The following is a 119962-nucleotide window of genomic DNA, read 5'->3' as shown; positions in this document are numbered from 1 at the left end:
CGGTTTATAGTTTTTTAGGAGACACTTTATGCAAAAGTCCTCCAAATGTAAACATACTTTACATCAGAATGGTACACATAATTTGTGTTTCACAACACAATCAAATTTATAAAGAGCTAAAAAATAATTACACTCAAAATCAGGCAGGCTATTTTTGACTGGTTATTTGATAAAATAAAGACAACGAGATATTTAAGAAATGGAAGAGAAATCAATTAGGCATACGATTTGTGATTTAATCTAAATATTCTCCACCATCCATCATTGTAGTTTAATAGAGTTCTCAACGATACAAATTCATTGACCTTTATAACAAGAATTCTATATGTTCCTACTGCGTTCAATAGCTTCATATCGTTTAGAAATCGAGGTTTAAGACGATTTAAATATCTTATCTCTCTTTTCATTTTTTAAGACGTTTTTTAAGGATTAAATCGTAATTTTTATTTTACATGATCTTCTGTATCTTTTTTAGATATTGTGTTTCTCCATCATCACAGCATGAGTGTTAATAGCTCTTTGAAATGGAGGCAATTAATTTTGCAAATCAACATTTTTACATTCAATACTTTGAATGGAAATTGTTGGTGCAAAGTGGCTCTAAAAGGCGAAGGGGTTTGAATAGAGCCTATACACATTTAGATATCTTTTCATATAAACATAATATAGCAGACATAAATAAAGCAAGGAGTAAGGAAGAGAAGAATGCACACTGGAATTTAAACTAGTTCACCTCCACCTAAGGCTACATATAGTCTCCTAAGTCACCTATTTAAGAAATTCACTAATCAACACCTTTAAATAGCATGAATATCCATCTCTCTAGGTTACAACATGTGTCAACCTCTCTAGGTATCATGAGTATCAATCTTTTCAAGTATCATGAGTTTATCTTCTCTAGGAGAAAGAGTACAAACCTTTATAAGTATGATGTTTTATTCTCCCCTAAGATCAAGAAATCACAATTACAATAAAGATAATAGCTCACACAGAACAGTTACAATAATGCTCATAGGGTTCATTTCACATAGTGAAGATATATAATGGTTTCACTTAATTCAATAACACTCTCTAACGAGATGGATATGACAATATATGATCATAAAGTATTTCTCTCTTTTCTCTTTTGTCTTCAAGAATGATTTTGACAATATTTAAACACTTGATTTTTTTCTCTATATAATCTCTTACATCTTCTTCATCTAGGTCTTTGTTTATATATATATATATATATATATATATATATATATATATATATATATATATATATATATATATATATATATATATATATATATATATATATATATATATATATATATATATATATATAAAGAATTGTCGATGTGAAAACACAAAGATAAAAGGTTGATATTTGAATAGGAAAAAGAGTGGATTCGTGGGGTCCTACATGAATTGGCTTATTCGAAAAAAGCCTTGTTCTTTGGAAGATCTGTCTTGTGTATGGTACTACATGGTTCCACCTTGCAAGAACTCTGAACCATTTTCTTGAAGCTCATCCTCTTCATCATAAATGATCTACTTATCCTGAAATGACCTAGCTCAAGAGGGAAATCCCAAATTATTGGACCTTTCAATTCAATCATGCAATCAAATAGAAAGCCCCAAGGACGCCATATTCTAGGAGCCCAGACAATGTGATTAAAAAAATCATCCTCTATCTGGCTGGTTGAGGACTCTTCCCCTTCTGAAAACTCTTATTCATATTTTTCATAGAGAAACCTCTTATCAACAATAGAATTAGATCCTTGGAGCATTGATGCAGAGTTAATTTTAGGATCATGCATTGCATCCATGTGTTTGTGATTTTTGAAAGAGAGGTAATAAGACCATCTTTGAGTGTGAAACTATTCTGGAAACCTTGGAATCCTCTCTCTTTTGTGATTATTTAGATTGTAGCTGTTGAAGATTGATCTTGGATCAATTCTTGGAGCTTTTTGCTTGTGTTTGAAGCTTGGATAAGGTGTTTGTGGTAGGCAGGGTTGTTCTACCACTGAGGTTTGATCTTTCTCAAGCTTTGTGTGTGTGCTTGGTGGTTTTTCAGGTTTGCAAGAGGTTTTTTGGTGTGCTGTCATGATTCTTGTGTGATTCAAGAGACTTGTGTGTGTATTGCTTATTTTGAAAGTGTAAAAGTGTAAACTTTGTAAATATTTTGAAATAGTGCAAAGTCATGCTTAGGTTGCCTTGACAAACTGGATGTAGCTTATGTTTGAGTGAACCAATATAAAAATCTTGTGCTCCAATCTTTTCTCTAACCCGTCTCTCTTGCATTATCATTTAAAGTTTAAAGAACTTGGATTTAAACCATCTTTTTCATATTCTTGAGTGTTTTGGTGGCATCTGTAGCATTGAGCATGTTTGCATAATCAATTAGAACATGTCTTGATTGTTCTTTCACATTGTTCTTGCTCCAAATAGCAAATCTACATTTCTGTATTTTCCCAGTATTTCATTCGATTGTTTTTCTGATTCAATCGATTGATTATACCAGTATAGTATCTGTCTAGTAAAATCTATCGACTAACTATGTTTTTGATCGATTGAAAGTATACTGTCTAGGAACTTTTTGCATCCAAACTTGGTGATCGAATTGATTCAATTAAAGATAGTTTTTAGCCTTTAAAGATTTCCTAAATTTTTTAACTAGCCAATTCAACCCGCCCTTCTTGGAATTTCAACCATTGCAAAACTTACAAAATATATCATAGGATATATCTATAAAACAACATTAAGCTTAATGTAAAAATATGCAATTTTATACACTTTTGAAAAGCACGTTATTGGAGTTGAATTTGTAGTGTTTTTTGAAAACAAAAGGATTATTCAACTCTTGAGAAGATCTTGGTTGAGTTTTGGAAATCTTAAAGCTAGTGGTGTCTAATGTTATTGGCGAGACTTCCCTATCATCATGTGTAGGTTTTTCTACTTTTGTTCTTGTATTTCTTAGTTATTTTGAAAAAGTTTTTCCCATATGCAATAGGGTATTGTATATTGTAGTTGTCTTCTTGTAGGGTTTAAGAAATGTACACATGTGTGGAAATCATTTTGTATTCATTAGTAAAAAACAATGTAATCTTTGAATTAGTGAAACACTTTGCTCATATTGCAAAGCATACAAAATGTAACTCGAAAGAGTGAGATTTGTCTCTTGTTTATCTTAGAATCTTTAGTTGGGTATGCTTGTGTAATCTTCAATTCATAGTATTCGTTCCTTAAAAATTATGTTAATGTTGATCTTAGTTATTTAAGATTTCAATTAACTCTCAATAATAAAAAAATTGGCGAAAGTATTGTTTTGACCAATTTAGTCCTTCATCTTTAAAAATGTATGAATTTAGTTTTTTAACTAAATTTTGTTATTTGACGTTTCAAGCGCATTTTATGATAGTATTTGAATTGTTTACGACATATTTTCGCTTCAATGTTAACTCAACTATTATCATAAAATGCGTTTAAAATGTCAAATAATGCGTTTAATTCAACTGCCATCAATGGTTAGAAGTATAGTATGTAATCACTTTCAAGCATATATTATTTGTTTCTATCAGAGAATTATTTTTTTCTATCATTTATTTCTAATTTCATTTGTACTTAATTTTTGTGTACAAGGTTTCTAAGGAAGCTGGTTTTGGGAGGAGCTTATTTGAAAGATTGAGTTCGTTAGGTTACCAAAAGTCTCTCCTAAAAGTGCAGCAGAGGATGCACCCGGAAATAAGTTCTTTCCCAATTTCTCATTTCTATTGCAACAAAATTCAGGATGCACCAAATGTGAAAAGACATGACTTTGGGAAGACATACCTCCCAGGACCAATGTTTAGTCCTTATTCCTTTATAAATTTAGTTGGAGGTAAAGAACAATTTGATGATGAAGGAAGGAGCTACAAAAATTTAGCAAAGGTTGCAGTTGTCATGACAATACTGAAAAATCTACACAAGAGTTTGTCTTCTATTAATATCTTCGACAGTAATTTCTAAGATCTTTTTATTGCCTTTTTATTATTCTTTCTGTCTTTGGTGCTAGACCTTAGATGGCAATGCAATAACACGTCCTTTTTGAAAAAACATCTGCTATATTTTAGTCTGCATTTCTTTATTTGACAGAAGTTCAGTTCTGAATAGAGGATTTAGATGGTTTATTCCATGGTTTCTAACTACGAAATTCTACTTGTCTTGGTAGTATTAACTAAAATTAATAATTTGATTCACCTTAGTGTGAAAAGATTAACTTTATTATTTTCACTTGTATATTCACTAATTCAAGTAGACAGAAACCGAAAACAGAAAGACAGTGCTTTTACAATCCATGCTGTCTGAATTTGAATAAAGGGCTACCTTTTCTTTGAAGCAGCATGGCTGACATCAAAACATGAATTCAGCATCGGTATTGTGACTCCCTATGCTGGCCAAGTTGCTGTAATTCAAGAGAAACTTGGAAAGATTTATGAAAGTGATGAAAGATTTAATGTCGTTGTGAGTTCTGTTGATGGTTTTCAAGGAGGGGAGAAGGATATTATCATGTTATCAACTGTAAGAACAAGCAGTAGATCATATCTTAAGTTCATTTCCTCTCCGCAGAGGACTAATGTTGCTCTTACAAGGGCTAGGTACATCTTCTGCTATTAACTTTTCTATTTATTGCAGTCTTAATTACTTGTTTCTTAGGGTATCATATTAACTGAAAAACTGCATTTCGTTTGATATCTTGCAGACACTGCTTGTGGATTTTGGGGAATGAATGGGCTATTACAAACACTGTAAATGTTTGGAATGCAATAGTGCTTGATGCCAAGAGACGTAAGTGCTTCTTTAACGCCGACCAAAACGAGGAAACTACGAAAGCTATATTGGATTCCAAGAAAGAGGCAGATCAGTTTGATGATTTGCTTGATATAAATAGTGTCCTGTTCAGGAGCAAATTATGGAAGGTATATTATCCTCGACTTATTTTTTATACTTTTTCTTTTATTAACTTCTGATTGTTCACTGGTACTTTTACATTTCTCACTTTTTTTCTTGTGTTGCACTGGTAATGTGTTGTTAGCAACTTCTTCAATGGTTATTTTCATTATAATATCTGAATGCACAACATCTAGCGTATAATCTACCAAAAGCATTTCCTGAAGTAATCGATGTTTGATATTTGATGACTCATTAAAATTAAATATAGTTGAAATAAATCCTTGTTGTTTACTCCAAGTTGAAGCCATTTATGCCCGACTAATTTACATTGATTTTCTATGTACGTATCTGCAGGTTTATTTTAGTGACAAATTCTTGAGATCATTCAAACGGCTAAAATCTGAAGTGACCAAGAATAGGGTTATTAACCTTCTTGAAAGGCTTTCCAGTGGATGGATACCCAAATGGATTAATGTGGACTTGTGTTGTGAAACATCATCTCAGATTTTGAAGAAGTTTAAGGTTGAAAATAACTATGTTATTTGTTCAATAGAAATAGTCAAAGGTTCAAGGTATATTCAGGTTTTGAAGATATGGGACATACTACATTTAGAAGATATCCAACAGTTGGCCCAACGCCTGGACAAAGTGTTCAGAAGATACACTGATGAATATATTAGGATGTGCAAAAAGAAAGGAACAAATAATCTTGCGTGAGTGCTTTCATTTGCATTAATTTAAAAACGTTTAAGCTCTTATTTCATTAACTGATAAGGAATTTGGTCTTTTCCCATTGTGAACAGGGGCATAGAATTTCCATTGAATTGGCAACTTTCAGCCAATATCCAAAAATTTGAGAATGTTCATAATGATGAAAATGGCAATGATGATACAAATGAAGCCGAAAAAACAAGGGTTGAGCAGGAAGAGTGTATGTTGTTGATGAAGTACTGTTCAATCTCGAAAGATTATATGGTTCATGGCCAAGATAGTCAAGAAGTGGATCTTCCGTACGAGGTAACTCATGAGCAGAGAAACATCATTCTCTTCTCAAAGAGTACATTTGTACTTGGTCGTAGTGGTACGGGAAAAACCACAGTTTTGATCACTAAGCTTCTTCAAAGTGAGATATTGCACAGTAAGGGAGTTCAACAGTTCTACGGATCTGAAATTTATGCAAATCTGGAACAGTCCAACGAGATTGCTACTGAGACAGAGAGACCAGTCCTAAAACAGCTATTTGTAACTTTGAGTGCTGAACTATGCCAGAAGGTCCAACATCGTGTTTCCCTGTTGAAAAGGTACGTAGATTGGATTCTGTCATAATACTATATCGTTTGACAACCTATTGTTTTTTACTTTATTCATAAAGGTAAAAATGACGATGGAAATTGAATGTGTATAAAGGCTTGTAGGTATAGACCCTTTTATCAGATTATTGATTTCATATCACATTATGATTTTTTAAACTTTCAACTAAAGTAGAAAGTTATAAGTAGTCTCACCAGTTTCATATACAAAAGAGTTTTGATATATGCTATAGGGTAATGCTATTATTACCTGACTATAGACCGTAAAAGCAACAAATGGATGAAGTTCGATAGTGAATTTACCTTTAAGATTGTTGTTTCTAATGTTTTTGTTTGATAAATATTGTAATAATATTAAATGTTGGGTTAATTTATGTCGTCTATTTGATTTTATATCTGAGAAAGCTGAGTTCCTGAAGGTATTCTATTGGTGCTCATCTACTTTCATTGAACTAAGAAGCCTTTTATTGTTTTATTATGGTTACTAAATTTTAATTTTTGATGCGCCACAGGTCCTTAGGTGAAGGAAGCACCTTAGCTGAAAATACTGCAGACCAATTTAAGAATATCCCAGATTCCTTTGACGGTCTTTCATGCGATTTATATCCGCTTGTGATAACATTTCGTAAATTTTTGCTGATGCTAGATGTGACATTGGGAAATTCTTATTTTGATAGATTTCATAATGTGAACCTTGGTTCAAGGTTGAAAACCTTCATGATGAAGGAAGTGAACTATGAAAAGTTTGAGTCATTATATTGGCCGCACTTCAATGTCCAGCTACGTAAAACTCTGGATTCTTATCTAGAGTTTACTGAAATAATGTCACACATAAAAGGTGGTACAAGAACGATCGAGCATGGTAAGTTAAGCATGGACGAATACTGTGATATATCTGAAAACCGAACTTCATGTCTGAGCATAGAGACAAGAATAATGATATATGACATATTTCAAAACTATGAAAAAAAGAATATTCAAATTGGCGATTTTGATTTGGCTGATATAGTGATTCATGACTGAGGGATCAGAGGTACAAGGGTGATCAAATGAATTTTGTATTCATAGATGAAGTGCAAGATCTGACAATGGCTCAGATTGCTTTATTTAAATATATTTGCAGCAATGTAGAAGAAGGTTTTGTTTTTTGTGGAGATACAGCACAGACTATGGGGAGGGGAATTGATTTCAGATTCCAAGATGTAAGATCCATTTTCTACAGGAAGTTTGTCTCAGAATCCGAGAGCTGGAATCATGACAAAAGAAAGGGGAAAGGACGAATTTCAGATATTTTTGTACTGAGTCGGAACTTTTGCACCAATGCTGAGGTTCTGCAGTTGTCACAAAGTATCATTGAAATTCTTCATCATTTCTTTCCTCATTCTATAGACATGTTGAAAGAAGAGACTGGTTTGAGAGTAGTGAAAATCCCACTTGTGATTCGATCAAGAAATGATGCAAATTCACTTCTGAAAGCTTTTGGACAAAGTACATGCAAGGGTGTAATTTTGGTGAGAGATAATTTAGCACGAGAAGAAGTGCTTCGAGTTGTTGGAAAATAAGCTCTTGTTTTAACCGTTTTGGAAGGGTCTTGAATTTGAGGTTGGTGGCACCATAGAACTTGATTGGTTTTACTCCTGTTTTTTCTTACTCTGTTTTTCTAAAGTTTCTTTCTGGTTATCTCAGGATGTGTTGTTGTATAACTTCTTTACCTCTTCACCTCTGCAAAGGAGATGGAGGGTGATATTTGACTATATGAAGGAACATCATGTAGGAATACAAACCTACTCTCGAGGATATTTTGATCAAGATTCAAATCAAAGCGTTTTGTGCTCAGAACTGAAGCAACTATATGTTGGTGTTACTCGTACGAGGAGTAGACTTTGGATTTATGAGGATGCAGAAGAGTTCTCTACAGCTATGTTTGACTATTGGAAAATGAAGAATCTTGTCCAATTCCAATAGCTGAACTATGACACGTCGAATAGGTCCATTATTTTATGTGTTGATTATTGAGGATATGCAAGTAGCTTTCATAGATGAGGAAAGCTTTTTTTTTTGTTGTAAATTCTTCATCCTGCAAGGGTTTACCAAATTTTAAGCATGTACGAATCTAAGAAGAAGACGACAAGTAAACAATGGACCTCTAATATTGTTTTTCTTACACAAAATCCTATTTTTCTTTGACTACACTCTAAGGAGGGCACGTGAACTAACCTAAGTACCTAACACTCTTGCCCCTAAAATTAAAATGACAATCAATAACCATTCCTAAATTGACAAATTGTGAGGGATCCCGGTGTGTTGACACTTTGTTTTGCCCTCCATTTCACACTATTAATAAAAAAAATAATATTAATTTTAACTTATGTGGTGCAGGAGTCTAATACAAGATATTGCGGAAAATTTCTATACATACGTTGTTTTGTGCATAACACATAACACGAATAACTACATTAATACACAGAGCTAACCTTCTACTGGGATTAGATCCCTTGGTGTGTATTGGCTTTTTCTTTATACCTAAGCACTTTAATGAATAATTCAGTTGTTTAATATTAAGTGTTGTTATTACCAAATGCAAAGACCGAACACAACCAAAACGACACACCAAAATGCCATGAACAAACCATAACTAGATCGACTACCAACGACGACAGACACCCAATAAGGAACAACAGCTTACGGTTGGGCGAGTCAAATTTCGATTCCAACAACCACTTCGAACCCTAAGCTTGAAAATGAGAGGGAGAAAGGCTTTCCTCAACATGAGATTGAAAGTTTACCAAAAGAAGTGACACGGTTGTATCCTCAAGCCTAGGTGCAGCCCAAGCATTCCTGAAGGCCATGGACCATAATTTCCTAAATAGGCCCACTATTTCTGCGGCAACCCATTTGGGGTACAATACACAATGGGTACTTCTTCCTGCAACCCCAAACCTTCTCTTGTACCTCCAATAATTACACTTTTGACCCTAATCAAAAGTATGAAACGGATTCCGAAATCCGTTTTATAAATTTTCATGTTTTTTTATGAAACGGATTTCGGAATCCATTTCTAGAAAAAAATTAAAATTTGTAAAACGGATTTCGGAATCCGTTTCAGAAATGTATGAAACGGATTCCGAAATTCGTTTCACAAAAAAATAAAATAAAATTTGTGAAACGGATTTCAGAATTCGTTTCAGAAATGTATGAAACGGATTCCAAAATCCGTTTCACAAAAAAAAAAATTGTGAAACGGATTTCGGAATCTGTTTCAGAAAAGTATGAAACGAATTTCAAATTCCATTTCAGAAAAGTATGAAACGGATTCTGAAATCCGTTTCTAGAAAAAAAAAATTAAAATTTGTGAAACGGATTTCGGAATCCGTTTCATACTTTTCTGAAATGGATTCCGAAATTCGTTTCACAAAAAAAATATTAAAATTTGTGAAACGGATATCGGAATCCGTTTCAGAAAAGTATGAAACAGATTCCGAAATCCGTTTCTAAAAAAAATTAAAATTAAAAACGTGGTTGTCGTTGATGTCGCTGAGGGAGGGGTCGACGACGAAGGAGGTTGAGCTGGGGGAGGGCTGGGGGAGGCCCATGGAGAGGGCGGGGAAGTGGGTGGAGGAGGCGATGAGGAAGGCGAGGCCTTCGCCGGAGGGGCAGGAGGGAGAGGAGAAGATGGAGAAGGAGAAGTGGGAGGAGAAGGAGGCGGTGGAGTTGGTTTGGGGGACAAGAAAATAGAGGGTCAAAAGGGTAATTATTGGGGGTACAGGAGGAGGTTTGGGGGTGCAGGGAGAAGCCCCCATGCACAATTCCTAGTTTTTGCAAACTATGGACCCAAATGGAAGCCCCTTAGGAAGCTAGCCAACCAATGCATGCTTGGTGGGAGGGCCCTTAATGAGAGCAAGTGAGGTGAAACACATGCTAAAAGCCATGCATGACTGTGCCAAAGAAGGAGAATTAGTGGTGTGGGTGATTTGTTGAGTTGTGCCATCACTAATATGGTGAGGCAAGTGGTACTTAGCCAGAGAATATGTTCAAACAAAGAGTTGGAGTGTAAGGAGTTTAGGAGATGATGGTGGAATGAGAATGTTTATCATCTGATTTTCTTTCCTTTTTCTAATCATAAGATGTATCCTTTACCGTGAAGAATTTGTTCACTGCAAGCACAAACACATTAACTAGCATCATAGAATGGGCATTGGCTGAAATGTTAACAAACCCTAGTACTGTTATTAGGGCACAAAGAGATATGGATGAAGTAATAGTAAGGCAAAGAGTACTTATTAAATATGACCTACCCAAATTACCATACCGTGAAGCAATATGTAACGAGACATATAGGTAGAGCTATAATTTGACTCAACCATAGAGTTTTGGCCATGACTAACATGGATCGGGACCACAAAAGCCCGTAAAGTCAATAATCTCTCTATTGAAAAAACCTTTAAGGTCAAAATGCCAACAAAAATTATATGGGTCAGATCTAGCTCGTGGTTTCTTTTTTTCAAAACATGAAAAAAATATTTATATTTTTGAAATATATTATTAGACACATAACCAATAATCCCTGTGAAAACTAAAACTCAGCTTGAATCGACCTTTGCCCAAGGTCTGTCATCTCGACCTTCTGCCTAGGATGATTAGTTTTGACCTTTGACCTAGGAGAACTAGTCTCGACCTTTAACCCACGATGGTTCGACTCAACCATTGGTTGGGAGGACCATCTTGACCTTCAACCCGAGATGGCATGTCTTGTCATTTGAACTTGGTCGACGAGTCTCGGTCTTCAGCCCTAGTCGACTCTACTCGACTTTTGGCCTAGGACGGCTAGTCTTGGCCTTAACCCTACATTAGTTCTTCTTGACCTTCGACCTAGACCTATTTGTTTCAGCCTTCGGCTTAAGGCGACCCAACTCAACTCTTTGGTCCAAGTTGACACTATTAGACAAACGACATCAAGAAGGGGGGGGGGGGGGGTTGAATTGATGCTTTTAAAAAATTGTCTTGATGTCTATACTTAAGAAAATATCCTTTTTTTATTATTCATTAAGTGCGTTACCGGAAGCGTAAAAAAATTAAAGGAAAGAAGAAATTCACACAGCAATTTATATTGGTTCGGGTATAGCCAACACTACATCCAGTTCCTAGTCACTTCAATGTGAGAATGCCAATATTAATTCACTATCTTTAGAGAATTTCAATTACAACCACAATGACCTAGTAAAACATGCAAAAGAAAAAATATAAAGATTGATAAACACCTATCTTGAGCCCTTTCAAGATATGACAACACCTCCCTTGATGAAAAATTTCAATTAAATAAATGGAACACTGTCACCTAGAAAGTAAGAGTATAAAGATAGAATGTTCAGCAGTAAGCTCCTTTCACAAGTGAATTCTCGTTACTAACTTGAATAATAGAGGCAAAATTGAATCAATATTTTTGTGCTTCTCAATAGTAGTGTTTTGTGTTTTTCTTGTTCTCAAATTAGGTTATTTAAAGAGTTTTACTTGAGTTTTCTTAAAAAAATAATTCAATTAATTCAAACATAAAATCAAATAAATTCAAAAGTCAATTTTATTCTCTACAGAGAAGATGATTTTTAGGAGAAGATATAGTTAGAGAATATTTGATTTAAGAAACAATTTCAATTCAAAAGATATTTTTATTTTTGAAAATCTATTGAAACATAATTTAATTAATTTAAATAAAATCAAATAAATTCAAAAATCAATTTTTATTCTCTGTAGGAAAGATGATATTTAGGAAAAGATGTAGTCAGAGAATACTTGATTTTAAAAAAAAGTTTCAATTCAAAATATATTGTTATTTTTGAAAAATTGTAGAAACATAATTCAATTATGTTTTAACCTTAATTGATTATGTACGTGAAGAGAAATGATTTGGCTGATAATTCCTCTTATGCTTCCTCTTTATCCAAAGTGACTTGACACCCTAAATACTCTATATCTTTATCTTGAGCTTTCGTTAATCTTGTAGTATTTTTTCTTGAGTATCCATCAAAATATTTAGATTTCAAAGAGGTAGTGGTGACATCCTTTTTGCTAACATTATCCCTAAGAAAACACCTATAATGAAAGTAATTGCTTGACTTTGTAGTCAGCATAAGATTAACACAAGTGGTAAGAGTTGAATAATCATATCATCATTTAAAGAATTTAAATCACATGGATTAATTCAAACACATTAAGCTCCCCCTATCATAATAACATGTATTTCTCCCCCTATTTGTGAGCACAATGTAAACATTCAACACATATAATCATCCAACACATATTCAAAACATATAGAGTCACTCCCTCTTTATATTGATTAACATTTAGAAAGGAGTATAATTCAAAAGAGACACATTTAAACATTTATCAAATCATATATGCTTAAGAATTAATTCCTCAACCATTACAAATCACATTTAAATCATGACATTTAGTTCCAGACCATAGAGAGATTAAGTGACTATCACAACACAAAAAAACATATTAATTTAAGGAGTTACCATCTAAGATACCTAATGCCCTTCTAAGCTCATAATTACCTATCCTTTGGTAAAGGTTTGGTGAAAATATATGTTAATTGATGATTGGTATCTATGAATTCAATTATGCAATCTCCTTTTATAATATGATCTTTGATAAAGTGATGTCTAACATCTATATGTTTAGTCCTAGAATGCATGATTGGGTTCCTAGTTGTTGGCAAAAGCAAAAGACAAGTCAAATGCTAAAGCAAGATTTTGATGATGATAAAAGAAGCCTAAAAGCCATCTGGAAGTCAATATGAAGAACATGTGTTGTTATGTTTAAAGTTATCTTGTAAATTGTACTTAGAATAGTTTAAGAATCAACATCAAGATCAAAATTCTGGTATTTCTCAAAAAAACCAATATGATAATCGATTATCACTTAGGATAATCGATTATCCTGAGCTGATTCCAATCTTTCAGAAAAGCACTGGAATAATCGATTATCACCTCTGATAATCGATTATCTTCTCAAAGTTTTGTTTTCAGAAAATACACTGGAATAATCGATTATCACTAGTGATAATCGATTATCCCTGTCAGTTTGAACGTGACTATTCAGTTTTTAACCTAATTTTGGGAACCCCTATTTAAGGAACATCAGAGTTACTTCGAACTCACCTTTTTTAGAAGCTAAAGTGCTAGTGTTGTGACTGCAAAGAGAGTTCTCTCAGTGTTCTCAAAAGAAGCTTTGAAAAACCTAGTGTGGGTAGAGCGATAACTTTTCCTGAGAGGTTTTCTACGAGATTGAGTGTTGTTGTTGTTGCTAGGAAAGCTAAGGTCAAGGTTCTCTGTGTGATTCAGAGAAAGGTGTTCATCTCTTGTGTGTTCAAGAGAGGCGTTTTCTTTCCTTAATATTTTGTTATCTGATTGTAATCTGATACTTGTTAGTGATTGAGTTAATCTCTTTATTTGAAGAGATTAACAACTGGACGTATGATCTTTTGATCTGAACCAGTATAAATATTTGTGTCATTTCCTTTTCTCTATCTCTTTATTTTATCTACTATTGCTTTTAAAGGAATTGATATTTAACTTAATCGGTTAAATTTCGGAAAAATTTTAAAGTATTAAGTTTATTACTTAAAACCAATTCACCCCCCTCTTGGTTTTTGTCCAAACGTTAAAACATTCTGCGACGCGATACCAATACTAGTGAGATTGATTGCACTAGTACTATCACATTTTAAGGGGATATGATCTAGAAAAATATTATAATCCTCTAATTGATGTTTCATCCACAAAATATGGGCACAACAATTATCAGTTGTTATATATTCAACTTCAGTTGTAGATAGAACAACACAAGCTTGTTTCTTAGAATGCCAAGAAACAAGTGAGCAACCAAGTAGATGACACGTTCCACTTGTACCTTTCTTGTCTAGTTTACAACCTCCATAATCTGAATCTGAATATCCTATAAGGCTAGGTGAAGCTCTTAAAGGGTACCATAGGCCAAAGGTTTAGTTCCTTTCAAATACTTAATTATCCTCTTTACAACAACTAGGTGTGATTCTTTAGGGTTTGCCTGAAATCTAGCACACACACACACACACTATGCATAATGTCTGGTCTACTTGCTGTAAGATAAAGTAAGGAACTGATCATACCTCTGTATTTGGTTTGGTCAATCATTTTACCTTGTTCATCTTGATCTAAGTAGCAAGATGTTTCCATAGGGGTAGTTGCTTCCTTTGCATTTTCTAATTCAAATTTCTTTACCAATTTCGTGCAATATTTGGTTTGTGAGATGAAGATGCCTTTGGTGCTTTGATTTATTTGTAATCCTAAGAAGAATGTTAGTTCACTCATCATGGACATCTCGAACTCACCCTGCATAATCTTAGCAAACTCTTGACAAAGATCATTGTTAGTTGAACCAAATATAATATCATCGACATAGACTTTAACTACAATAAACATCTATGTGCTTATCAAGGTCAATGATTGCATTGTAGTGATCCAACGTAAGCGACTTCTTGTTACTAGAGAGGAACCTCCATAATGTCGTCCATAAATGGATGTTGCCAACCTCTACCTACTATGAAAGAGGTATTTACCGTACCTCTATTCTTGGTGTTGTTGTTTCCATTTCCCTCCTTGATCTCTAGTGTAGTCTTCTGAATAGAAGCAATGTTTTTCCGTGTTTTCCTTCTATTTTCCCTTCTCACCACCTTCTACCTTCCTTTTCAACTTGGCATTTTCGTACCTCAAACCATCCATCTTCTTGGCTATTTTATTAAGCAAACTCTTACTACATTTCCAACATCATTATCATTTTTTGAGAAGGTTGCCAGTCTCCTTAGCTCTAGTCATCGTGCTCCTTATAGACACCATACAATCCTTTCTTCATATATATATTGGCCCCATGGTGGGTGTCAAAATGTTCTTGCAAGATTGAATATACCTTGTAAGATCTCCTTTAACTTTTCTCCAAGCGTGCTGCAAACTCTAACTTCACACGTTTAAGCCTGTCTAAAGTTTTTGTCTTTCCGAGGCCCGAATGGGGTGTGCTTGCGAAAGACACTTTGACACTTAAGTCAGCCACAATGTGTCATATGGTAGTAAAAATGCAGTAATAAGGAACGTGATTAATTTACTTTGTGTATTGTGATATTTATACCATGTTTATGGACTAGATAGACCTGATGCATGTGGTTAATTTCCTTGATCCACTTTGCCTAGTATCTTGCTAAAATGCTTTAGTTATTGCCTTAACTTAATCTTATTTGTCATTGTTAATGACTTTACAGATAGGATGTCATTATTATAGAATACGTTTTGAGGACATATCAAATTAGTTTCTCAAAATATTCTTTGATATGTATTGTACATTGACTTATCTCAAACGATCTTATTATAAAAATTGTGTGGATAAAAATATATTTTTATTTGCTTTTGTTAGGTGAACAATAATTTTAAAATAACCTATTTTGTTTATAGTCTTAAAGAAGTAAAAAGAAATCATGAGTTGAGTATAGCATTTAAAATAAATAATTATTTGAAATGAAATGGGAAAGAAAATTAGTTTATTGATTTGAAAAGAGTTTGGTAACTTTTAACTGTGAGACCCCTTTTATTTCCCTTTTTCTTCTCTCCATTGCCCACACATAGAAGCTATGCTCTCCTAAATACTCACTCTTTGCATCCACCTTCAAAATTTTCCAATCCTCTCCAACCAGAAAACTGCAAATTCTCATTCTGATCCACCCTCTCTTCTTGTTGCAGCTAGCAACACTAAATCTGGAACTGAATTTCTCACTCAAGCTGTTCTCCCCTCCCATTCTTGTAAGTTCACTTCAAGTCCTTCTCTTTTCTCCGCAAATTCGAACAATGGAGCATCTCCTTCTTTAAAGTTCTAACTGAAGTCCTATTCTCACTCTAAATTTATACTTTCCAACTTCCTAGGTTGTGTGATTGAGCGGTTCCTTTGTTGAAAATGTTTTGCTTCTTGGGGATTTCGTAAGGTAAGGGAAGCTAGCCAATTTTCTCTAATTTTCGCATAAAAGTCTTTCTAATGGGTTGAAAGTTCATGATTTAGTGCTGAATGAATGTTTGATCGGTATGATTGAATGTATGAGTGGATTGTGCAAGAATCTGGTGTTGTTGCATGTTGAAACAGATTGGGAACCTGGTATTTTTGCCTAGGCGAGTAGCTCTCGCCTGAGCGAAAACGCCAGGAATTCACCCCCAAGAACTGCGCGAGGTCTCGCCTAGGCGAGTTGGGTTCGCCTGAGCAAGAGAGACGCTTTCGTCTAGGCGAAATAGTTTAACCTGAGCGAGAGCTCGCCCAGTTTTAGAGTTGCCCACTGCTTGAGTCTCGCTCAGGCGAGAGTGACCCGCCTAAGCGAGGATGACCCTCTCGCCCAGGCGAGATCCTCTAGCTTGAGCGAGTTCTTCTGCAGAATTTTGGTTTTTCCTCTGTTTTAAATTATTGAAAGTTATCATGAATAAAATATTGTGATGTCTGTTGTACTATGCTTGAATTCCTATGATTAGTAAAATCTATAGTAGAATTGAATGAAAACAGATTATCGGAAGGTATGATAGCACTAGAATTCAAGGGAAATTCTAGAGGATAAGTTATTGTATGTAAGAACATGAGGACTCCTAAATTGGTTGGTATCCTTAAACTCCAATAATCATTCACGCTCAGATAGAGCATAATGGATTATGTCGTGAGGAGTAGCAGGAGGTCCTAGTCTCTAGACTTGATCAAGTCTTAGACGCGAATGGGACTTACCCTGTGAGCGGTCGGGTGATAGCCCTATGTGTCCATACTCTGCAGAGTTTGGGAACCGTTACAGGTGCAAGCCACTAAGAGCTCCAATGTTCCTTACATAATCCGGATATTGAGTCTAGAGTTGTGGGTATTATACTGTATCATGAGAGCCTAATTAGTTATGATGGATGTGATGAGTTCTGATTTATGCTTATTATTAAACTGCATGATTTCTCTCAATTAAGTTAGGTTACCCTTTCTTGCTTATGTTTGTTTCCTCTGTGTTTTCCTTTCTCTTTTGCCATGGTTGCCTTTTTGGTTTGAGCAGACACCAGTGCAGGCGAAGATACTCCTCTCCGTGATAGGAGTTGATATGTGGTCGCAGTTATCTAGTAGTAGTTGGTACCTTATGTTCGGTTGAACTTTGGCGTTTTGTTAAACCCTTTTTACCAATGGCGGAGCATAGAAGGAGCTGGGAGGGGCCATGGCCCCCCAGAGATTTTTGAATTTTTTTTTAAATATATATATTTTAAAATTTTTAAAAATTTTTTAAATTATAAGTAGTATGTTTTATAAATGGATTAAAAAATTTTATTTCTTTTATAAAATACAACCAATTAATGTTAATAGATAATAAAACATAAAATTTAATATATAAAGAATAAAAATATTTAGGTTTAATTAATCTTTTCGTCACTATTTTCATCTAAAAATATCAAGTTGGTTCTCAAGTTTTTTCTAGTCTCAATTTGGTTATGACTTTTGAAAAATTGATGCAATTTGGTTATTCTCATTAAATTTGTTAAAGCGGAACAAGGATTTCATCAAGATTGATAGTGAGAGTATGTTAATTACACCAACAAAACAAACTATCTTTATTTGCAACTTTAAGTTTAATGAAAAAACATTGATTTGTTTCAAGAAATTTAATGAAAATAACCAAATTTCACCATTTTTTCAAAATTCAGAACCAAATTGAAACTAAACAAAATTGGAGGACCAACTTAAAATATTTGACCTAAAAAATAATAAAAAAATAATAATTAAACCAAATATTTTTTAAGATAAGTTTTATGTCATTTCTTGTTGTCTTGTTAGTTTTACCAAAATTGTATTTATCTCTCACTCTCATATTTTATTTTTTAAGAAAAAAGTAATTATTTTTTCTCTCATTTCTCATTTGTCTTATTTCTTTTTCGAAGAAAAGAAAAGTAATTTTCTTTTATTTTACTTGATAATGAAATATTAATTTAATAGCTAATATTGTTTTTTTTTATCTCATGAGCCTTTGGTATATTCATTTTTTATGAATATAAAAGAAAAAACAATGTATTATGTATTTTTTCATAACTGAATTTTAATTGTTACTTAACTATACTATATTTTTTGTTTAATATTTACACTTCTCAAATTTTTTAGTAAGGTATGATAAATTATTTTTAATATTATTTTAAAAATAGGTATATTGATGAAGAATAAAAGAATATATTCATTATTCAAAAATGATAAAAGTGAAATTATTCGTGAAGATGAAAACAAGATATATTATATTTTTCACAACATTAAACTAAAGATCAAATTATTCAGTTAGAGGAACCAATTTTTAAAACATTATACTAATGATCCAATAATTTAATGATGAAAGAATTATACTATTTGGCCCCTCCAAAACTTGTGGTTAAGATCTGCCACTGCTTTCTACTAGTATTAGTTGTAATATAACTAGTTCGGGTATAGTTAAATTTTAGATGACTGTATTGGTATTATACTCATTGATAAATCTCTTCTCTTACTATTTGCTTTGAATTATCATTATATGATATTTTATTTAATAGTAAAAGGTTATTAAATAAGATGTTACATTCTAACTTTGATAAGATTCTCCCTTAGGATGAATAAGATTGTCAGTTCTATTACTCGGTAAAAAACCACGTAATATAAGACGAAAAGAGAGAAAGAAAACGGAAACATAACGTAAATTGTTATTATATGAAATGTATTTCAAGGCAGAGAGAAAGCGAGCGTGCTTATTTATATAGGCATGTTTGGGTATCATGCACAGTCTACCCGTTAATCACGTAATACAGACCGATAATTGAAAACAAATTAATTGGAAAAAAGGAGTGAGTATCGAGAAAGGGTGTGTATTCTGACATACCTTCTCGGATTTGCCGATTATTGTGAAAACCAAAAAGATTGGATTGATGTTGATTCCATAAAGTTAATGCTGGTGGAGATGTAAAGGCAAGATATTCCTGCTCCATCAAGTCTTCAACATGCAGCAAATGTCTTTCAAGAAAACAATGTTTGCAGAGAAAAAATTGCACTCATGTCTAAATCACATAAGTAACCATTATTTTAGACACTTGTCACACATATAACCATGGCTACTTTAGTAAATGCCCATTTGTAAATGATAAAAAAGGCTACATTTTAGGAAGAGTTATGAAAAGACAACAAAACTAGAGATTTACATGTCAATAATAGGAATGTGAACAATAGAGTAAATTTGTTAATTAGTATATTTTAGTAGATTTCATCCTTTAATAAAATAAATAACTAAGCAACATTTCTTTATTTAAAATCATTAAATAAATTTGTTTAAAGTAACTGCAATATAATGTTTTTAATATTAATTTTACATATATATATAATTTTTAAATTAATTACAAAATTATAAAATTATATATATATATATATATATATATATATATATGAATGCAATAAAAATATGAATACACTAGTTAAACAATTTAAAAAAATATTTCTTTAATTAAATATAGTTTATATATATACACACACACAAACTGGTGGACTAATTTTTGACCTATGAACATGATTGAGTAAAACTAAACCAGAATCACCGATTTTAACATTCTAAATCTACATTGAAAGAAAAGGTACTTCAAAAATAAAAGTGTTCTTTAAAGTGGTTTTTCTGTTTAAAGTTTACTTAGCTTATTAAGAGTTTTGAAGTGACTTTTCTCTTTAAAGTCCGGTCATTAAACATATAGTGACAGAGTCTTAATAATAGCCTCCAGTATAAAGGACTGATACTTCTTTTTCAAGTCATTTGAAAGTTAAAGAAGCTTAACAGTTGTTCCCTAAAGTTCCTTTTACTGAACAAAAAGTTTATGAGGAAGATTAAGAGTCAAGATGTTATATGAAGAGACATCGTGTTTCAGAAGATTATAGCCAAGAAGAGTGTAGAGAAAACGAAAAGACCTTTTGTTGTTCCACATATATACGCTAAAAAGCTATCTCACAGACATTTTTCTTTAGCATTTATCCGAGCAGTTAAAATTTCAAAGAGTATCAATTTTCATTATGCAAGCTTCAGGTGATTATTTTTTGTCAAGGAAACTGAACTCACAAGGGATGGTGCAAGGTGATCCTTCACGTAAGAAGAAGGACAATGATGATTATGGTTTCACGAATTTGATTTTTTCTTGGTCCATTGAAAACGTCTTAGATGAAGATCTTTACAGGAACAAGGTTAGTGGTGTCACTCTTCCTGCATTCTATTCTATCTCATGTGCAGAATCATTGAACTTTTTTTTCTTGGTGTAGCGTTACCTTATGTCAAGTATTTTAATGCTTGTTTTGACACACACTCACCAGAGTCCTACATGTTCTTTTTAGTTGGTGTGACTTTTTCACTTGATCAAATAAATGTCTATGCATGGCTGTATATATATCGCACATTTTTCTCTTCAAGTTATGCATGGCTTCATTTTAATTGTCCTTTGGTTTTCAGGTAGAGAAGATTGAACAAACGTTTCGGTCCATTGATCATTACCTTGGATCTTATACATACCCTTTGTTGGAAGAAACTCGAGCACAACTATGCTCAAGTATGGACATAATACACCAAGCTCCTTATGCAGAGGTTATTGGTCTAAAGGAAGCAAAACCAGCTCAAAATAAATTGTATAAGTTGACAATTAATAGCTGGAAAAATAGGTTTACTCATTCTGGAGAACTATACAAAACATTGCCTGGTGATGTTTTAATGTTGTGTGATTACAAACCAGAAGCTATAAAAGACCTCCAAAGGATCGGAAGGATGTGGAGTTTTGTGTCAGTTGTAAAGACAACTGAAGACGGGGATGAGGAAGATTTCATGTTAAAAGTTAAGGCATCCAAAGAGTTTTATCCTACAAATTGGAGGAACAAACCTCTATTTCTCATTTTTCTGACAAATGTAATCCCTAATAAAAGAATTTGGGCTGCCCTTCACATGCCTGGAAATTTAAAGATACTGAAGCAGATCTTATGCACCAAGGAGGTAAGAATTTTAGTTTTTTGGTTTCAATATGATTTATTCTTAAAAATATGTTTATGTTAGAATTCATTTATTAAGAATAGCATTTTTATTTATCATGAAAGGCAGTATAATCTTAATCGTTGAAAAATGTATAGATCTGAATTTTATGTACTGTTATTATATTCTAAATACAGCATCTTAAAAATTATTCAGTGTTAAAGTGTAGGATGGTGCTAACATATATTCATCAATGATTTGGTAAATGCATATTGTCTGCTATTTTGTTGTTACAGAACAGAACAAACTATTCTTTGTTGCTGTTATTAACAACCAGATGAATTTATTCTCCAATTCTAATATTGTAATTATGGCATTTATCTTATGTGTTACATTAAGATTGTTGATTTTGAAATTAGGGCTACAACTGACGAATGTATGATGGAAAACAGGATGAGGAATGTAGTAATTGTAGCTCTCTGGCCAATGCTCTAAGTGATGACACTCCATATCAACTGTTATTATCAGAGCTTAATATATCACAACAGGAGGCAATTTCTTCATGTCTTTCTGGCCTCGGTTGCAATCACAAAACAGCCGTGAAACTTATATGGGGTCCCCCAGGCACAGGAAAAACAAGCACTTTGGCCACACTGCTTTTTGCTCTGATGAAAATGAAGTATAGGGTACTTGTTTGTGCTTCTACCAATGTAGCCATCAAAGAAGTTGCTACACGTGTAGTAAATATAATGAAAGAGGCACATAGTAAGGAATCTGATGATTTGTTCTGTTCCATGGGTGAAGTGCTATTGATTGGAAACAATGAGAGGCTGAAAATTGGGAAAGATGTTGCGGATGTATATTTGGATCATCGTGTACAAGAGCTAACAAAATGCTTGTTCCCTTCTACTACTGGATTTAGATCTTGCATTAAATCAATGATTGATCTTCTTGAATATTGTGCTTCTGATTATCATTTGTTTGTTGAGATGTTAAAGAATAATAGAAGCCACAAATCATTTCTAGATTTTCTGAGAGAAAAGTTCCAGTCAGCAAAAAGGCTACTAGAATCTTGCATTTATATCTTGTGTACGCATGTAGGGAGAAGTTTGTTGAAACATAACTTTCGGAAATTGGTATGCTTAAGTGAGGCACTTGAATCACTTCAGGACTACTTGTTTCAAAGTAATTTGATTCCTAAAGAATTGGAAAAGATATTCACTTACAAAAATTTACCAGACATGGCTTCTATGTCATTTGATGGTGCAGCACACAAGCTGTACATGAAGCGAATTGAATGTCTCAATGCTTTAAAGACTGTGGTAGATTCAATTGATGAGTTCATACTGATAAAATCTTATAATTATGAATCAATCAGACAGTTTTGTTTCCAAACATCGTCGTTGATATTTTCCACAGCTTCTGGTTCCCATAAGTTGCACTCTTTAACCATGAAGCCATTTGACATTTTGGTGATAGATGAGGCTGCACAGCTTAAAGAAAGTGAATCAATAATACCTCTTTTACTTCCAGGCATAAAACAAGCCATTCTTGTTGGCGATGAGCTTCAACTGCCATCAATGGTTAGAAGTAATGTATGTAATCACTATCAAGCATGTATTATTTTTTCTATCACAGAATTGTTCCTCCTCCCAAATGCTCATTTATTTCTAATAATTTCTTTTGTAATTAATTTTTGTGTACAAGGTTTCTAAGGAAGCTGGTTTTGGGAGGAGCTTATTTGAAAGATTGAGTTCATTAGGTTACCCAAAGTCTCTCCTTAAGGTGCAGCATAGGATGCACCCACAAATAAGTTCTTTCCCAATTTCTTATTTCTATTCCAACCAAATTCAGGATGCACCAAATGTGGAAAGATATGACTTTGGGAAGAAATACCTCCCAGGGCCAATGTTTGGTCCTTATTCTTTTATAAATGTAGTTGGAGGTAAAGAACAATTTGATGATGAAGGAAGGAGCTACAAAAATTTAGCAGAGGTCGCAGTTGTCATGAAAATACTGAAAAATCTGCACAAAGGTTTGTTCTTCTATTAATATCTTCGGCAGTAATTTCTAAGTTTTTTCTTGCTTTTTTATTATTCCTCCTGTATTTGGTGCTACTCCTTAGATGGCAATACAACAACACGTCTTTTCAGAAGAACATCTGATATATTTAATTGAAAGAAGTTCAAGTCTAATTAAAAGGATTTATACGGTTTATTCAATCGTTATACTTGATTAAAGGTCTCCCTATCTACGAAATTCTACTTTTCCAGGCAGTATTACCTGAAGTTAATAATTTGATTCACCTTAGTGTGAAAAGATTAACTTTATTATTTTCACTTGTATATTCACGAATACAAGTAGACAGAAACAGAAAACAGAAAGACAGTGGTTTACAATCCATGATGTCTGAATTTGAATAAAGGGCTACCTTTTCTTTGATGCAGCATGGTTGACCTCAAAGCAGGAATTCAGCATTGGTATTGTGACTCCCTATGCTGGCCAAGTTGCTGCAATTCAGGAGAAACTTGGAAAGATTTATGAAAGTCATGATGGATTTAATGTTGTTGTGATGTCGGTTGATGGTTTTCAAGGAGGGGAGAAAGATATAATTATGTTATCAACTGTAAGAACAAGCAGTAGATCATCTCTTGAGTTCATTTCCTCTCCGCAGAGGACTAATGTTGCTCTTACAAGGGCTAGGTACATCTTCTGCTATTAACTTTTCTATTTATTGCAGTCTAAATTACTTGTTTCTTATAGGGTATCTTATTAACTGAAAAACTGCATTTGGTTTGATATCTTGCAGGCACTGCTTGTGGATTTTGGGGAATGAATGGGCGATTACAAACAATGAAAATGTTTGGAAGGCTATAGTGCTTGATGCCAAGAACCGTAAGTGCTTCTTTAACGCCAACCAAGACGAGGAAATGGCGAAAGCTATATTGGATTCCAAGAAAGAGGCAGATCAGTTTGATGATTTGCTTGATACAAATAGTGTCCTGTTCAGGAGCAAATTATGGAAGGTATATTATCCTCGACTTATTTTTTATACTCGTTCTTTTATTAACTTCTGATTGTTCACTGATACTTCTACAATTCTCACATTTTTCTTCTTGGATTGCACTGGTAATGAGTTGTTAGCAACTTATCCAATGTTTATTTTCATAATTATATCTTACTGCACAAAAGCATTTCCTGAAGTAATCGATGTTTGATATTTGATAACTCATTAAAAGATTGTTGAAATAAATCCCTGATATTTGGTCCAAGTTGACATTGCTGCCAATGTACGTATCTGCAGGTTTATTTTAGTGACAAATTCCTGAGGTCATTCAAACGGCTAAAATCTGAAGTGACCAAGAATAGGGTTATCAACCTTCTTGAAAGGCTTTCCGGTGGATGGAGGCCGAAATGGAGTAATGTGGATTTGTGTTGTGAAAATTCAAGTCATATTTTGAAAAGGTTTAAGGTTGAAAATAACTATGTTATTTGTTCAATAGAAATAGTCAAAGGTTCAAGGTATATTCAGGTTTTGAAGATATGGAACATATTGCCTTTAGATGATATCCAACAGCTGGCGAAACGCCTTGACAATGAGTTCAAAAGATACACTAATGAATATATTAGGATGTGCAAAAAGAAAGGAACAAATAACCTTCGGTGAGTGCTTTCAATTACATTATTTTAGAAACATTTAAGCTCTTATTGCATTAACTGATAAGGAGAATGGTCTTTTCTCCTTGTGAACAGGGACATGGAGTTTCCATTGAATTGGCCACTTTCAGCCAATATCCAAAAATATGAGAATGATTTTAATAATGCAAATGATGGAAACGCTAATGGCAATGATACAAGTGAAGCTGACAAAAGAAGGGCTGAGTATGAAGAGTGTACGTTGTTGATGAAGTACTGTTCAATCTCGAGAGGTTATAGACTTCATGGCCAAGAGAGTTTACAAGTGGATCTTCCATACGAGGTAACTGATGAGCAGCGAAACATCATTCTCTTCTCAAAGAGTACATTTGTACTAGGTCGTAGTGGTACAGGAAAAACCACTGTTTTGATTACTAAGCTTATTCAAAACGAAATATTGCACCGTAAGGGAGTTCAACAGTTCAACGGATCTGAGACTGAGAGACCAGTCCTTAGACAGCTATTTGTAACGTTGAGTGCTGGACTATGCCGGAAGGTCCAACATCATGTTTCCCTTTCGAAAAGGTATGTAGATTTTTTCATAATACTATATCCTTTGACAACATATTGTTTTATACTTTATTTATAAAGGTATAAAATGATGTTGGAGAGTATGTATATTGTAATAAAGGCTTCTAGGTATAGACCCTTTTATCAGATTGTAGCTTATATATAACGTTATGATTTTTTAAACTTTCAACTAAAGTAGAAAATTATAAGTATCACGAGTTTCATATACAAAAGAGTTTTGATATATGCTGTATGATCTGTAGGGAAACGCTATTACCTGACCATAGACCATATATGTTTTTTCTAATGCTTTTTTGTGTGGTAAACATTGTAATAATATTAAATGTTGGGTCAATCATGTTATCTATTTGATTTTATTTCTAGGAAAGATGAGTTCCAGAAGGTATTTTATTGGCCCTCACATACTTTCATTGAACTGAATTAAGCAGCCCTCACATACTAAAGTTTGATTTTTGATGCACCACACAGGTCCTTAGGTGAAGGAAGCCCTATAGCTGAAAGTACTGCAGAACAATTTGAGAATATCCCAGATTCCTTTGATGGTCTTTCCTATGATTTATATCCGCTTGTGATAACATTTCGTAAATTTTTGCTGATGCTAGATGGTACATTGGGAAATTCTTATTTTGATAGATTTCATAATATGAACCTTGGTTCAAGGTTGGATGCATCGGAAACCCTAATGATGAAGGAAGTGAATTATGAAAGGTTTGAGTCATTATATTGGCCGCACTTCAAAGTCCAGCTGCGTAAAAAACTGGATTCTTATCTAGTGTTTACTGAAATAATGTCACACATAAAAGGTGGTACAAGAACGATCGAGCATGGTATGTTAAGCAGGGAGGAATACTGTGATGTATCTGAAAACCGAACTTCAGGTCTGAGCACAGAGACAAGAGTTATGATATATGATATATTTCAAAACTATGAAAAGAAGAAGATGCAATATGGTGATTTTGATTTGGGTGATATAGTGATTGATCTTCACAGTAGACTGAGGGATCAGAGATACAAGGGTGATCAAATGAATTTTGTGTACATAGATGAAGTGCAAGATCTGACAATGGCTCAGATTGCTTTATTTAGATATATTTGCAGGAATATAGAAGAAGGTTTTGTTTTCTGTGGAGATACAGCACAGACTGTGGGGAGGGGCATTGATTTCCGATTCCAAGATGTAAGATCCATTTTCTACAAGAAGTTTTTTTTAGAATCCGAGAGCTGGAATCATGACAAAAGAAAGGGGAAAGGACGAATTTCAGATATTTTTGTACTGAGTAAGAACTTTTGCACCAATGCTGAGGTTCTGCAGTTGTCACAAAGTATCATTGAACTTCTTCATCATTTCTTTCCTCATTCTATAGACATGTTGAAAGAAGAGACTGGTTTGAGAGTAGGGAAAATCCCACTTGTGATTCGATCAAGAAATGATGCAAATTCACTTCTGAAAGCTTTTGGACAAAGTAGATGCAAGGGTGTAATTTTGGTGAGAGATAATTTAGCACGAGAAGAAGTGCTTCGAGTTGCTGGAAAAGAAGCTCTTGTTTTAACCGTTTTGGAGTGCAAGGGTCTTGAATTTGAGGTTGGTGTCACCATAGAACTTGATTGGTTTTACTCCTGTTTTTTCTTACTCTGTTTTTCTAATGGTTTCTTTCTGGTTATCTCAGGATGTGTTGCTGTATAACTTCTTTACATCTTCACCTCTGCAAAGGAGATGGAGGGTGATATTTGACTATATGAAGGAACATCATGTAGGAACACAAACCTACTCTCGAGGATATTTTGATCAAGATTCAAATCAAAGTGTTTTGTGCTCAGAACTGAAGCAACTATATGTTGGTGTTACTCGTACGAGGAGTAGACTTTGGATTTATGAGGATGCAGAAGAGTTCTCTACACCTATGTTTGACTTCTGGAAAATGAAGAATCTTGTCCAATTCCAATAGCTGACTGAGCTAAGTCACATCGAAGAGGTCCAGTTTTTTATGTTTTGATTATTGAGGATATGCATGTAGCTTTCATAGATGAGGAAAGCTTCTTTTGTTGTAAAATCCTTTATCGTGCAAGATTTACCAAATTTCTACCATGTATGAATCTAAGAAGAAGACGACAAGTAAACAATGGACCTCTAATATTGTTTTGCTTATAAATCCTATTTTCTTTGACTACAACTAAGTAGGGCACGTGCACTAACCAAAGCACCTAACACACTCTTGCACCTAAAATTAAATTGAGAATCAACCACCATTCCGAACTTGTCAAATTGTTATGTAAAACCACGTACTTTTCTAGTATGTTGATAATATTTATTTAATATATTTTTTTATAATTAAATTAGTTTTTAAGAAATCTTTCTATTTCAGAAATATTTTCCAGACATTTTGCTATCTATACATAAAAAAAGAAAAATAATAAATTCCTCTATACACCATATTTGTTACATGTGTCTTCAATATATAAATAACTCAATTGCACCACCTTGTAATCTTCAATTGTACACAACATGGCTTTTTATGCATTCTTTCTCAGAGAACTTGGTGTTGGGGTTCTGATCTTCTTCATATCACACCTTTTCATTCGATCAATCCTCAGAAATTCTGTTCGTCTACCACCAGGCCCAAGAGGATGGCCAGTTCTCGGGGTTCTACCACTTTTGGGCACCATGCCTCATGTCACACTCACAAACATGGGCAAGAAATATGGGCCTATCATGTTCCTCAAAATGGGCACTTGTGACACTGTGGTAGCCTCAAGCCCGGATGCAGCCCAAGCATTCCTGAAGGCCTTGGACCATAATTTCCTAAACAGGCCCACTATTGCTGGGGCAACCCACTTGGGGTACAATGCACAAGACCTAGTTTTTGCAAACTCTGGAAGCAAATGGAAGCTCCTTAGGAAGCTAGCCAACCAACACATGCTTGGTGGGAGGGCCCTCAATGATTGGGCACATGTGAGAGCAAGTGAGGTGAAACACATGCTAAAAGCCATGCATGAGTGTGCCAAAGAAGGGGAATTAATAGTGGTTAGTGATTTGTTAAGTTGTGCAATCACTAATATGGTGAGCCAAGTTGTTCTTAGCCAGAGAATATTTTCAAACAAAGGGTTGGAGTCTAAGGAGTTTAAGGAGATGGTGGTGGAATTCATGACAATTTCTGGTGTGAACATTGGTGATTTTGTACCTTGCATTGGTTGGATGGACTTGCAAGGTGTGGTGGGAAAGATGAAAAGGTTGCATAAAAGGTTTGATGTGTTTTTGAGCAAGATTATTGAGGAGCATGTGAAGTCTTCTCATGAACGTATAGGGAAACCAGATTTTCTTGATATTGTGATGAACACTGGAGAAGATCCTTCTCAAGAGAGATTGAGTTTCTCCAACATCAAGGCTCTATTATTGGTACATCTCTCTTTTTCCTTCTCTAATGCTTTAGTTTTCCTTTTTCAAAGTTTATTGACACAAGTTTAAATCTGTTTTTAAACCATGCAAAGTTTATTACTAAAATGAATGATCACTAATATGTATACATTAAATTATAACAAAAGCCCTTAAATTAAATTGAAAAATAATTGAAAACTATTTTTTCCAGTTAACTTCGAATATAATTAACTTTTACAAAATTTCCAGTTAAGTCCAGTATATGATATATAATTTTTCGGAATATAGAAATTTTATCTTATCACTTTTATAAATTTTAGTATAATTAAGCTTTGGTCTTGCTGGCAACCATCAACGTAGGTTTTGGTTAAAAATACGAGTCAGTTGTTGTTGCTTGTGATAAACTTTATATCTCCGATAAAATAATAATAAAAAACTTAGGGTAGGTTAAGGAATTGTAAAAAGTAGTCGAACATATAGTTGTCACATATATAGATGGTCATAATTCACAATAAATAATTGCAAGTTAAAGTAAGGAAAATGATTTTTGACTACTAAATTTTAACAACTTTCTCTTACAACTTTAGATGGTATTTTATAAATGGTTCTCCATTTTTTCATTCTTAATATTCCAAAATCATTTAGAAAATGACATATCATGTTATAAGAGAAAGTTGTCAAAATTTAGTAGTCAAAATATCATTGTCCTTAAAATAATTGTTTCCATATATAATCAAATTCCAGATTAAAGCCAAGAAAAGCGATATTTTTCCAAAATTCAATAGTTTCACTTTTATAATTACTTTTACACCTAATTATAAGCAATGGCGGACCTTGATCAATAATTTTGGGGAAGCCAAAATAATATACTCAAAATTCAAAATTTATATATTTAATTATTGTCATTAATATAATAAAAATAAAAATAAAAATAAATAAATAATTTAGTATAACCGTACCTACACAAGAAATCACACATATACAAAGGATTGTCATTTGTTCTTTCAGATTTTTTAACTCATCAATAATTAAATCAAAACTAAATTTTTTAACTATTTGTTTTTCAATGTAAATATAAACATGTTCTAAAGAATTAGTATAAAGCATGTTCCTCTAATTGAACAATATGATCATTTGTATCATGATTCAGGATACGTAAAGATATGATATTAAATTTAAATTGTTTTCATCGTCACGAAAAACTTTCTTTTTATCACTTTAAAAAATAAATATATTTTTCTATTATTCATCAATATATCTATTTCTTTTTTAAGTTTAAGAATAAAAAATAATTTATCATAATTTAATTAAAAAATAAAAACTTAAGAGTCACTAAAAGAAAAAAAAATCAATGACAATCAAGTTTCAATTAAAAGATAGTTATGAAAAAATACATAGTAATCCTTTTTCTCCCATAATTATAAAAGAAATGAATATAAGACTCATGTGATAAAAAATAATGTTAACTATTGAACAAATATTTCAGTATTAAGTAATATAAGAGAATTGCGTTTTTTCTTCATGAATGAAAAAGAACAGATGAGAAATAAAAGTAAAAATAATAAATTTGGATTTAAGTTTTTTTTTCAAAACAGAAAAAAAAAATGTGAGAGTATGAAACCAGTTGTGAAAAACTTAAAAATAAAATGAGAAAGAAAATAAAAAATATTTTAATAATTTTTTTTATTTTTCGTTACATTTAATTTTATGTTTTATTATTTATTAACATTAAATATTACGTCTTATAAAATAAATAGAAAGATACCTAATTTATATTCTATCAATTTTTAATATATGTTGCATAAAATTTAAAAAATGAAAAAAATGAAAAAAAATAATAAATATATATATATATATATATATATATATATATATATATATATATATATATATATATATATATATATATAACATAATATAAAAAAAATAAAAAATTAAGAAGGGGCATGCCCCTCCCTGCCACAATAAAGCTCCACCACTGATTATAAGAATTTGGTTGCTGTAGCCTTTGACACATTCTTTGCAAATGGATTTATCTCCATGTAAATACACACCAAACTATATTGCATTGATCACTATGATTTTAATAACTATTTCTAAGGAATACCTTATGCCTAGAACTTATTAATTTGAACTATGCCTATGGAATCAACATTCACGTAACCAGACTGCACCTGAAATTGTTTTTCACGTAACATTTAAGAATCCCAACACTTTAATCTACTCAACCTTCCTTTTATAAACCATTCCGTTTTAGAAAAAAAAAAAAAACAATAAATAAATAGTATACCAAAACTTCTTTAGTTTGGTATTCAAAATCCTATTAACATATGCAATTTTTTTGCATCTTCTATTATATATATATATAAACTTGAAAGATATATGTAATCAAATTTCTGATATTATATAGAAAAGAATTATTGAATCAAGATGTATTATTTAAGAAAATTAATAATTATATACCAGCGAAATATATTAACAAATTAAATAGAAAAAACAAAAATAACTAATTGTATATACTATTTAGAACATCTGAAAATTAAATAATTTATTATATATAATACTTATAATACGTAATTATATTTTATCAATTTTTGAATGAGATGATTCACTGTACAAAGTTTATGGTGTGTGTGCTTGTTTCTAATAATTTTCTTAAGCAGATGTGTATAAAAAGATTTTTTATAGAAAATGTTGTATAGCCAAGATATTGATTTGAATTAACCTAAGCACAAATGTAAATAAAGATTTTGTTTGTGATTATAGCTGTGAGTTTCTTTTTTTGGTTGTAATGATAAGACGTATGTTTTGGTGTGAAGAATCTGTTCACTGCAGGCACAGACACATCAACAAGCATCATAGAATGGGCACTAGCTGAAATGTTGAAAAACCCTAATATTTTGATTAGGGCACAGAGAGAGATGGATGAAGTAATAGGAAGGGAAAGAGTCGTTGTTGAATCTGACCTACCCAAATTACCATACCTTGAAGCAATCTGCAAGGAGACATATAGGATGCACCCATCTACACCTCTCAGTGTTCCCAGAGTGGCCACTGAAGCATGCAATGTTAATGGATACTACATCCCCAAGAACACAAGGCTCAATGTTAACATATGGGCCATTGGGAGAGACCCCAATGTCTGGTCAAATCCATTAGAGTTCAATCCAGAGAGGTTTCTCAGAGGGAAGAGTGCAAAACTCGATCCTACAGGAGTTCATTTTGAGTTGATTCCCTTTGGGGCTGGAAGAAGGATTTGTGCAGGCTATAGAATGGCTATTGTGGTGATTCAGTACATTTTGGGCACTTTGCTGCATTCTTTTGACTGGAAGTTACCAAATGGTCAAGAGTTAAACATGGATGAAGCCTTTGGACTCACTTTGCAAAAGGAAGTGCCTCTCTCAGCCATTATTAGCCCTCGTTTGATCTCAGATGTTTATGTTTGATACCATGCATATATGCATAACATAACTCTCTTTATATGTACGTATTATATTTCAGCTCAGACATTTCGACCATTTCATAAAGTTACAAAATAAGATGTTATATGAAGTTAATTACGGCTTGCGAATCAGTATGTACCAAAATATCACATATCTCATGTCATACATCATTTACATTTATAAGGTTAAAGTAGGTTCTAACCAAGTTAACAAGATCTATACAATATACAGCCATTTTGTTACAGAGAGATAGGAGGAGAATTTACTTCAAATTTTTCCTTTCTCTAAGTACGTTATTTTGATTCTCTTCTTTATAATTATAAGAAATTCATACTTAATATAATCCATACGCAATTTTCATGTTTTATAGTGTTTCCTTCCTGGATTTGTTTTTACCTATAACAATATATATAAAATTCAATAAACTATATGAAACCTAGCACAAACTATTCATGCCTAATATTGAAAAGGAGATAATCCAGAAACAAACACCCTTTTTTTAGTTCCTAATTTTGCGAGCCGCAATACAGTACAGGACATGTTACAAGCCTTGACATGTAAGGAAAAAGAAAAAGTAAAAAAAAAAGAGGTTAATCAACCAATCACCTATTGTGTCAACATTTCGCAAAGATTAGTTTATGTTCTTCCCCTTTCCCTCATTTCTTTCAGCGTTTTTGTTTCTACCCTTATCCCATTCATTCCTCAACTTTATCCCTTCCAACCAACAAACCTATGATGCAATGCTTTCAAGATCATTATTCTTTCATTCACCCATCAGCGTCTCCACCATGGAAAACAAACCACAGGGTTGAAACAGACCAACCCTTAGAGTCACCCCACTATGTATAATTTGAATCACGCCTCTTCCTTGTTGCAGCATCTGTATTTCCTTTTCTCATCATTGCCACGAACTCATCATAGTTAATTAGCCCATCCTGTGTAACATCACAGTTTCCTCATAATTATCAACCATGTTAACAATTATAATGATGAAGTTAATTACGTGTTAATAATTTCCTCATGACCACTTCCTATTTTTTCTTCCACTTATAATAATAATGAAGTTAATTACGTGTAGCACTTACATTATCTCCATCAACTTCTACAAGGATTTCCTTGATGTCCCTTCCATCATGCATGTTAAACTCACGGAGAGCTTGTTCTAGTTCTTCTGTGGTAATGAACCTAATTTGGTGGCATGTAAATCACATCAGAACCTTTACTTATAACAAACCAAGTACTTCACTTAGGGTTGACATGAATATATGTATGCATGTATATACATCTTCAATTTATCTGTGAGTTTTTTTTTACTGTTCTTCTCTTGTATCTTTAAAATATATTAATATATTTCAACATCAGTGTATTTTGTAGAAACAAAGGAGTACAACACCAAAAAACTTAATAAAGAATTTGAACTTGAATTCTTACCCGCTATTATCTTTATCGAAGTATTGGAAAGCTGTGTAAAGATGTTCTTCTCTGTTCATTCTGTTCATCTGCATCGTTGCCGTGATGAACTCGTCGTAATCTATGGTTCCATTGCCATCAGCATCAGCCTGTAATTTGTTGAAGAGTGAGAATTTTTATCTGTGTAAATGATTGTGATCTGGGTGTACTATAAGAATTGGTGCTATGATGTTTTGGTTGCGTGAAAAATTGGAGTGGAGAGAAGAATAACTTACAGCTTCCATCAACTGCTTAACTTCTTGTTCTGAAAGCTTTGTTCCTTGCTTTGCAAGCCCTTGTTTGAGCTCTTCAATTGTGATGGTTCCACTATTGTCGGTGTCCATGCCCTTGAACATTTCCTTCAACCCCATGATTTCTTCTTCTGATAGACACCCAGCAATGACCTATTCATTCGTAAACTTTAACGTTATTTTTGCTTTCTTCCTGCACTATGCAATGTGGAGCAAGAGAAATGTGCTGACTAATAAAAACAAGTTGGTAAAATTCATTATTCTATTAGTTGATATAGAATTTCTAAACAATAATATCTAAAGGTAGAAAAGAAGAATAAATATCCTGTAAATGCTTGATATTAGCTACTTTACTTATACTTAAAAAAGAAATTATCTTCATAAGAATTAGGGCAGAATAAGAAGTACCCTTAGAGCAACTTTCTTGAATTGGTTCATTGCTCTGAACTGTTTGAGCCTATTCAGTACAGCATTGTCAAGTGGTTTATCAGGTGCTTCTCCATCCTCCTTGATCCATGGATGATCTGTTGTTACACGACAATTTCATTGATTTAGTTAGTGAATCACGAAGTTGTAAATGAATGCAAGAGATTTTAGAGAAAAGGCATTGAAAGTGAAGCAACAAGCAGCGAAAAATATATGCTTACCTAGAACTTGTGCTGCTGTAAATCTTTCTTTGGGATCTGAATTCAACATGTTGCTTACAAGATCCTTTGCTGAAGGTGAAATTGAAGGCCATGGATCGCTTGTAAAATCAACGTGGCCTCTTAGGATGGCATTGAATATACCATGTTCCGATTCTGGCAAACCAAATCACTTTTTCAGTTCAAAACACCATAGATGTAGAAAAAAAAATGAGGACTAAATCAACAATTTAGTATTTGAAATCGTGATTTTTTGCCATCACAATCTTCCGATTTAACAAAAAAAAAAAATCCCAATACTGTATATCATATAATGTCCTTAAATTAAACACTTAATGATGTGTTTTTCTAATTCTTAAATCTATTTTAATATTATTATTATTCAATTATTTTAATTAATTACAGTTTGAAATTGTAACTTTAAAGTAGTAGATTTTGTATGTTCTGCAATGACCTGAGAAGTATTATGACAGTGGTTTTTCGTAATTTGAATTGGTAATTATAGATCGTTATACCAGAAGAAAAACACGTGCATTGTTTAAGATAATGTTTTGCATAAAGTGGTATGTTTGAAAAGAAAAATGAGAACACAGACCTGCCCAAAATGGAGGAACACCACATAGAAGAATGTATAGCATGACACCAACACTCCATATGTCAACTTCTGGCCCATATTTCCTCTTCAAAACCTCAGGAGCAATGTAATATGCACTTCCGACAATGTCTTTGAACATTTCTCCTGTTAAAGAAAAAAGATGCGAATATTAAAACATAAATACGTACGAAGAATCAAGATTCTGAAATGCAGAAAAAGTTGGAGAAAGAGAAGAAAAGATAAACCTTCTTTGAAGAAAACGGATAGACCAAAATCCGTGGCCTTGAGGGGTGCATTTTCATCCTTGCTCAACAAGAGGAAATTCTCAGGCTTAAGATCTCTGTGAATGACACCCATGGAATGGAAGGTGTGAACAATCTGGACAATGGTTCTGAGCAAAGAAGCTGCAGCACGTTCAGTGTAATGGCCCTTGGCAATGATACGATCGAAAAGTTCACCACCAGCACAAAGCTCCATGACCAAATGCACCGATTGTTTATCCTCATAGGCACCTTTAAGTTCCACAATGTTGGGTTGGCCCGAGAGGTGGTGCAAGATTTGCACCTCTCTTCTCACGTCCTCTATGTCCTCCTTGCTCACAAGCTTCCTCTTGGCAATGGTTTTGCATGCAAATTGTTCACCAGTTACTTTGTCCGTGCACAAATGCGTCACACCAAACTGCCCTCTCCCTAGCTCCTTCCCAATGGTGTACGTTGCTCTCACGTCCTCCATCGGCCGCTCCAGGACAGGGCCCATGGCGCCCGGTTTTGAGGATTTCGAAGGAGGTGACGTGACCGTAGGTGGCGGCGCCGATGCCGGTGGGGTGGTAGCGGTGGCGCCAGCGTTATCCTCGCCATTATTTTTGTTGTTGCTGTCTGAACGCATGCTATTTTGATGGTTGGTTTCTCCCTTGTCATCAGCGGCGTCGCTGTCGGCCGGGCCATCGGCAGCGTTGCCCGAGCAACAGTTGCCCATGGTGAGGAACGGAGGGAGCAAAACCAAAACAGTTCCGATAAGTTTTCAAGAGTGAGAGAGAGAGAAGGTGCGTTTGCGAGAGAGAGATATATAAGGAGGAATGATGGGAAGGGTGGTGATTAATTATTGGGTTTTCGAGTTGAAAGATAGATTGCTAATTAGGAGAGAGGAATGGCTAAAACAAAATAATAATAAAAAATTTAAAATTAAAATTAAAGAGTCAAAATGGAAAATAAAAAACAAAAAAGAAAGTTCAAAGAAAAGTTGATGAAATTAGGGGAAGGCATTTGACAGTGAGAGAGAATGTAGGAAGGTTAGAGGGTTCATTTTGAAGGAGTCTTTGCCGTGTCTATTACGTGTTATGGTTAGGGTTTATTGAGACAAGGGTAAAGAGAATTTTTCGGAGGGAAAATAAAAATTAAATGGGCGTCTATTTATATTTCTTAAATAAAAACCTTGATTAATCATCAGATGTTAAACATTAATTGTAGAGGATAATCCATACATAAAAAATGTCATTCAACCTCATCATGATGAGTAAAACACTGTTCAATCACATCCACTATACTAAACTTAGAAGCCCATCTTGTTAAATTAATATTTTTTTTTAGCTGTAATATAGGTGTGTATTGGATGAGATGTTGTTATCACAGCAAGCAAAGGCAACACAAGTAGTTCTCAATTTTCAGCCAAAAATAGTGGGAAAGCTCCAAGGAGGGTGGAGAAAAAGAGAAGAAAAATAGGAAGATTCCGTTGTGATAAAAATCGAATACGTATATTAAGAGATTTATAATTATTATAATTCTCATCGTTATTTCTATTTGCCATTTATATAATTACATGTTGGAAGAACATATAAAGATGTACAAAGCGAAATGTTAAGAACATTGCTAAAAAAAAATAAGTAAACTAGCACTAAATTATTCATTTACGTCTAGATTCAATATTTATTTTTTAAATGATGGAAATGTCTTACATTATACGTGGGAGAAAGAAAAGGGAGAACAAAGTTTAGTCTTACATTAACACCAAATACTCATGTCACTAAATTGATGTGACTTGAAAATAATAGATATAAAATAATTGATGACATTTTTTGTAAAATACTATAAATTTATTTTTTCTAAATAACATTAAATTCCAAATTTTTTGTTTTCAAAAGAACTAGAAACCACTTTCTTTCTTTCTCTCAACTTTATCTCCTCCGTCTCCATGTTTGAATCTCCATTCCTCATTGCATCTTTGTTCGTTTGTAAAACTGAGACCCTAGGATTGTTTCTCGCAGCAAGACCTTCAATTTCTATTGATTAGTTTCTTATTTGGGGTAAGTCAATTCTCTCACCTTTTTTGTTTCATTTACGGTTCATGCAAGTTTTGCTTGCTTACATATGTCTTTTTGGTTCCATCTTATCTCTCTTCTAATCAGTGACTTTGTGGGCACGCTCAAATTATTTTTCGTTGTCTTAGGTCAAGATTGAACTTTCATGAGTTCAAAGGTGCCTTTGTGGTTCTTAGAGTTCGAATCTATCTTCAAAGGTGAGGAAAACTAAAACTTCAGTTATTATGTGACGAATTTTGTGTGGGTATTTTTAATTATTTATTTGGAATGAATGTTGGTTTCTGTAATTTGTAGCTTTAATGTGTGAGTGTAATTTAGTCAGTGTGAGTATGAGATGAAAAATCCATAAATTTTCATGTTTTAATATGTATGTGTTAGAAAATTGGGACTTTCTATAGTATGAACTGCATATGTGGTAATGTTGGTTGGTTTGAATTCTTTGACACGAAATTAGTGAATTTTTATCTTGTACACTAGTTCATGGAAGAGATTATGCCGTGGTTATTTTGGTCTTTTGGCTTCGGTTTTACACCCAAGGCATATGCTGGCCAGGTAAAAAAATGATATGTTTATGCCTCGATTATGAACCAAGGCATATGCGAGGGTTACTACCTTGATTCTAAAGGGAATCGAGGCCTAATGTCCATCGCAAATTAAAAAAAAGTACTTTCTGACTCAACAACAACATGACACGTAGTCATGATCCTTGTACACATACATGCACCAACCACAGTGTGCCACATCATCATCTTCAACCTTCTCCCAAATAAGAAACCCTAGCCACCATTCAAACCCTAAATGCCGCTAGTGTGTCGTTACCACCATCTTCAACCACCGCATCAAGGCGAAACAACTTCACGATGCCTTCATTCATCTCGTCGGTGATGCAGAACAACCTCTCTTCACCACCATATATGAATAGAAAACGTGAACCCACCCACGATTGAAGCAACATGAGCCAAATCGCGACTTCGACACACACATCGACGTTTGAAACCCACATGAGGGTTTTACGATTAGAAAAAGGAAAAGCACATACCTACAAGCGGGATTGAACGACGACAATAGAGGCGGCTTCACAACCTCTACGGCGACAACAATGGAGGAGGCACGTGTGATAGAGGAGGCCCGCTCAATGACGGACTAGTGGTGGAAAGACGAAACTACAACTGCGTGGAAGAAGGAATCTCCACGTTTTTTGCAAAAATGGCGTTCGAAAATGAAAGAAAGAAAAATGGTCGCTACTTCACGCGAGAAAGACGAACAATGGCGCAATTTCTTTTAAACCCAAAGAAGGCTTATTGCCTCGGCTGATTTTAAACCGAGGCATAAACATCTATTTGCCTCAATTAGATGTGACTCGAGGCATATTCCACTCGAAAAGCAATCCAATATGCCTGGTTAAAATAGACCCGAGGCATAAACATTTATCTGCCTCGGTTAGAGGTGACCCGAGGCATAAAAATCTGCCACCAGTTTAAAAATATCAAACACCAGTGCAGTAAGGGCTTTTGGCCCCGATTGTTTTTTATATTATGTCCTGATTCCATGTACTTTTTAAATCCAACTTCTAATGTATGTATTTTATTCTCATGTATATATTATATTTTGTTTTCTTTGATGTCTTATAAATCATGTAAAGTACACGATTTAAATTGTTAAGTTATTTAATTTAATTTAATCAAATTAATTAAAATGTAAAGTATTGGATAGTTATAAAATATTTAAAAAACATTTAAATATCTTTTAATCATCATGAAATCTGGGTTAAGATCTTATTGCATTCCTATAAAAATTTGACAGTTTTCGATTCCCAATAATGACTGCATAATTGACCATGCAACGCAACGTATATTATATTTACTTCAAAAACAAAATTTTATGAAATTTTCTTTCCTAATTTGCTAATATATCAATAAACAGACTCTGAACAAAGAGTCATGATTTTAATGCTCCACCATTTCAACACGAAATGATCATTACTTGTTCTTGCATTCCCAAACCATTTTATTTGAAGTTGACACTGAAACGTCATATTCCTGAAATCCCTAGATTATGTACGAATATAAATTTATTTAAATACAATATTTCATGTCTTATTTTAATAATTTTTTTACTATTCTATATTTAATTTATATTTATTTAAGTTGTTAACAAAATTATTAAATTTTATTTTAACAAAAATGTAATATCACGTACGTGGCATTTTTTTCCAACCTTCTTAAAACCAAACCAGGTCTCACCTCTTTCTCTTCCTTTCCTCTTAGCCTTTTATCTTTCTCTCAAACTTTTATTCTTCTCTCTTCCACCATCAATGTCTGTCCTCCATCCCTCATACTGATTTTTTTCTTCTCAAATTGGTAACACCTTTTCTTCGTTTTTTCGTCATTCTACTATATTTCTCTGTTGGATGTATGTTTGGCTCTTAGATTCATGGGCACCGTGAATAAAACCAAAAATGTTTCAACTTTTATGTGATTTTTAGTTCTTCCACTCTATTTAACAACTTTTTTTTGTTGTATTTCTCTTTTCGATTTTTTTATCTCTAACTTACTTTCCTTTGTTTTATTTTTGTGTTGGATTGAATTTTTGCTCTCAGTTTCATGAGTATAGTGAAGAACACGAAAAATGTAATAATTTTTTTTTGTTTTTTTGTTCTTCTACAATTTTTAACTACTTCTCTTTGTTGTATTTGATTTTTTGCTCTCAGATATACTTTTTTTTTGGCTTGATGTTTTACTCTCAGATTCATGAGCATAGTGAAGATCATGAAAAATGTAATAACTTTTTTGCGTTTTTTTGTTATTATACCATATTTAAGTACTTTTCTGTGTTTTAATTTTGTGTTGAATGTATGTTTTGCTCTCACATTTATGATTACGATGAAGAAGACCAAAAAGGTCACATTTTTTTGTTGTCTTTCATTTTTGTTTTTTTTCTCTATGATTTTGTTTACTTTTATAATATTTAACTAATTTACTTTGTTTTATTTCTCTATTGGATTGTATTTTGCTCTCAGATTAATGAATACTTTGTGGAACACTACAATGGTAAGAACTTCTCTTCTTTAACTATATTTAATTACTTACGTAGGTTGTATTTCTGTGTTGTATTGATGTTTTACTCTCAAATTGATTAATACCGCGTGGAACACCAGAAATGTATGAGCTTTCCTTTTTCTCACCAATTTTTTGTTCTTATATCATATGCAAATGCAAGATTCATCAAAAAGGTCAAAGCTTTTATGCGAAATGTTCCAATGTACTTATGAAGAACAAAAAAAAAAGGTCAAACCTGTTCAATCAATTGTTATCTGTGAAATGATTTACATTTTTTAAACTTGTATCCAAGGTCGAATATTTCATTTTTACTACTTCATTCATTTAAATTATTTATCAACGTTCATAACATTCTCCACTCTTTAAAGGATTTCAATGAAAGATTGTTAAAAGGATCTCTATGTAATTTGTTAGTTCCCAATGAAATTCAATAAATTTGAACCATCATGAGAAATTGTTGTGACTGTTAGAATACCTATCATTATCATATTGTCTTTCTATTTTTTATATATATATATATATATATACTCCTAATGGGAACTAAATTTTCTACTTCATTATCCATCTTCTTCTATGTGCCTAATATTTTTCTCTCTTACCAATCTTCTTCTCTTACAATTCTTCTATTCACCATGGAATCCATACAAACTCCACAATCCATACGTTATGGTGAAGTTATGGCAGGAATCATTACGATGTTTTTCAAATACGAGGTGCTTGCTTATCTTTAATTACATTATCATAATTGACCATCAATTTGCCTATTATTTGTTTTGAATTCTTTTCTTTTACAAGGCATTTGGACACATTGATCGAATATTCCTAATACATATTCCAAATGAGATCGATTCACAGTGGTCCGTTGGTGATGATGACCTTAATGTTCACCAGGTTACATACAACATGGATATTCATAATCCAATGATTACCCAATGTTGGGTGTAAGGCTCGGGAAAATTAATTAATTAAATAATTGATTAATTAATAAATGCGGGTAGAAGGCGTCTTTATGATATTAATTGTTGTTTAATGTGACGTGGAAAAGTACTAGCTTATGTGGTTGAGAGTACTTTGATTGTATGAGAGGACTTGAGTTCGAGTCCTATGTATGCCAATTATGTGTTGTTGTTTTATTATTGATTTTAAAGATGTGTATGATGATGTGATTGGTATTGTAAACTTATGTTGATTTATGTATATCACCAAATGTGGTTTGGCATAGTGGTTATGCTTTGTTCTTGTGAGTGGGAGTTCACGGGTTCAAACCTTGGTGGGCAAAGAATAAACTTTATTTTTGCTAACTAATAGTTGTGGTATGAATGTGAAGGGGTAAAGAGAAGCCTAGCATGGGAGTTTGGGAGAGTGAATTGAGTTTTGAATCAAGGGGGTTCTGTCTTCACAATTGTTGAGCACTCAATCCAGGTTAGGGGAACTGTAATTTTTTTATACTTTTGGTCACATTGTATGCTGAGATACTGTCCTATTGGTATGTTTTCCTATCAAATTTCGGGTTCCCCATGAGAGGGATTTGGGGTTGGTATGTGGGTATATGGTTATATTGGTATTTTACCTAAATTTATGTTTATGATGGATGTTGCATTAGGTACGCTGCCCTTGTGAAAATGTGAGGGCTGGGGGATGGTATTGCATTCTAATTATATTGTATGTTTGTTGCAATTGGTATGAGTTGCCTTGGTACGAAGTGAATTGTGAATTTGATGTTGGTAGCTATTGTTGCGTGCGTGATCAGAGTAGGAGTCTGCAATTCTCGCTCAGGCGAGCCAGGCTCGCCTAGGCGAGATTAGTAGAGACTCATATCTTGTTGCCTCACGAGCTTCTCGCTCAGGCGAAGAGGATGGCTTTTGAGCGACACCAACTCTCGCTCAGGCGAGTGAGGTTCGCCTGAGCGAGATAGTGAAGGAGTTGCGCGTGTTGAGCGCGATTTCTCGTTCAGGCGAGAGTTTTGTGTGTTTTAAGCGACCTAGGGTCTCGCCCAGGCGAGATGGCCTCGCCTAAGTGAGATGTCTTGGTCATGTTTTGGAGTTTTGTGTGTGTTTCAGCCCAGGCGAATTTAAAATGTGTTTTTAGGCGAGAAATGATCTCGCCTAAGCGAGATAACTTGATGTTGTTGTTGTTTTAAGCTCGCTCAGGCGAGGTGAGCTAGCTTAAGCGAGGTTGAGGGCTTGGCTTGGGCGAGAGGTCCCTGGCTTAAGCGAGTTTATATGAATTACTATGTTTTTATGTGCTTGTGGGTGTGTCTTGGCTGTTTATACCAAGCTAGATTGTATATGCATGTGGTGTGATGTTTGGGTTTGAAGGACTAAGTCCAATAGGGATCTGGGATGTGCTCGGTGGTTGGACACATGATGGGCATGGAACTGGTTGAGTTCCCGTCGGCTACCAATGGGCGAGGAGTCCTTGGTATGGTGATTGCATGTGTCGGGCGCACGATGGGAAATGGACTGTGATGTTCCCGTCGGCTACTATTGGGCGAGGAGTCCATAGTATGGTGATTGCGTGCGTGCCAGGGTCCAAGTGATGAGACTTGGATGTTTATACTACAGGCGAGGAGTCTATAGGGCAGGACTATGAGCGGGATAGGCTCATAGGGTTGGACCACGAAATAGTTAGTTTCGTGGGAGCACATGGAAGTCCCAAGACCTAGTTCATGCATATGACTCATGAAGGACTATGAGGTCATGGTTGGGTGATTTGGAAATTATGGATTTTGTAGTTATATGATTTGGGTGGGGAAGCATATTTATTTCATATATATCTATTTATGTTTTATCGTGCATAGCTCATCCTATCTGTGTGTGTGTGGCGATGATCGGATATCTTGTTATCTGAGAGCAGATGATTTGACAGGTGAGCCAGGAGACGCTTAGACTCGGAGTGTGGGCTAGCTTTGGGATTTTTGTACATGTATTATTATTATTTCGGTTTTTGAGATAATTATGTAAACCTTTGGGAGCCATGTGATTATTGTTTTAGTTTTATAAATTGTGGACTCCTGGTTTTATGACTTATATATTAAAGTTTTAAATTTCCCGTGTTTTTGGGAAATAGTTTATATCAAATGTGATATTTATTTCATTTCAAATTTTATTTATTAAAAATTAGTAATATCCCTTAGGGATGTTACACTGGGAATCTTTAAGATCCTTTTATGGTAGTAAGTCAGATAAACTATTTGTGTTATTCTATGTTGGAAATTGTTATTTTAGAATCTACTTCTCTAGACGTTCTGTAGACTCTCAAATCCAATCCAACTTCCTAAATAATATTGTCATCTGTCGTCCTTTGACTATGTCAAGTTGAATTCACTTCAAAGTTAAACTCACACAATATTATTGTGAAGCCAACCACTTGGTTAGCTATTTTATTCTATTATCTTTCTATCCATTATTTTTAAATCAACTTTCATAATTAATAAGTAATATTTATTTGTCGTCTTTTTGTAGTATTTGAGAAAAGACTTTGCCAGTTATTATCATAATAGTGGACTTTCGAATATTGTGCTACATGGACCTGTAGGAGAAGTTGAATGTAAGTTGCTAATAACACCAACATCTGTCAAGATAAGAGGTGACTGGAAGAAGTTTTGTGCACTTCATGATCTATGTACTGATAACCTAGTCGTGATGTCAAAGTGCTATATAATTTAATTTTTTTTAATATATTTAATTTGTAATTTTGAAGTTTTAATATATGTACTTGATTATCATCTATATTTTTAGTGTTTTTTTTATATTTAATTTCATCTAATTTTCGTTCGGTCCATGATTTAAATTGTTAACTTATTTCATGAAGTTAATGAAAAACATAAGTATTGAATGAAATCAACAAAACCTTTAAATCTCTTTTAATAATTATAAGATTTAGGTTAAGATTTTCTATTCCTATAAAAATAAGTAGATTTTCGCTTCCAAGAGTGTCTGCAAAATTTATATTTCAACGCAATGAATATTATATTTATTTCGATAAATAAATTTAATGATTTATTTATTACTTATTTGGTAATTTAATCACTCCACCATTCTAGCACGAAATCATTATTTTAGGTTCTCTTATTCCCAAACCATTTTATTTCGACTTCCCAAACCCAAATCTATTTATGTTTATACTGTAACATCTTCTTTGAACCTATTACACTTTCAACTAAATAATAATCATTGAACTGCTGCATTTCTAACACGAAATCATTATTACACTTCTCGCATTCCCGAACCTTTTTAATTCAACTTCAGACCGAAATGTCCGATTCATTAAATACTTATATTATGAACGAAAATCACTTTATCTCGCCTTCTCTGGTCCCATTACATTCTTTGGAAGCATATTCTTTTTTGAATATTGCATTATCAGAGACTATGACACTTTCTTCTTCTTCTTATTCTTCAATCATCACCACGACAACATATATGGAATAACAAAGGTAAACACTTATTTTCCTTATCCATTTTTTTGCGCTTCTACCTCATTTAACTTCTCATGTTTTTATTTTTTTTCTGTGATGAATTGATGCATGAGATGGATGATCTTATTCAACAAAGTTATGACCTTTTCTTCAACTATACAATCTCTTCTCCTCTTCGATCTTGCTTCTCACCATATTTTTCATAATCTGATTAAAAGAAGAAAGTTTAAGGCTTTTCTTCTTCTGTCGGATGTTGCTTCTTAACTCTATTTTTTTTAAATTATTTTTATTTAATATACTATTATTATTAAAAGAAATATTTATGAAGATAATTAGTCTCTTTTGAAGTTAATTTAATGAAAAAATTAAAGTATTCTTCACATATTCTTCAATTACAATTTGTTTATCTTTTAAAAATGTAATAATTTTTTTAAACTTTCGACCTTAATATACTTTTCCAAATATTATTAAAAAACTATTTTTTTCAATACCACTGTTTTTATCTATTTTTTATGAATGATTTTTAAATTGTTATTAGATTCAAAGTTTGCAATTGATTAATTGTTGATATGACCTTTGATCGTTTTCCAACAGGTACAAACGTATACATCACAGGAATAGTTTATACTCTCTCACGAAATTCAATTTTAACTTTTTTGTTGAACTCTTTCTTTACTGAAATTTGCATACTGCATTTTCATATTTCAATTTCATTGGCATACAGTGTCAGACTTCTTCTTCTTCAACTATTATCTGCAGAAAGGTATGAGCCAAAGTTATATACTATAAAGATCTCTTATATTCTCATCTACTTTTTTTTCTTGAATCATTATGGTTTTAGTTTTTCATTTCAATTTGAATTACCATTCTTTTTTGTTGATGAATCAAATGATGGATGAAATGTTCTTTAAATTTTTTACAGCATTAGGGTTTTTGCATGTTTTTAATAAATATGAATTATTATTGTTTTACAGTTTTCATTCAACATAATATTTTTTCAATGATTTTCACTTATCATTTATTAACGATTTATGTTATTGTTATTTCCTTAATGGCTGGAAAAGAACTTTTTTATTAAGAAGTTTTTTTTTTGTTTATAATAATCATGACAACTACACAATCCATACTTGGTTCACAATCCATACTTGAAATACAAGGGAGGTTTCTTTTCTATTTTCATTAAAGACCATATTTGTTCATAGTCATGGACTGTAATTATTTTTGCTTTTTCTTTTATTCTGAAGCTTATTTTTTTCTAGGATTTTGGCTACGTAAATAGACTATGTGTAATCTGATTATACATTGAACTTGGTCCACGATGGACTATCGCTGATGACAAGGGTAATGTTCACAATGCTACACTCAACATGGATATTCACAATCCCATGATTAGTGAATGTTGGTCTGATTGAAGAAGTTTCTATAACTTCCATTCATATTTTGAAATCCGCTTTTATGAAAGTTGTGGACAATCAAATATTGTTAAATTTCTGGATGATATTCGATCAAATGATCCTTTGACAGTTTCCAAATTAATTCATTTTAAGTACAGGCTTTCTAAACACAATTATAAAGCTAGCCACTTGGCTAGTTAAACATATTCTCTTTTTTTTATTGATCTTATTGAATCTTTCAATTTGTGCGATATTTATTGATTGTTAAATAGGTACCAAAAGCTTTTTTACCAAAATTCCACCATTTTGTTTCTAACCTTGGTGCATAGATTTTATTTTAGTTCCTTATTTTATTTGATTATTCATTCAATTAATAAAAGTAATAGTTACTTTTTAATTACTTTTTGGTTACATATTGATGAAGACTTTAAAAAACAAAATCTTTTAACGTAATAGTTATGTTTTAGTATTCCAATGTATATCATAATTTAGAGTGCTCAAGAAATTTCTTTCATCTCCCACGAATTGTGCAGATAATTAATGCCATGTCAATTCGTCTGTGTTGACTTTTCAAATATATTTTGCTTGGCTTCGTTAACAAGATTTTATCACTATTAGCCATATTTGACCAATGCTTTTCGGCATATGTACTATTCCGAAGGTATGCCCTACATGTATTTTTGTTTTAGAACTAGGGTTTATGGCTTTCTTTTATCTGTTCACAAATGGCTTTCATCTGTTCAGAAAATTTTTGGCTAGAAAGCATTGCTTTTTCCATGTAAGTTAGATTGCTCTTTCATACATGATATTTCTTTCAATTTTTTTTCAATACAATATTTGCAAATGCTCAGTTTTTTCAGAATTGTATTTCAATGACCACTTTAAAGAGTTTTATAAAATGTCTTTCTACCTATTTATAAATAGTTTTGTTTTCGTCTATTTGTATAAAACATAAGATACTTTTTGACATCTATAGTTTTCACAGAACCGTGATACTGCCTATTTTACAACTTTAGGTCAAAACTAACAATTTCCATTAATAGGTTATGCGTATGACTACCTAATAGGTGACCCTTTTTGAATTATAGTCTTCCCATAAGGTTTTCTTCTATAATTTAAATTCAGTTGTCAAATTTATGTTAGTAGTATTTCTAAAGTTATACACTTTCTACCCTAATAAAAGCTGTTTTGTCTTCTTTTACCCAGTTTCCAAATCCACATTTATCGTACGGATTAAGTTCAAACTTCAACTTCAACTTCAACTATACTAATATATTTTTAAAATACTATAATTCTATATATTTTTATTCTATATTAAATATTTTAGAATTTAGATTTATATTGTAGATAGTCTGTCTTCTATTTATATTCAATTTAAGACCGATCTGAACTGATTTTTCATCGTTTCATTTTGCATATAACGCGTGTGGGTTCAATATGTCTCTATGTGAAGTTACTCCAGCCAAAGAGAACTGAAACATCATTGCTAAGGTCATACAATCATGGTTTGTTCCATATTTTTGTAAACAAACACTAGTACAGATTTGATATTTTACCTCGTCTTATAGGCTTCCGTTATGGCGGAACCGAAGCCTATAAGGAGGCGGTGGCAATTTCGCAATTTCATCAACCTATATTGCTTCGGTTCTATAAACAACCGGTGCCGTAAGCAGTTTTAGGTCTCGGTTCATTAAGAACCGAAGCCTATTAGGCAGCCCAGAAATGAAAATTTTAAAATTGCGACCAACGAGAACACATTTGGCCTCGGGTGCTTTTGGACTGAGGCAATATTGGGTTGTTTTAGGCCTCGGTTGAAATAGAATCGAAGCCTATAACCCTGCCCGGAAACCCTAATTTAATAATTTCATCACCGCTCCCTTTGGCTTCGGGTCCCCTTTCACCGAGGCCATTGAGCCACTTTAGGCCTTGGTTCTTTGAATAACCGAGGCCATAAAGCCTATTAAAATCCCCAATTCGTGAATCCCGATCATTATTACATCTTCTTCCCCAATTCTCTCTGCACGAATGCCGCGCCGCCCTCTACCACCACCAGTTTCGACGCTGTCGCCGTTCGGGTTTTCGTCGCCTCTATCTCCTCATCCATTTCTCTCTGCCGCTCCATTTCTCTCCAAGCCACTTGCACCTCCATCAGACCAGCCACCATTCACAAAGCCATTGCAGCACCTCATCCACGAAAAACGCAGCAGGTCCACCATGCCTCGAAGGAGAAGAATGAAACCTCCACTGTAGCGCCTAGAGTCGAACGAAACGCAGCCCACCACCGCGCTTGGAGTCGAACACCTTTGACGAAGCACTCTTCCACGTTCACATGAAGCCTCTCTGGAGAGTCTACCTGCTGCAACTACATCATCAACACAAATCTGCATAAACGACGTTCACGCAACCAACTAAAATGCGCATCTAGAAGATCTGGAATGCTGGGAAGCAGATCTAGAATGTCGGGAAGCAAATATGGAAAGCAAATTTATGGCTTCAGTTTAGGCATGACCGGAGCAGAAAAACGCCTCTATGGCTTCGGTTGACAATCGAGGCCAAAAATAAACCCTTTTGGCTTCATCCCAATATGCCTCGGTTCTAAAACCGGGGCAGAATATAAAAAACAACTGGGGCCAAAAGCCCTTACTGCACTAGTGAAAAGTGTCATTTCTCTATGGAGTTAGTTATTCAAGACAAACAAGTAATATTAACTTACTATTTTGTAACATGTTCAATGAATACTTGATTATATTTTTAATATTTGATTTTTATGCATATTTTGCAGGGAGGCAAAATACATGCTTCCATTTAACGTACTCTTATTTACAAATTTCAGAATGAGATATCTGAAGGCAAGGTTTATCGAATCCAAAATTTCAGCGTTGCTCCAAATGGTGGAATATACTGAACATCACACCATCCTTAGAAGATCAATTTTCAGTTCAGAACAAAAGTTACTTTACTTGATACGAAGTTGGTTCCAGATATCAAACCTGATTACATACCTTTGTCTATATTATCTTCCACTAAATTTGACCAAGATTATTTAGCAGATAAGTTCATATGTAATAGCTATTTATGGTTTTTTTTTCTTACTATTATTTGTTTTAAATTATTGAATCCTGTTATTATGTAGATATCTTAGGAGTACTGGTAGGGGTTGGAACTAAACGAGAGCTGCAAGTAGATGGAAATAAAACAAAATTGAATATCATTGCCATAGAAGCTTATGGGTAATACATATTTCAAAACTTGAATATATATATATATATATATATATATATATATATATATATATATATATATATATATATATATTGTTGTATCTTAAAACATTTAATTTTTGTATACCTAGATGTCAATTGTAGGTTTCACATTGAATGTACTTTGTTTGGCACTTATGTTGATGAACTGAATGATTTTCTTTCCACTGGAGAAGTACATAATGCTGTAATAAGTATAAAGTTTGCTAAAGTTAAATGCTTTCAAGGTATATTTTTAATATTCATGAGTTCTTAACTCCATCACAAGGCATAACTAAGCTTTCACAAAGCTTTAAACATAGTGTTGAAGATGAGTTCTTAAGCCTTACACCTAGGAATGACATACAAGGTCTCAAAGATTGTAAACATATAATAATATGTGATTAGTTATATATTTTCTTTTAACATAATGAATTATCTGACCTTTTTTATGTCATTCAAAGGTAACCACTTATGTTGTGTTTGGAACCATTAAACATATTGTCACCTAGGAAGATTGGTGGTATATTGCTTGTGTTTGTAACAAGGCTGTTTATCTAGATTCTAAGATGTTTTTTTGCGAGAAGTGTAATAAGCATGTCATCAAAGTTTATCCAAGGTAATATTAAATTGATGTCTTAATATTCAATGTATTTTACTTTTAATTTACTTCAGTAGTAACTATTAACTTTTAATTTATGTATAATAATTTTTCAAATATAGGGTTAAAATTTGAGTCATTGACTTATCAGATTCAACAATATTTGTGTTGTTTGATAAAGATGCAACTACTCTTTTGAACAAAGGTTGCACAAATATGTTAGAAGGTCTTGATAAGGTAGAATGTTGTTTCTGAACAAAGACATTTATTTCTATTGTTAGTTGCATATTTCTTTTGAAAATAATATAAACTTTTCTTTTATATCTAGAATGTTGTTTCTTGACATTTGCTAAAGGAATTTGCTGAATTGGTGGATAAAAGTTTGTTATTTAAAGTCAAGAGTAGGAATGATCAGACCTTTAAAATTGAACAGTCTTTCAGAGTTAAGAAAGTATGTTTTGATGATGGTATAATTGATGAGTTTAATGATTCTTCCATGAAGTCACTGGTGAGAACTATGTTTTTCTAATTTATGTTTATAATTTATATTTTTTTATTATTTATTTATTTCTTTACAAACACAATTTATGTCAAATGTTAATGTTTTTCAAGGATGTATATGTTGGTAATGAAAAATTCAGCAGGGAAAAGGAGCGTATAATTAAGGATTCGTGTGTGGATGTTGTAGAGTTGTAGTTAATGTTGTAATACATTTTTTTGATTTCAATTTAATATTTTTAAAGCTTAAATTGGTCTAATATTTTTTTCTGTTTCATAGGATTTATTGAAGAAATTTACAAATGAATCAACTGATTATGGTCCCCCAGCAGTTGAGGTACCCAAAGATAATCCAAGCACTGATGACTCGAAAATCCACTGAAGAGGGAATTAGCAAAGAAGGTGCTATCATTGGACTCTATTGAAGAAGATAATATTCCTTTGAACATTTTGAAGCGAAATATTAAAAATCAAAAGTGAACAAAAATGATAGTATCTATAACACCCCATTTAATTAATAATTGTAATTAAAGGAAATGTCACACCAAAAGAGTAGTCTTAGAGTTTCCACATAACACCTTACAATAATCCAAGGCATACAACGATGCCAAACTAAACCAGATAAAAAAATTTAACAGAAATAAAATGGAAGTTTAAAGGACAGCCAATACATGGGTCGTGGCCCTAAAAGAAAGCCCAGAGTAGAAAATCCAGCCCAGATGGCTAAGCAGCGGAGTCACCGTTCCCCTGTTGACCGCGAGGACCTCTCGCATATGCTCCCATCAATAAATTGATGATCATCGCAAAATAGAAGAGCCACATACAAGACAACTAGACAAACAAATAGGGTAAGCTAGAGTAAAACAGTTCATCAAATAGTAGCATATTATTACACAATCCAAGCATTTTATATATCATCCAAACATGTTTTGACTTCTCAAACAATACACTAGACTTTCACTCGACTCATCCGGATACATATAGTCTGGTTGGATTCAGCGGATGCTTGGACTTGTGGTGGATACCTCTGCTCACCCCCGAGCTATGTGTTACAAGTGTTACAATGAATCAATTCCCCCACGCACAAGGTTAGCCCTTAATGAGTTTCAGGCCTCCTGCTACTCTCACCATAGGAGTCAGTCCGCTCTAAGTGAGACTAATTGACTCCTTAGAGCGTCAGGATGCAACCTTACCTTGAATCCTTACCAGACCATATAGATGGGGCACCACCATGAACACCCACTAACAGGGGCCATGGAATTACGTCCCGACCACTGAAGCGCGACCCTGAAAGTCTCACCTAGAGGCTCCAAGGAATCACGCACTGACACAGACCAATCATAATCAAACCAGTACTATTTAACATGCACATGTATATATATATATATATATATATATATATATATATATATATATATATATATATATATATATATATATATATATATATATATATATATATATATATATATATATATCATGTCAGCCTTAACAATCCATCCTCACTTGTATTTCATATTGAATCCATTCCACTCATCCTTCACAAATCACAAATGTAGGAGTGTATTTCCTACCAGCACCATGCCACATTCATTGATCCACATTCCCTCATATCTCATGTCAAACCCATACTAAACCCATCATTTTAATTCCATGAATCACCTCATACAAACATCATGCTCACCTCATATTAAAACTCATGAATCATAATTCCATCTTATTCATACAAGGTCACCCAATTCATACAGTTCATACCCAAGGTAAAGCATAACAAGCCAAACATGCAATTAAGGGCCCAACAACATGAAAGGTACAGTTATATAGAGAAGTCCCGTGCCAGTCTCGCTCAAGCCATAGGGTCTCGCTTAGGCGAGACTGTCATCAGGGAATCTTGCGAGACTCACGGGTTCTCACTTAAGCGAGTCGCTGCTCGCTTGGTTGAGAGTGCCCCTCGCTTAAAAGCGAGGTTCCTCACCTGAGCTACTCCTGCAGCAATGTGCCTCAAACCCTTCACTCGTCCTCGCTTAGGCGAGCCTCTCTCGCCTGAGCGAGACTGGGTCTCGCTCAAACAAAAGCTCTCCACCTGAGCTAGAGCTCGAGTTCGAACCAGTTCCTACAAGTCTCGCCTAGGCGAGGCTGGGTCGCTTGGGCGAGAACTTCGGGTCTCGCCACTGTTCATCTCGCAACAATCACACAATCACATCCCAACAACAACATAGTTCATCCAATGTTTTACACTAGTACCACAACCATATAATCACGAGAAACAACGAAAAATGTGTAAGAATCAATTTTCAAACAAGGGTCTCTAGCTTCCCTTACCTTGAATGGGAAGAATAAGGTCACGACACCGAGCAGCGGGACACCACAGCTCTAGAAAGAGATCACAACACTGTAAAAGCGAAGCGGACAGAGTTAAACGGGTTTATCAGTACGAACCCTAGTTGGACTTACAAAGAGTACGTTGAAGGAAGAAGAGCATGGCTGAGATCAACTTACATGGACGGAAGAGAGCTTGTTTGCACTTGGAAACGAACGAGATCCAAAATCCTAGCAAAGGAAAAACAACAGCCGCTCAAAGGGTGGAAGGGTTCTATTTTTCGGAAGTGAGCACAAATTTTAGGTTTAGGGCAGATTAGGTCTGAATCTTCCTTATTGGGCCAGCTCTTAGGCCCACTAGACGGGGCAGCCCTTAAAATAAAGGACAGAGAAATTAATGGGCCTTATAATATCAAGACATCTCTTTGTCTTTATAATGTTTTAAGACTTCCTTTACTTTAAAATCTCGATAATCTACCACTTTTATTTAATTATTTTATGCGTTTTTCATTTCAGATAACCTAATTTTTTAATGAATTATTTATGAAGTGTTACTTATTATATATTATTGTATTTAAATGACTATTAAAATTTCTTCATTTGCTAGGTAACAATTATATTTTTGACAATAAAAATGATTATTGCCTAAACAGAAATGGTTCCAGCTACAATAAAACTATTTTGAAGTTATTTTTTCATAAGCTTTATACCTGTTTACCATTTACAATAAATGTACTTTTAAATTAATATTTTTTTCATCACTTTTTTTATCAAAATTATTGATTCAATTTTAAACTTTTATATTTTGGGTTTTTTATATTATATTTGAAATAATTCAATTGTTTTATTTCGGTGTACGTAACAACATATATTTTGGACTAAATTATGTTTAACGTATCAGTTATTATTTTTCCTACCCTTCTATTAATATAACTACATTAAAGAAAATTTATTTCTTAAGATAAGTAACTTAATTTCTGTTACTATGATTTTAAATTTTTAATTTGCAAAGTCGTTTTAAATTATTTAATTCGATTTCTCATTTTAAACTACCTTAAATATTTTTATTCACTTATACTTGTTATTTAGATAATTTTAATAATAAATTTTTGATATAATTGATTTACGTTGTTTATTTATTATATTATATATTATATATTATATATTATATTATATATTATATATTATATATTATATATTATATATTATATATTATATACTATATATTATATATTATATACTATATATTATATATTATATACTATATATTATATATTATATATTATATATTATATATTATATATTATATATTATATATTATATATTATATATTATATACTATACATTATATATTATACATTATATATTATATATTATATATTATGTATTATGTAACCATTTAACCAACCTGAAAGTTCTATTGTCCATTTAACCAACCTGCCTGATATATCTAGTTCTTGTAGTATATATCTAATCGGTAAATCTGTCATCACTTTGACCCTATGGTTCTGGAAATAATGCCTCAAACGTCGAGCCGACACCACTATAGCCAATGCAACCTTCTCTATAGTCGAATATCTCACCTCAGCACCATGAAGTACCTTGCTTACAAAATACATGGGCCTTTGATCCCCTTCGGACTCTTGTACCAATACTGAGTTGACTGCATGCTCAGTCACCGAGATATATAACGCTAGATCAACGTCCTTCTCTGGTTTGCACAATACTGGTGGCTTACTCAGATATTCTTTCAGTTTTTGAAAAGCTTCCTCGCATTGACCTGTCCATTGAAATTTTTCATTTTTCTTTAAACATTGGAAATAGGGAAAACCCATATCCCCACTTTTAGCAAGAAAACGAGATAAAGCGGCCATCCTTCCTGTCAACCTCTGCACCTTGTTAACATTGCTTGGGCTCCTCATATTTATGATAGCTGCACATTTGTCTGGATTAGCTTCTATTCCCCTTTCCGTAAGTAAAAAACCCAGAAACTTCCCTGCTTTAACCCCGAAAACGCATTTCTTCGGGTTAAGTTTAAGTTGATACTTATTAATCGTAACAAATAACTCCTCCAGATCTTCGTGATGTCTTTTCTCTTCTACCGAGATGACTACCATGTCATCAACATAGGCATGCACATTTCTTCCTAACATGGATACCAAAATTTGATCCATTAGCCTTTGATATGTGGCTCCTGCATTTTTTAACCCAAAAGGCATCACCCGATAACAATAATCAGAGGTTTCTCCCATGAATGCATTTTTATCTGGTTATAACCTGAATAAGCATCCAAAATACTTAGCAAAGCACAACCTGATGCGCTATCAACCAACGCATCTATGTTAGGTAAAGGATAAGAATCCTTTGGAAATGCGTTGTTTAGGTCAGTGAAGTCAACACACATTCTCCAATTTCCATTAGCCTTTTTTACCATCACCATGTTTGCTAACCAAGTCGGATACTGTATTTCCCTAATATGAGCCGCTTCCAACAGTTTTTGTACCTCTTTGGTGGCAGCCTGAGCTCGATCCCCACTCAACCGTCTACGTCTCTAAGCTTTAGGTTTAGCCGAAGGATTGATGTTGAGTTTATGACATAAAAAATCAGGATCTATTCCCGTCATATCTGCTACACTCCAAGCGAATGAAGAAAGATTATTCTTCAATACTTGTACAATTTGTTGCTCTTGTTCCAGATCCAAATCCCCTCCAATCCTTAATTTCTTGCCTTCTATAAATATTTCTTTTATCTCTCCCACAGGCTGAGGTCTTCTTTCGGAATGTACTAATCTTGGATCTAACTCGGGATCTACTACTACTTCCGTTGTGCTAATTGAATATGCTACCTTCCTTCTTGTCCTGAGACTGTCTTCGTAACATTTGCGAGCCACTTCTTGATTCACTGCCAAAGTGACTACTTTCCCATCATTGGTAGGGAACTTCATCTTCAGGTGAACTGTCGATATCACGGCCCCCAATTTATTAATAGAGGGCCTTCCCAATAGCAAGTTATATGATGAAGGCGCATTCACAACTATATAGTGTATAAATATAGTTTTTGCATCCTCTTTTTCTCTAAACGTTGTTCTAAGATCAACATACCCTTTGACTTCCACCTGATCTCCCGAGAAACCAACAAGTACTCCATCAAAAGGTCGTAATTGATATATCGGTATTTGCAGCCCTACAAAGGTGTTCCAGAACATCACATCTGCCGAACTACCTTGATCAATCAGTACTCTATGAACATTCCTTCCCATCATGATAACAGATAGTACTATAGGATCATCTTCATGCGGGACTACTCCTTTCAGATCTTCGCTCGAGAACACAATGTCCGGAACTTTCTTCGGCCTTTCAATTTTGGCGGTGGTCATGACACTCCTGACGTATCTTTTCCTAGCCGAGCTGGTCTGACCACCTCCCGCAAAGCCCCCTACTATTGTATTGAAATCTCCTAGTACGGGTGTTTCATGCAAATCGGTAGCGGAATGAGTTCTGGATGGTTGTACATCTACATATGCTTTTATATATTTTCCCATGATCCCCTTATCTGCTAACACAGAGAGTTGGTTATTTAGAGCATAGCATGAATTGGTATCGTGACCTCCTGCCTGATGAAATTTACACCAAGCGTTCGGTCTGCTCCCGAGTGTTCTACGTGTGTTACTGGGATAACGCAAATGTTTAGATATTTCCGTATCTTCTAATATTTCCGCTGGAGTCAATCTAAAATTGGGAATTCTTCGAGTTCGACGATACTCGGTCCTCTGCTGTGCTACCTAAGGAACAAACCTGCGATCGGTCCTAGGGCGAGGTGGAGTTCTTTCTCTTCGGAAAGTTTTGACATCCCGTTCACTCCTGGTGTTTGTCAACGCCCTCTTATCTCCTGCTTTTTTGTGTCGCATGGCCTCTTCAGTCTCTATTTCCACTGCTGCTCTTTGTCTTATCTCCATTAAGGTCTTTGGAGGAATCCGATATAAGGATTCACCGAAAGAATTGGCACGGAGCCCCTTCACAAAGGCTTTTACAAGTAAACCCTCATTTGGATCGACCACCCTCATGCTAACGTTGGTGAAGCGATTGAGGAACTATTTCAAGGATTTCTCAGTATACTTTCGTACGTCAAACATGTTTGCCATCTCCACTGGTTTGGCCCTATTAGCCAAAAATCTTTCCAGGAAAACACGTTTGAATTCGGCGAACGAGTTGATTGTGGAGCTCGGAATAGTGTTGAACCCCTCAAGAGCAATTTCGGTTAGCTGCCCACAAACATTTTACAACGTATTGCATCGTTTCCGCCTGATATCAACATCCGAGCCTGAAACGCTTTTAAATGTAACTCTGGGTCAGAGCTTCCCGTGAAGGGTGCGATCTTTGGGATCACGAAATTTTGGGGGATCAGCTCCTCCATGATTGTATTTGACAGAGGATTGGCGTCGTTGACCTCGGGATTTAACCGACTGGAGTATCGGTAACCAATCCGGGTGGCATCTAGTATGTTTTGCATCTCCTCGTTTGCCTTCCGCAGCTGTTCCTGTTGTAGAAGTGCGTCTTCTAATCGTCGGTGTGTTTCTTCAGCTTCCTTATGCAGTCGCTCCCTCTCTCCTAGAGCCTCTTCTCGAAGAATATGCAGATCTTCCTCTGCATTCTTACAAGTTTCTTCCCTCTCCTCCTCTAACTGAATTTGACCAGCTTCCGCTTTCAGTTTGATCTCCTCATTTTGTCGTTGTAGCTCCAAGATACTCTGCATTATCTGCTGCCTGGTCGCTCCTTCACGCGCTGCACCTCTGTTTCTATTCATCATTAGCTTTGTCTCTTTCTGCTCGTTCTTTTGGTGGGGTAAGGATCGAATTTTACCGTAGCCCCACGGTAGGCGCCAATGTTCTGGTTCAAAAAATGTGCCAGATAATTCTTCACCAAAACAAAAAAGAAAGTGTTTAAGACTTGTTTAGGTCAAAAACAATCTATCCCTTGACCGTGGGAGTAAAACCTTTATTAATAGAATAATCGGTTGCAAACATTAAATCTTACAGATAATACAAAATGAGATTATCTTTTCCCCTAAAATATCTCTAAATATAATAACAACCTTACATTTATTCAACAACAAAACTGAATCACTTAAATGCTGAGTACAATTTTGACATTTTAACTTCAGCCCTACCCCGATCTTTTAGGAATCTCCTATCCTACCCGACCACCAGATTCTCCTAACCATGACCTCTGTAAACCACCGAAATTATCCTCGAGCAGAGTACAATATTATATATAATATACTATATATTATATATTATATATTACATATTATATATTATATATATTATATATTATATATTATACACTATACATTATATATTATATATTATACATTATATAATACACTATACATTATACACTATACACTACACACTATACATTACACATTATACACTATACATTACACATTATATATTATAAATAATATATATAATATTATATAATATATAATATATATTATATTATATATGATATATAATATATAATATATAGTATATTATACATTGTATATTGTACATTGTATATTGTACATTATACATTACACATTATATATTATACATTATATATTATACATTATATATTCTACATTATATATTATACATTATATATTATACATTATATGTTATACATTATATATTATATATTATACATTATATAATATATAATATATTATATATTATATATTATATCTAATATTATATATTATATATCATATTATACATTATATATTATATATCATATTATACATTATATATTATATATTATATATTATATATTATATATATAATACATTATATATTATATATTATACATTATAGATTATATATTATAGATTATACATTATACATTATATATTATACATTATATATTATACATTATACATTATATATTATATATATTATACATTATATATTATATATATTATACATTATATATTATATATTATATATTATACATTATATATTATATATTATATATTATATATTATATATTATATAATTATATATAATGTATAATATATATTATACATTATATAATATATATTATATATTATATATTATATTATATATTATATATAATATATAATATATTATATATTATATATATAATACATTATATATTATATATTATATATTATATATTATATATTATATATTATATATTATATATTATAGATTATATATTATACATTATAGATTATAGATTATATATTATACATTATACACTATACATTATATATTATAGATTATACATTATATAATATATTTTATACATTATATATTATATATTATAAATTATATATTATACATTATATATTATACATTATATATTATATATTATATATTATATATTATATATTATACATTATACATTATACATTATATTATTATATATTATATATTATATCTTATATATTATACATTATATTATTATATATCATATATTATACATTATATATTGTACATTATATATTATACATTATATATTATACATTACACATTATACATTACACATTATACATTATATATTATACATTATATAATATATAATATATAATATATTTATATATTATATATTATATATTATATATTATATATTATACATTATATAATATATTATATATTATACATTATATATTATATAATATATATTATATATTATATATCATATTATACATTATATATTATATATTATATATAATATATAATATATAATGTATTATATATTATATATATAATACATTATATATTATACATTATATATTATATATTATACATTATATAGTATACGTTATACATTATATAGTATACATTATACATTATACAGTATAGATTATAGATTATATATTATATATTATACATCATATATTATATATTATATATTATATATTATACATTATATATAATATATTATACATTATATATTATATATATATATATATATATATTATATATTATATATTATATATTATACATTATATATTATATATTATATATTATATAATATATAATATATATTATATAATATATATTATATATTATATATTATATATTATATTATATATTATATATAATATATAATATATTATATATTATATATATAATACATTATATATTATATACTATACATTGTATATTATATAGTATATATTATAGATTATATATTATACATTATACATTAAATATTATACATCAATACATTATACACTATACATTATACATTATACATTATAGATTATAGATTATACATTATATATTATACATTATACATTATATATTATAGATTATAGATTATATAATATATTTTATATTTTATATTTTATACATTATATATTATATATTATATATTATAAATTATATATTATACATTATATATTATACATTATATATTATACATTATATATTATACATTATATATTATATATTATATATTATATATTATATATTATACATTATATATTATACATTATACATTATACATTATACATTATACATTATACATTATATTATTACATATTATACATTATAAATTATACATTATATTATTACATATTATATATTATATATTATATAATATATATTATACATTATATAATATATAATATATATTATATTATATATTATATAATATATATTATACATTATATAATATATAATATATATTATATTATATATTATATATAATATATAATATGTTATATATTGTATATTATACATATTGTACATTATATATTATACATTATATATTATATATTATACATTATATATTATACATTATACATTATATATTATACATTATATATTATACATTATATATTATATATTATATATTATATATTATATATTATATGTTATAAATTGTACATTATACATTATACGTTATAATTTCAAGTTATACATTATACATTATACATTATATAATATACATTATATAATATATATTATATATTATACATTATATATTATATATTATATATTATATAATATATATTATACATTATATATTATATTATATATTATATATAATATATTATATTATATATTATATATAATATATAATATTATATATATAATACATTATATATTATATATTATACATTATATATTATATATTATACATTATACATTATACATTAGATATTATACATTATATATTATATATTATAGATTATACATTATACATTATATATTATACATTATACATTATACCTTATACATTATACATTATACATTATACATTATACGTTATACATTATAGATTATACATTATATATTATACATTATACATTATATATTATATATATTATATATTATATATTATATATTGTATATTATATATTGTATATTATATATTATATATTATATATTATATATTATACATTATATATTATATATTATGTATTATATATTTATATATTTATGTTATATATTATATGTTATATCTTTTATATCTTTATGTTATATATTATATGTTATATATTATATACTATATATTATATCTTATATGTTATATATTAGATATTATAGGTTATATATTATATATTATATATTATATGTTATATATTATTATATTTTGGTTAAATATTAAATATATAATTTGACATATGTTTTTAGTTTGTTTTTTTTTTAAAAAAACTCTCTTTTCCCAAGAAAGTAATAATGTCAGCATTCTGAGACTCTGACTGTATATCTTGGACAATTTTTTACGTCATATATCTTTTTGTATAAAAATGTGACTCGAACAGATCAAATGAAATAAGTTCATTTTGCACTCAAACCTTAACCTTTCCAACCCGCTTTCTTCTTCTTTCTATTTCTTTGTTGTCGATCTTGATAAAAAATGGAGACCAACTTTACTGATATTGATGAACATTGTTACATCTGTAACACAATGACTAGGTACCAATTTTCCAAAATTCATTTAAAGGACGAGGTACGTTATTTCAAGTACTTCTTTTTATGTAAGTACACCTTTGTTAAAAAAAATATTCTTTTGAACTAACTATTGGTTATTCAAAGTTGTTGGTTTTTGTTGATCGTGCTTTCACAATTCTTTATGATGAAAATCTTTAAAACCAGTGGAGTGTAACTGATGTTGACGGCAACACACATGCTGTCATTTACAAAAAAAAAAAAAAAGAAAAATCATTACTAATTGAAGGATGATATGATTTAAGGAGTTTTTACAAACCACAACATGGTCATTGTATCTACTTTGGATATGTGGGAAATTCTTGCTTCCAAATCACTATTTTTCCAAGGAAGTGCGAACCGTTGTCTATCGGTAGGTTTTCTAGAAAAATTGTGACAGATGAACCTCTTTCCAGAGGTCTGAAGAGGCATTTTACAATAGGTCTAACTCCATTGCAAGTTCGCACTAGCCATTTGGTGATTCTTATTAGTTTTTTTTACATATTTATATTTATATTTGAACAATTATTTCAATTTGTAATGAGATTTTTTATTTTTTATTTTTCATATAGCCATGTAACAAATATTTTTTTAGGATTTGCCCGTTGACTTTGGCGATCTGCGTCAAGGAAAATTCAAGAATATTGTGCTTCATGGACCTTAAAAGACTATCAAGTGCAAACTCTTTTTGAGAAATACTCCAAAGAAGTCCAACAAAATTCGAAGTGGTTGGAAGTAATTTTGTACTATTCATGGACTTGATGAAACTCTGGACCTGGTCTTTGAAGTTGAGCAAATGAAGTGAAATCAGCATGTCAAAGTGTTGACTTATTCTAATTATTAATCAGATGTTAGTTTATGTTTTTTGTTTTTGAACTTCAAAATGTAGCATTAATCATTTTTGAATTATATGCTTCTATATATATATATATATATATATATATATATATATATATATATATATATATATATATATATATATATGTACTTTTGGAACTTCTACTTTTAATATTGACATCAATGCCTATGTATATATATGTTGAATAATAATTGTTGTTGTCTATTCTGTTTTACCATTTTTAACATACTTTAATTGTGCACTACTTCAAATTGAAATGAATACATTACATTTTTTTATACTTATTACACCTTTGCGTACAAACATTGTTGTTGTTATCTGATTTTTTAGTTGAAAGGTTAGTGGTTTTAATTTTCTGTAATATGTACACGTAAATTTCAATTTTAATGCTTAAATTGGGTTTGATTGAGGTAGTTTTTTGAAAGAACATTTGATTTAAATATTGTTAAGAAAATCACCTACTAAAGTTTTAATGTCGAGTGGAGAAGATATTGAAACTTTTATCTTTTAATAGATCATTATGTTGTGAAATAAAGAAATAAGTATGATATATGTATAAATTGTTATTTAAATTTTAATAAACCGAAAGATTGAACTTGAATATTCATATAAATATAGGTTTAATCTATTTTGGCAGAAAAAACCATTCACAACCACCAATTCATGAATAATATTCTACATAGGAAGCCATTAACTGAGTTGGATTTGAGTAAGCTATTATTTTTCTGAAACATTTATTTTATGTAGATGAAGTTGTTTTATTTCTTGTCATACATTATGAAAAATAATTTGCAGATGTGGACAATCAATTCAACAACTTTGAAAATATAAATGCAATATGTGGAACAAGTGATTGTAAGTGTTTTTTTTTCTTCAATAATACACATCAAATTTGATTTATAAAATGACCACTTGACTTGAATGCAAATGCAATTGTTGAAAATCACATACAAAGTTGTGGAAGTGTTATAACTAACAATGTTAATATTTCTGAGAGCAACAACTAATACAACTACTCATAAAGTTCAATTTTCAATCCATCAAATATGCCAGCCGATTGTATGTTTATTTACATATTGTAATTTATGAAAGTTAACTTATTTTCAATTACCAACATTTTGTGTACTGAAATACAGTTGTCTAGAGGACTATACTACAAAGTAATTCAAGTTCTAACGACAATGGTAAGCGTAATGATACTAACCAAATAATAACATATTCTACAAGTTAGTCAAGTTTAACAAACATATATTATTTATTGTTTTATAATTTTTATATATCTATTATAAGGTTCTACTGAAACCTACCTTGCAATGTGGGAGTTCTAAACGTTTAAATTCCTATTATGTTGTTCCTAAGAATAAGTCTGTTAAATATCCTTTTAAAGTGATTCAATCGCTTCAAAAGAAATTCAATTATGATGATCAAAGAAGAACATACCGAGGAAGTTTAGAAACAATAAATCATTCAAGAGGAACATAATCGAATGATGGTAATTTGAAACTCACTTAGACCATTTGATGTGGACCGTGTCCAAAATTAGAACCATGAATTTAATTATTTTTATGTCATTGTTAACAAACTGCACATTTACAACAAAACTTTATTCCAAAGCAGACCTAGGGTAAGTATATAACTTTATATGTTCATACATGTATCTGTTTTGATTTATCTCATACCATTTTATTTGGTTCAAAAATAGTTCACTTTGGACAACCTTGCTTGGAATGCAAATACTATCAAGCTATGGTATGAAGAAAGAGCAGAAAAAACTAAAACATCAAACAAAGCTGATTTCTCATTGTGTTGCCAAAAGGGAAAAATTCAACTTCCACTTTTACAACAACCACCTCTTCTACTTCAAAATTTGCTAAATGGTTATGACGATAGAAGTATAATTTTTTTACAAAATATAAGAATATACAACAATACGTTCTCATTCACTTCAATTGGAGGTAAGATCGATACTTTGATGAATAATGGTTCTGCATCACCTCAATTCATTCTTAATGGATAAAACTACAACTGCATTGGAAGTTCGTTGCCACAAGATGGATCGAAACCAAAGTTTGCACAATTTTACATTGACGATACTGAAAATGAAATCAGCAACAAAATGAAGCATTTCAGGTTAGCTAACATAGGTCAAATTCATATCAATCTTTTGTAAATCAACCATTGGTTGCTGACTTGATGAAAATGATTGATGATCACAATGTTCTTGCAAAATCATTTAGAAGAGTTAGAGATTTGTCAACAGACAATTCGAAATCTGATTGCACACTAAGATTATTTAGAGTTAGATCAAAAGATCCAAGAGTCTACAACACACCTTCATGTGATGAGATAGCTACATTACTAGTTGGTGATTTTGGTAATCTGGATGTAAGAAGAGATATCATTGTGAAGAAATGTTTTAATGAATTGACCAGATTGCATGAAACTCACACTGACTTTATTCTGTTGCAATATCCTCTAATGTTTCCATTTGGAGAAGATGGTTATCAAGAAGATATTCCAATTAGAAAAACTCATTCAAAAGGTAAAACAAGGGTAAGAGTTCGTATTTCTTTGAGAGAATTTATAGCTTGTAGAATCCAACCGAGGTCTTCGGAGTTTGGTAACATTGTTAATGCGTGTCAATTGTTCCAAGAATTCTTAGTCGACTGCTACACAATGATTGAAGCACAGCGTTTGTCTTTCATTAGAGAAAATTAGAAGTTAATATGTTGTGATATTCTTAATGGATTATAAGAGGTTGTTAATAGAGGAGATACAAATCCATCTTCAATTGGAAGACGTGTAGTCTTGCTTGCTTCCTTCACTGGTGGTACAAGGTATATATTTAACAATTGTCAAGATACTATGACAATTTGTAAGAAATTTGGATATCCTGACTTGTTCATAACTAAAACATGCTATGTAAATTGGAGTGAAATAGGTGATTTTGTTTCTCCAAGAGGTTTATCTGCATTAGACTGACCTGACATTGTGTGTAGTGTCTTCAAAATGAAACTTGATCAAATGATGACAAATTTTAAAAAGAATGACTTCTTCGGAAAGACTACTGCAGGTATGTTCTGTATGTAATTTTATATTATATATTTAGTTATTAAATTACAAAAATTGTGTATCACTGTATTTATTCTTTTTATACAATCAGGTATGTACACGGTAGAATTTCAAAAAAGATAATTAACGCATGCTCATATACTTTTGTGGTTAGATGGAGAAAGCAAATTGAAGTCTCCAATAGATATTGATAAGGTAATTTCAGCTAAATTGCCTAATCAAGATTTGTACCCAAAATTGCATAAAGTTGTTTCCAGTTACATGATACATGGGTCGTGTGGACCTTCACGATTCAATTCTCCTTGCATAAAAGAAGGTAGATGTTCAAAATATTATCCAAAGAATGTTACAAGTTCTACTACCATTGATGAAGAAGGGTATCCGTCATATAAAAGACGTGATTATGAGTTTTGTTGAAAAAAATGGATTTCAGATGAAAAATTCCAGTGTGGTTCCCTATAGTCCACCTATTTTAATGAGGTATCAAGCTCATGTCAGAGTATGAGAGGACTCATAGAATTGCAACACCTTATCATCCTCATACTAATAGGCAAGTTAAGATTTTCAATAAATAAGTGAAGAATTTGTTGTAGAAGCTTGTTCAATCACACCAGAAGGATTCGAGGAAACACTTGCATAATGCTTTATGGGCACAAAGGATCGCATACTAAACCCCTATAGGCATGTCTCCATTAGGGTGGAGTTTGGCAAAACATGTCATTTTCATGTGGAGGTTCTGCTATTGAAGAGTTGTAACCTTGTCATGAAAGGAAATTGCAATTAGGAGAGTTGGAAAAGATAAGATTATAGGCATATGAGTACTTCAACGTCTACAAGAGAAGGCTAAGAGATTTCATGATAGAAAAATTTTGAAGAAGGAGTTCGAGATTGGCTAGAAGGTGTTGTTGTTTAACTCCCAATTGAAGCTGATCTCAAGAAAGTTGAAGTCTAAATGGGACAGACCATTCATCGTCACTAATGTCTTCCTGCATGGAGCAAAATAAAATTTAAAGATGAAGGATGATAGGACATTCAAGGTGAATGGTCTGTTGTTGAAGAGTTTCTATGAGAATCAAGTCGTGCCATTAGCTAAGTCGAGGTAATACTTGATGACCTTGACACTTGTACCATATGAGGAACTAGATCCAGGAATATCCTTTGATCCATACATTGAAATATCCTTTGATCCCATTTTTGAGCCTTAGGCTTTTCTTAATTTTATCACCCAACATAAGTTGTTCCTGCAGAGAACAAATAAGATATGTTAGACACAAGTATTACCTTACTCTGGTCTGCCATTTCCTCAATAGGCTTTGTCCCGACTGATACATGTTGCCTATGGATATCTCGGTGTAATCGGTTTGGACCCGAGAGGGGTTACCTGCAGAAGATACTCTGAAGCTCAAGTCAGTAAAATCTCTTAGAAAGTCAAATTTGGTGATTAGGGAAGTAATGAATGCGTACCTTTAATTACTGGGGTCCATGCTTATTTATAGGTTTATTAATTATGTCCTGCCACGTCATGGGCTGGGCCCTTGTTTGGGCTATAGGTGGGCCTGGGCCTTAGCCCAGGTCCCTTAGTTCGATTATTGTGGGCTTGATGAATCTTACAGGAATGTTCTGGTTTTGCCAAGTCCTTGCTTAGTTTCCTAGAGTTAACGGCCTAGGCCGGTTACTCTTTAGCGACTTAGGCTGCTATTGTTGCTTTAGTTTGTTCGATCAATGTTGTTCCTTAGCGGCTTAGGCCGAATACCTTGATTCACCTTAGCATGTGTATGATGATTGTTATTATTTACATCCTTGGTGGTTATGCGGATGGGTTTTATGGTTATTATTCGGCTAGGCCGGCTAGGTGTATTACACCAGTCCCCTAGCCTTTGCCGATATAGTTATGACGGTAAAGGATGACAAGTGTTGTCGTTTTTGGCTAGGCCGGCTAGGTGTGGTACACCAGTCCTTCAGCCTTTAAATGTGATGAATAGTGTTAAGGCTAAAAATGTGAAAAGGTTTGTAGCCGGTGAAGGGGTGTCAGAGGTCTAATCAAAAAGGGTTTTTGCGCAGTCGTTTCTGGTGCTCATGACCTTTGGTGTGCCTTGTGACGATTGGTATGGGTTGTGACTTTTGACGGGAAGAACTTGTAGCATTTGGAATTCATGCTTATAAATGCGGATGTCGTGAAGAGTTTGCTTTTGTTGGCTCATTTGTGAGGATTTTGAAATCAGAGACTTGCGTGCATTAGAACTGTTCGACTAGTCCCTTGTTTCTGCCGACATCTTTCAAAATAGGTATGTCTAGTACTAGTGATACTGTGTCATTGTCATTGTCAAGTAGTGGGAGTATGCAATCTAGGGGAGTGTAGGCAGGCGTCTTGAGGAGGAAAGTGCTAGTCTAGTAGCTATGGTGGGGAAGATCCCGATGGAGACGGTAACAAAGGTGAGGGAAGATCCTCCCGAAGAGATAGCAGAAAGTAGTTGGCCGGCTAAGGCTGGTTATGACTGGGTTGCGGCTGATGTTCGAAACCAGTCGTCATTGTTTCGGTGGTCTTGTCTGCTAAACTCGTGGATGAATTGTACCCCTGTTATCGTAAAGGGCGTGAACCGTGGTATCTTGTCATTGGAACGGGTATATGTGTCACTTTTCTCACGTATATGTGTCCAAGAAGGAGCTGCCAAAATTTTTTTTTACACGTATATGTGTCACTTTTCTCAGTTACATGTTAGGTTGCCACTAGATGATTTCACCATGGGGGTACTCCGCCAGCTAAACGTGTCGCCTACTCAGCTACATCCAAATAGTTGGCGTACCTGCAGGCCTTTCGTGTTTTGTGCCAGTCATTGTATCTGCGGTTGTCTCCTCATGCGTTTTTATACTTCTATGACACGAGACCTCGACAACCGACTACATGACTATCCTTGGTGAGCAGGCCGAGTATTAGCAGATTGGACGCGTTTTCCCAATCGTTCAAGCACTTCAAGGATGGGTATTTCAAAGTTGTGGTGAAGGAGAGAGAAAAGTCGCATTTCCTTAATACAGATGAGAGTACAAAATTCCCTTTTAGTTGGATGGGTAACCCTTCTCAGTATAAGGATATGAGTACCGATGAGTTGTCAGCGACAGATAGGGAGGTGGTGGAGGTGCTGATGAAGTTTACTGATAAACTGCCCACTAAGGGCTTAGTTAGGGTTTATAATTCGGTTCATCCGATTATTGATATTGAAGGTATCTGTTTGTGACTTAAACTGTCTCGATGTTTCTAAGTTAAACTAACCGAACTTTGGTGTATTCGTGCAGGACATATGGCTCAAGCTGGAAAGAAGAATTTGACCCTTTTTCAAGCACTGAGGAAGGAGAAGGTAGTGAAGGCGAAGGCAGCTGGGAATACTGAGGTCCCAAATTCGCAAGAATCGTTGGTGGAGATGCATGTTCATGGCGACACCAAAAGGAAAGTCGAGTTGCTGGCTAGACCTAGTAAGGGCAAGGATGTGAAGAAGGTAAGGGCCACCTTGTTAGGGCAAGGGTCGTCTAGCGGTGCTAAGGGGCCGAGGCTAGCCTGATTGAGTTGCTGGAGACGTCCGTCCAAGGATATCGAGATTAACATGCCGGAGATATTGATTAACTCCATCGACAGTGTGGAGCCGGACCACTTGGTAAGGACAATGGTAGAGTTTGGGAGTAAGGCGCTGATATTGAGTCGCCGGGTTGGGTCACTGTATCGTAGGGAGGTAAAGGAAGTGAACAGAGAAAATCTGGAAGATCTCCAAGAGAAGGTTGACAAGTTTGCAGAGGAAAGAGCTGCGTGGAAAAAGGAGAAAGAAGGGTGGGAAGAAGAAAAGAAGAGGTTAGGAACCTGGAAGGTTCGTTGTATGGATTCAGAGACTAAGCTCAATGAGAGGATAATAGACCTTGAGGAGGACTATGACGAGTTGAAGGAAAAATATGAAGGTGTGGAGGTGGAATTTGAAGATTTGAAGAGTTGCATTATTCAAGAGCATATTAACGAGTTTCAGAAAAAGGGTGGGGCAGGCAGCTTTCTTCTGCCAGGATATTGATGCGGCTGATCCAAGATTTGACGTGAACAAGGATGTGGTGGATGACTAGCTTATCAATGAAGCCGAGAGTAGCCCCGAGGAGGAGGTAGAGAAGACAATAGGGGATGAGGACATGAACGCGGGAGAGGCCGTGGAGGGTGATAACAACAAAGCAGCTTAGGGTGTAGTTTTTATGATGTTCTATTCGCAATGAATCCTAAGTCTGTAATAACTCATACAATATTTTAACTTGCTTTTAATTTGATGCATATTGTGGATATATTTGTTGTGTGGTTGTTGACGATAGCATATGTGATAGGAACGCGTTTGTTGGATAATGTTGTTGTGTATGCGATATATTATGTTAAAAGCATATTTACCTAGAGGAGTATTATTGGCGCTTGTATGTTAATGAGAGTACTCGACCAGGGCCGCTTACATGTGGTGAGGGTGATGAACTAAAACATTTTCAAATTAAGCTAAGGGTGTTCGACCTAGGCCGTTTACTTGTGGTAAGGGTGGGGAACTTAAACGAATTAACATAAAGTTAAGGGTGTTCGACCCAGGCCGCTTACTTGTGGTAAGGGTGGGGAACTTAAACGAATTAACATTAAGTTAAGGGTGTTCGACCTTGGCCGCTTACTTGTGGTTTGCGGGTCATGGTTTGCGGGTTGGTTTGGGCGTTTATCGTGGCGAGAGTCGTGGGGAGGGCGTTGGTGGTCGGAACGAGGAGGGTGATTGGATTGGGAGGGGTGGTCGTCTTTGCGGATAAAACGGCGAAAATGGCCAGCACGAACCAGTTCTTCGATTTTATCCTGGAGTGCTTTACATTCCTTTGTGGTATGGTCGGGGTTTCGGTGGTAGTGGCAGTATTTAGTCATGTCCACGTTGGGGGGAGTGGTCGTCTTGCGTGGCGGTGGGATGAGGTCGGCCTGTAAGGCCTCATCAAGGAGACGGGATCTAGGGACATTTAGAGGGACGTATCTGGTGAAGCAGGGTTGTCGGGGTTCCCGGGGTCTTAGATCGGGACGGGGAGGTTGCGAAGAGGGGGTTGTGGTAGAAGGTGTGTAGTCATTGCTAAACTTTGTGTGGAGAGTTTGCATTTCCTCCATGCGGACGTAAACAGCAGCATGCAGTTTTAACTCATTCATAGAGACGGGTGGGTGAAGGTAGACGTTGTTGGCGAAGGGGCCGAGTTTAAGAGTGAGGGCCATGTACTGAAGTATCATCTCTTGGTTTAGGTGTGGTGTGCGAAGGGCATCCTTACTGAATCGATCAATGAAAGCCCGAAGCGTCTCGTCTTGTTCCTTTCTGACGCTGAGAAATGAGATTGTTGTAGTTTGATGTGGGCAGCTGCCAGCAAAGTGAGTGGTGAACATGTGGGAAAGGGTGTCGAAGCAGTCAATGGAGTATGGCGGGAGGGTGGTAAACCATTCTAGAGTAGGGCCTTTCAGGGTGGTAGGAAAGGCTTTGCAAAAAATGACATCATGGGAAGTGTAGAGGGCACGTGGGTGATGTAGACCTTGAGGTGTTCATCTGGGTCAGTTTCACCAGTGTAACGTTCCAGTGTGAAAGGTTCCCACTGGGTGGGGAGGGGGGTGTTGGCGATGAAATCGGTGAAAGGGTGGCGTCTGGGTTGGGGAGATGGTAACGGGTGGGGAGGGTGGTGAACGAGGGTGGGAAAAGTGGAAGTGAAATTGTGATGAGGGATATGGGTAGTAGGGAGGTTGTGAGGGTTGTAAAGTGGGATATGAGTGGTGTGTAGAGTGGTGGGCATGTTGTAGGGCGGGATGTGGGTGGTGGGCAGGGTGGCGGCGGGGGTGGGAGCCGCAGTATTTCCTGGGAGGGTGGAATGGAAGTGAGTATGATGGGTTGAGAGGATGGGAGTTTGTTGGGTGGTGGTGAAGGTGTGCGGGGTAGGATTGTACTCGCTTTCTTCTTCAATAGGCTGGAAAGCTAGGGACCCTGCGACATCAGATGTTTCCTTGGCCTTTCCCATTTGAGTGGGATCGGCCTCAATCTTTCGCCTTAGGCGAGAGTTCTCCTGTCGTAGTGCCTCCATCTTATCAGCACTACGCTTTTTCAAGTCAGCCAACTCCTGTTGCATCTTGGCTTGACCGTCTAGGATGACGGCCAAATCCGGGGTGATGTTAGCAGGTCCTGATCTACTGTGGGTAGAAACCATTTTCCGAAAAAGCGGGTTGGTAAGGTATTATCTCATGTCCCACGATGGATGCCAATTGTTCCTGCAGAGAACAAATAAGATATGTTAGACACAAGTATTACCTTACTCTGGTCCGCCATCTCCTCAATAGGCTGCTTCCTCCCGGCTGATACACGTTGCCTATGGATATCTCGATGTAATAAGTTTGGACCCGAGGGGGGTTACCTGCAGAAGAGACTCTGAAGCTCAAGTCAGCAAAATCTCTTAAAAAGTCAAATCTGGTGATTATGGAAGTAATGAATGCTTACCTTTAATTACTGGGTTCTATGCTTATTTATAGGTTTATTAATTATGTCCTGCCACGTCATAGGTTGGGCCCTAGCCCAGGTCCCGTAGTTCGATTATCGTGGGCTTGATGAATCTTACAGGAATGTTCTGGTTTTGCCAAGTCCTTGCTTAGTTTCCTAGAGTTAACGGCCTAGGTCGGTTACTCTTTAGCGGCTTAGGCCGCTATTGTTGCTTTAGTTTGTTCGATCCATGTTGTTCCTTAGCGGCTTAGGCCGGATACCTTGATTCACCTTAGCATGTGTATGATGATTGTTATTATTTACATCCTTGGTGGTTATGCGGACGGGTAAAAGAAAAGTACATTATGAAAAACCTAACATGGAGGAATTAAGGAGCTAGGAACATATGCATAACTCAAAAAGGAAGAAGAAAAAAATTCCAATTTACAAGCAAACATTGACCATGGACCACCCAAACAGGCGAGGCTAGAACGACTACCTAGACGAGTTAGGCCGCCCCAATGACTCAAATGAGTCAGGTAAGGCGATGACCTTACCAGGCCCAATCGGTCCAACGACGTAGACAGCCCAACCGGTCCCGATGATGTAGACAACCTAACTTGCCCGACTACCCAAACTGGCCCGACCAGCCTGACAACTCAAACGGGTCGATGACCTAGGCCGGTCGGGCCGACGATCTAGACGAGCTAGGCTAACCCATCAACTCAAACGAGTAGAGTAAGATCGACGACCTTGACGGGCCCGACCAGCATGACGACACAAATCCTGACCAGCCTGACGACGTAAGCGAGTCTTGATGGCTCGACAACCAGATCACCTAATGGGCCAAACGAGCCCAACAACCCAAACGGGTTGGGGCGGGCGATGACTAAGACGGGTAATTCCAAGACGACATTGTCTTAATTCATCCAAATTTGGTGAGTTGACTTCAACCAAAATTTGGAAAAATTTGGTCGAGGCAGCACCAGTCAAAATTTCGTCGAATGTGACCGAGTTGATTTCGATTAATTGGGTAAGTTTGTGCAGGATGAGCTTCTATTTTTAAGATTTTCCATTTTAGATTCTTGCATTTTGAAAATATAATGTTATTACAATGATAAGAAATTTTTTTACAAAATGTTGTTTAAATACTTTATCTTTGGCAAATATCAATGAAGTTCATTATATACATGTCAGGAAATTTGGTGTAGTAATTATTTCATTTACATTGATCTAATTTGGTGTAGTAATTATTTCAAACTTTGTACTTGTTCCCTTCTCCTCATCATCATTTTGGTGTGATTTGTAATTCACTCTACACAAGTGTTTTTGTTATATTAATACTTTTAAGGGTGTTGTTAGTATGAAATTTTTTTTGTCTATCAAATAATATATCAACAAGACACAATGTAGAAAATATAATGCCATCATAAACCTGGTGGTGGATTAAAATTAAACTAACATTAATACAAATATTCATGACATATGACTAGTACTCATGTATTACAATTATACTAAAATTAAATAAGTTGTTATCGAAAGATAAATATACGATTTCACATGAAATCTTTGTTTGGTATTTGTTCTACCAAGTAAATGTAGAAAAGTCACATACCCCCAGTATGAAACTTGTTTTCAGAAATCGATTCCAGTGTTAGAATTTCACCATCTTTAATCTTGATAGAACCAGGCTTTGGATAGCAAGCCGACATTCCAACTAGATAACCCTTTTCATTTCCTACTTCTTTTCTTGTTCCGTATTTTGGATTTGAAATGCATAAAATCATGTTGTCCTAAGTTATGTTAAACCATAAATAAAACAATATGCATTAGAGTACTTAATTTATTGAAAAGATATCAAAGTTATTGACAAGATTTATTACTAATGAATATTTGAAACGCATAAAATTTGATATAAGTTTGTCTACATTATATAGATTAGATAGGAACACTAGCAAATATCAAATATTACTTGTCCATATAGAGTGACATTGACAACACCAATGTGTATATGAACAATGTCATATATAAGATAACCATCATTTGTCAATGGAATGTTTGCTTTCTTAACATGAGAGTAGTCACTATCATGATTTCTTGGGAAAGTACTCTGTCTATAGAAAATTGAAAAATTTATGTCACTTACTTACCAACAAAAAATTAATTAACAACCTCATATTTTTTTTTTGGAATATAACTAAGTTTCAAAGAAAAAGTATACCATATATTAAATAGATCATGTACCTAACAATGATTAATTAATGTAGAGCCATTTAATGTTACAGGATCAGTTGAATCAAGTATATAGAACTTAAGAGGCACTTGCGTTCATCCCAATCAACCCACCTTATTTTATATCTTAGGGAAAGCTTTCTTGTTGGGCCACGAAAACCATTTCTTAATTTGCATTGTAAGTTGTCTTCGCAACAAAAGAGACCTCCTTTATAATTTCTAGACAACAATTGACCATTAATGCCCGTTGTGACATTGTAAAAGTCCTTTGAGATATTTAAAAGCTTACATCTATACTCTGTACAACCTTTTCTATCATGTGTGCCACGTGTATCAATAACCATGATGCTAAACAACCATTTTTCTTTAAATCCATGTTTTATTTTTGTAGGATTAGTTACTTCAACTGCAAAAGGATCTGGAATATTTGATGACGTTCCTCGTGATTCTCCTTCCAAACACCAATAATGTGGAAGTAAAAAACTCTGGCACACACCATCATTTCTTTCATACTCGATACCATTGCAAAGGTCTTGAGTTTCTTTAATATATTGTGATAAGGTAATATTTCAATATATTTTACAGCAAACCAATGATGAAGGTAAGCTTCATAAAAAGGTATAGATTTACCATCTTCATCAACTACTTCAACATTAAAACTCTTGATTCCAATATGTCGTTATGGAAAGTCAATATGTAATAATGTTTTAACTGCAACTTTTCCTAGTCCCACTTCAATTTCTTTAAAAAAAAGGTAGCTGACTTTATATGATTTTCATTATGCTCTAAAACAATTGAGTGTGTTATGCTAAATAACAACATCATTATTGATAATAAAAACATTGCTACTTTAGATATGGTTGCCATATTCAGGTGCACAAAAACCATTAACATTAATCATGAAAATATGCCACCAAGATCATGATTTCATAATCTTGAAGATGATTTAAACAAGTCTTGTGAAAAGATGTGAATAAAGTAAGACTGAAATGAAAGGGTAAAATAATAGAAGATTGACAATAAAAGTAGGATACAATAAAGAAAAAAATAATGGACTCATGATGGTTATCGTATGATCTAAGTTAAAGATGTATGAAATTTTAAGGATGTTAAATTTTTATGTAATAGTGAAATTAGTTGTTGGTTTTATATATGGTAGATGAGTCGATAATTGGAATCGAAGCTAGCATGTGTAACGTCCCATTTAATTATTAAGCGAAATTAAAAGAAACGTCACACAAATAGTAATGTAGAGTAGTCTTGGGGTCCTAACACAACTCCTACAAACTGGGCACACCACGATGCCAACGGAAACCAGATAAAAGTCTAACCAGAGGAGAGTAAAATCGTAATGCATAGAGCAATAGATGGGCCGTAGCCCTAAAGAAGATCCATGAAGGAAAGAAACATAAAGTCCAGCCCAGATGGCTAAGCAGCGGAATCGCCATTTTCTTGCTGACCACGGGAACCTCGTCCATCTACTCCCATCAATCAAATTGATGATCATCGCAAGAAAGAAGAACCACATACAAGACAACCATACAACAAATAGGGTAAGCTAGAGCCAACAATATTCTCATCATGCAGTCAAATATACTTTCACCATCCAATATTCATACGACAACCAAGCATGTTATGACTTTTCAATCAATACACTACGACTCGACTCGACTCATTCGGATACGTATAACTTGGTCGGATTCAGCGGATGCTTGCACTTGTGGTGGATACCTCTGCTCACCCCCGAGCTGCTCACCCCCGAGCTATGTGTTACAAGTGTTACGATGAATCAAATTGCCCTCACCACAAGGTTAGCCCTTAATGAATTTCGGGCCTCCTGCTACTCTCACCACAGTAGTCAGTCCGCTCTAGGTGAGACTAACTGACTCCTCAGAGTGTCAGGATGCAACCTTACCTTGAATCCTTACCTAGCTATACAGATGGGGCACCACCATGAACACCCACTAATAGGGGCCATGAAATTACGTCCCGACCACTGAAGCGCGACCCTGAAAGTCTCACCCAGAGACCCCAAGGAATTATTTACTGACACAGACAAAATACAATCATATAATCAGATACTATTCACTATGCAAAGATACCCTCATTATATCCACCTTTAAAGTCGTTACCTTTCAATTTCCAGATCCAACCCATTCCAACTTATCATAATCCATTCATGTACATAGAGTCCAACTCATCTCTTTATCATGCCACTTTAACAACACCAATCTCATTTAGTTCACATGTCAATACTCATACCAAACCCATCATTTATAATTCATGAATCATGTTACGCATACATCGCACTCCATTATATACCTATCCCTCATCATAGAATTCATACCCAACCAAAACAGATCATCCAAAAATAAACACACATCCAAACAAAGCGTTGTCTCGCTTAGCACCTCGCTCAGGCTGAGGGGTTTCGCTCAGGCGAGCTCCCCCTTCGCCTAGGCGAGAGCTCGAGAAGGGAGCAGAAGCACTTGCGGGATCTCGCTTAGGCGAGACCCCTCTCGCCTGGGCGAGATGCTCGCTTGCTCAGAATCACAGTGGGTCGCCTGGGCGACCATTCATGGAAAAGGGCTTAGGCGAACCTCTGTTAATCTCGCCTAGGCGAGACCAGCTCGCTTGGGCGAGTTTATCAGTGTCCGCCACTGTTTTCACCTGCAAAAGATGCGAAGACATACCACAAGCAACAATCCTACCGTATCATACATCCATATCAACAGGCAAACACAAAAAGAATCACCAACCACATAAAATAGCAGATTCGCACCAAACAAACAGAGGGTTCTAGCTTCCTTTACTTGGAAGTAGCTAGAAGGTGCCTCGACTCTAACCAACGGAGCACGGCAACTCAAAGGAGGAACTTGCGAGCTGAAAAAGACAGTGGAGCAGAGTTAGGAACTAAGCTCACGGTGAAACCCTACTATCCAAACGGACAGATGCTCATGGAGAAGAAGTGTGAGCTGAGAGATAACTTACATGGGGTAAGAACTGGTTCGGAGCTAGTTCGAGAAAGCTTGGGGAGAAACCCTAGCAGAGCGCCCTATGAGAGCAAGGGGTGACGGCGGTTTTTTGAAGTGAATGAAAAATGTGGAATTAGGGCAACACGAAGGGTTCTTATATCATGGGCCAACCTTTAGGCCCACTGCTACAGGGCAACCCTACAAATTTAGGTGGCAGAAATAATTGGGCCTTACATTCCCTCCAAGAACAAAAATTTTCGACCTCGAAAATAAAGACTCACCAGGTAAATAGATGTGGGTGTGATTTTCTCATGTCCTCCTCTAACTCCCAAGTCGAGTCACCTGTCCTCCGATCCCAGATGACTTTCACCAAACTAACCGCCTTTCCTCGACGTTCCTCAACCTTGTTATCCTCAAGAGCGATGGGTGGTACTTCCACTATGAGGTCTTCCCTGATCTGTATATCTTCAGCTTCCAACACGTGGGCCGGATCGAATACATACTTCCTCAACTGTGACACATGGAACACCAGATGAAGGTTCACCAACTGCGGGGGTAAAGCGATCTCATAAGCCACCGGTCCAATCCTTCTCGTGATCTGATATGGGCCAAGGAATTTAGGAGAAAGTTTCCTTGAGCGGAGAGCCCTTCCCACACCGGTGGTTCGGGTCACCCTCAAGAACACATGATCTCCGGCTGCAAACTCCAATGGCCTCCTCCTACGGTTCGCATAGGCCTTCTGCCTACTCTGAGAAGCCTACATTCTGTTCCTCACCATCCTCACTTTCTCAGTGGTCTGCTTTAGCAATTCGGGTCCAACCAACACTGCCTCTCCATCCTGATACCAACAGAGAGGAGTCTTACACCTCCTGCCATAGAGAGCCTCGTATGGCGCCATGCCGATGCTTTCATGGAAGCTGTTGTTGTAGGTAAACTCAATCAAGGGTAACACTTCATCCCAAGCCCCCAAATGGTCCAATATGCACGTCCGCAGTAAATCCTCAAGTGACTAGATGGTCCTCTCTTATTGACCATCGATCTGGGGATGGTAGGCTGAGCTCATAGTCAACTTGGTCCCTAATGCCTCCTGTAAGGTTTGCCAGAATCGGGATGTAAACCGGGGGTCTTTGTCGGAAACTATGCTCGAAGGTACTCCATGCAACCTCACAATCTCCTTGACATATAACTGGGCCAACTTGGCCATGGACATCCTCAAGTTCATCGCCAAGAAGTGTGCACTCTTGGTCAACCAATCCACTATCACCCAGATGGTGTCATATCCTCTAAAGGTCTGCGGCAGATGGGTCACAAAGTCCATGGAGATACTGTCCCATTTCCATACTGGTATCTCCAAAGGCTGTAGAATCCCACCGGGTCTCTGATGCTCCACCTTTGCCTTCTGGCACGTCAAGCAGGCTGATACAAACTGTGCCACGTCCTTTTTCATCCCCTGCCACCAGAAGGTCTCCTTGAGGTCCTGGTACATCTTAGTCATGCCAGGATGCAAGCTAAGACAACTTTTGTGTCCTTCCTCAAGAATCAACTTCTTCATCTTTGCATCATCAGGTACACAGATTCTGCCCTGAAACCTCAGTATACCATCATCACCCAAAGCAAAATCCTTAGCCTCTTCCGACCCAATCTGTTCTCTTGCTCTGTTCAGGCTAGAATCCAATAACTGTCTCTCCCTCACTGAGCCCAAGAAATCACTAGATATAGTCAAAGTACTACATCTAATGAACTCAGATCCCACCTCCACCTGTAACTTCATATCTCGGAATTTCTCCAATAGTTCCACCTCCTTAATCATAAGGTGTGCAATATGCACTGTCTTCCTACTCAAGGCATCTGCTACTCATTCGCCTTCCCTGGGTGGTATAAGAGCTCGAAGTTATAGTCCTTCAGGAATTCCATCCATCTTCTCAGTCTCATTATCAGCTCATTTTGGTCAAACAGATACTTGAGGCTCTTATGATCGCTGAACACACAGAACTGTGCACCATAGAGGTAGTGCCTCCAGATCTTCAAGGCAAATACTATCGCTGCCAACTCAAGGTCATGAGTGGGGTAATTACGCTCATGCACCTTAAGCTGCCATGAAGTATACGCCACTGCCTTCTTTTCTTGCATCAAGACGCAGCCAAGCCCAAGATGAGACGCGTCACAGTAGACTTCAAACGGTTTTCCCACATCCGAAATTACCAATATAGGAGCACTAGTCAATCTCCTCTTTAGTTCCTGAAAGCTCTCTTCACACTTGTCCGTCTAAGTGAAGGGTTGGTCCTTCCGGGTAAGCAAAGTCAGAGGTGCCACTATCTTGGAGAATCCCTCTATGAACCTCCTATAGTAGCCTGCCAACCCTACAAAGCTCCTGATCTCAGTGGCCGACTTAGGACTCCCCCACTTTACCACTGCTTCAACCTTTGCTGGGTCCATAGCAATCCCCTGGGCAGACATCACATGCCCCAAAAACTGAACCTCATCCATCCTGAACTCACACTTAGACAACTTGGCATATAGATGCTTCTCTCTCAAAACACCAAGCACCAATCTCAAGTGTTCTGCATGTTCCTCCTGGGTCCGGGAATATATAAGGATGTCGTCTATGAAGACTACGACAAAATTATCAAGGAAAGGCCGGAAGATCCTGTTCATGTAGTCCATGAACACCGCTGGAGCGTTGGTCACACCAAACGGCATAACCACATACTCATAGTGGCCATATCTGGACCTGAAGGCCGTCTTCTGTACGTCATCGTCCTTCACCAATATCTGGTGATATCCTGACCGCAGATCAATCTTAGAGAATACTGCTGACCCATGTAGCTGATCCATCAAGTCGTCGATTCTCGGAAGATGGTACTTATTCTTGATTGTCATTTTGTTCAACTGTCCGTAGTCCACACACAGTCGCGAACTCCCATCCTTCTTCTTTACTAACAGCATTGGCGTGCCCCAAGGTGAAGTGCTGGGTCGGATAAACTGTTTCGCCATAAGTTCCTATATCTGTTTCTTAAGTTCAACCAACTCCGCTGGAGCCATGTGGTAGGGAGCCATTGACACTGGACCTGTCCCCGACACTAGATCGATAGAGAACTCTACCTCTCTGTGGGGAGGTAACCCTGGTACTTCCTCCGGAAACACATCCTCAAAATCTTACACAACCGGTATTACCGACGTCGTCTCTCCACCCTCCACCTCCATACGTGTGAAGATCATGTAACATTGCGCGCCATCATAGAGTTCCTTCATAACACCCTGAGAAGATACCAACTCAGGTTCCTCCGGGTTGGGAAAAAGTAGTTTCTTCCCTCGGCAGTCTATTAGAACGCGATTGGTAGAGAGCCAATCCATCCCTAAGATCACCTCCAACTCTTGTAGGGGCAGACAGATTAAGTTCACCCTGTACCTGCGTCCCTCTACCTCCATTGGACACCTAGCACATAAGGACGATGTCCTGACAAAACCTGACGCCGGAGTAGACACCGCAAGCTCACACTACAGCTCGCGCACCGACAGACCCAACCGTTGCACACATGCATTCGACACAAAAGAGTGTGTTGCTCCAGAATCATACAACACATAACAAGAAGTACCAGCTATCATGCAACTACCCATAATCAAGTTACCTGAGCCTGATGCTTCAGCTCCCGACATAGCATACACTCTGCCGGTCGCCTGAGGCCTGTTGCCTCTGTCCCTCCTCTGATGCTGATGGGGAGTCTAAACTGGAGGGCGTGTTGTTGCCCTGGCAAGGTTGGGACAGTCCTTCCCAAAGTGGCCTTCCTTGCCACAGTTGTTGCACCGGCGATAACCCTCCATACACGGGCATGCATTCCTCAAATGAGGGCCCCCACATATGTAGCACTGCACTCGACCCTGTTGGGGAGGAAGACTCCTAGACCCCTGAGGCTGATGGTGTGGTCTATCATATGGTCTCCTCCACTCCTCATGTCTGGGCATGGACCCAAATGGTCCACCGATCCTCTGAGGCGGCTATGACTGCTGTGGGCGCTGACCTTCTACCTCATTCTTCATCTTCTCCATTACTCTGGCCTTCTCTACCAAAGCAGCAAAATCCTTGATGGACAAGGGTGCCACCATCAAGCGAATATCTCCCCTGAGGTCGTTCTCAAATTTTCGGCATTTCCACTCCTTATCGAGCGGCAAGGTATAGAAGCGGCTGAGGTGCTTGAACTTCTCAGCATAGTCTGTCACTGTCTTCCCTCCCTGGGTAAGTTGGAGGAATTCTACCTCCTTGGCATATCGAATACTGTCCGGGAAATACTCCGAGACGAATTTCCCCCTAAAGACCTCCCACGTCACCGGCTCGCCTCTCTCCTCCATGATGGATTTGGTGGTGATCCACCAGTGCTCAGCCTCTCCGGTGAGCGTGTAGACTGTGAAAGCTAACCTGTTCTCCACTGGACATGTCTTTGCATCAAAGATCCTCTCTAAGTCCTTCAGCCACTAGTCTGCTGCGTCAGGGCTCGTCTTCCCGTTGAACTTCACGGGATGGTGTTTCAGGAACTCCTCAAGACTCCACTCCCTGACTGCGGGTCGTGGCTCAGGACCAAACACAGGGGCAGCCGCCCTGTTCTCCTCCAGCTAGTGGAGAGCCTCCATATACTGCCGATGGGCATCCTCGGCAGCCACCCTTGCAGCCTCCATCTACTGCATCACCAATTGCTATTGCTCGAGCGACGCTGCCTGTCGCTGCATAGATGCCTCGTGTTGCTACATCATTGATGGACATCCTTGGAGTAGGAGAGGAAGGAAATCCATGGAGAATGATGAGGAGAAGATGGAGTGCAGCAGAATTTGGGGAATTAGAGAAAGGTTGCTCTCGGAAATGGAGAATTTGGTGAAGATGAAGAGTAGAAGTGGAGCTATGGTGTGGAAGGTGGCTAGAGGAGATGAAGGAGAAGGTTAGCCATGTGTGCTCTCAAATTAATAGAAGTGTGGAGTGATCTCAAACACTAGCATCTATTAGCAATTCAAGAGTAACCATTGCAATATTTGAGTGGCTCTATTTATAGGCACATGGCCGGCCAAATAAAGAGAAAATGCAACAAAGATGAAATGCAAATGTAGCTTGAAGAAGAAGCTTGATTGTAGACCATGTGATGTAGTAGATGAGTCTAGATGGTGCCAAGTGGCGTATCACACTCTCCTTGCCCAAGTCATACACACCATGCTTCCATCACATGCTCCTTGCTTAGTTCATGCTTTGCTTGCATCCAAAAGGAGAGCCACTCTAGTAACTCTCGGCCAAAGGTGGCACATTGGGCTCGGCCCAAATGATCCTAACAAGTGTTCTAGCTTTTATTGAAAGCAAAGCCTAAACAATGACCCAATTTAAATCTAGACTACTTCCTTCATGCATCATCTCATATTTTAGAGATTTCTTTAGCCCATGTAAATAATGTAAAAAGCCCATGATTGACTTGATCATCTTGTGAGAGACCCATGTGAATCTTTCTCATCATGCTTCTAGTGATTGGGCCTTGATATGGGCTTGGGCTTATTGATGCACTTGAGCTTGGGCTTGTTGGGGTCACATCAATCATAGCTGTACTTTGCTGCGTCATGGCAGCTACCATTGCCTCGATCGCCCTGGCGATATCGAGCACGTCATCTTGGGATGATTGCGAAGTCCTACGAGGAGGTGCCATAGTCCATTGGCACACAAAAAATCACTTGGTTAGGCTTGATAAAGGCAAGAATTTTAACTAGGCACTCAGAGACACACAGAGAAAACCAAGCGGACCACCCAAGTCCACAGACCTAAGGAATGACCGCTCTGATACCATAAATGTAACGTCCCATTTAATTATTAAGCGAAATTAAAAGAAAAGTCACACAAATAGTAATGTAGAGTAGTCCTGGGGTCCTAACACAACCCCTACAAACTGGGCACACCACGATGCCAACGGAAACCAGATAAAAGTCTAACCAAAGGAGAGTAAATCGTAACGCATAGAGCAATACATGGGCCGTAGCCCTAAAGAAGATCCATGAAGGAAAGAAACATAAAGTCCAGCCCAGATGGCTAAGCAGTGGAATCGCCATTTCCTTGCTGACCACGGGAACCTTGTCCATCTGCTCCCATCAATCAAATTGATGATCATCACAAGAAAGAAGAACCACATACAAGACAACCATACAACAAACAGGGTAAGCTAGAGCCAACAATATTCTCATCATGCAGTCAAATATACTTTCACCATCCAATATTCATACGAAAACCAAGCATGTTATGACTTTTCAATCAATACACTACGACTCGACTCGACTCATCCGGATACGTATAACTTGGTCAGATTCAACGGATGCTTGCACTTGTGGTGGATACCTCTGCTCACCCCCAAGCTGCTCACCCCCGAGCTATGTGTTACAAGTGTTACGATGAATCAAATTTCCCTCACCACAAGGTTAACCCTTAATGAATTTTGGGCCTCCTACTACTCTCACCACACGAGTCAGTCCGCTCTAGGTGAGACTAACTGACTCCTCAGAGTGTCAGGATGCAACCTTACCTTGAATCCTTACCTAGCTATACAGATGGGGCACCACCATGAACCCCCACAAACAGGGGCCATGGAATTACGTCCCGACAACTGAAGCGCGACCTTGAAAGTCTCACCCAGAGACCCCAAGGAATTATGCACTGACACTAACAAAATATAATCATACAATCAGATACTATTCACTATGCAAAGATACCCTCATTATATCAACCTTTAAAGTCGTTACCTTTCAATTTCTAGATCCAACCCATTCCAACTTATCATAATCCATTCATGTACATAGAGTCCAACTCATCTCATTATCATGACACTTTAACAACACCAATCTCATTTAGTTCACATGTCAATACTCCTACCAAACCCATCATTTATAATTCATGAATCATGTTACGCATACATCGCACTCCATTATGTACCTGTCCCTCATCACAGCATTCATACCCAACCAAAATAGATCATCAAAAAATAAACACACATCCAAACAAAGCGCTGTCTCGCCCAGCACCTCGCTCAGGCTGAGGGGTTTCGCTCAGGCGAGACGTGCTCACTCAGGCGAGCTCCCCGTTCACCTAGGCGAGGGCTCGAGAAGGGAGCAGAAGCACTCGCGGGATCTCGCTTAGGCGAGACCCCTCTCGCTTGGGCGAGATGCTCGCTCGCTCAGAATCACAGTGGGTCGCCTGGGCGAGCATTCGTGGAAAAGGGCTTAGGCAAGCCTCTGTTAATCTCGCCTAAGTGAGACAAGCTCGCTTGGGCGAGTTTATCAATGCCCACCACTGTTTTCACCTGCAACAGATGTGAAGACATACCACAAGCAACAATCCCACCGTATCATACATTCATATCAAAAGGCAAACACAAAAAGAATCACCAACCACATAAAATAGCAGACTCGCACCAAACAAATAGAGGGTTCTAGCTTTCCTTACCTGGAAGTAGCTAGAAGGTGCCTCGATTCTAACCAACGGAGCACGACAACTCAAAGGAGGAACTTGCGAGCTGAAAAAGACAGTGGAGCAGAGTTAGGAACTAAGCTCACGGTGAAACCCTACTGTACAAACGGACAGATGCTCATGGAGAAGAAGTGTGAGCTAAGAGATAACTTACGTGGGGTAAGAACTGGTTCGGAGCTAGTTCGAGAAAGCTTGGGGAGAAACCCGAGTAGAGCGCCCTATGAGAGTAAGGGGTGACGGCTGGTTTTCTGAAATGAATGAAAAATGTGGAATTAGGGCAACACGAAGGGTTCTTATATCATGGGCCAGCCTTTAGGCCCACTACTACAGGGCAACCCTACAAATTAAGGTGACAGAAATAATTGGGCCTTACAGCATGTGTGTCTTTTGTCGACAAATCTACGAAACTATTTAAAAACTTTTATAGCAATTCTTAGGTGTAAAAATAAGTTAATTAACAAGTTTTTTGAACAAATCAAGTATGGTTTGTTGTTTGTAGGTTTTGCGTTTGCTCAGCACCAATATTTATGCGGTATATAATTGTAAGTTTTAATAAAAATATATAATGTTTAAAAGATCAAATAAAAAATACCAATTATATAATATATGTATATAGTTTAGAAGAGCCACTTGTAGTCCACACAACACTAATTAATATTTTTTACCATGGAAACAAACCTGAGTTAGACATATATAGACGGGAAGCGGTAAAGTAGTTGAGTTCAAATTTTTTCTTTTCCACCTCGGTAAAATTATTTGAGTTGACATCTCTCGTTCCCTTGAAAATGTGAAACGTCCAATAGTTTTGTGAAATCAAGAAAGAAATATTACTTAACAAATGACTAAATTTATTAAGCGAGGTAATTATTAAATATTTTGTTTAGTTGAAAAGTTATTTATGGTTTTTAATTTATTTTATGGATTTTTATTCGGTATAAAATTTAAAACCTGAATATAAAAGTAAACTAATACATTAATAATTTGAAAATATTAATCACCATAAAAGTTTTAATTAAAGTGTTAATTTTATAATATTTTTTGTATTAATGTAAAAGTGAAAAAGGAGCTGTTAAAGATTTCATATAATAACCATCGCAAAAATAAATATTTTAAAATGAATTGTTTTTTATATTGCAGATTCTATTTGTGATATAGCATACATTAGTAAGGAAGTCTTTCCTTGGAGCCACAAATAGGAGAAGATTTCTAAAAAAATTTCTAACGGAACGTGCATGAGAAAGGCGGGTGTTTGCATGTGACTTCAAAGTGGCTCAACGAAAAAGGTGAGGGTTTTTGAGATAAGCAAAAGGTGAGGGTAGAGTGCTGACTTTGAGATTCAAAACGGAGAAAAGAGGTTGGATTTTTTTTCCCATCTAGCACACTTTTTCCAAAATATTCCCCCGATAACATACATACTGTGCAAAATATTTACATGCATAACACATTTTTATTTTATGTTGAGAATTCGGTTCTGGCAACCGAATTCTGAACTCAATTTTGTATTTTTTTTTTCTTATACCAGTCTGAATTCGGTCCAAGGACCCGAATTCTGTACTGGTTTTTTTTTTTTAAATGATGGAAAGATAAAGTTTTTTTTAAATAAATATAATTAATGTTTATTTTTGTTATCAATAAAATAGAACTAATTAAATAAATTATTTTAAATAATAGAATTATAAATGTGTTATTATTTAGTAGAAATAAAAAATAATTTTATGTTTTTGAATTTGTTGATTTTAAAATTGATATAATTAATTTTTAAAAAAAAATAGATAAGAGTAAAAAAAAATTAAAAAATAGAATTAGTAATGTGTTATTAGTTATTTGAGGTGTTATTTGAAAAAATAGTAAAATAAAGAATAATATTTTGTGCTTATGAATTTGTAAATTAAAAAAATGAATTTGTATTGTATAGTAAGTGATTTTATGTGTAATTTCAAAATATAAAATTCAATTTAATTTTAAATTTTGTTTCATAATTTGTGAAGTGTGATTTTTTTTTTGTAATATGTGTTAACAAAAATTAGAATTATAAGCTTCTTTTAATTTTGGATAATTGTTAAAAATTTTATATTTTAAACATTGTAAATTTGTCTAAATTAATTTAGAAATGAAGGAAATAATTAAAATAATTTAAAATGATTTCATTATTGTATATGAAATTAATTTTTTATATGTTTTTGGTTTATGTAAAATAAGTAAGAATAAAAGATAGTAAGAAAAGATGTGTCATTGAATTGAATGAAGTTTATATTTATTGAAGACAAATCAAAGTACAATATAAACTAAGTGGTTTGATGCAAATCATGAAAGTGCAGGGTTATTAGGACAATAATTTCTTGTGTATCCTTCAATTCTACAATAGGAACACTTTCTTCATTGTCTTCCTCTTCCCTAATGTCCATCTTAGTCCTAATTCTACTTGATTTAGGACGACCCCTCTCGGTCCTTTTTGTGGCAGGATGAGGCCAAACCTGTGGCCCTTGGTATGGTGGCCAATATTCTTCATGTCTTAACTCGCCAAATAAATTGTCATATACTTTGACGATGACATCCAGCCTGTAATGTTGACTTATGTACATGCTGAAGTCGTGATGTACATGCTTGCAAGCTGCAATAACATGTGAACATGGTAGATGTAGTTTTTGAAACTTTCCACAATCGCACCACCTTTCATCTAACCTGACTACAAATTTTCCTACCGGCACTGAGCATTGCAGTTATTTGTCTACCTCTTTTGGTAAAGTATGTGTTGCACCTGGTGTACGTGGCCAATACTATGGATGAAATTGGCAAATTTCTTGTCTTCTTCAAGATAGAATTTATTGTTTCAGCCAAATTTGTTGTTACGTGACCCCACCTTCTTCCTTGATCATATGCAAGACACCATTGTGTGATACCTTATTAGGTTTAACACCAGTAAAGGGGGAATCCATTGTCGGTTCTATGATAAAACTTAAATGTTTTAAGGGATAATTTGTTGCCTATAGATGAAAATTCTAGTATTGAGGTCATTCATTCACCCTGCAATTTGGACAAGACTTGTCAATGCTTCGACATTGAACACTTTGGCATCAACACCCAAGATAACTATTCAAATTCCTATCCTGTACATCATTTCACACATGTTCAAAATGTATATCACAGGTTAGCACTTATGTAGCCATGGATAAGCAAAAATATTGCGCACTGGTAGTGAACAAGAAATATAGACACCTTTATTTTCCTTTTCCAAACAACAAAAAGGGGCAAACTAGACTCACTTGAAGGAATATGAGTATGAAAATTTAACTTTATCATATGAACTCAAGGCATGAAAGTGCCACTATTGAAGTTATTGAAGAAAGAAAAAATTCATGTGCAAAACATTGCACCTAGGTTAGCATTTAATAAGTCACGAGTTGACACATAGTAAGGGAATGAATTCATATGTTGTTAATTAAATTACAAAAATTTTATTTCTCGACTTACCAACATATACTCCCCACTGGTAATGAAGAGAGTGAAGATTGAAATAAGTTTTGTACATCCTTTCACACATGTTCAAAATGTATACCATAGGTTAGCACTTATGTAGTCATGGGTAAGCAAAAATACTGGACAGTGGTTTCACACATCCTTTCATACTTTCTGCTATTTCTCTTCCCATTTGTATTTGCACCTTTGGTTTTTTCTCTTCTCGCTTCCTTCCAAGGAGAACCAACGTGAAAATTGAAAAAGATTAAAAAAACAATAAATAGAAAGTGACAATGTCGCATTAGGTTATGAGAGAAGTTCTCAATAAATAGATGTTAATATATCATTTTTCTTAAATTTAATACCTACTATAAATTCTAACAATAAATTTTACATTATTTATTTTTGTGTAAAAATAAATATTTTATCAATAAAAAATTCTTATAAACAAATCAAAATTTAAATATATAAATAAAAAATAAATTCGTACTTCAACCAAATTTTTTAATTTAAAATATTTAATAAACATTAAAAAATAAATAATACAACACCACATTAAACATTATATATTGTCGCAACCAGAATCGCGACGGGAAGGCAAACCGAAAAAAGAAAACGGATTTAAAAAGAGATTTGGAGTCGCCACCATAGTTATTCTGGAAAACTATGGAAAACCATAAAAATAAAACAAGTCTGCAAAAAAACCAGATTTTGGATCCGGGAGTCGGTTACGCATAGGGAAGGTGTTAGCACCCTACCGCGCCCGCCCGAGGGCGGTACCTTTAATTAAAAATGCAAAGTTGATGTGATTTTCAAAATATTAATTTTCCCCAAAAATAATAAGACAAAAATGCTAAAAGAAACAAAATATTTTTTTAATTTTTTTGGGCCCGACAAGGATTGACCTTGGTCCTACGTATTCTCATTAAAAATGAGAAATCAGGGTTACGTAGTTCTTTAAAAGATATTTGAAAAACAATTGAGAAAAAGATTTGATTTTTTGGGAGTGAACCTGACAAGGACTGGCCTTGCTCCTACGTATCTCACGGTGGAGAATCAAGGATCACGTAGTTCTTAAAAAGACTTTTGTTTGAAAATGTTGATGTTTTTATATTTTGAAAATTTTATTTTATTTTTTTGTATTTTTAAATTACTTGAAAATACGTGTCACACGACGCGGGCGGTCGGACAAACACTAAAAGGGAAAGAAAACTATTTTTGGTATTTTGAAAATGAGTGTCACGTGGTGCGAGCGATCGGACAGACACAATAAAGTGAAAGAGGGTATTTTTCATTTTTTAGATTTTTTTTCTATTTTTTTATAGTTTTTGTAGTTTTTAATAATTTTCAAATATTTGTTTCTTTTTTTTAGAAATAATAAAAAATAAAAAAACGAAAATAAATAATAATAATGAAAAGGTAAATAAATAAATAAAAAAAACAAATTAATTAAGAAGGATGAAAGTGGAAAACAAAACATGGGGGTACATGAGTAATTGGTGGGAGGTACATGAAGTAAATGAGGTGTCTTTATTAAAAGTGGTGGTGTGGCGAGTAAAATATAAAACAAGCCTAAAATAAGAGTAAAAAGTGTGTGCAGGGGTGCGGGATTAGTAATTGTGGAGGTGCGCGAGGAAGTAAAAATGCAGCAAAAGCCCAACAAACAAAAAAACAAGGCGTGGGTGCAGGGTTATCATAAACAGAGGTGCGCGAAGAAAAGAAATGATAAACATTGAGGTGTATGAGATAAAAAAAAAAGTGGTGCATGTGGTAGTGGAGGTGCATGCAGTGAACATAAAACACAGGCCCAAAATAAGATAAACATAAACAGGGGTGCAAGGTTATCAATTGTGGAGGTGTATGAAGTGAAAACGAGGGTGCAGAGATTAAGAAAAAAGGGGTGCGCAAAGACAAAAATGGGGTGTGCAGTGGAGGTGCGCAGAGTATAGATGGAGGTGTGCAGAGTAAAAACTGAAATGGGGAGAAAAGGCTGAAAGGGTACAAATAGTAAAAAGTGGTGCAACACAAAGAGGGGGTGCAGATATTAAGGTGGGGGGTGCACGGAGCAAAAGTGTTCAGATTCAAATTTCCCAAAACACATTAAAACCTAATTAATCTTCTCTACGCGCATGCGTCTCTTCTTCCCATCCGCACACACACTGCCCGCGCCGCCACCATCGGCAACGTCGCCGGCGAGAACCAAACCTCTTGAGTCGCTTCTCTTCCTTGCTTCTTCTTCCCGTCACCGCACACCACACCGTCCGTGCCGCCACCGCACGTCCCGCCACCGGCGAGAGGCCACGCCGTCGACGCCGGCCACCATCGGCAATGTCGCCGGCGAGAACCAAACCCCCTGAGTCGCTTCTCTTCCTTGCTTCTTCTTCCCGCGTGCGAGACGGTGACTATGACCACCGCCGTGAACGCCACTGGCAGCGTCTATGACCACCGCCGTGAACGTCGCTGCCGCCGGTGCTCGACTATCCCCTTCCGCGAGAAAGAAAGGTGCGCGACCACTCTGAGGCTCGTCACCACCGTGCCAGCCACCGCGATTAGGTCTGCCACCATCGCGCGGCCACACTCCACCGTCCGGACCTCCGAATCGCCGGCGGCGAGGTTGATGAAACTGGTTTTGGGTTCCGGGTTATCATGTGAAGGCGAATGGGGTGTATTAAGTGACGCTGATGTTAGTTGCTATGGTGTGATTCTGGTTCTTTGTTTTTTTTTATTATTATTATTATTCTAGATGACACAGGCACATTGTAAATGGAGATGGAGGTTACAACATATCACAATGGCTTTCACAGATACATGCACATGAATCAACAAGCAAAAGAACATAATACAACAGAACATCATACTCGCTTATTTAATGACGCACCACCAGTTACATACATTTCAGTTCATCGTTACTTACCTCTTGCTCTTTCACTCGTGTTGCTCCTTTTTCTTTTCACTCCAGGAACTGTCTTTTTTTTTCTTGCTTTGTTGCTCTTCCCTCTGTGATCTTGTGAGAACTTGTCCTCCAATTCCCCTTTTTTTGTTTATGTGTGGAGTTGCCTTTTAGTCATGGCTGCACTGCTATGCTCAGACTGCCTCCTCTGGTTGCTGCCACAGTGACACACCAATGCCCAACCTTTCTTCCTTTTCTGTCCAAAACCCCCCAATACCAGATAACGTATGAATCTGGCCATATTTTGCATGGCAGAGTTAAGTCAAATGACTCATTATTATTTTTTTTATTTCATATATATTTTTTATAATTTTTAAGAGCAGAAAAACAAAATGGTGTGAAAATAAAAATAAAATGGAAATTGAAATTAAAAAAGATAAAATAAAATAAGATAAAGTGAAGTAAAATAAAATAAAATAAAATAACATAACATAAAATAAAATAAAACAAGATAAAATAAATAAAATAGATAAATAAAAAGCAAGACAAAATTAAAATTAAAATTAAAAATAAAAACAAATAAATAAATAAAAGAAAAGGAGTATATATGTACATTCAAATTAATGTTGATTTTTGTAATGTTTTTTTTTTATTTTCTTTTTTTTAAAAAAATAAAAATAAAAAATAAAAATAAAAATTTCTTAGTTAATTATTTTTATTAATCGGACAAAATTGAGTGTTGACAGCTGCCCCTCTTTACTTAAATTTTATTAGATAATATAAAAATTGGAATTTTCATATTATCATAATGAAAAATAAGTAAAGATATAAACACTAATTTTGTTTGAATTCCAAAGATAAGAGGATGAATAAAACTAATTCAGAGGGATGAGATGACCAATTATAAGAAGAGGGTCAGGATCTGGAAAGTGAAAGAAAAAGGATTCACCAGGTCTTATCCAGGGTGGGAGAAAGAAATCACTGACCATTCTATCAGATAGGGTCGTTATGCCAACAAGGAGAGGGTCGTTGTCTGAAAGGAGAACACAAGACTTGACCATTCATAAGGAGAGGGTCGTGATGAAAGGAGGATTTGGACTTGACCAATCCCAAGGAGAGGGTCGCTATGAAAGGAGGATTTGGACTTGACCAATCCCAAGGAGAGGGTCGCGATGAAAGGAGGGTTTGGACTTGACCAATCCCAAGGGGAGGGTCGTGAGGAAAGGATAACCTGAAGATGATTTTCATGTGTCGGCAAACATTACGTGAATGCCTATCATCGGTGAAGCTTGTGCAACACATTTTGTCCTGACTAAACGTTTGAATCCATTTTTGAATGATGATGTAACATGATGAAATGCATGAACGCATGGATGAATGGATAAAATTCATGTGAAGTTTTTGTTTTTGTTTTTTTTTTAAATAAAGATGCTCTTGTTTTGGAATTAGTTGTCAACGTTGTCGTCAAATCCAAGGCATGTTCATGTCACGTTCGTGATATTATGTTCAAGCAAAAATAGTGGGGAGTGGTGAAAGATCCTGGTGCACATTGCAAAACTATGAGTTTAATATCTTCTCTCCTCTTTTTTTTTTTTTGGCGCGTCATGCAAAACATACTAGCTTGAACTCATGAATGAAAGAGGGATAGGAACCAGTTTTGTAAGAGGCTGAACAATTGTTCAGGGGCAACATTACCGGTGGTCAGGTTAATACTTAAGAAGAAACATGCAAGGTTTAAAAACTGCCCCCAGTTTTGTTGCGTTGGACAAGAGCGTAGTTTGATGAGACGGAAAGGATTGTCCCAATTTGCATCTTTTGCTTAACTCACAGGCTGATGGGAAATTTTTTCTCCATTTTCTATCTTTATTATTTTATTTTTTTTACTCACTCTCTCCCTTTTTTTTTTTTTTGCCGATTTGTGTCGTCAACCTCTTACTTTTGTCCACGAATTAAGCTCATGAGAAGATCAAGACAAACATTCTTCAATCGATGTGGACTTTTCTTGGCTTGTAACGTGGCTAGGGGTTAAGAGGTTTATGAAAGAAATGGTTAATAAGGCCCAAGTATGAGTTTGCAGGTATTAATTTTGGAACAAGAATCATTTGCGTGACACCCCGTAAGCCTTTCACTTGAAATTTTGGGGTGTTCTATCATCTTTATTTTCATTTTTCTTTCCCTTTTCCACATCCTTCATGTCCTTCGCATTGTTATCACTTTGTGATTTTTTGACAGGCATTTCTAGATTTCTTTTTCATTGATTTGTTTGAACACCCCTTATGCGTTTCGGGTAATTTGATATGCTGATGATTCTTGTCCAGGGATACAGAAAGAAGTTTTATTTTGGCTCAAAGGGGGTACAAATGGATATATATACGATTCTTCCTTTAAATTTTGGTAGGGGAAGGAGGCCATACATCATTTCAAAGTTTATTCGCCTTATTTTCACATGAGCTTAGCTCTAAGCCAAAATTTGGCAGCATCTAATCCATTCCGCTCTCATTTCTTTTCCTTCATATCTTCTTTCCTTTTCCCATATCGCCCTTATAGTTTTTTCATTCTAACGAACAATCCTCTTTTGTTCTTCCCAACTTGTGGCCTTGGCCTATTGTTAGACAAGGTCAACTAAACAAAAACCTGCCACAGTACACTTTTCTTTATTTCCTAGGGTAATCCTTTATTTCAGAAGGAAGTGAACGAATTGGGAGTTCAAACAATATGAATGCAGATGCTTCAACAAGATATGAACACAAGTTATGCTTATGAATTTTTACTTCGAAAGGTAGCACTGCCTCCATCCCGTATACCAGAGAGAAAGGCGTTGCCCCAGTCGATGTACGTACTGAAGTACGATACCCATGCAAAGCGAAAGGAAGCATCTCGTGCCAATCTTTATACGTAACCACCATTTTCTGTACAATTTTCTTGATGTTCTTATTAGCAGCCTCGACTGCCCCATTCATCTTTGGACGATAGGGAGAAGAATTATGATGTTGGATTTTAAACCCTTCACACAATTCAGTCATCATTTGGTTGTTCAGGTTGGTGGCGTTATCGGTGATTATCTTGCTGGGCAATCCGTATCTGCAAATCAGCTCTCTTCTTATGAATTTAGTCACAACTTTTCTTGTCACATTGGCGTAAGAAGCCGCTTCTACCCATTTAGTGAAGTAATCAATTGCAACCAGTATGAAGCGATGTCCGTTCGAGGCTTTTGGCTCTATGGCTCCAATAACATCTATCCCCCACATTGAAAACGGCCATGGTGCAGACATTACGTTTAAAGTAGTGGGCGCCATATTAATATTATCTGCATACTTCTGACACTTCTCACACTTCCTCACGTGCATGCAACAGTCACTCTCCATGGTCAACCAAAAGTAACCAGCCCTCAATATCTTCCTGGCCATTGAGTGCCCATTCATGTGTGTGCCGAAGGTACCTCCATGAACTTCCTCCAATATTGACTCGGCCTCTTTTGCATCCACACATCGAAGGAGAACCATGTCATGATTTCTCTTGTACAACACATCCCCACTTAAGATAAAACTTGCAGCCAACCTTCTTAGTGTCCTTTTATCATTCTCAGATGCTTCTTCAGGGTATTCCCTAGTTTTTAAGTAGCGTTTGATATCAAAATACCAAGGCTTACCGTCTGATTCTTCTTCAATGAAGTGACAATATGCTGGCTCTTCGTGACTCTTCATTTGGATCATTGGCAATACCCCATCTTGATTAACTTCGAACATTGAAGACAAAGTAGCTAAGGCATCTGCCAACTGGTTATCTTCTCGCGGAATGTGTTGAAATTCAATGGAATCAAAATACTCCACCAACCCCATGATATAAGCTCTTTACGGAATCAACTTCGGATCCCTAGTCTCCCATTCCCCTTTTAATTGATGGATGACCAATGCCGAATCTCCATACACATTCAAAATTTTCGCCTTCGATTCAATCGCGGCTTGGATGCCCATAGCGCAAGCTTCATATTCAGCAATATTGTTCGTGCAATTAAAACACAACCTTGCGGTCATTGGAATGTACTGATTCCCTGGAGATATCAGTATTGCCCTTATACCATGTCCCATGACGTTAGAAGCTCCATCGAATAATAACGTCCATGTCTTTCCATTTTGCTCTTCATGATCACCTTCGAACAAGGCCATGATGTCTTCATCGGGGAATTCAGGCTGCATTGACTGGTAATCGTTAATGGGTTGTTGAGCCAGATATTTAGCCAGAGCACTACCCTTGATAGATTTCTGTGTGACATATATAATGTCGTATTCTGACAATAGCATCTGCCACCGGGCTATCCTTCCAGTCAAAGCAGGTTTTTTCAAAAATATACTTGATAGGGTCCATCTTGGATATCAACCAGGTAGAGTGACTCAACATATATTATCTTAGACGATGGGCGGCCCATGCCAATGCGCAACAAGTTCGCTCTAAAAACGAGTATCGTCGTTCGCATTCCGTGAACTTCTTGCTCAGGTAGTATATGGCATGCTCTCTTCTTCCAGTTTCATCATGCTGACCTAACACACAGCCCATTGATTCGTCTAATACGGTCAAATACAGAATCAGTGGTTTCCCAGGTTTAGGTGGGCGTAAGACTGGAGAATCTTGAAGATATTGTTTAATTTTGTCGAAAGCAGCCTGACAGTCTTCATTCCACTTGACAGCCTGATTTTTACGTAATAGCTTGAATATTGGTTCACAGGTGGAAGTCAACTGGGAGATGAACCTAGCAATGTAGTTCAGTCTGCCCAAGAAACCTCGCACCTCCTTCTCCGTATTAGGAGTAGGCATTTCGACTATCGCGCGTATCTTGTCAGGATCAACCTCAATCCCCTTTTGACTGACAATGAAACCTAGCAACTTTCCGGATTTCACACCGAATGTGCATTTAGCCGGGTTTAGTTTAAGCTTGAACTTCCTCAATCTCTCGAACAATTTCTTCAGGTTGAGGATGTGGTCTGCTTCTGACTCAGACTTGGCGATCATATCATCTACGTAGACCTCGATTTCTTTGTGCATCATATCATGAAAAAACGCCACCATGGCCCTTTGATAGGTTGCTCCGGCATTCTTGAGTCCGAAAGACATCACCTTATAGCAAAATGTCCCCCACAATGTGATAAATGTTGTCTTTTCCATATCTTCAGGTGCCATTTTGATCTGATTATATCCCGAGAAGCCGTCCATAAATGAAAATAGTGAGAATCTGGTTGTATTATCCACTAACGTGTCGATGTGAGGCAATGGGAAATTGTCCTTTGGGCTCGCACGGTTCAAATCTCGATAGTCAACGCACATCCGAACTTTGCCATCCTTCTTAGGCACTGGTACAATATTTGCCACCCATTGAGGGTATTTTGCCACAGCTCGAAATCCAGCATCAAATTGCTTTTGCACTTCTTCTTTGATCTTTAATGACATTTCTGGTTTCATTCTCCTTAACTTTTGTCTAACTGGAGGACATTCCGGCTTGAGTGGAAGCTTATGTTGCACTATATCAGTATCTAAGCCAGGCATGTCACTGTACGACCAAGCAAACACATCCCTAAATTCCTTTAGTAAAGCATATAATTCTTGTTTCACTTCTCTCTTCATACTATTGCCAATTTTCACTTCTTTCTTCTCATCCTCCTCTCCTAGGTTAAGTGTTTCAACATCCTCTTGATGGGGTTTTATTTCCTTAGATTCTTGTTCCACTAATCTCATTAGTTCAGGGGAGGGTTCCGGATCATCTTCATAATCATCTTCCATATTATCGACAGGGTGCTCAAAATTAGGGATATCGACATTGTTATTTTCAAAACATTCATTGTCATATCTGCATTATTCGAGTTTATAAAAACGATAAATAAAACAAACAACAGTGAAAAATGCAAAAACAAAAAACGAAGGTAGTAAACACAAATTGACCATCACGCTGAGCATAAAGAAAAAGGTGTCAACCCGTTAAGTCATGAATCCTAGAGCTCCGGGTAAAGCAGTAGGATTAATTAAAAATATTACATTTTAACCAAATTAAACATCACAGGTAGATCCAAAGTCTCCCAATTGTTGAGTGGTGCATCTGAAACGCACGGCCGCACAAAATTCGAGCCTCCAAGTTCCTCTTCATCGTTGACGGCTGCTATCTGGCTAGTGTTGATCCGCCCGGTACTGCGAAAGCTCTCTTTGATGTCACAAATGCATATCTTTCCTAACCCCAGCTCCTTTCCTTGCATGCGGGCCAGACCACGTTCTCTCCTTTCTTCAACTAACCTTCTTTCGTCTTCTCGAGTAGGCTTGTATCCCAGGCCATATCTGTTTCTTTTCTCAGTGACCTCTAGAGGAAATATCAATCCTTGCTTATCCTTGCCTAGCCCTTTTCCGTACTCATATCCCTCTTTCAGCATGACCTTGGCAGTCATAAGGGAGGCACGAGACAAGCGTGGGTTCATTGGATATGGCTCCACATAAGCATTGCCCACAATTTCCAAAGACTGGAATGCTGTCTCGAGGGCTTCTTCTGCTGCTTCAATATAGCGAGAAGACGAAGGTCCACTTACCAAAATATCTTCCTCTCCTGAAACTATTACTAGTTTATCGCCCATGACATATTTCAACTTTTGGTGTAAGGTTGAAGGCACCACACCTGCTGAGTGAATCCAAGGGCGACCCAACAAGCAACTGTATGCTGGGAGGATATCCATCACTTGAAAGGTTACTTGAAAGACACACGACCCGATTTGGATTGGCAGTTCTACCTCTCCCATCACTTCTCTCTTACTCCCATCAAAAGCCCTCACGATCATTGCGCTTGGTTTCATGTGGATACCCTCACACGGAAGCTTTCCTAGTGTTTCTTTTGGCATTACGTTCAAGGAAGAACCATTGTCGATTAATACTCGTGCTATGACATGATCCAAGCATTTCACAGAGACATGGAGGGCCTTGTTGTGTCCTCTCCCTTCAACAGGTATCTCCTCGTCAGTGAAAGTGAGGTAATTGTTAGCGGTGATGTTGCTAACAATTCCCTCAAAACTGTCCAGAGAGATATTCTTCTCCACATGCGCCCCACTGAGTATCTTCATTAGTAGCTCTCTATGTGAGGTTGAATGCATGAGTAAATCCAAAAGAGAGATCCGAGCAGGCATGCGATTCAGTTGTTCAACCACTTTATACTCGCTCTGTTGTATGAACTTCAAAAACTCACTAGCCTCTTCATTAGATATTTCTTTCTTGTCATCTTTTCTCAGTCCTTCATCGGTTTGTATCATCTTCCCCTTCAAGGATTCTTTAGCTTTCTTGGTCATCATCAATTCACTACTCCCCACTCCATTTTTCATCAAGATCGGAGGCGTGAATATTCGACCACTCCTAGTCATTCCATCGATGCCCGATATGTTTTCAACCACCGGCTCACCATTGGTAGGTTGACCTTCCGTTCGTTGTTCCCCACCCGACACACGTGCGCCATATTTCCACGGGACAACTTTCTCACTCTTGTAAGGAAAAGAGGAGGGTGCCTGGATAGTAATAGGCTGCCTTTCTTGAATTGTTGGTGTGGAGGGGGATCTGGTGAAATGAATCACCAATGGCTCTGGCAAAGTCACATCTAGTTTCCCGCCATCCTGTGCAAATACTTCCTCCTCCATACCCTCGCGATATACTTGCACTTATCGGCAAAATGTTTACAATCTAGATGAAATTCACATTTCTCACCCAAGTTATATTCCCCTTTTAACAGGCCCAATTTCAGCAATGTCTCAAAAATAAATCGCTTGGAGCTCCGAATTTCACTCACATTCTTTACTAGCTTGTGTTCCCTACCCTCAATGGCATTTGTCGAAGGATTCCCATGCCCAGAAAGAGGATTCGCTTCAACATTAGGTTTGTCTTCGTGAAACTTTACCCACCCTGAGTTGATTAAAGCTTCCATTTTGTGTTTAAGGGCTACACACTTCTCTGTAGAGTGTCCAACTCCTCCTCCATGATAATCACATTTAGCATTTGGAACATAATTCTTTGGGAACGGAGGTTGCATAGGTTTCATCGGACAAATTGCCACCAAGCGTTTTTGGAGAAGATAAGGTAACAATTCCGTATACGTCATTGGGATGGGGGTGAACTGAACAAAGTTCCGCTCTTGATTTCTCCTCAGATTGACGTTCTGACCCGCATTTCGGCTGAAATTTGAGTTAGGTTCAGTTTTCCAAGCATTCGACCCTTGATAAAACCCTTGTTGTTGAGGTTGTGTTTGATGAACAGACACTACATTGGCCACATAAGGAGGTTGATTCAGGTGAGGTCGATAATTATGAGTAGGAGCCCGACTTTCCCACATTGGCATCACTGAGGCTGTGTGTGCTTCCACTTCTTTCTTCTTTCCTGGATGGAAACCAGGTTTCTTAGAAGTTGCAGCCGCGAACGGGCCATATGCAATTTTTCCACCTTTTAACCCGACTTCTATCCTTTCACCAATATCAGCGAAATTGGAAGACACATTCCCCAACACGTGCTCATAAAATGGTGATTGTAGTGTGTTTACAAATGTCGCCACCATCTCCTTATCAAGTAGTGGTGGCTCAACCTGAGCAGCCAACTCTCTCCACCGTTGCGCATATTCCTTGAAGGACTCAGTATCCTTCTTGGCCATATTTTGCAATTGCAATCTATCTGGCGCGCTATCCGTGTTGTACTTATACTGCTTCACAAAGGCGTCTGCCAAATCCATCCAGGAATGAATTCGAGATGGCTCCAAATGTGTATACCAATTTAGCGCAACACCAGCCAAACTATCTTGGAAACAATGTATCAACAACTTGTCATCATAGGCATAAGCAGCCATCTTTCTACCATACATTGTCAGATGGCTCTTGGGGCACGTGGTACCCTGATACTTTTCAAATTCTGGGACCTTGAACTTATGTGGTATCATCACACCGGGAACCAAGCTTAATCTCGCAACATCACCAAACCCATAGCTTCCACCACCTTCAATGGCTCGAACCCTCTCTTCAAGAATCTCGAGCTTACTCTTAGCCTCATCAATACCGGTGGACACTACCTGGGCTGTAGCGTGCGGTATGACCTTAGCCAAAGCATCTTCGTCAACCGTTATGTTTGGAGACTTCGGTGCCACAGTCACCCTTGGTTCTGCGAATGTGACTGTCTCCTTCATTCCTACCCCTGCCATGGGCGTCGAGGCTAATATCGGCCCTTGAGTATTGATCGGTAGCGTGTTGTTAGTCACAGGAAAAGAAAAGGAAGTTTGCTCCGTCTCCGAACATTCCCCAACGGGTGGGGTGTATCTCGGAGGTAGACCGTACGTTGGGAATGGGATTGACATACCCTGGGCGTTCTGGACTTCGTATCGTGGAACTTGAGGGTGAACGTTTTCCTCAATCCTTGCAGAGGAGGCTTCTCCCGAAGCCTTCAGCGACTTTAAGGCCTCTAGGATCTGGCTCACTTGATCTTTCAACTGATTAATGTCGGCCTTCACAGCTTCATGAGCTTCCTCCCAATCTTCCATGATTCTCTGGTTAGCTCGTGTGCGGTAAGGGTGTCGTGGAAATTTTGCCGTTGTATTTGCTTTTGCTCTATTATTTTTATTAAATGAAATGAATTATGAAAAATGAAAAAAGAAATGAAAATAAATGCAAACATTTATCTTAGCCAGAAATTTTAAAGCCGTGAGAACCTTGAGGTAAACATATCATAGAAATTAACATGAAACTTAGTCCATCACATATTGTCAAAACAAACCGACCATCCACACGTCTTTTACATTCATTACACGAGAAAAGAAAGGAAAACTACTCTCTAGCCCTGGCTATCATGTTCTTCATCTCCCTTATCAATTCCTTACAATGACTAAAGAACGCCTCAATTTCCCTAGGCGGATTGAATATCGGTAGTGCAGCCTCTGCTTCCGCCAATAATCGTGGAATACCTTCGATTGCTCCATTTGCAAGGGAAGCCAACTGTGAGAAACATCTCCTCCAATGTTCCATGGCCATTTCCTGCTCGACTGAGTATTCATTCATTCGACTTATCACCTCTTGGTGTTCCTTTTCCAATTCAGCTCTGTGCTAGCGTTCTTCATCCATCTTCACCTCATAAGTTGACATCATCTCCCTCATCTGTCGTTCGACCTCACTGATCCTAACTTGAGCGTTATGCAACCGCTTTAGTACTTCAGTCTTCTCCCTCTTAAATTCTTCGCACATTTGATCTCTTTGGCGCTTAGATGTTGCTGCTGCATCTCTCTCGGTCCCTTGATTTTAATGCGGTGTTAGTTGCAGCCAAATCCTGTTTAACTCTGAAAGCATGATCTCGTTCTTCTCGTTGTTTCCTAAGAATTCCTTCATACGCTTTTGTCATTTCCTCCTTATCACGCCTCATATCCACATACTCGTGTCGGAGACTTTGAAGCTCATTAATTAATTTAGCATTTTTGAGTTTCATCTTCTCCATTTCCTCTTTCAACCTTTTCATTTCCTCAGACTCGGCAGGTTCCGACCGCTCAGGAGCAAGAGAGTCTGATTTGAAAGGTAACTTGACCGTGTTAACCCTTTCCAGAATCCATCGTCGGTAGGACATCTTCTCGTCGATCACCCATGGCCTTGGGTCTTTTTCTACACGCAGGACCTCACCCCAAGCACTCCTGATTCGGCGAATTTGATCAAGGGAAATTCCTTCTTCATAATAATTCCAAACGGCAACCAAAGATTCCGGAGTTGGGGAGCTCTTGATCGGACACCCAAATTGTCGTTGAGCCAAGACAGGGTTATAATTCACGCAACTTCTAGTGCCTATTAGGGGGACGTTAGGGAAAGCCCCACAAGAAATGACACGTGACTTCGACAATCCCGGGACACACCATCTAATTCTTCCCCCATTCAAACTCGCACAAAACTGGGCCCATTCCTTTGCCCCCCGAATTTCAATGCCACTAGGTGGTAACTCTCCAATAAGACATTCAGCATTCAATGTACCTAGACGGATTCGAGATATAAACCACACATACAACATAGGTACACAACATAGCATCTTCTTCCTCTTGAGTGTGTGGCATAGGTTCAAACTCCCATACACATCAGCTAGAACCGCGGTGACTAGACTTTCTGAATGAATCTTGTAGGCAACAAACATATCGAGGGCGGTTTGATCAACAAAATTTTCCATGTTAGGGAAGAGTATGACTCCATAAAGTGTGAGAGCCAACACATCCATGAATGTCTCCCCCATTTCTTTTTCTGCCAAAAGACGCAGATGCCCTTCCAAATATCCTTGAGGGATCCCCTTCGAGTTGCCCTTGGAGGCCATCTTACCTTCTAGCTCGGCAAGGTGTACCTTCAAGATTCCAGCCAACGTAGAGACAGATGCATGTTGCTCTGAATGTCTGTAAGGGACTTTATCTTCCATGGACAAGCCCAAAATTTGTTCGAACTCTTCTATTGTTGGTACCAATTGAAAATCCTTGAAGGTGAAACATCTGAGTGGCGGATCGTAATATTGAGCCAGAGCAGTGACTGCCGATACTTGGACTTCCACATTCAGCAACCTCAAGAAGTTCCCATGCCGCTTCTTGAAAGCATTCCTCTGTATAGTCTTCATTTGTTGCACTATTTCCCTCAGACCACTCAAATTACTGTCTATAACTCTGATAGGTAGCTTCTTCTTCAACGCATCTGACCCTAAATTTCCCCCGACTCGAAATTCCATGTTAATTTCTCTTGTTTCTCACAAATTCAATCACGACCTTAAAGTTTCTGACCTAGAATCACAAAAATGTCATGACATGTTATGATAGGGTACATGTTATGCATGAACAAATAATCAAAATGCATGTACAATGATGCCATAAAAGAATGTACAAATGCATGACTTTATCGCAAATTAGAATAAAATGAGAAAGGCGAGATGAGAATTAAGGTAATCCACATGCCTCCCTTTGTGCCTTAACAGAGGTTCGGCGCCTAATGGTTCTAAGCTAAAATACATGCGCTCACCAGGATCGTTTCTTAATACTTAAAGATCAAGGTCACTAGAGCTATGGCCCACTTCCCGACATTTCCCACAACAGTTGGTAGACAACAAGATGTGGGAGTACCAACGAAGCAAACAAACTCTAGCTGGGGTTCTCACAATGACCACTTGGGAAGTTCATCCATTGTGGCACTGCTACACAATCCCCTCTAATTCTAAGTTAAACAGACCCGGGTATAGGGCCCCACTCATGTAATGTGCAATGTGTGTGTGTGTGTGTGTGAAGGGAGAATGATGCATACCCAAACCCCCATCTGCAAAACAACCAGAAAATTTCCCAGGCAGATATAGAACAATTCCAAAATATATATCAAAATAGGCAAAGTAATTCACACCCAATTAATCCAAGAAGCAAATATATACAAGCACATATAAAGACAATAATACACAAATAAAAGAAAAAGGGAAAGAAAACATTAGGAAAAATCACATCAAGTTTGCATTTCTAATTAAATGGCTTGACTCTCTAGCGTCCCCAGTGGAGTCGCTAGCTGTCGCAACCAGAATCGCGACGGGAAGGCGAACCGAAAAAAGAAAACGGATTTAAAAAGAGATTTGGAGTCGTCACCATAGTTATTCTGGAAAACTATGGAAAACCATAAAAATAAAACAAGTCTGCAAAAAAACCAGATTTTGGATCCGGGAGTCGGTTACGCATAGGGAAGGTGTTAGCACCCTACCGCGCCCGCCCGAGGGCGGTACCTTTAATTAAAAATGCAAAGTTGATGTGATTTTCAAAATATTAATTTTCCCCAAAAATAATAAGACAAAAATGCTAAAAGAACACAAAATATTTTTTTAATTTTTTTGGGCCCGACAAGGATTGACCTTGGTCCTACGTATTCTCATTAAAAATGAGAAATCAGAGTTACGTAGTTCTTTAAAAGATATTTGAAAAACAATTGAGAAAAAGATTTGATTTTTTGGGAGTGAACCTGACAAGGACTGGCCTTGCTCCTACGTATCTCACGGTGGAGAATCAAGGATCACGTAGATCTTAAAAAGACTTTTGTTTGAAAATGTTGATGTTTTTATATTTTGAAAATTTTATATTTTTTTTTTGTATTTTTGAATTACTTGGAAATACGTGTCACACGACGCGGGCGATCGGACAAACACTAAAAGGGAAAGAAAACTATTTTTGGTATTTTGAAAATGAGTGTCACGCGGTGCGAGCGACCGGACAGACACAATAAAGTGAAAGAGGGTATTTTTCATTTTTTAGATTTTTTTTTTCTATTTTTTTATAGTTTTTGTAATTTTTAATAATTTTCAAATATTTGTTTCTTTTTTTTAGAAATAATAAAAATAAAAAAAACGAAAATAAATAATAATAATGAAAAGGTAAATAAATAAATAAAAAAAACAAATTAATTAAGAAGGATGAAAGTGGAAAACAAAACATGGGGGTACATGAGTAATTGGTGGGAGGTACATGAAGTAAATGAGGTGTCTTTATTAAAAGTGGTGGTGTGGCGAGTAAAATATAAAACAAGCCTAAAATAAGAGTAAAAAGTGTGTGCAGGGGTGCGGGATTAGTAATTGTGGAGGTGCGCGAGGAAGTAAAAATGCAGCAAAAGCCCAACAAACAAAAAAACAAGGCGGGGGTGCAGGGTTATCATAAATGGAGGTGCGCGAAGAAAAGAAATGATAAACATGGAGGTGTATGAGATAAAAGAAAAAGTGGTGCATGTGGTAGTGGAGATGCATGCAGTGAACATAAAATACAGGCCCAAAATAAGATAAACATAAACAGGGATGCAAGGTTATCAATTGTGGAGGTGTATGAAGTGAAAACGGGGGTGCAGAGATTAAGAAAAAAGGGGTGCGCAAAGACAAAAATGGGGTGTGCAGTGGAGGTGCGCAGAGTATGGATGGAGGTGTGCAGAGTAAAAACTGAAATGGGGAGAAAAGGCTGAAAGGGTACAAACAGTAAAAAGTGGTGCAACACAAAGAGGGGGTGCAGATATTAAGGTGGGGGGTGCACGGAGCAAAAGTGTTCAGATTCAAATTTCCCAAAACACATTAAAACCTAATTAATCTTCTCTCCGCGCATGCGTCTCTTCTTCCCATCCGCACACACACTGCCCGCGCCGCCACCGCACGCCCCGCCATCGGCGAGAGGCCACGCCGTCGACGCCAGCCACCATCGGCAACGTCGCCAGCGAGAACCAAACCTCCTGAGTCGCTTCTCTTCCTTGCTTCTACTTCCCGTCACCGCACACCACACCGTCCGTGCCGCCACCGCACGTCCCGCCACCGGCGAGAGGCCACGCCGTCGACGCCGGCCACCATCGGCAATGTCGCCGGCGAGAACCAAACCCCCTGAGTCGCTTCTCTTCCTTACTTCTTCTTCCCGCGTGCGAGACGGTGACTATGACCACCGCCGTGAACGCCACTGGCAGCGTCTATGACCACCGCTGTGAACGCCGCTGCCGCCGGTGCTCGACTATCCCCTTCCGCGAGAAAGAAAGGTGCGCGACCACTCTGAGGCTCGTCACCACCGTGCCAGCCACCGCGATTAGGTCTGCCACCATCGCGCGGCCACACTCCACCGTCCGGACCTCCGAATCGCCGGCAGCGAGGTTGATGAAACTGGTTTTGGGTTCCGGTTATCATGTGAAGGCGAATGGGGTGAATTAAGTGAGGCTGATGTTAGTTGCTATGGTTGGATTCTAGTTCTTTGTTTTTTTTTATTATTATTATTTTAGATGACACAGGCACATTGTAAATGGAGATGGAGGTTACAACATATCACAATGGCTTTCACATATACATGCACATGAATCAACAAGCAAAAGAACATAATACAACAGAACATCATACTCGCTTATTTAATGACGCACCACCAGTTACATACATTTCAGTTCATATTTACGGCATCGTTACTTACCTTTTGCTCCTTCACTCGTGTTGCTCCTTTTTCTTTTCACTCCAGGAATTGTCTTTTTTTTCTTGCTTTGTTGCTCTTCCCTCTGTGATCTTGTGAGAACTTGTCCTCCAATTCCCCTTTTTTTTTGCTTATGTGTGGAGTTGCCCTTTAGTCATGGCTGCACTGCTATCCTCAGACTGCCTCCTCTGGTTGCTGCCACAGTGACACACCAATACCCAACCTTTCTTCCTTTTCTGTCCAAAAACCCCCCCAATACCAGATAACGTATGAATCTGGCCATATTTTGCATGGCAGAGTCAAGTCAAATGACTCTCATTATTATTATTTTTATTTCATATGTATTTTTTATATTTTTTAAGAGCAGAAAAACAAAATGGTGTGAAAATAAAAATAAAATGGAAATTGAAATTAAAAAAGATAAAATAAAATAACATAAAGTGAAGTAAAAAAAAATAAAAATAAAATAACATAAAATAAAATAAAACAAGATAAAATAAATAAAATAGATAAATAAAAAGCAAGACAAAATTAAAATTAAAATTAAAAATAAAAATAAATAAATAAAAGAAAAGGAGTATATATGTACATTCAAATTAATGTTGATTTTTGTAATGTTTTATTTTATTTTCTTTTTTTAAAAAAATAAAAATAATAATAAAAAATAAAAATAAAAATTTCTTAGTTAATTATTTTTATTAATCGGACAAAATTGAGTGTTGACATATATTAATTATTTTTACTTTAGTTACCTATATTATAATTCATAATTTTTTTTTTCAAAATCACTATTATAAAAAAAATTAATCAACAAAGTAAAAAAAATTAAATTATATTGACTTTAATATTTTCAAATTGCGCATAAAATAACTTACTACACAATACAAAATCTATTTTAAAATCAACAAATTCAAAAAGACAAAAAAATTATTTATTTTTTCATTGTTTGAAATAATACCTAAAATAACTAAAAACACACTATTAAATCTATTTTTAAAAAAATAATTTTAACCTCTAATACAACATTTTTCACAAAAAAACAATTAACTCTTAAAAGTATTTTATTAAAAAAATAAAATATCTTAATTCTTATTTTAAAAAAAACCAGTACAGATGTAAGGCCCTGTTCTTTTATGCCTTTAACTTATAGGGTTGTCCCAAATCTAATGGGCCTAACAGTTGGCCCAAAGGATAAAACTGACCCTAGTCTGCCCTAATGCGTACGTTTTCACTCTTTCAGAAACCAGTCGTCATCCCCACTGCTCTCACAGGACGCTCTGCTAGGGTTTCTCCCCAAGCCATTCTTTGAGCTAACTCAAACCAAGTTATTACTCCACGTAAGTTATCTCTCGGCTCACACTTCTTCTCCATGAGCATTTGTCCGTTTTTACAGTAGGGTTTCACCGTGAGCTTAGTTCCTAACTCTATTCCACTGTCTTATTCAGCTCGCAAGTTCCCCCTTGAGCTGCTGTGCTCCGTTGGTTAGAGTCGAGGCACCTTCTAGCTACTTCCAGGTAAGGGAAGCTAGAACCTTTTCATGTGGTGTGTTTTGGCCTGTATTGTTGTGGTTTGCGAATTCTTTGAGTTTGTGCATTGCTATGAGTGTCTGGCTGGAATCTCTATTGGGCGAGTGTATGCGTTGTGCAGGTGCAAACAGTGGCAGACACTGATAGACTTGCCCAGGCGAGCTTGCCTCGCCCAGGCGAAACGTGCAGAGGGTCGCCCAGAGCTTTCTGCACGAGTGGTCGCCCAAGCGACCAGAGTGTGTTTTTGAGCGAGCAAACAACTTGCCCAGGGGAGAGGGGTCTCGCCTGAGCGAGATCCCGCGCTGCTTTCCTGTTCCTGTTTGAGCCCTCGCCTAGGCGGAGGGGGACTCGCTTGAGCGAGATTGTCTCGCCTGAGGGAGACCCCTCAGCCTGAGCGAGGTGCTGGGCGAGACAATGCTGTGTTTGGATGTTTGTTTATTTTTGGATGATCTATTTAGTTGGGTATGAATGCTATGATGACGAACATGTATATAATGGAGTATGATGTATACGTAGCATGATTCATGAATTATAAATGATGGGTTTGGTATGAGTAGTGGCATGTGAACTAAATGAGATTGGTGTTATTAAAGTGGAATGATAATGAGATGAGTTGGATTCTATGTACATGGATGGATTATGATGAGTTGGAATGGGTTGGACCTGGAAATGTGAAAGGTAACGGCTTTAAAGGCTAACATAATGAATGTATCTTTGCATGGTGAACATTATTTGACAGTATGATCGTATTTTTGTCTATGTCAGTGCATAATTCCTTGGGGTCTCTAGGTGATACTTTCAGGGTCGCGCTTCAGTGGTCGGGACGTAATTCCATAGCCCTTGTTAGTGGGTGTCCATGGTGGTGCCCCATCTGTATAACTAGGTAAGGATTCAAGTTAAGGTTGCATCCTGACACTCTAAGGAGCCAGTTAGTCTCACTTAGAGCGGACTGACTCTTGTGGTGAGAGTAGCAGGAGGCCTGAAATTCATTAAGGGCTAACCTTGTGGTGAGGAAAAATTGATTCATTGTAACACTTGTAACACATAGCTCAAGGGTGAGCAGCTCGGGGGTGAGCAGAGGTATCCACCACAAGCGCAAGCATTCGCTGAATCCGACCAAGTTATACGTATCCGGATGAGTCGAGTCGAGTTGTAGTGTATTGATTGAAGTGTCATGACATGCTTAGTTGCTGTATGGATATTGGGTGGTGAAAGTATATTTGACTGTATGATGAAAATATTGTTGGCTCTAGCTTACCCTGTTTGTTGTATGGTTGTCTTGTATGTGGTTCTCCTTTCTTGCGATGATCATCAATTTGACTGATGGGAGCAGATGAGCGAGGTTCCCGCGGTCAGCAAGGAAATGGCGACCCCGCTGCATAGTCTTTTGGACTAGACTTCACATTTCTTTGGCTTTGTTAGGGCTAGGGCCCATGTATTGCTTGACTCTTTAATACTCTATTCCTCCTATTAGACTTTTATCTTGTTCCCTTGGCATCGTGGTGTGCGTAGGATTGTAGGGGCTGTGTGTGAGACCCCAGGACTGCGCTATTGATTTATCCGCGTGTGACGTTTCTTTTAATTTCGATTAATAATTAAATGGGACGTTACATTTATGGTATCAGAGCGGTCATTCCTTAGGTCTGTGGATTTGGATGTCCGCTTAGCTTTCTCTGTGTCTTCTGAGTGTTCTTAGTTGAATTCTTGCCTTATTCGAGCCTAACCAAGTGATTTTCTATGTGCCAGTGAGCCATGGCACCTCCTCATCGGACTTCCCAATCATCCCAGGGAGACGCACCTGATATCGCTAGAGCTATAGAGGCAATGGTAGCGGCTATGGCGCAGTAGAGTGCTGCGATGATGCAGCAGCATGAGGCATCCATGCAGCGACAGGCGGTGTCGCTTGAGCAGCAGCAGGCAGTGATGCAGCAGATGGAGGCTGCGAGGGTAGCTGTTGAGGATGCTCATCGGCAGCATCTAGAGACCTCCGCCAACTGGAGGAGAATAGGGCGGCTGCCCCTGTGTTTGGTCCCGAACCACGACCTGCAGTCAGGGAGTGGAGCTTAGAGGATTTTCTGAAGCACCACCCAACGAAGTTTGATGGGAAGACTAGTCCTGACGTCGCAGACCAATGGCTAAAGGACATGGAGTGCATTTATGATGCGAAGATGTGCCCTACAGAGAACAAGTTGGCATTCTCTGTGTACATGCTCACGGGGGAGGCAGAGCATTGGTGGATCAACACCAAATCCATCCTGGAGGAGAGGGATGAGCCAGTGACATGGGAGGCTTTCAGAGAGAGATTCCTCTCAGAGTACTTCCCAGACAGCATCCGGTACGCCAAGGAGGTGGAGTTCCTCCAGTTGACCTAGGGAGGGAAGACGGTAACAGAGTATGCTGAGAGGTTCAAGCACCTCAACCGCTTCTACACACTACCGCTTGATGAGGAGTGAAGGTGTCGTAAGTTTGAGAATGGCCTTCGCGGTGATATCCGCTTAATAGTGGCTCCTTTGTCCATCAAGGATTTTGCCGCTCTGGTGGAGAAGGCCAGGGTGATGGAGAAGATGAAGCGTGAGGTGGAAGGTCAGCGCCCACAGCAGTCACAGCTGCCTCAGAGGATTGGTGGCCATCTGGGTCCAAACCCAGACATGAGGAGCTAGGGGTCTAGCGGAGGAGACCATATGATAGACCCCACCATCAGTCTCAGGGGTCTAGGGGCTTTTCTCCTTAGCAGGGCCGAGTTCAGTGCTATATTTTTGGAGGCCTTCACTTGAGGAGTGCTTGTCCACGCATGGAAGGTTACCGCAAGTGCAACAACTGTGGCAAGGAAGGCCACTTTGGGAAGGATTGTCCCAACCTTGCTAGGGCAACAACACACCCTCCAGTTCAGACTCCCCATCAGCACCAAAGGAGAGACAGAGGCAACAAGCCTCAGGCGACCGGTAGGGTGTATGCTATGTCAGGAGCTGAGGCATCAGGCTTAGGTAACTTGGTTATGGGCAGTTGCATGATAGCTGGTACTTCTTGCTGTGTGTTGTATGATTCTGGAGCGACACACTCCTTTGTGTCAAATGAATGTGTGGAACGTTTGGGTCTGCCGGTGTGTGAGCTGCAGTGTGAGCTTGTGGTATCTACTCCAGCATCGGGCTTGGTCAGGACGTCGTCCTTATGTGCTAGGTGTCCGGTGGAGGTAGAGGGATGCAGGTACAGGGTGAACTTAATCTATCTACCTCTACAAGAGTTGGAAGTGATCTTAGGAATGGATTGGCTCTCTGCCAATCGCGTTCTTATAGACTGCCGAGAGAAGAAGTTGTTTTTTCCCAACCCAGAAGAGCTTGAGTTTGTATCTTCTCAGGGTGTTATGAAGGAACTCTATGACGGCGCGCAGTGTTACATGATCTTTACACATCTGGAGGTGGAGGGAGGAGGGACGACGTCAGTAATACCGATTGTGCAGGATTTTGAGGATGTATTCCCAGAGGAAGTACCAGGGTTACCACCCCGTAGGGAGGTAGAGTTCTCTATCGATCTGGTGTCGGGGACAGGTCCAGTATCGATGGCTCCATATCGTATGGCCCCGGCAGAATTGGTGGAACTCAAGAAATAGATAGAAGAGTTGATGGAGAAATAGTTCATCCGACCCAGCACTTCACCTTGGGGAGCACCAGTCTTGTTGGTGAAGAAGAAGGATGAGAGTTCACGTTTGTGTGTGGACTACAAACAATTAAACAAGATGACTATAAAGAACAGGTATCCGCTCCCAAGAATTGATGACTTGATGGATCAGCTACATGGGTCATCGTATTCTCGAAGATAGATCTGAGATCGGGTTATCATCAGATCTTGGTAAAGGCTGATGATGTACAGAAGACGGCATTCAGATCCAGGTATGGCCACTACGAGTATGTGGTTATGCCTTTTGGCGTGACCAATGCCCCGACGGTGTTCATGGACTACATGAACCGGATCTTCCGGCCCTTCCTAGATAAATTTGTCGTAGTCTTCATAGACGACATCCTTATGTATTCCAGGACTCGGGAAGAACATGCAGAACACCTGAGGTTGGTGCTTGGTGTTTTGAGAGAGAAGCAGCTAATGCCAAGTTGTCTAAGTGTGAGTTCTGGATAGATGAGGTTCAGTTTTTGGGGCATGTGATATCCGCCCAAGGGATTGCAGTGGACCCGGCAAAGGTCGAGGCAGTGGTAAAGTGGGAAAGTCCTAAGTCAGCCATAGAGATCAGGAGCTTTGTGGGGCTAGCAGGCTACTATAGGAGGTTCATAGAGGGATTCTCCAAGATAGTGGCACCTTTGACCTTGCTTACTCGGAAGGACCAACCATTCACTTGGATGGACAAATGTGAGGAAAACTTTTAGGAACTGAAGAGAAGATTGACTAGCGCTCCAATACTTGTGATCCCGGATGTTGGGAAGCCATTCGAGTTCTATTGCGACGCCTCCCACCTCGGACTTGGATGTGTTTTGATGCAGGAGAAGAAGGTTGTGGCATATGCTTCGAGACAACTTAAGGTGCATGAGCGTAACTATCCCACTCATGACCTAGAGTTGGCAGCTATAGTTTTTACCTTGAAGATCTGGAGGCACTATCTTTATGGTGCTCAGTTCCAAGTGTTCAGTGACCATAAGAGCCTCAAGTACTTGTTTGACCAGAAGGAGCTGAACATGAGGTAGAGGAGATGGATGGAGTTCCTGAAAGACTATGACTTCGAGCTCCTATACCACCCAAGGAAGGCGAATGTAGTGGCAGATGCCTTGAGTAGGAAAACAGTGCATACCGCGCACCTTATGATTAAGGAGGTGGAACTACTAGAGAAGTTCATAGATATGAGACTACAGGTGGAGTTGGGGTCTGAGTTCATTAGGTGTAGTACCCTTAATATATCTAGTGGCTTTCTGGACTCGGTCAGAGAGAGACAATTGTTGGATGCCAGTTTAAACAAAGTCAGAGAACAACTTGGGTCGGATGAGGTTAGAGACTTTGCCTTGGGTGGAGATGGTATACTGAGGTTTCAGGGCAGAATCTGTGTGCCTGATGATGTAGAGGTGAAGAAGTTGATCCTTGAGGAAGGACACAAAAAGTCGTCTTAGCTTGCATCCTGGCATGACTAAGATGTACCAAGATCTCAAGGAAAACTTCTGGTGGCAGGGAATGAAGAAGGATGTGGCACAGTTTGTGTCAGCCTGTTTGACTTGTCAGAAGGCGAAGGTGGAGCACTAGAGGCTCGACGGAATTCTACAGCCTTTAGAGATACTAGTGTGGAAATGGGACAACATCTGATGAGTGCTTATTTTTGCCCTCATTTAATGTTTAATTATGGGTATTTAATTGAATTTGTGTGCTTAAAGATTGATTTAATTGGGATTTCCTATAATTGGGTTTATTGAGCTTGAGATACAAAAACATGTTAAAAATAGCTTTTTAGTTGCATAAATGTTCGTTGGATATTTTGAGGTGTGTTAGTGCAGCTGCAGCTAAGTTGAGCTCATGGAGGTGTGGAAATATATTGATTAAAGCTTCATGACACCTTAAAGATAAATCCAAGAATAAGAAATTATCAAAAGCACAAAAATTCAAGCCAAGCATTGCATGAAGACGACAAGAAAAACTTGAAAAAGTGAAGAAGTTTGGCTAAACCAAGAAGAGAGGAACAAAAAAATTGGACCTTGCGGTTTTCTTTATCTTTATGATAGAAGATAATTTGGGAAAAATATATCTTTAGATATTTTATTTGATATTTTTAAATAATTATCTTATTTAATTATATCATAAAATATTAAAAGATATTAACTACCAAATCTTTTTAAATATGACAAGATCTTCTGGAATCTTTTTAGATCCACAACAAACAAATATATCTTGAAGATATTGGATTATTTAGAAGATAATTTGAGGAGATTGCAAAGGGTTGATTTGGAAAATTAATTCAAATATTAATTGGTGATAATTTATCATATATCTTTAAGTAATTAATTAATTTAATTATATTAGATATTGATATTATCAACCAACTATATTTGTCAAATAGTATATATCTCTCTAAATATTTTTAAATATTTATATTTATCTTTATTTTAAAAGATATTTGATAGATTTTAGCAACAGAAAAGCCCAGTCCAATTTCTATATAAAGAGACTAAGGGAGAAGCAGAAAACAAGCTCGGGACTTCGGAGTTTAGGAACCCTTTAGGGGGAGCCTAATTTCGTTTCCTTTTTCTCTCTCCATTCTTCTATTTTTATTTTGTATTCCATGGATTGCTAAACTTCTTGGGTTGATTCCATTGTAATTTCATTATGGATTTTGAGGTTAGAATGAATTAATTTCTTTGTTCTTTTTATTATTGTTGAGGTTTTCATTCATCTATGTCTTTTATCTTTGAATCATGTAAAAAGTAATGATTTTAAATCTATATGCATGTTGATCATATGAGTTCAAGGGTTTTTAAATTGAATTGAGACTTTACTTTGATTTTATTTAGAAACTTTCATATGATTAAATGAGTTTTTACCAATAATTGAGACTTTACTTTGATTAAAGGTATTTACTCTAACGAAAATTAATTGAGACTTTACTTTGATTAATTAAGCTTTTTATTTGGTGAGGAGATAAAAGAATAGACATGATTAGGCATAGTAAAATTTGATTGAGACTGTACTTTGGTTGAATTTACTGTGGATAATCTAAAAGTTCTCACTTTTAATTGAGACTGTACTTTGGTTAAAAGTGAGAACGCCTACAAATTCATTGAGACTTTACATTGATTAATTTGTAAATCTACAACAATAATTAATTGAGCAATAATCTTTAGATAACCGATGATGAATCTATTTTGAAAAAGCAATGGAATCAATCTATTTTCTTTACTATTGTTTTTATTTATTTTTATCTTTTAAACTTTATTTCTATCTTTGTTTATATTAATCCCCTATATTTTTTATTTTATTTGACTAACTCATTTGTATAGTTTTATAAGAACTAATTTGTTAAAAATCAATTCCGTGTTCGTTGGGAGATGACTTAGGGTTACTTTACCTTTACTACTAAACTATAGCAACTTCAGTGTTGGTTGGACCCGAATTGTTAGAGTAGACCACTGAGAAAGTGAGGATGGTGAGGAATAAAATGCAGGCTTCTCAGAGTAGGCAAAAGGCCTATGCAGACCGTAGGAGGAGACCCTTAGAGTTCACAGCCAACGATCATGTGTTCTTGAGGGTGACCCGAACCACCGGTGTGGGAAGGACTCTTCGCTCACGGAAGCTTTCCCCTAAATTCCTTGGTCCGTATTAGATCACGAGGAGGATCGGACCAGTGGCCTATGAGATAACTTTACCCCCGCAGTTGGCGAACCTTCATCCGGTGTTTCATGTGTCGCAGCTGAGGAAGTATGTATTCGATCCAGCCCACGTGTTGGAAGCTGAGGATATACAAATCAGAGAGGATCTCACGGTGGAAGTACCACCTATCGCTTTAGAGCATAGCAAGGTGGAGGAACACCGAGGAAAAGCCGTCAGTCTTGTTAAAGTCATCTGGGATCGGACGGGTGACTCGACTTGGGAGTTAGAGGAGGACATGAGAAAATCACATTCACATCTGTTTACCTGGTGAGTCTTTATTTTCGAGGTCGAAAATTTTTGTTGTTGGGGAGAATGTAAGGCCCTGTTCTTTTATGCCTTGAACTTATAGGGTTGTCCGAAATCTAATGGGCCTAAGAGTTCGCCCAAAGGATAAAACTGACCCTAGTCTGCCCTAATGCGTACACTTTCACTCTTTTAGAAACTAGCCGTCATCCCCACTGCTCTCACAGGACGCTCTGCTAGGGTTTCTCCCCAAGCCATTCTTCGAGCTAACTCAAACCCAGTTATTACTCCACGTAAGTTATCTCTCGGCTCACACTTCTTCTCCATGAGCATTTGTCCGTTTTACAGTAGGGTTTCACCGTGAGCTTAGTTCCTAACTCTATTCCATTGTCTTATTCAGCTCGCAAGTTCCCCCCTTGAGCTGCCGTGCTCCGTTGGTTAGAGTCGAGGCACCTTCTAGCTACTTCCAAGTAAGGGAAGCTAGAACCTTTTCATGCGGTGTGTTTTGGCCTGTATTGTTGTGGTTTGCGAATTCTTTGAGTTTGTGCATTGCTATGAGTGTCTGGCTGGAATCTCTGTTGGGCGAGTGTATGCGTTGTTCAGGTGCGAACAGTGACAGACACTGATAGACTCGCCCAAGCGAGACGTGCAGAGGGTCGCCCAGAGCTTTCTGCGCGAGTGGTCGCCCAGGCGACCAGAGTGTGTTTTTGAGCGAGCAATTAACTCGTCCAGGCGAGAGGGGTCTCGCCTAAGCGAGATCCCGCACTGCTTTCCTGTTCCTGTTTGAGCCCTCGCCTAGGCGGAGGGGGACTCGCCTGAGCGAGACCCCTCAGCCTGAGCGAGGTGTTGGGCGAGATAATGTTGTGTTTGGATGTTTGTTTATTTCTGGATGATCTATTTGGTTGGGTATGAATGTTATGATGACGGACATGTATACAATGGAGTATGATGTATACGTAGCATGATTCATGAATTATAAATGATGGGTTTGGTATGAGTAGTGGCATGTGAACTAAATGAGATTGGTGTTATTAAAGTGGCATGATAATGAGATGAGTTGGATTCTATGTACAAGGATGGATTATTATGAGTTGGAATGGGTTGGACTTGGAAATGTGAAAGGTAACGGCTTTAAAGGCTGACAAAATGAATGTATCTTTGCATGGTGAACATTATTTGACAGTATGATCGTATTTTTGTCTGTGTCAGTGCATAATCCCTTGGAGCGGACTGACTCTTGTGGTGAGAGTAGCAGGAGGCCCGAAATTCATTAAGGGCTAACCTTGTGGTGAGGAAAAATTAATTCATTGTAACACTTGTAACACATAGCTCGGGGGTGAGTAGCTCGGGGGTGAGCAGAGGTATCTACCACAAGTGCAAGCATCCGCTGAATCCGACCAAGTTATACGTATCCGGATGAGTCGATTCGAGTCGTAGTGTATTGATTGAAGAGTCATAACATGCTTGGTTGCTGTATGGATATTGGGTGGTGAAAATATATTTGACTGTATGATGAAAACATTGTTGGCTCTAGCTTACCCTGTTTGTTGTATGGTTGTCTTGTATGTGGTTCTCCTTTCTTGCGATGATCATCAATTTGATTGATGGGAGCAGATGGGCGAGGTTCCCTCGGTCAGTAAGGAAATAGCGACCCCGCTGCATAGTCTTTTGGACTGGACTTCACGTTTCTTTGGCTTTGTTAGGGCTAGGGCCCATGTATTGTTTAACTCTTTAATACTCTATTCCTCCTGTTAGACTTTTATCTTGTTCCCTTGGCATCGTGGTGTGCCTAGGATTGTAGGGGCTGTGTATGAGACCCCAGGACTGCGCTATTGATTTATCCGCGTGTGACGTTTCTTTTAATTTCGATTAATAATTAAATGGGACGTTACAACAGAATTCGGGTCCCTAGAAACCGAATTCAGACTGGTATAAGAAAAAAAAATACAAAATTGAGCTCAGAATTCGGTTGCCCGGAAACCGAATTCTCAACATAAAATAAAAGTGTACTATGCATGTAAATATTGTGCACAGAATGCTATCTGGGGAATATTTTGGAAAAAGTGTGCTAGATGGGAAAAAAATTCGAGGTTTCACATGTACCTAATTAATACGATACGTTTTAATAATATTTCAATCCACTTTTTAAAATAAAATTTTATTCTAAAAATTTATTTTTAAATTGTTTACAACAGTGTACTTGTTGAAAAACTTTAGTTTTTTAAAATTATAAATAGTTATTATTATGCTCTTATCTTAAAAAAAAAATATGTCTAAGACTAATGAAATTTTAATTTTGAAATAAAATTTAGAATAATTTTTTAAAAAACTTGCATTCTTAAAACATCGTTGATAATATATATGGTTATATTAAAATATTTTTTTTAAATAATGGAAATCTCATTTTAATTTAATTAAAAATATTTTACTTTAAATTACCTTTAGAAAGAATAAAAAAACGTAAAATTATATTTTAAAACATAAGTTCAATTATTCAATATGATAAAAATAATTATATTTAAAAACATAACATTTATTATTCAAAAAGACAAAAATAAAGTCTTAGTTTGAAAAACTTATAGTTAGATGAATTTGAAGTATTATTTTTAAACACACTTTATCGATATTTCCTAATTTGTTAAAATTATGTTTACATTCTTTTCATTGTCTTAGAAGCTAGAAAATACTTATAAAAGCTAAAGATAGACATAATTATATTATAACTTTTAGTATTGTTTAAACCATTACTATCGAAATATTTGTATATATTATTCTAACATCGTTTTAACCAATCTCTGTTTATGTGAGCATTCTTCATGAATATTACGTGGTGTAGAATCTTATTAAAATTCTTCAGTTTCACTTAGTGATGCTTCAAAGAAACTGATGGAGCTCCATAGACAGCAAAAAATAGCAGTGCAGAAAGGATATTTAACAGCGGTTATTTTTGTTATTCTGCTTCAATTTTAGAATCGAGACATATACAATCAAAATAAAAAGAGTTAGTTTTTGACCTCGGTTGAAAACTAAAACATATCCAACTATTACTATCTCAGTTCTTAGAACAACCGATACCTAATAGTCATTAAAAATTAAAAAATAAAAAACAAAATTAATCCTTCTGCTTCGGGTCTAACTCGAGACAAAAAAGTGTCTCGTACTGTCCCAATGGTACAATAACCGAAGCCTTATGTTATTAAAATTTAAAAAAGAAAATGAATAACCTTTATGCCTCGATTTTCATTCCAGCTTTCTCCCGGTGTCACATATTTGTCACCTCAATTAGCCAAAGAACCTAATCGGAAGATTATCTGAAAATTATAATACATATATTTAGAAACATGGCGTGCCTTTCAAAGAATACAATGCATGAATAAAACTAAAACTACCAACCTACCAAAGAATTTTTGTACTGATATAGATTCTGCAGAGAAGACAAGTTACCAGAACAACTTTTCCTTTTATATTTTTTATTTATAAACTATTTCTTTTACTACCAAAGAATTTTTGTACTGATATAGATTCTGCAGAGAAGACAAGTTACCAGAAAAACTTTTCCTTTTATATTTTTTATTTATAAACTATTTCTTTTACGCATATTTAAAAAAACAAATTAATCCTATAATCTTAGGGATGAAAACGTTAAAAATAATACACACAGGGAATAAAAGGATTAAAAATAACATATACAACAATTAGAAGAGATTAAAATAATATTTATAAAGATTAAAATGATTAATAAAAAATAAAAAATAAGTTTCATATACTTATAAAGACTTAATAAATAGATAATAATCCGAAACAGTTATAAGACAATTTGGTTTTGTTAAGTTTATATCCCCGTTAATTTCTATTAAACATATAATCTTTTTTATTTCAAATTAATTGACGTTTTTTATTTTTAAGATGAATTTCAAAGATGTTGTACAATATCAAAAGTCAATAGTTACCAGACATGAAACCCATTGGGTTAAGTTTGTATATTTCATATTGTAAGACAAACAAGCATAAATGAAATTGATAGATAATCATAAATAAGCAGGACAGGAGCATCTGATGAATGACAATACCAGTATCAAAGTATACATAAACAAACATAGAAAGCTTTGTGCCAACCAGAATGATGGGAACACCAGGTGCATAATGCTTCAACTCTGAAATCCACTGAAAATGAAACAAAAACATTCATTTTATCATCATTTTTTATAAAATGAAACAGTTCCTTACTATAAACAAGATCCACGAACATTGAATGCTTGTCTTCCATAAAACATGAATACAACAATATCAATTTGCTAAACCAAACTTCATAATCAAGATCCATTATAATTTCACAAAATGCCGTTTGTAGGCTTATGAAACAAGTCCCATCACTTCCCGAAATGCATATGGCAAGAAAAACGTATCTGAATTTCTTCAATCAGTGGAACT

The 119962-nt window shown here is 36.1% G+C and overlaps 6 protein-coding genes, 1 long non-coding RNA gene and 2 pseudogenes across 8 annotated transcripts in view; 3 read left to right on the top strand and 6 right to left on the bottom strand.

Moving 5' to 3' along the window:
- The first annotated feature begins 3512 nt into the window (after positions 1-3512).
- On the top strand, positions 3513-8246 carry LOC114188368 (annotated as a pseudogene).
- A 12123-nt stretch (positions 8247-20369) lies between these two features.
- LOC114189163 lies at positions 20370-27582 on the top strand. Its single transcript, XM_028077869.1, has 10 exons — positions 20370-20486; positions 20749-21299; positions 21722-22850; positions 22963-23290; positions 23703-23958; positions 24065-24281; positions 24560-24918; positions 25009-25476; positions 25951-27064; positions 27150-27582. Exons 1-10 carry the CDS (start codon positions 20370-20372, stop codon positions 27426-27428), a joined length of 4818 nt encoding a protein of 1605 aa, XP_027933670.1. The 3' UTR covers positions 27429-27582.
- Positions 27583-27985: 403 nt separating this feature from the next.
- LOC114187675 (flavonoid 3',5'-hydroxylase 1-like) lies at positions 27986-32431 on the top strand. The gene is made up of 2 exons (XM_028075983.1): positions 27986-28876; positions 31675-32431. The coding sequence occupies exons 1-2, from the start codon at positions 27986-27988 to the stop codon at positions 32299-32301; spliced, it is 1518 nt and encodes a 505-aa protein (XP_027931784.1). The 3' UTR covers positions 32302-32431.
- Positions 32432-32775: 344 nt separating this feature from the next.
- Positions 32776-36253, bottom strand: LOC114187639 (calcium-dependent protein kinase 34-like). The gene is made up of 8 exons (XM_028075934.1): positions 35483-36253; positions 35238-35381; positions 34646-34798; positions 34407-34522; positions 33984-34151; positions 33730-33857; positions 33384-33483; positions 32776-33233 (listed from the first exon to the last, which is right to left on the bottom strand). The coding sequence occupies exons 1-8, from the start codon at positions 36210-36212 to the stop codon at positions 33138-33140; spliced, it is 1635 nt and encodes a 544-aa protein (XP_027931735.1). The 5' UTR covers positions 36213-36253; the 3' UTR covers positions 32776-33137.
- A 19379-nt stretch (positions 36254-55632) lies between these two features.
- Positions 55633-57144, bottom strand: LOC114188367. Its single transcript, XM_028076958.1, has 2 exons — positions 56876-57144; positions 55633-56737 (listed from the first exon to the last, which is right to left on the bottom strand). Exons 1-2 carry the CDS (start codon positions 57142-57144, stop codon positions 55633-55635), a joined length of 1374 nt encoding a protein of 457 aa, XP_027932759.1.
- A 13037-nt stretch (positions 57145-70181) lies between these two features.
- On the bottom strand, positions 70182-71369 carry LOC114188366. Its single transcript, XM_028076957.1, has 2 exons — positions 70634-71369; positions 70182-70213 (listed from the first exon to the last, which is right to left on the bottom strand). Exons 1-2 carry the CDS (start codon positions 71367-71369, stop codon positions 70182-70184), a joined length of 768 nt encoding a protein of 255 aa, XP_027932758.1.
- Positions 71370-94128: 22759 nt separating this feature from the next.
- Positions 94129-101490, bottom strand: LOC114188365 (annotated as a pseudogene).
- A 226-nt stretch (positions 101491-101716) lies between these two features.
- Positions 101717-103198, bottom strand: LOC114188364. Its single transcript, XM_028076956.1, has one exon. The coding sequence runs from the start codon at positions 103196-103198 to the stop codon at positions 101717-101719; it is 1482 nt and encodes a 493-aa protein (XP_027932757.1).
- Positions 103199-118521: 15323 nt separating this feature from the next.
- LOC114187532 overlaps positions 118522-119962 on the bottom strand; it is a 2212-nt gene continuing 771 nt past the window's right edge. For both annotated transcript variants that reach the window (XR_003605273.1, XR_003605274.1), the window contains exons 3-4: positions 119602-119695; positions 118522-118842 (exon numbers count right to left, since the gene is read on the bottom strand). This is a non-coding gene — a long non-coding RNA (uncharacterized LOC114187532). The remainder of the gene's footprint in view (positions 118843-119601; positions 119696-119962) is intronic.

Source organism: Vigna unguiculata, chromosome 6 (assembly GCF_004118075.2).
Source record: "Vigna unguiculata cultivar IT97K-499-35 chromosome 6, ASM411807v1, whole genome shotgun sequence".
NCBI classification, from domain to species: Eukaryota; Viridiplantae; Streptophyta; class Magnoliopsida; order Fabales; family Fabaceae; genus Vigna; species Vigna unguiculata.
This window is presented reverse-complemented; position numbering and strand designations above follow the sequence as displayed.

Bases quoted from the DNA above. Each gene is read 5' to 3' on its own strand.
- LOC114188364 (XM_028076956.1), bottom strand. From the start codon at position 103,198: ATGGAATTTCGAGTCGGGGGAAATTTAGGGTCAGATGCGTTGAAGAAG.
- LOC114187639 (XM_028075934.1), bottom strand. From the start codon at position 36,212: ATGGGCAACTGTTGCTCGGGCAACGCTGCCGATGGCCCGGCCGACAGC. The intron at 34,799-35,237 runs GTCTGTGTTCTC...TTGGTTTGCCAG, and splicing joins TGTTCCTCCATTTTGGGCAG to AATCGGAACATGGTATATTC. The intron at 33,234-33,383 runs GTAAGTGCTACA...GATGTTACACAG, and splicing joins TAGAAGTTGATGGAGATAAT to GATGGGCTAATTAACTATGA.
- LOC114187675 (XM_028075983.1), top strand. From the start codon at position 27,986: ATGGCTTTTTATGCATTCTTTCTCAGAGAACTTGGTGTTGGGGTTCTG. The intron at 28,877-31,674 runs GTACATCTCTCT...TTTGGTGTGAAG, and splicing joins ACATCAAGGCTCTATTATTG to AATCTGTTCACTGCAGGCAC.
- LOC114189163 (XM_028077869.1), top strand. From the start codon at position 20,370: ATGGTGCAAGGTGATCCTTCACGTAAGAAGAAGGACAATGATGATTAT. The intron at 22,851-22,962 runs GTATGTAATCAC...TTTGTGTACAAG, and splicing joins CATCAATGGTTAGAAGTAAT to GTTTCTAAGGAAGCTGGTTT. The intron at 23,959-24,064 runs GTACATCTTCTG...GATATCTTGCAG, and splicing joins GTTGCTCTTACAAGGGCTAG to GCACTGCTTGTGGATTTTGG.
- LOC114188366 (XM_028076957.1), bottom strand. From the start codon at position 71,369: ATGTTCACCACTCACTTTGCTGGCAGCTGCCCACATCAAACTACAACA. The intron at 70,214-70,633 runs GTAAGCGGCCAA...GAGTTATTACAG, and splicing joins CCATGACCCGCAAACCACAA to ACTTAGGATTCATTGCGAAT.
- LOC114188367 (XM_028076958.1), bottom strand. From the start codon at position 57,144: ATGAGGGTGGTCGATCCAAATGAGGGTTTACTTGTAAAAGCCTTTGTG. The intron at 56,738-56,875 runs GTTTGTTCCTTA...TAACACACGTAG, and splicing joins CGCCCTAGGACCGATCGCAG to AACACTCGGGAGCAGACCGA.